Below are 144,179 nucleotides of genomic sequence, written 5' to 3'. Positions count from 1 at the left end.
TATATACACACATATATACATACATATATAGTACACACACATTCTATTGGTTCTGTTTCTCTGAAGAATCCTGACTATTACTATAGCAAGTTCCTCTCAAGCCTAGGATTCTACTATTACAAATAAGGAAATGCTGTCTCTTAGAAGGAAAAGCTCCTTGGGGAGAACGACATAGTGGACCCTGTGATTTACTTTAACAGATCACTATCCTCTCTATAAATAAAACAAGCCCACTCTTACATGGGGCTTCCTATGTGCCAAGCACTGTTATAAGTGCCTTCTACATACTAACTCATGTGATTCTTAAAATAGCCCTATAACATAGGTGTTATCATCATTATCATCTTCATCATCATCATCGCCATCATCAACATCTCCATTTTTCAGATGAGGAAATGGAAGCATGGAAAATTTTAGTTTAACTTGCCAAAGTCATATGCAAGAGTCAAAATTTGAACCCATATAATCTGTTTACAAATTAAGCATTGCACTACAGGGTCTCTGGAGGGTAACACACATAAAAGGTGTCTGTCTTTGGATAACAGAAAGAATGGAAAATATTCTGAAAATAAATTCAAAGGAACGCTGATGGAGAGAGGGTGTACAGTAGCAGAGCACTAAGCTTGCTGTTGCATATGATCTGCCCTCCATCCCTATTACCTCCGTCCTCATCTCCTACCTGTCCATCCCCCATCCCTTTCTCCCTCTATTCTGACCACTCTGGCCTCCCTGCAGTAACTTAAACACACCATGGATACTCCCACTTCAAAGTTTTTGCACTTAACTGTTCCCTCTTCTTGGAATGCTCAGAGAGCCACAGCCTCTCTTCTTTTAACTCTTTCAGTTGTCACTCATCAGAGAAGCCTTGTCTTATAATCCAATATAAAACAGCACCACACCATCCCTCCAGTCCATTATTCCAAGTTCTTTCCCAGCTTCATTTTTGTTCACAGTGCTTATTATCTGATATATTATACGTTTACTCATTTGTTTATTCATTGCCCTCACAATCACCTGCCACTGAAATGTAAGCTCCATGTGAGAAGAACTTTTGTCTGTCATTGTTGTATTCCTAGCACCTAGACCCATGCCTGCCACCTTAGAAGTGCAATACACATTTGTTAAAATCAATGGATGAATGACTATGAACTATATACTTTACAGTTTTTCCAATGATGACCCCCAAATGGAATATAAAATTTGAGACATCTTTTAGGTCTACATGTATATGCCTGAGGCTATAATTCAACAAGGTTCATCGACAAATTAAATCACTGGATCTTTTTAGCAGCGATAAGGTTAGATTAGATATATTTTTAGATGGAGACTAATAAATATGACTGCACAAGTAAAAGATTTTGGCAGAGGTGTTGACATACTCGTCCACAGATCTGGGAATCACTAGGCATGCAATCTGTAGGACATAAAAGTAAAAAGAGGGACTGGGTGTTGCAGAAAAGGTCAGTCTTATAGTTAGGTCTACATTCAAATCCTAGTTCTGTTACTAATTTTTACATGACTATGAGCAAATTAGTCTCATTGGGTTTCACTTTTCTCATCAGTAAAATGGGAATGGGTATCAATACGGCAACATTAACTTTGAAGGGCTATTGGGAAGAACGAGTCGGACAATATAGATAAAAGTGTTTAGCACATAATAGCTTTCCAACCTTTTCCCCTGAATCTTTATGCAAAAGTGGCATGATTTAGTGAGAGGTTGAGAACATAGAGCAATCAAGCAAGATTCTTTGTTTAAAAAGGAAAAATTTTAAAAATATTTACAAAATCTCCAAGTATGACTAATCTCTTTTTCTCCAACAGCCCCCATAGTTCTACTTCATTATTTAATAAATTATTAACAAAATTAATTTACTGTATACTCACTAAATGCCAGATATTATCACTTAGCAATTGTGTCTTACTAGCTTTCCTTTATGATTAATGCTTCATTGGTAAAGGGTACTTTTACTGCTCTTACCTCTCCAAGGATGCAAATGTAGAATGAAAGATATATTGTTAGAACTTTAGCTGCAATAGGATGAATAAGGAAAATGAAATGGGGATACTGTCTGTTCTGACTTAAACAACCAAGAATACCTTAAGAAAAAAACTTGTGTGTTATTAGAATAAATATTAATACATAGAATACATAATTATTATATTAGAATACATCTATGGATAGCTAAGAGTGGATGATGCACCTACATCATAGAGCAGAAATGAAATGATTGGTTTGGATGCAGAGTCATTTGTTCTTTTAGTTTATGTCTAGTTGTTGTCTACTTCTCTCATGGGACCGCTGACTTCCACATATGCGGCCTCAAGTCTAAGAAATCTTGCATGGAGTAAAGGCTTATTTTATTATTAATTAGGTCTCTCTAGGCTCATGGGATGTTCTGTGTCTTTCTGTTTCTACTGGGGGACCGTCTGGCTCAAGGCTGTAATTTGACAGCTCTTTATTGGCAGAACTACATGAACTGAGGACTCCTTTTTATTTCAAAGGGAGAGTTATTCCCACCAACTCAAGGAAGGATTGCCAAAAGCCACAGCAGAGGCAATGAGAGATGTGATGCTTGCATTCCACAGCCCTCATTCACCTTCTAGGCTCTGTGAATAGTGTCTCACTTAGATGAAGACAAATCAGAGCTGTATCACCCCTACCCACCTCTAAGTTTGAGAGATACTGGGGATGGTCTATGAAGTCAAATTCTTGTCCCAGGCCCTACCAATAATTGGTGTGAGAATTAGAACTAGATCTCAACCCTTAAATCTTGTCAATTGCTCTGTTTGCAATTTCCTTTCCTCTTTCACCCACACTCCTTGGTGTACATGCTGAGCCTTTTGTGATATCTTTTCTATCAAAGGTGTACTATTATTTTATAGGTCAGGTTTCCTTGAGTGACACCTCTTTGAAGATAGTATAATAGTGAAGACCGTGTAGAAAAATTATTCCCAAGAAAAGTCCTGAAGTACATAGGAATTATTCATTCTCACAACTATTATGGTTCCACAGGAAAAGCAAAACGCTTTTAAGGGATTAGTGAAATGTTTTTTATAAACTAAGTACAGCGTCCATGAATTATTGTGAAAGAGTTATCCATTAGTTCTAGCCAAAAAGCAGTATTATTTATTGAGTATGAACATATTTATTGAATAAACATTCTGAAGCTTTTATTATTAATAGGAAAGAGCAAGAATGAAAGAAGTCAGTTGTTTTGATAGAAATAAATGTCTGATACATTCACAAAATCTCATGAAAACCAATAAAAAATAAAAGAAAAAAAATACACCAAGATGTGTAAAGGACTTTAATTTTGTCGAATTAGCATTTTTTACTCTTTTCTGAAAATTTAAACAAAACATTTGCATTCACATTAAGTTTATAAGCTTTTTCACTATCTATTAGAAATATAAACTATCTCAGAGATGACTGTGGTAAACAATTCTAATTTTTTAAGAATTTCATTTAGGAGAATGAATCTGAATCATCAGTAAACCTAAATACAACTTAGTTTTAACTATTACATTATTTCAAATACAATATGGACAAATTAGAACTAACTACCAACCATGTCTTTCTGAATAGCTAGCTTAATGAGTAAATGAGTCATTTATAATAAACACCACTTCTCACCTTTAAAAACAATTTTGTTTAAAATTTTTTTAAGTTTTTTTTAAGCAAACAGACCCCCTGACCATTACCCCTACTGTCACCATGAAAAGAGAGAACATGATGACACCCTATATTTTCTTAGAGGTCCTTTGTTTCACAAATATATCAGTATAAATTTTATTCCAACCCTTTTAGAATTAACTCAGAATCATACTGTTGGAGCTTAAATCAGTAAGATCCAACAGTACATGAACTTAACTACATGAAAGTTTCAGTTTTCAGGAAGTGAAATTCCTAAGACAATACAAAGAGTCTTTAGCACATTTAGACCTAAGCATAGACCAATGACTTTCATTCACAAGAATCCAATCCAAGAACTTCGCTAATTCTAAATTTTCATGTGGCATCTAACTTCCTTTACTCTTTATGCAAAACTTTTGGATTATGTTAAAGCTTCATTACTTTCCGAGACCTTCTATTTCCTCTTCATCTCCATTATCAGCACTAAAAATTTGCCTCCTGTTTTTTGACCACATGGAGTGACCCTGGCACATTTTGGAAAGTACACAACTGGACCCCAAATCTGGAGATGCTGATTCAGTGAATGCTCGGTGTGACCCAGGAATATTTTTCTTGAGCTCTCAGATAATTCTAATAGCCACATTTTAAAGATAATAGTATTTATGCAATACACACAACTCACTAGAAGCACATGGAGATGTCATGAGTGCTGATGATCTAGATAGAGACTTATTCTTAAATAAGTCTCATTGTGCATGATTTAAACTCAAGGAAAAGTATAAATGACCATCTATTCTGAATCTTCATGAGCTTAGCATCTGTTTTGCTTATTTGTATTTTCATGCCACTGTTTTCCCCACTCCCTCCAACTGCATGTGAGGAAAATGTTTCATCTGCAAAGTAGGTTTCTCCAGTACCAGAGCCCTCTCCAGCATGGGTGGAGATGCCTTAAATCTGCATTCTAGCAGGAAACTCCCAATCATTATAGATTTCTTGGAGTACCAGCCTTCCCCTAACCTATCCTTTCATTGCCTGGCCCTTATGGCAGATGGTATTTTCCAAAGAGGGCTTCAGCAACATCTCCCATCCCACATGTTCTTCTGCCCCTCCTCCATTAAGAGATGAAGTCTATTTCCGGGCTGGATACGGCTCATGCCTGTAATCCCAGCACTTTGGGAGGCCAAGGCAGGCAGATCACAAGCTCAGGAGATCGAGACCATCCTGGCTAACACAGTGAAACCCCGTCTCCACTAAAAATACAAAAAACTTAGCTGGATGTGGTGGCGGGCGCCTGTAGTCCCAGCTACTCGGGAGGCTGAGGCAGGAGAATGGCGTGAACCCGGGAGGTGGAGCTTACAGCCAGCCAAGATCAGCCCCTGCAATCCAGTCTGGGCAACAGAGCAAGACTCCGTCTCAAAAAAGAAAAAAAAAAAAAGAGATGAAGTCTATTTCACAACTCCTCGAATCTGGGTGGACCTTGGAACTGCTTAAAGCAATAGAATGTGGTTACACCTCTGTGTAATAGTGGTTACACAGAGGGACTTCTGAGGCTCGATCATAAGAGGCCTAGGAGCATCTGTTCTGGCCTCTTGGGATGCTCCCTCTGGGAACCCAGCTGTCATACTGAGAGAAGCCCAAAGTACATGGAGTAGCCATGGGCAGCGTTTCAGTCAATAGCCTCACTAAGCACTGAGCTAAGTCCTCAGCCAACAGCCAACATCAACCACCAGCCATGTGAGTGAGCCATCACAGATGTCCAGCACAGACAAACCTTCAGGGCACTGCAGCCTCAGACAACACCTGATGGCATCCACATGAGAGGCCCTAAGTGAGAACCATCCAGCTGAACCTAGTCAAGCAACAGGAAGAACTGTAATAAATGATAAGAAATTGTTTAAACCACTAAGTTTTGGAGTGGTTTGTTGCACAGAAATGAGTCACTGAGAAAGTGCCTATGACTAGACTTTTACTCCAGGTATTGATTTACACCCTTTAGTTCCCCGCTGGATTTACAGTAGGTCTCTGAACCTGCTTATTTAAGGGCCAATTTGGTGATTCCTGACTAGTCTCATCTGCATCCCTGTCCCATAGTCCTCCTTCTTCCACATCTGAAGCACTGGGCACCCACCATAGTTCAACTTACCCCATATTCTGGAACCAAATTATCTTTCGGGACCTATAAACTCCTTGTCTTGATGGCTCCAAACTCCAAACTCCTTGTCTTGATGGCTCTCTAGCAACAAATCTATCAATGGTTCTCAACCTTGACTGCACATTGGAATCACTTGGGAAGTATTTTTTTCTTTTTAAATACTTGTTTACGGCCCAGTGTGGTGGCTCACGCCTGTAATCCCAACACTTTGGGAGGCCGAGGTGGATGGATTACGAGTTCAGGAGTTTGAGACCAGCCTGGCCAATACGGTGAAATCCAGTCTCCACTAAAAATACAGAAATTAGCTGGGCGTGGTGGCACGTACCTGTAGTCCCAGCTGCTTGTGAGGCTGAGGTAGAAGAATCACTTGAACGCAGCAGGTGGAAGTTGCAGGCTACAACACTCCAGCCTGGGCAAAAGAGTAAGACTACATCTCATATTTAAAAAAAAAAAAAAAAAAGAAAGAAACATGGCTACCGGTTCCCACCCCCAGAGATTCTCATCTAATTGATCTGGAAATGCTGCCACTACTGCCATTTTAGTCCAGATAATTTTTTGTTGTGAAGGGCTGTCCACTGTATTGTAAGATGCTTGGCCATATCCTGGTCTGTACCCACTATAAGTCAGTAGCACCCTTACAGTTGTGACAGTCAAAATTGTCCACAGAGGTTGCCTAATGTTCCCTAGGGAGCAAAATCATCCCCAGTTGAAAACCACTAGTCTGGATTTTAGCCTGGGCATCAGGATATCTCAAAATTCACCAAGTAGTTCTAAAGTTCAGACAAGGTTAAGAACTGCTGATCTAAAACAGCATTGCTTTTCAAATTCAAGCATGTATATGAATTACCTGGGGACCTTGTTAAGATGCAAATTTTGATTCAGTAGGTTTGGGGCGGGCCCAAGATTCTGCACCTTTAACAAGCCCCCATGTAGCTGCTGTCATTGTTCTCAGTCCACTTTGAGTAGCAAGGAAGTAAACACTGAAATTTGCCTACAGGGTGAACTTGCATTTAGCACCCTCACCTGGGTACCCCAAGGCCTTACCCTAATTGCCCCCAGAGAAAATTGGTTATTAGTGATTGTCAAAACAGACTATGTTCCCCACAGTTGGCAAAGATGTCTGAAAACATGGCAGCGGCAAAATTACTTCAAGTAAATTATTCACTTCTTAGGGATCAGTGTGCTGCAAACTACATATTGCATTTCACCAGTGTAGAAGCTGCCAACAGATTAGGGGAAAACTTCCCTACAGTTTGCTGCTTGCTGTTGCCAAGGTAGGAAGCCAAACAATGCCTTGAGCTGCCAGCCTTTTTCAATAATACACTTCACATTGCCAGTCACGAGAAAGGCTATGTGGGACCCAGAGATTTCCCCGCTGCTTCAGCCCCTCTCCAGCATTTTAAGTCCACAGCTTTAACATATGTCACAGGGGTTAAACAAATGAGTCAAGAGAGCAGATTTTTAGTTTGAAGAGGGATTTCAGGAAGTCAGTTCTTGCTCCTACAGGACAGAGGTCAAGCTACAATCGAGCCAAGACAGACTAGCCTTCTGAAATTTACACAAAACTGTGGAAAGGTCACATCTCCCTCCACTCGTGATTCAGGAACAGAGGGTTTGCACGACTGTTCAGCTTTGGCTTTTGTCCAAGAAAAATGCTCTCTTTTCACTCCAGAGGTATTTATTTGCAGTAGAATCACTTTAGAAGTATGTCCTCTCTCACCTGTAAATTTAGCCAGGAACTTGAAGATGCTAGTGGCTCAGAAGTCTTCCAGGCATATTATTTAAATCCTACTGATTCCAAAGAAGAAAAAAGGCACCTGGTTGTTTGGGGATCTACAATGGACTACAAAATGTATCCACAGATTATCTGGTTGGCTCAAAATGTGAAACACAGTATTTCTCTACTTAAGTCTCGTCACCTAAAAAAGAAAGCAAACAAAAAACACCAGGAGGGGTGAGTAAATCTTGGCTGTCCAGAGAAACAATTCTAATTTATTTCAGAGAGTGCTTTGAGTACAGAAACTGTAAGAGAGATTTCCCCTCTTCTTCCTCATTTCTGTAAGAAACGCTAAACAAACTTTAAATACAATGTTACTACTTAATTCTAAATAAATGTTCTGCCCTGAAACCTACATCTACTTCCTTACTGCTGAGAAAGGGATTGACACTGATAAAGAACACTCAAGTTCCTGTTTACCCCTTTTTCTGAAACCTTTATATGCAATCAGCCTTAAATGGCTCTTGATGGCTCCTCTGGACTATACCCTGGGTCCTCTCACTAGTTCTCAACTGGGGGTGATAAAGTCTCCAGGGACATTTCCAATGTCTGTAGACATTGGTTGTCACAATTCAGGGGTTGCTGCTGGCATCTTGTAGATAGAAGCCAGAGATGCTGCTAGATGTCCTACGAGAAACACAAAACAATTCCCCACAACAAAGAATTATCTGATCCAAAATTTCAATCATGTTTACTGTCAGAAACCTTGTCTTAGATTTTTAGAAGTTAAGAAAAGATCCTCAACCAAAGCCTACTGAAGACTGCAGACCTCATCTTGCCCCCTACAATTCTAAGCCGACACAGAAGACAGAAAGAGAGGAAGAGGAAGAAGGAGGACCCCTACACGTAATTTCTTTATCCCTCTCCAAGGACAGAGATCACATTCTTGTTCCTGTTATGCCAGAGGGTAACAGTGACTGAGTCATAGTGGATACTTAACTAATATTTGTTGAAGGAATGGATAAATCCCACCCCTCAGTTACATGATGTCCTCATATGAGAAAGAAAAGGAAACACATCTTAGCTGTAAGATTAGCTCTCCTCTGGCCAGCAGCCCGGGGCTTGCTCAGACAGTATGGTACAGCCTGGTGCTTCTCAACTTTAACGTACATACGAATCACCTGGCAGTCTTATTAAAAATGTAGATTCTGAATCACAAGGTCCAGGGTGAGGCCTGAGAGGCTGCATTTCCTACAGATGTCCAAATGAAGCCGATACAGTCCAGGTCACACTGCAGGGCAGCAAGAATAGACGATGTCTAGACTTGAAGCCAGGACATTTACCAGCTTTCTCAGCCTCCATGTCCTGTTCTAGAAAACAGGGAGGATGATAAAATCTCTGCTACGCCCACATCAAAAAATTGATAATTGTGTCCTGATAGGATCTAAAAACTTTACAAGGGATTTCAGAAATCATATAAGCTAAACTCTCCCATTTTTAAGTGAGGAAACAGAGGCCCAGAGACATCTTAGCAAGTCCAAGGTCACTATGGTGATTGGCTGTAGAGCCTGAACCAAATCCCTCACACTGATACAGCCATCATTCCTCCCTGTGTGTTCTGGCTGCACACACTGCCTGGTGTCTAGTATTGCAGGTCCGGCTGTTGTTTACTTGCCTGTGCTTTTTCCCTGATGGCGTTGCATAATGCCTTGGCTAAAAATGATCCCCTACCACTCCTCCAAGTGTACCTGCCACTTCATCCATATCCGATTGTCACATCCAGTTGAGACTGGCCAGCTGCTGCCATGTTCCTGAAATCAGTTCTTACACTCTGCTGCTCAATTTTGTGCATCACAATGTCCTTATACCGGATTTTGCTCCCCTGATGTATAAGAGATGCACAAATCAAATTAACCACAGGTGAAAAAGAGCAGTTAGCCTGGTGCCAAACAACAGAGCAGACACCGAGCTGGGATTAAAGCCCCACATTTTGATTCCTGGTGCATACTCCAAACCTCTTCAGAAAGAACACAGCCCTTCACTATTTACCAAACTCTCATTAGTCCAACAGCCTGTTGTCTCAATGCTAAAAACCTGCCAATCAATAGCAATTTAGGTGAAGGGAAATTATGCTTAAAGAGAAACAGTCTATCACTTATAGGTTCATTTTCAGAATCTTACCCCCTAGTTGTCTCAGAATAATCTTGGGCCTGCTTTTCTTCCTTTCCTGCAAGCAGAGAACACTGTTCTGAGAACTCAAGTTGCATTCCTGTCCTGTGTCTTTCCTTGCCCCTCATTTGAAGCATTCCTCCGCGTCTCGTGTATTTTAAGTGCCATCTAGTGGTAAATCTTCAGATGTTAATAATACAATGAAATTTAATTTAAGGATACTTGGGAAATAGATGGTCTCCAGATGATGGAATAATTTCTCTACCTGAGAATCACTATATCTGCTATATGTGAATTACCAATATTCAGACTATTTAAATACTTTTTTCAAATAATTCTGCATATTAATTTAAGCATTCTTTTGAAAAACTCTTGTAACTTCTCAGTCAAAAAGCATTTGCAAGATCTTTATAATTAGAGATTTTCAATTACATGTTAGAAATAAATTAAAGCATTCTGCATAATTTTTTAATTTGAAAGACATGCTTTAAAACGTAAAGCAGCTTAACTCCTCTGCGTATTTTCCGTAAGTGTTTTCTATTTGTTTTGATAACTACTCACTTCTTCCCTTACAGAGAAATAATACAACTACTCAGGATTTCCTTCTACAGAGAGACAGAGTCTTTCCTTGCATCCTTTTCCTTGGAGAGCAGGGATACTGGAAAGACTGATCCTCCCTTCTCTTTCTCCACCCACTTAAGTCCTTCAGTATCCACTCCTTTTTAGGTATTGAATCTGGCTGAATAGTCATATAATTTTGGTTCCTCTGTCCATTATCTGTGCAATGACAGACAAACCAGGATGAGCAAAAGATTAAGAAATGTTTCTACAGACTTCTCACCAAATCCTAACAGGTTTGGAGTTATTATTTGAATTTCTAGCTCCTGGCCTGATGCTGCTGCTTCAAGATCAAAGGGATTATGACAGAAACACACTTAGAAAAGTAGACTCCAAGTACTTAGAGAAAATATGTACAAATGAAATACAGCCAGGAAGATATTAAAACAGATGTTCTTCTACAGCACAAATGGCAAGTCCGAAAGAAATTTTCATTAAAAATGATTAAAGATACTCGAATAGCAGCTACTATTAAATGTTAGCTTACAATTCATTTTGTTTTTATAGCACTTATTTTTCTTAATATAAATTTATATAAATATAAATGAAAAATATAGACAAAAGTATAAAGTAGAATATAAGTTATCCTCATACATCCTGTAGACATAAGCTCTATTAAAATCCTTTGGATATTTTTCTGGTACATGTCTAGGTATGAAGATTGGGATCATACACATGAAAGGTTTTGTCGTGATTTTTTTTCATCTGGTAATATATTTTGAGCATCTTCCCAGGTCATTAAATTTACAATGAATATATTTGATGACATGGGAAGATGCGCCACGTTTAATTTAACCAACACTTATTGACAGACATCAGATTGTTTCTAAATTCTTACTCATATCTAAATAATTCTGAGATGAACTTCCTTGTATACAAATAAGGCAAGAGTAAAAATTTATTACAAATTAATTTCTAGAACTTGAACTACTGGGTCAAAGGACGTGAATGTGTTGAAGTTTTGTGATACACAACAACAAACTGGTGACTATAATTGTAGCCATTAATTAACACTCTTAAAAGTACCTCATAAAGGTACAACCATGACATTTTCTCTAAAGAGGGAGGCTGCTGCCTACCCACCCTCTCCTCTTTAGGGTGTCTCCTTGAACATACAATAGGCCTGATTTAAAGGCTCAGTCTTTTATTCATAATTTCACAGCACAAATACGTGGGCTTTCTAACATTTAAAACTGGCTCCATAATTGGCTCGGGGTCTCCCACAAGGGATACATAAGGCAATCACAAGTGCATCCTCTGGTCTCTCAAGAGAAGTGTTAGTTGTTCTGTCTTCCACCTTCCTACATGAGTTCGTATAAAATTCTGTGCAGACTTAGTAATCACTTTCATGCTACCCTACATGCATGTAATTTTGATAAATACCCAATATTAAAATTATGTTCTCTCCTTCATATTGGTACAAAAGGGCCTTTTGTTCCTGAGACTGTTTTACTTCTCTAACAACCTGGTGGAAATAACTATGTCCCACAAATTGGCATTTCCATGGACGTGGCTGCCTGGTAACAATAATGGGAAAACAATGTAATTCTAGAATATTCTATCTGAATTCACTCAACAGAGGGAAATATACTTTTCTTTCCTTTTCTTTACTGATGGTGTCTTGCTCTATCGCCCAGGCTGGAGAGTGCAGTGGCGCAATCTCAACTCACTGCAACCTCCGCCTCTCGGGTTCAAGTGACTCTCCTGCCTCAGCTTCCTGAGTAGCTGGGACTACTATTATTGACAAATTTTTTAAACTCCCATCAGGTTTCTCAGGTTCTTACATTGTTATTTTCTGGATAACAATTAGAGTTTTTATTGTTTTTAATAAGAAAATAAAATATTTTAAAATGTGTACCAAAAACATTCCCAAATTGACAAGTTCCACTTTAAATTTAAAAAAAAGAAAAACTCTCATTGCTCAAGTTTGCTTTTTCATTCCTGTTGAAGTTCCCTTCAATAACTAGGGGAGGCTCAAAAACTTTGCCCAATTATTAAACCAGAACAGTAATAAGGAGCCTTGGCTGAAACTCCCAATTCTTCTTCACCCCAAAACTGTCAGAGGGGATTTTCAACTTTGAACTCAAACAAAACAACAGGATTGGTGAAGAATGACTAAATCCACCTCGTATATGAAACTGCCCATATTTGACCATTTTTGGTTTAGAAAAAAGTGGTATTCATATGGTACAAGCTAATAGAACCATTTATCATCATCAAATCATGGGTAGACAGACAACTAGAAGCAAATATCCAGACCTACCACTACTCACTGGTACTGGACACATCCCAGGCAGACCAAGAGGCAGCCACATGACCATTTATCCTCTACCTGTCACCCTCATTTCCTGTGGCTATTACCAAACGACTAGGACAGGACCCAAAAAAATCATCAGCGGTGAGAGCAGTCAATCTAGAGAGGGGAGTGTCAGCTTTTTCTTATCCCATAGAATGGAATGAGGAGGATTCCCACCTGCCCCAATCTACCAAGGAAGGCACCGAGATACAGAGATGCAGAAGTCAATAGGAAGGGCAGACAGACATGTCATTATAAAATAGCTTTTGGACGGTAACAGCCCTTTCCCAAAGCAGACCTCCTTCTTGCCTGGAGACTAGATTGCCTTTGTAGGACTAACATTAGCCACCAAATTACAAATTGTGGTTGAGGAGTCCTGCAGCTGGAGGCTGCAAGCTTCTGACCCCCCTCCCTAGACTGCTCCTAAGATCAGTGTTTGAGATATTGTGCAGCCTCTGCACTTGATGGATCAGCTGGCACCACCCAGATCAATAAACTGGCTCATCTGATCTTGTGGCCCCCCACCCAGGAACTGACTCAGCGCAAGAAAACAGCCTCCATTCCCTATGATTTCATCTCTGACCAATCAGCACTCGTGGCTCCCACTGGCTTCCCTTCATCGACCAAATTATCCTTAAAAACTCTGCTTCCTGAATGCTCAAGAGACTGATTTGAATAATAATAAAACTCTGGTGTCCCATATAAAAGTAAAATAAAATAAAGTAGCTTTTGATTCAGACTTGCTCATAAGCCCTCCTGTGCCTATCTGAGCTAGAGGAGATGGAGTTGGTGAGACGTGGCAGGACAAAATGGGAATGACGAGAGGAAGGCTTATTACAGTCCCACCTTTTGTCACAGGAAAGCTGTGTCAGTTCCACTGGATCAGGTGGGTATATATGTAAGGTAGCTGGACCTGAACTGCCTTAGTATTAGACCAGTAGAATCAAGAAACAAGAGACTGCAGGGTGACAGCTGAGAGGCAGGGACAAGGAAATGAGGTAGAAGAGGAGAAGCCAGAGATCTACAGTGGCAACTATGCAGTTTGGAGGCCTTCCTGCAAGGGCCTTGAAAGAACCATGCTTAAGTCCCTAGAGAGAAAACACCTACATATTCACACAGAGAAGGGACTAACTGCCCATTGCTGGCTGAGAAAGTTGCAGTGTATAAGAAAGGATTACAATGGTGAGTTAGTAAGTATAAAGGTCTCTGTCCCTTTCTCTGTTACTTCTGCATTGCCCCAACCTACAGTAGCTGGGAGAAGTGAAGGAGCTTCCCCATTACAAATCCTCAGCCATAGATAAGGCTTGTGACAGGAATTAGGGAGAAGATGAGATTAGAGTTGATTAGAGATTGAGTTTTAATATCTATTGTTGCCCAAGAGCTAGTTAAGAAGAAAAGGAGATGCAACCGAGCATGATTAAAAACAATGGATGGAAAAAAAATTTTTCATTATTGTACATTGCCAAGTTCAGACTGTTCAATAGGCCAGTTACACCATTATCTACACTGATGAACTAACTGAAATTTCTGGGTCATCTCTGTGACTTCATTTGCTAAACGTTCTGCTCTTACAGTGTAATTGAATTCAAAGACAAGAAATCACCAGTGTCAATTGTAAAGAAGAAAGATGAACTTTCATTTGGAAAGAAACTGCATCTAATTAAATTAAATACAGTTTGTAGTTTTGTTTCAACTCACTTATGTCACGTATAATATCTAAGGAGTAAACACAACCCAGTCCAAATAGTATTATCAACAGCACCAAAAAAAATGTGTTTATTTCATTGATGGGGTGTGGAGAGAATATTAAAACCAGTGGTTCTTGTGTTCAAAAAATATACAGTTAGTTAAATGAATTTTTCACTTTTTAGTGGTCTCAAAAATTCTGTGATTCACAGATCACAATGATACATTTATTCTAACACGGCTACTGATATCATTTGACTGTGCCGCCACCCACATCTCATCTTGACTTCTAGTTCCCATAATCCCCACATGCTGTGGGAGGGATCCAGTGGGAGGTAATTGAATCATGGGGGCAGTTATCCCCACGCTGCTATTCTCATGATAGTGAATTCTCACAAGATCTGATGGTTTTATAAGGGGTTTTCCCCCTTTTGCTCAGCACTTCTCTCTCCTGCTGCCTTGTGAAGAAGGATGTGTTTGCTTCCCCTTCCACCATGATCATAAGTTTCCTGAGGCCTCCCCAGCCACACTGAACTTTGAGTCAATTAAACCTCTTTCCTTTATAAATTACCCAGTCTCAGGTATGTCTTTATTAGCAGCATGAGAACAGACTAATAGAGCTACCTTTTGAAATTGGTTTCATAAAGTTTCAGAAATTGAAGCCACGAAAAATGAGGCTACTTCACAAAGTGCTTTTCCAAGTTTATAAAAGGTGTTAACTACTTTGCAAATCTTCACTATAGCCCAGCCCCACCACAAGGTAAAAATCAAATGGACATTATTTACTCATTATGAGAGACATGTCTTCTGTTAGAATCATTAAACCCAAATATTATTCTCTCTAGGTCATTAATTTGGAAATTTTCTTATGAATGGTAATAATCTACTTAGCTTCCTGTGAGACCATGTAACTATATTAGTTATTTTACTTGCTTTGCCTTGGGCATTTAGGATCTTGGAGTTTAATATCTCTGGAAATTTACGAAGCTTGTCTAAAGAGACGGCCACAGTGGTTTAACTTATACATTAAATAGCAACTACATTATGATTAATTCCTCATCTGTCGAGAACTTTTTGAACTTCAAATTGTCATATTTCTATCCATTTTCTTAAGACAAATCTCTGTTCTCTGGACACCTGAGACAAGTATGTTTCTTCAAAGCAATTTTAAAGTTCAAATATCACACATTTATAACCATCTGCTCCTACAAAACTTCAATGAATATTTCAAACATTAGCAAGTATTTTGTCTCCTGTGGCTAGAAGCAATGTCTGCGTGTCCTTTCCATAAGACACAGATAGGACTTCTATTTATTCAGCAACATATAAGTAACAGATAGGTGAGATGGGCATGAAATTGACAAACTATACTGTTTATGGGATAAAATGTAAAATTATTTTCTTCATTCCCTCAAGGTTATTATTGTATTTCATAATTTACTAAAACTCAATTTCATCTTTAAGTAGTAGAAAACATTTATGTGACTACTCTTTTGGTACAAATAGCCTTTCAGTGCTGTTACTGAACAGTACAAACCCGAAATTTTGAGTTCTTGACAGTACTCTGCCTAGAAATGGCATAGACTGTGCACTGAATTTGCCATTCATTATGCAAGCCTCAAATTAATAAGATGGTGTTTTCTATGAATGATCTCTAATTATAGTCTTTCACTAATCTAATTCAAATTGGCTTCTCCTATAGTAAGTACAAAATAGCTGCATTTTCCTCTCCCTGAAAAACAAAGTGAGATCCAATCTCTCTTCCAAAGCTGAGGTTGTAAGACTGAGCTGACATGAGAACACCTCAATGACTTGAGGTCGCAGGTTATGAAACTTAGGACAATGTTAAGGTAAGTAGAGAGTGTCTCTGAAGGATCACTGAAAACAGGGCTCAGCAGAGAGTTGGGATCCAGCAACAAAGTAACAAGGACACCAAAGAAGGAAAATAAATTACCCAGAAGGTTCTTGGAGGTGGAGCCTAGAGAAATCTCCCAGGCACTGGGTAGCACATATGGGTCCTTTTTTATACAGTCCCCATGACCCTAATAAAAAAAAAAAAAGTTTGGAGGCCTTACCAAAATGTGCTGATTTTTTTTTTAAGATGATGCTCAAAAGTTCAAAGTAAATCTCAACCTAAATTTTCTGGAGATAGCTCTCACACTAAAACCTTTGGAGTTAACTTGTCTGATTTGGGAAGTGCCTCTGGTATTATAACCTAAATTACCTCCCTGAATGTTGAAGTTTTAAGCCCCAATGTGACTGTATTTTGGAGATAGGGCCTTTAAAGAGGTAATTAAGGTTAAACAAGATCATAAAGATGGAACCCTAATATGATAGGACTGGTATCTGTATAAGATCCTTATATGCTATAAGGTATCCTTATAAGGAATCCTATCTTTTTTCTCACAGGAAAAAGACCATATGAGGACACAGAGTTAAGGCAGTCACCTGCAAGCCAAGGAAAGAGGCCTCAGAAGAAACAAAACCTGCTGGCACTTTGATCTTGGACTTGCAGCCTCCAGAACTGTGAGAAAATTAATTTCTGTTGTTTAATCCACCCAGTCTGTGGTATTCTGGCAGCCCTAGCGAAGTAAGACTTCTGGGTTTACCATGTAGAAATTATATCAGTGTTTATGTATCTTAAAAGAGATATACTTAAAAATATGAGAGTATTTTTATCTACTGTTGCCACATCTCAGTTAACAAACACTAGTTCATTTTCAAGAAAGTAGTGCTCATGTTTTGTTGTATATAGTAAAGAACTATATAAGCAAAAGGTATAATGATTATTTTTAGTTCTTTCTGCATCCTGTATGACCAATTACATTCTTAGGAGATTCAGGCATCTGGCTGTTAACATAATTTGTAGTGGTATACAAACTAAGGAGTAGCACATCTTCACCTCTACCACTTCGACTTAAATCTACAAGCTTCCACTCCTGAGCCAGATGAGTGATATCCTCTTTGTGCCATTTTTAGTTTTACTACCAGTTTAAAACCTTTTCTTTTATTCTCATTTTTTTTTTTTTTTTTTTTTTGAGGCGGAGTCTCGCTCTGTCGCCCAGACTGGAGTGCAGTGGCGCAATCTCGGCTCACTGCAAGCTCCGCCTCCCGGGTTCACACCATTCTCCTGCCTCAGCCTCCCAAGTAGCTGGGACTACAGGCGCCCGCCACTTTGCCTGGCTAGTTTTTTGTATTTTTTTTAGTAGAGACGGGGTTTCACCATGTTAGCCAGGATGGTCTCGATCTCCTGACCTCGTGATCCGCCCGTCTCGGCCTCCCAAAGTGCTGGGATTACAGGCTTGAGCCACCGCGCCCGGCCTATTCTCATATTTTTTAATTCACTCTACTATTTACTGAATACCTACTAATGCGCCAGGTATGGTATTAGACACAGGATATACTTTTCCTGCTCACATAGAATATATAGCCTAGTGGGGGAGACAAAACAAAAAAATCATATAAACAAACATATAATGTGGTATGTACTCTAAAGAAAATGTATACAGTGTAATGATAGAAAATAAGGGAGCCTACCTCAGAAACTGATGGGCCATACCTACCTACTTAGGGTTTAAGCAAGTTGAGTGTTTAGGGAAGGCCTCTGGTCTGGTATAAGGTAATTCCTAGTATTTCCTACAAAAGATAAACACCTAAATGTCAGTGGCTTACCACAACAGATTTTGGGTTCTCCCTCACATATAGTCCAATAAGTTGTTCAGTAGGCAGCCTTCCACATAGTGATTCAAAGACCCAGGTTTCTTCCACCTGTTCCTCTGCCATACCCTAGAACATCAGAGTATTGTTTTCAGTCGATGGACAGAAGCAGAGAGAGTAGAAAAGCCAAGGCCACTTTTTTTGTCTTCAATTTTTATTTTAATTTCTGGGGTACATATGCAGGAGGATATGTGGATTGTTACAGAGGTAAACATGTGCTAGGGTGGTTTGCTGCACAGGTCAACGCATCACCTAGGTATTAAGCCCAGTATCTGTTAGCTATACTTTCTGATACTCTCTCTCTCTCCACCTCCCCTCAACAGGCCCCAGTGTGTGTTATTCCCCGCTATGTGTCCATGTGTTCTCATCATTCAGCTCCCACTTACAAGTTAGAATGTTGGTGTTTGGTTTTCTGTTCTTGCATTAGTTTGCTGAGGGTAACAGGTTACAACTCCATCCACGTCCCTGCAAAGGACATAATCTTACTCCTTTCCATGCTGCATAGTATTCCATGGTTTATGTGTGCCACATTTTCTTTATCCAGTCTATCACTGATAGGCATTGAGGCTGATTCCATGTCTTTGCTATTATAAATAGTACCGCAATGAACTTACATTCCTATGTATCTTTATAACAGAATGATTTATGTTCCTTTTGGTATATAACCAGTAATGGGATTGCAGGGTCAAATGGTACTTCTGCCTCTGGATCTTTGAGGAATCACACTGTCTTCCACAGTGGTTGAACTAATTTACCTCCCACCAACAGTGTAAAAGCATTTTTCTCCCAACCTCACCAACATGTGTTTTTTCACTTTTTAATAATCGCCAGTCTAATTGGCATGAGGCAGCATTTAACTGTGGTTTTTTATTTGCATTTCTCTAATGATCAGTGATGTTGAGCTTTTTTTCATATGTCTGTTGGGCACATGAATGTCTTCTTTTGAGAAGTATCTATTCATGTCCTCTGCCTGCTTTTCAATGAGGTTGTGTTTTTTTCTTGTAAATTTGTTTAAGTTCCTTGTAGACTCTGGAGAGTACATCTTTATCAGATGGATAGATTGCAAATATATTCTCCCATTCTGTAGGTTATCAGTTTACTCTAATAATAGTTCCTTTGTAATTATATTCCATTTGTCAATTTTTGCTTTTGTTGCAATTGCTTTTGGCGTTGTCATGAAATCTTTGCCCGTGCCTGTGTCCTGAAGGGTATTGCCTAGATTTTTTTCTAGGGTTTTTATAGTTTTGGGTTTTACATTTAATTCTTTAATCCATCTTGAGTTAATTTTTGTATAAGGTGAAAGGAAGGGGTCTAGTTTCAATTGTCTGCATATAGCTAGCCACTTCTCCCAGCACTATTTATTAAATAGGGAATCCTTCCTTGATTGCTTGTTTTTGTCAGGTTTGTTGAAGATCAGATAGTTACAGATGTATAGTGTTAATTCTGAGGTCTCTGTTCTGCTCCATTGGTCTATATGTCTGTTTTGGTATCAGTACCATGCTGTTTTGGTTACTGTAGCCTTGTAGTATAGTTTGAATTTTGGTAGCATGATGTCTCCAGTGTCAAGGCCACTTTTTAAGCCCTTTAGCACACAAATGATTGCATCACTTGTGCTCACATCCGTTGGCGAAAACTGGTCACATAACTTCACTATATGCCAGAGGAACTGGGAAACATAGACCTTGACTGGATAGCCACTTCTCCAAAACAACTATACCTTATAGAATAAGAATACAAATGTTGGTGGAGATGTGGCCATCTCTGTCACTGCCCTCCTCTGAGGAAAAGACACTGAAGAAGAGATCTGAAGGATAACAAAAAGTCAGACCATGTGTAGAGCTGTGAGAGGGTGAGCCCAGCCAGAAGGAACTGGACATGGGGCAGTCAGCCTCAAAATAGCAAGGGTCTGCCATGTTCAAAAGTCAGAAAGAAGAGACTGGAGTGTAGCAGACAAGGGAAAGGAGGCATTTAGTGATATTGGAGCTGTGGGAAGACAACTGATTTGTGGACTATTGTAGGCCACACTGAGGAGTCTGGATATTTTTATTAAAGTATCAAGATGTTTTTAACAGCATATAGTGTGGTCCAATTTATTTTTCAAAAATATTTATCTGGAAGTCATGAGAAGATTGGCAAGGAGTAAGAGATGAAGTGGAGAGATCAGAAATGAAACTCTTTTATTTCCGAAGACAAAGGCCACTGTGAATTGAATAAGTGTAATCACCGTGGAAATGGCAAAAACTGAATCTGGCAACCCTAAGACACAGTAGGTCATTTGCTTGGCCTAATGTGCACACCTTGCTCATCTGATGGGAGGAACATAGCACATGAATAGCTGCCAGACTTTGAATTTTGGCAATAATAAGACAGGTCTAGAAGTATGGGCTTCAGGTGGCTAGAAAGGGAGGCCCCAAAGTGATGTAAGAAGAGATATATTAAGATTGAAAGAGATATTGCCCTTGTGCTCACATTTAGGGAGAAATTCTACATGGTAGTGAGTTTAGAATGTTAATATTGACAAGCGGCAATGAAGACATAGATGTTCAACTCTTTTTATGACCATTAATATAAACACAGGCAAAAAATAATAACGTGAGTTTCAGAGTAAACATGTTAATTTTTTATTTATCAGGCTTAGGCAGAAGAATGCCTTCCCTTCATCTAAACTTTTAAAATGCTGCTACAGATGAGAATTTAAAATGTCTTTGGTGAAGGGATATGCACCCTTTATTTGATCTAAGATTTTGGTTTTGAAAAGTGAAAATGTTAGGGCTCCTTTCTCACACTGAAATACCACATGAGACAAATCTGAGTATCAAAGGATCTGAAAAAAGAAGGTGAATGTAATTCCAAAATTAAAGGGATCAGTGGAAGATGCTCACTTCACAGAATTCTGTGTGTAGTCCTCCCAAGTTACCTGGAGGATTATCTACAAGCTTAGCTGCCTCTGATGAATTTTTTGAGAGAAGAAACCAACCCTCCAGCCTACTTCAGAAACCCATAGATAAGGAGTTCTGTAGTGCTCCAATGTATTTCTGGTGTGTGTCAAATAAGCCAGGATTCTACATGCTGTGTGCATGGTGTTTTGCAAGAACACAAAAGACTCGTTCCTGCCTTAAAGGGCTAAGATATAGATACAGGTGGTTTACTAAAAGGCCTGCTTGCTTGAGAAGGGGTTAGTGGAAATGGTATGAATGTGAAAGAGATAGCAGGGTTTTACCCAAGGCAGGCAGCTCTTCATCTGGCATAGATGCTATTTCATTCACAGCATTAGATATAATAACAGCAAAAGAAGCCCAACACGAAATTACAGTACTAATGAAAGCAAAATAATTATAGTTTTGAAAAAAAAAAAAATCCCCAGCTCACTGAAAAGTAAAGCTTTATAAGCCCTTTGTGGAAATTCTGGATGATTCTACTAGATTTCTTCACTTAAAAAGTATTAATGATAGAAGTACTTAACGAAATTCTTTGACCATTTTTACTAGAGCTTTTGAAGAGGATCAAAGTCATCAGTGTATGGACATGACCAGACTCTGATTAAAAACAATGTTTAATTGGTCTTTTACTCAGCTTCTTGGCGACAAGGACCTCAGTCATTTTGCAAGAACCTTTAAGCTTTTTTGGGAACAAACTGACTTGCCAAGTACAATTAACAACTGTGAAGGTTGTAAAACACAGACATTCCTCTCTGCAGGTTCCAAACTCTAACCATAAAGAAAAGATATATTACAAATAAATGGAAAAACAAGCCCTTTGCCTTCATTTGCAAAGGCAGCTCTGTGTACCGGAGCTCTTACCCAGGAATCAGACAATCTAGACTGTCTTTTCAATAGTGCCACTACTCAGCAAGCAGGGTGTTTAACCCCTCCAAGCCACGCTGTCCATTTGACAAAATGAGGGAGTTGGAATAAATGACCTATAAATTAACTTATTTCTGTTCTAATACGGAGTCTTTCAGACACAATAATGAATGGGAAAGTTTCACGTTGTGTGGGCAAAGATAACAGAAAGCACCTTTTAGGGAGGCCACTGAAGACACTGGCAGATTTAGAGGCTTTCTGTGTGTTTCACCAATGGAAGACCCATGTGCCAAGCATCTGAGTTGCAATGCTGAACTTTCACCTGAAGATCTAAGCCAGTCACACACTCAGAGCTCTGACTAACATTAATGGTAACCTGTGTGTACATATCAATGCTGGAAGCAGTGACTGCACTTCAGAAACCCCCAGTATGAAGCCAAAAGGAAAACTATTGCTGTAATTTTAAGCTCACATTTTGAGCAAACCAAATACAATTTTAGAAGGAAAAAAATGCCCAGTTTAATTGTCTCCCTGAGAATACTTACACTATACCTCACAGAGGAAAATAAAATTAGAAACCTTGATTTTAGTAGACTCTCAGTCCTCTCAATGAACAAGGACTTTCCCATGGTATCCATTGTCTCTGTATTTACTGATGGCTTGTATCATTCATCACAAAATAATCATCTGGATGTGATGCAGCAGAATAAAATGCAGAACTGTTTAAAATAATCATTTGTGTTTGTTTTTACTAAGTAGAACTTACAGAATTAGTAGCACCCTGGCACAGAGCTTTAAAAATCTGTCAAGAAATTTCAATTGCCTTTGCAGTTTTTGATAAAAATTAATTTGATGATCAGCCAGATACCATCAACATACGAGATGCTCAGTACATAGAATATAATATGAAAAGCCAGGACAGAACATTACTAAGCATTTCAGAGACTTCTGGAGTGAAACATAATTTTTAAGTAGATAGTGGGAATTAGGGAATACATATCATGTACATAAAGTCATGCTAAAAGCTGTTCCTGGCTTATCTCAATCTCCAAAAGAGGCTATTTTCAATCTACTGCTTTTTAAGTATCCTAAATTTCTTCCTTTGAATGCAGAAATGTTAACATTAAGCACGTCCCTGTTTTGGGTAATGTTTTAAGTATTTCATTTGTTCAACAAATTTGTTATTGAGCACTGACTACTTGCCTGGCACTGCATCCAGTATTAGGCATAGAGTTGTAAAAACCCACACCACCTATACCCTCATGGACTATATACACTAGAAGGGGAGGCAGAAATTGAATAAACAAACTTATTCAATATTATTACAAACTGTGAACAGTGTGACGAAAAATATGCAAGATATCATACCTGGAAAAGAGAAGGGAAACCCTTCCTGAAAAAGTGAGTTGAGACCTAAGAGGTTTCCCCCAGGGAGCTGGTGGGAGCTGCCGACAGAAGATGGGCAAGGCTTTTGGGGATGGGTACTATTCCTACCCTCATTCAACAAAAGGACAAACTGATATTTAGAGACATTAACTAACTTAGGCTAAGGCAATGCAATTAGTGCCTGACCAGCGAGGAGTCAAATGTGGGTGTACTATCAGAGCTCCAATAATGAAGAAGCCTATGGGAAAACAGGAAATGCATCCTCAATTATTATACTTATGAGTTCATGACATCTTGTGCTTCAGATCAAATGACTGTCCTCTGAAGGTGTCAGAGGGAAAAAAAAAATACTCCCTATGTCATGAACAGCATCTTGCAATGCCTGGGCAAATCATTATTGCCATTGTTATTATTTGGCTCCCTCAGAAGCTGCAGGCATTGGAGCGCTGCCAATAATAGGAGATACGAGGTTCACTGAGCCAGAAGAATCGTATCATAAATCCTGATGCCATTCTGAGAACAGTAAAAAGCAAACAACCCATAACATTATAGAGCAAGAAGATGAACAAATATCACCTTCCCCCTGAATATGAGAATAAAGTGCATTAGATAAAAGGCTGACCATATCACATAAAGGACACCGGGAACTGATAAAAACAGATAAAAGAAATGTATTCCACTTTTCTGTCTGAGCAAACCAGGTTACACAGTAATGATGGGGCTCAGATCACACTACCCCAAAATATGAGACCTTAGTATATTGGCTTTTTTAAGTTGAAAGAATCTGAGAAACATGTTTCCAGAGGGATTCTCTGACCTTCCTCTGCCCTTCTTCCCTGAAGCAGGTCATAACGCTCTCATGTTCATGGTGCCTTCCTTATATCTGTGGAAAGGAAGATCCTTACCTCCAAGACAAACGATGTCAAGAAGAATCAAAGCAAATAGGCTTTGCTGTTTCCTCCAGTTGATTACCCTTAGCTCATAATCTTTTCTTCTTTTTTCTTTTTTTTACCCCATCATATTTGTCATGACTCTCATCAAACCTACCATTAAAACACTCAGGTTTAATTATTTCCTCAGGTCTGCATTTCCTTATGAAGACTCTTGTGCCTTGAAAAACATAGTAAATCCATTTGTATTCTTTTCTCCTGTTAATCTGTCTTTTGTTAGGGGGCCCCAGCCAGTGAACCTAAAAAGGGTAGAAGGACAAGACATTGTTCCTCCTCTATAGTAGTTACCTGTGGAGCTGCCAGAAGCATCAGATAAGGCTCCACTCCTGATCAGTGTCCACTTCTACTATGTTTTTCTAACTAGCACCTAAAACGTTAATCTGCTATTAATAGTAGGGTCTCTCCAAAGTTATACAGCCCAACTTAGAAGAAAGAATGGAATTTGGAAATGCTGATGAGACTGGAACTGTGTAAGGTGTCAAAGGGTAATTTTTTAAATAGATAAAATCCTGACTCTTACACAAATATCAAACACACACATGTAATACTTTGAAGTAATTTATTACTCAGAAAGAGAACCAGTAAAATGAAACCTGGTTCAAAGGAGAAGCCAAAGAAAAGACATAGCTATAGATTAGGAATATTGAAATGAATTGCAAATGGAAGCAAAACTGGCATCTTTCACAGTATACGAAGGGTGTCAACTGAAGTTCCACTGGATAGGAGAGACGTTGCATACCTATATACAAGAATTATCACTCAGTATTATCAATTATCTGCAACTTATAGAGTTGTAAAAATGTGCAAAGACAATGCAAGTTATAATTAGATAGCTCTTAAGTGCATGGCTTTCCACTGAAGCACACATTTTTTTTTCCCACACACAGAGATGAAATATATCCATTATGCCAGAACTTGTGACTTCAGGCAGATCATTGCATAATATAAGGACAAGTAGAAATTAAAAATAAGAGGCTTAATTTGTTCCTGATTAAAATAAAGAAATTCCCTTCTCCTACTTGTTCTTAAAGCATTTATTTTAGAAAACTTAAAATAATAAGTACTCTCTTTTCTCTTTGAAATGTATATAAATTCTTTTGAAAACTAGATAGGCCTTTTGTCAACTTTATGACCCTGGAATATTTTTTCTCAAGAAGCTGGGAGCCATCTTTTTGAAATATAAACATCAAAGGAGATAGCACTTCTTTTTCTGTGGGGGGTTGGAGCCTTACTTCACTGGCGCTGAAAGCCTTGCTCTGAGTTGCAAAACTACCTTTTTTATTTTTTTATTAGTATTATTTTTGATTGACAAATCATAATTGTATGACATGTATGGAGTATAATGGTATGTTTTTATCTACACACAGAATGTGCAATGATGAAATCAAGCTAAGTAATATATCCATCACCTTCCTTACATAACATTTTTTGTGGTGATAGGTTTGAGTTTTTCTCTTAGTTATTTTGAAATATATAGTATATTATTATTGATTATATTCACCCTGCTGTGCAATAGATCACAAGACGTATTCCTCCTGTCTAGCTGAAACTTGTGTACCCTTTGATCAGCAATTCTTCATTTCCTTGCTCCCTACTCCCACCCCCAGCCACCAGGAACATCATTCTATTCTCTACTTCTATGAGTTCAGTATTTTTAGATGCCACATATAAGAGAGATTGTGTAGTATTTGTTTTTCTGTGTCTGACTTACTTCACTTAGCATAATATCCTCTAGGTTCATTTATGTTGTCCCAAATGACAGAATTTCATTCTCTTTTAAAAGGATGAATAGTAATCCCTTGTGTATAAGTACCACATTTTCTTTATCCATTTATCCATTGATGGACACTTGGGTTAATTCTATATCTTGGCTATTGTTAATAATCCTGCAATGAACATGAGAATGCAGACATCCTTTCAACACGCTGATTTCAATTTCTTTGGATCTATTCCCAGGAGTAGTATGGTAGTTCTATTTTTAGGTGTTTTTTGTTTTTATTTTAACATGGAGTCTCACTCTGTTGCACAGGTTGGAATGCAGTGGCATAATCTCAGCTCACTGCAACCTCTACCTGCTGGGCTCAAGTGATTCTCGTACCTCAGCCTCCCACGTAGCTGGGACTATAGGCGCCTGCCACCACGCCTGGCTGATTTTTGTTTTTTGGTTTTTTAGTAGAGACAGGGTTTCACCATGTTGGCCAGTCTGGTCTGGAACTCCTGACCTCAGGTGATCCACCTGCTTTAGCCTCCCAAAGTGCTGGGATTACAGGCATGAGCCACTGTGCCTGGCCAATTTTTAGGTGTTTTTTTTTAAGTTCCTCAAAACTACTTCTTGCCATAAAAATATGAGATATTTGTTTTTCCTCTAGATAAAGCCAGTAAGCTAACATAGATGGTCAGCCCATTTACCAGAGAGATTTAGGATGAATGAACTATATGTGACAAATGGTGTTGTCAAGTTCTCTTACTTGAGGACTATTGCTTCTCTTGAAAACATGCACGTAATAGGTTGTATCTCTTGGCCTGTGTAAGAAGATGAGATCCCTTTCTGTTTGCAATCTCTTATTGAATTGCCTATGATGTGTATTGCATTCTGGTTTAAATCTTATTCAACAATAAAATTGGCTTCTTTCTCCACTACTTTTAATAGAGAGAATTTTGCTTTTACTTTCATTTGCCCCAAAATACTCAACCCATCCAAATGTACCAGAAATCCCAGAAGCATCCTGCCAGAATCAAGAACCCTGTGAATCAAGGTGTTGTTCCCTGGTCATTGTCTCCTTGCCTCCAGATACAGGATGATGCCTTTTGCAAAAACAAAAGAGCAATGAGCAAAAGGCAGGCATTCTACTGTATTCCTAGCATACAGTAGATACTAGGCACCTTGTGTAGATTGATGTATGCAATTAAGAGGCCTCAGCAAACAAGGCAGCCTAGGGAAAGTTAAAATGCCTACAGAAAACATGCTATTCCTTGATTGCTGTCACTGAGCATTGAAGGTTGACTCCCCAAATACCACCAACACAATATGCTGATAGACAAAGCTGACTTTATTGCCTACTGCAGTTAAGGGAGAAAACCACCTAGCAATGCTTTGGCAGTATCTGAGAAAGGGGGAAGATAAAGTCAGAATCTATAAGAATTGGATCTTGGATTGATCTAAGGCAAGCATTTTAAGAGGGATTGAGGGGAAATTTTGGATCTGGGATAGTATTTGGTAAAAATTACAAAAGTCCAGAAGTAGCAAAAATAATAAAGTGGTGATTTTGAGGAGAGGGATTTAAAAATTGTTAGGTTATAAACTGTCTGTCGATGTTTTCCACTAAAGAGTTGTTTGGTCTTTTGGGAAATTCCTGTAATGAATAGTGAAAGCATTTTTCTGAAGAGTAAAGTCATGCTAATGAATACAGAGGAATAGCACAAACTTATATTAATGTGCACGGTAAGGCATGGCTTTGATTCCCAGCATCCAGACTGTGTGGGGGTAGAGGATTTTGACTTTTAGAAGTTCAGGTCAAAACTCAGATGAGCAGGAAACGTTCTTTTTCCTTTTCTCTAAGTCAGCTTATTTGCTATTTTGGGCCCTGTAAGGTTTTTAATATCCATATTTATTAATATTATCTTGAATGCACACACAAGGTTTCTGGAGCAGATAAGATTATCCATGAACTCTGAGAAATAAAGACAGATTTATTTTCCCACAGGCCCTGGTTATGCAGGAAAATCATCTCAGCCCATTAGGGTTCATCATACTACTTTTTCCAGGGCTGCACCTAGGTTTCAGGGATTTTCAAAGTACAAGGCAAGAGGAGGGAGCCATTTCTGGTTCTCTGTCTCTTCTGTCCTCCCAGGAGCCTTCCCATCTGGCCTTCTGTCATCATCTCATTATTTAGCCCTGAGATGTTTCCCCTCCCTCTCACTTGGTCCTAATGCTCCTGCAGCAACTCTCTCTTAGTTCCATGCTTTCAGCATAAGAATAAATGCATGTTTGGATTCAGTGTGATCTTCTCTCTGGGGCTGTCCAACAGTCCCTCTTGAGTCAGACTCAACTTGTAACCCCAGACTCCAAGTCCTTCTGTTTCCCCAGAGGTCTACTCAGGGAACATAGTTCAGGGCTCCTCTATATAGGGAAACACCTCAGACACCTCTGCTCTCATCTCTTTCCCTCTTTGCTTTAGCTCCCCCAACTCACGGACTCTTAGCAGTTGGAGGAAGCCATTCCTGCCTCAAACTCCTAATTTTCACTCAGTCTGTGTACCTCTGCTCCTCCATACTAGGGTTTCTCAACCTCAACACTATCGATATTCTTGGCTAATTTTTGTGGTGGGAGCTTGTTCTGTGGATTGTAGATTTAGCAGCACCCTAAAAATACCCACTAGATACCCCCAAATTAGGACAACTAAAAATGCCAAGTGTTCTCTGTAGCAAAAAAAAATGGGCCCTGGTTGAGGACCATTGCCCTAAAAGCTTAGATTTTGTGAAATAAAAACCAGGAGGAAACTTCCTGCGTATTTCCTTCTTGCTTGCCTCACTTCTTCTCTGAGGTACTGAACTTAGGATGGCCTCCCCAGACAAATGAGGGCAAGGCAAAAGAAAAGGAAATTTGGTGGAGGAAGAACATAGATGAATAATTCCTTATAGTATCCCTTCAGTTGACCACTTTATCTCAGTGCTAATTGAAGGTCACTTGGGGACTATTAAAAATGCAGAATCTCAGGCTCCACCCTGCTGAATTGGAAGCTCTGCACTGGACCCAGCAATCTATATTTTAACAAGATCTCCAATGATTCTTATGCCATGTAAAAATAAATGACTGCACAAATAATAAGAAGCAGAGGCTCTTCATTCAGAGGTTGCTATAGTAAGGGAGTCAGTCACCATCATTTATATTTGGCAGAGACTCAAAGGGTGGGAATGATTTACTGATGTGGGAAGCTAGGTGAAGGCTATAAGTGGAGCAGCCTATAGGATTGATTTGGGAGCGTATTTCACTTTCTCTAGTTGATTCAGAGTTAGAAGTGGGGTCAAAAACTCATGAAGCTGGCATTTCTTGGCCAAGTCCCAACTGTTCTGGACCAATTGCTGCAGAGATTATGGTTTGGCTTCCTGGGCTGGTTGCTGCAAACATTAGAGGCTGGGTTGGGTTGGGTCAGGTTGGGTTGGGTTAGGTTTCATTGTCATCTATACTCTGGCCATTGTCTGGTTGTGTATTTCATCTCTCAGCTGCCAAAGCTTGCGAATCATTGCTCTTTTCAAAATAGCTGACGGAGCCAGGTGCTGCAGATTTGAAGAAGGTACCCTCAGGGAGCTGACAGTTTAGCAGAGAAGAAAGACGCTACAACTACCTGCTATGAAAATCACACTGATGCAGAGAGCCATAAGGGAAGCCAAAACAAGATTTCCTGAGAACAGAGAGGAGTGAGTAATTCCCTCTGACAGGGAGCTCAGGGAGGGTTTCCAGATGGTGCAGCATGTGTGTTGAACCTTGAAGGATTAGTGGAATTTGAAAACAGAAAAAGAGAAATAAGACAAACCTACTACTTCTGGGGGGCGGGGGGGAAGGTTTGTAATCAAGAAAAGAGTTTACAGGACTCAAAAATAAAAATTGGTCTCTCTAGGTTAGAGGGAAGGGAATGTTCATACAATTCATGCAGCAGCCCACTTTCTCCTCTTCACTGTATCTGACTCTTTGTACCAGAAAAGACAAAAGATCAGAACCAGGTACATATGGATGCATGTTTAGAAGCAAACAGCTCTTGCCTTCTGGCAAGGGGCATCTCTACCAGTGGCAGCCCCTAAAGACTAAAGACGCTCAAATAACAGCATGCACACATGCAAAAGGAAAGCTGGGGAAGCACCAAGTCCTGGAAATGGAAAGAAGATGAGTCTGTCCTGTGAAGAAGCTGTGTAGAGTGTGGAGAAGGAACAAAGAGAAAGGATCAGAGGGGCAGGGATGGAAAAGGAGATGTAAAACAAGAAAGACTGAATGAAGAAGGGAGAACCCAAGGAGGAGGAGTCTCCCTGGAGAGCTCATCATGTGCCCAGGATGGAGAAGGCAGCAAGGTCTTTAAGGGGAAAGAAAAGGGAAATCGATTATTTTATAGCCCTGGGATTACAGAAAAAGAAGAATGGCATGCAATCATGTCTCCAGTGCTATCTCCCCTCATATGTAAAAAAGTCCTGATTTTCATGCCTTATTTACCCCCATCCTCGTCCATAGCACAGAAGTGGGGAGTCCATGGGTAAGTCACAGAGTATAAGAGGAGGAAAAGAACAGCAGGAGCAGTCAGCACAGGGACCTGCCAACTGCTTTCTTCCCAGAGAACAAGGTGAATGTATCTGCCTTTCTCTGCCCTTCTCTTCTCCAGAGCCAATAGTTCCTCCACCTTTCCGCCCTTTCATTTCTGGATGTTCAACTTTTATCTTTATGATATGAGGAAAGCAAAGGGGGATAAAACAAATCTTCCAAGCTCTCCTGTCCCCTAAGTTACATCTTAAAAAAGAGCTGCCCTTTGACTACAAAGTTCAAATATGGATTTTTCCTCAAATCCACAACATTTTTCCCTTTCTTAACAGAAAACATTCTCATTCCAATTAATTTTCCCAGTGGATATCTTGAAACAATGAGCCAGTGCACATGGGTCAGCCAGGCACTATCACTGAGAAATCCAGCCCTTAGCTAAAGGATAAATTTGGTACAGTTAGTCTTTTTTTTTTTTTTTTTTTTTTTTATTATACTTTAAGTTCTAGGGTACATGTGCATAACGTGCAGGTTTGTTACATATGTATACTTATGCCGTGTTGGTGTGCTGCACCCATCAACTCGTCAGCACCCATCAATTCATCATTTATGTCATGTATAACTCCCCAATGTAATCCCTCCCTCCTCCCCCCTCCCCCCTCCCCCCTCCCCATGATAGGCCCCAGTGCGTGATGTTCCCCTTCCCGAGTCCAAGTGATCTCATTGTTCAGTTCCCACCTATGAGTGAGAACATGCGGTGTTTGGTTTTCTGTTCTTGTGATAGTTTGCTAAGAATGATGGCTTCCAGCTGCATCCATGTCCCTACAAAGGACGCAAACTCATCCTTTTTTATGGCTGCATAGTATTCCATGGTGTATATGTGCCACATTTTCTTAATCCAGTCTGTCACTGATGGACATTTGGGTTGATTCCAAGTCTTTGCTATTGTGAATAGTGCCGCAATAAACATACGTGTACATGTGTCTCTGTAGTAGAATAATTTATAATCCTTTGGGTATATGCCCAGTAGTGGGATGGCTGGGTCATATGGTACATCTAGTTCTAGATCCTTGAGGAATTGCCATACTGTTTTCCATAATGGTTGAACTAGTTTACAATCCCACCAACAGTGTAAAAGTGTTCCTATTTCTCCACATCCTCTCAACACCTGTTGTTTCCTGACTTCTTAATGATTGCCATTCTAACTGGTGTGAGATGGTATCTCATTGTGGTTTTGATTTGCATTTCTCTGATGGCGAGTGACAATGAGCATTTTTTCATGTGTCTGTTGGCTGTATGAATATCATCTTTTGAGAAATGTCTGTTCATATCCTTTCCCCACTTTTTGATGGGGTTGTTTGTTTTTTTCTCGTATATTTGTTTGAGTTCTTTGTAGATTCTGGATATTAGCCCTTTGTCAGATGAGTAGGTTGCAAAAATTTTCTCCCATTCTGTAGGTTGCCTGTTCACTCTGATGGTAGTTTCTTTTGCTGTGCAAAAGCTCTTTAGTTTAATTAGATCCCATTTGTCAATTTTTGCTTTTGCTGCCGTTGCTTTTGGTGTTTTAGACATGAAGTCCTTGCCCATGCCTATGTCCTGAATGGTACTACCTAGATTTTCTTCTAGGGTTTTTATGGTATTAGGTCTAACATTTAAGTCTCTAATCCATCTTGAATTAATCTTCGTATAAGGGGTAAGGAAAGGATCCAGTTTCAGCTTTCTACTTATGGCTAGCCAATTTTCCCAGCACCATTTATTAAATAGGGAATCCTTTCCCCATTTCTTGTTTCTCCCAAGGCTAAACCAGGAAGAACGTGAATCCCTGAATAGACCAATAGCAGGCTCTGAAATTGAGGCAACAATTAATAGCCTACCCACCAAAAAAAGTCCAGGACCAGATGGATTCACAGCTGAATTCTACCGGAAGTACAAGGAGGAGCTGGTACCATTCCTTCTGAAACTATTCCAATCAATAGAAAAAGAGGGAATCCTCCCTAACTCATTTTATGAGGCCAAAATCATCCTCATACCAAAGCCTGGCAGAGACACAACAAAAAAAGAGAATTTTAGACCAATATCCCTGATGAACATTGATGCAAAAATTCTCAATAAAATACTGGCAAACCGGATTCAGCAGCACATCAAAAAGCTTATCCACCATGATCAAGTGGGCTTCATCCCTGGGATGCAAGGCTGGTTCAACATTCGCAAATCAATAAACGTAATCCAGCATAGAAACAGAACCAAAGACAAGAACCACATGATTGTCTCAATAGATGCAGAAAAGGCTTTTGACAAAATTCAACAGCCCTTCATGCTAAAAACGCTCAATAAATTCGGTATTGATGGAACGTACCTCAAAATAATAAGAGCTATTTATGACAATCCCACAGCTAATATCATACTGAATGGGCAAAAACTGGAAAAATTCCCTTTGAAAACTGGCACAAGACAGGGATGCCCTCTCTCACCACTCCTATTCAACATAGTCTTGGAAGTTCTGGCTAGGGCAATCAGGCAAGAGAAAGAAATCAAGGGTATCCAGTTAGGAAAAGAAGAAGTCAAATTGTCCCTGTTTGCAGATGACATGATTGTATATTTAGAAAACCCCATCGTCTCAGCCCAAAATCTCCTTAAGCTGATAAGCAACTTCAGCAAAGTCTCAGGATACAAAATTAATGTGCAAAAATCACAAGCATTCTTATACACCAGTAACAGACAAGCAGAGAGCCAAATCAGGAACGAACTTCCATTCACAATTGCTTCAAAGAGAATAAAATACCTAGGAATCCAGCTTACAAGGGATGTAAAGGACCTCTTCAAGGAGAACTACAAACCACTGCTCAGTGAAATAAAAGAGGACACAAACAAATGGAAGAACATACCATGCTCATGGATAGGAAGAATCAATATCGTGAAAATGGCCATACTCCCCAAGGTTATTTATAGATTCAATGCCATCCCCATCAAGCTACCAATGAGTTTCTTCACAGAATTGGAAAAAACGGCTTTAAAGTTCATATGGAACCAAAAAAGAGCCCTCATTGCCAAGACAATCCTAAGTCAAAAGGACAAAGCTGGAGGCGTCACGCTACCTGACTTCAAACTATACTACAAGGCTACAGTAACCAAAACAGCATGGTACTGGTACCAAAACAGAGATATAGACCAATGGAACAGAACAGAGTCCTCAGAAATAATACCGCACATCTACAGCCATCTGATCTTTGACAAACCTGAGAGAAACAGTTAGTCTTTCTATGAGGGAAAGCCAAGGAAGAAAATCACTAATTGATGGCAACCATTATGTGCCAAGCACTGGGATAAATACCTTTATAAGAACACGTAATTAATTTGAAAAATTACCCTGGGAAGTCAGCACTGTGATCCATGATTGACAGCTAAAGCACTGAGGCTAACTAAGTCTTAGTTAGCAAACTAGTCACCTCATCGGAAAGCAGTGGGACTGAAGCCTGAACTCTGCCATGCTGAATCCTAATCTTTTGCTCCCTTTGCCTTCATGGCAACATCTCTCTGCCCATGTAGGTGTGTTCATCCCTGACAATGACTCCCTGACCCCTCATATGGAACCTTGCTCTTTAGGAAGGATTTGTCACCAGTCATTTTAACTTAGTATATTTTCCCACGTACGTATGTTCCAGAGAACACAGATAGCATGAACTATGGATTACATAGGCAATTAAATATGGAAAGCACCAGGTTAAACAAATGTAAACAGATTTCTTCACTTACTTCTTAGACCCTTGATTATGGATACATACATTGTGAAATAAGAAGCTGAAATCGCAGTAGTGATTTGTGCGATGAAGTGAGATAACGGGAAGGTACATCACAGCGCTCCAAAAGGGAATATTGGAAGACAATACAATGCGGTGTTTAAGCTCTCAGTTTCTGGGACCACACTTCTTAGGCTCAAATCCCAGATCTATCACTTATCACATCAGATCTAAGGTTTTGGACAAGTTACTTAACCTCTCTCTGTCTTGAAAAAATGGAGATAGTAAAAGACTTTACCACTTTCATAAGTATGTCATAAAGATTAAATGAAGTGATACATACAAAGTACCTTTAGAATAGAGTCTGTGTGACAGCCACGAAAACGTGCCTCTCAGATCTCCTGCTGCACAGAGCAAAGTCAACTGACAGCCCCAGTTGCTGCACCTCTCTGGGTCCAGCAGTGTGTTTGTGTTGAGGCCACATTTTCATGGGCAGTGCACAGTGTGGGCACTAATACAAGCCTATCCCTAAGGGACTCCTCTAATAGGTGTCTTCAGCTCTGGGACCCCTTATCCTGGATGAAATGTTCTTAGCATGCAATGTAATCTAAATTTCTTCCTACCCAATCCCCCTCCTTTTCTCTATCTCCACCTGATTCTTCCCCTGTATGCTTCAGATGTTTCCCCAGAAAATCTCTTAGGTATCTAATCTCATTTTAGCATTTGCTTCCTAGAAGACCCAAACTGACATGGCTAAGTACAGTCAGGCAGAGTCCACAGAGTTAGTTGCCCATGGAGTCCTTTACTCAAAAGTATCTCATGAGACACATTCCATGAAATGCACTTTAGGAAATGAATGAATATATCTGTTGTTAAGTTTACCTGTAGGGAGAGGCATTTTTTAGGCATTTGTTACAAGGAAGTGAAGATGAGAGCAGAAGGATCTTCAGGTTAATTTAAAGTCAAATTACACACCCACTACCCAACTTAACACACATGACTAGGAGTATTTATCATAATAAATAAAATTGACTAGTATTTGGAACATAAGATAATCTGAACTTCTCTTCCTGCCATAGGACTTTGTGAATTTGAAACAGCTCCATGAGAGCCCAAATTGCCTTACTTAGACTAGGAATAAAATGAGGGGCAGGGAGTATACAGATTGTATGATACCAGTTCCCAGTCATCCAGTCATTCACTTACTCATTTACTCATTTAATAAATATTGAGCTCTCACTATGCACTAGTTCCATTCCTAGGTGCTAAGGATGAAGTGACACAAGAGTCAGATGCAGACATAACTTCCACAAAATGTGATAAAGGCTGTAAGACAGAATCAAGTGCCATAGGGACACAAAGGAGAGAAAGCCTGACTCTGCCTAACACTAAGAGGGAGTCTTTCAGCAAGTTAAAAGGTAAACGGAATTCTAAGGAAAACATTGTGTACAATAAATTGGAAGTGTGAAGGAAACAGCACAGAGTTGGCAGAAAGCAGATGCTGAGTATAACATCCAAAATCAAAGTTCATGGTGGGAGGATATTGTAAAGACAGGCAGAGGTCAGATCCCAATGGGCTCCCTATGACACACTGAGGATAGTGTACTTCCCCATGCAGAAGATAGAAAGTCACATGCTTCTGCTTGGAACTGGGCCCCAACTACTAGATAGAGGAGTGCTGGAAACCTTCCTTAATTGGGTTGGGCCGAAATTGATAGCTGTTATGTCGTATGACATGGATATAATAAAGTACGAATGGAGCACATGAAAATTTGCACAGGAATACATGTGCGTTATGGTTTTAGCCCCAGAAGAAAATAAATCTATTCTATTGAGAATCATCAATATACAATTGCTTTGAAGCACTTACAAGTAATAGAAATGCCCGTTTTTTGTTATTACAACAAAATAAATACTAACAAAATACAACTTCAGAAAGAGTTGATATTTCAAAGAGGCCTCTGAATTTTCTTCCTAGCAAGTGCCAGGGTAAACTGTATTCAACCAAAAGAAAAGTTCTAATTCTGAAAAAAAAAAAAAGAAGTTTCAGGGTCTTGGTAACATGTGACTGTTCTTTGTGCCCTCATTTTACTCTGTGCTCAATTTTTTTGAATTCCTATTTTAAAAACCCATGCATATTTTATGAATTGAGCCTAAATGTCCCATCATCACAAATTCCTAAGACTCTTTTTGCTCAGGAGCTGATCATTAGTGAATTCATTTTGTATTCCAGTAGTTGTCAAAGGCCGTTCTGGAGGTGTTACATTGGATTTTGACATTAATTGATGAACACTTAAGCTCATCATAACTCTGCTGGGATTCAGAACAGCAGAAATTAGAAAGATGAATTTCAGGAGATGAAACCATTGAAAAGAAATGTAACTTCAGAGTCATTACTGTTGAATGCTTGAAGTTCCGTGACATCCACACAGAATGCAGTAAGGGCTCTTGCTGCAGTCAAGCATAGTGCTCTGGTGGGAAAATAGGGTTATTCTGCATGTGTCAATAGAACTGGACAAAATCAGCAATCCACCTTCACAGCCTTATGTCCTGGGCACACAGGAGAACTAGATTTACCTTATTCTGTTAACTAGTTAAAGATGAACATCTCCAAAAGGAGAAAAATCTATTTAGGTGAAAATCATAGAGCTCCTATTGCTATTGCTACCAAAGGATTTGTAGAAACGGAAAATGTCACTCTTAGGCCAGCAGACAGGAATCAGGGCCTTGGAATCCCATCAGCTTTGACAGTAAGTATTAAATAAAGATATTGAGCTAAGAAGAATATAGAGCAGTTTTCTTTGGCAGCAGTGGGTACTTGCTCAGCTATGCTATTTGAATAACTCATTGGGAGCTTGGTAAGGTTCAAGGTATTACAGAGCTTTCTGACAACAGGAAAAGATGGTAAAATGATTATTAGATAGGTTGAAAAGCAATACATATTTAAAATCCACAACTGCCATCTTAACTTCAGTCCAAATTTCTCTGGGGTCACATTCTTGAACTCAAAAAGCCAATCAACAAACACGTTGATTTTTCTTTCCTTCTATTTACTCTTCAAAACTCCACAAGGGAATTTGTTTTGCTTCATTTTTTCATTTGTACTGTAACCTACAGGATTTCAACTGGTCAGAAGAAGAGACTATATGTCAAAAGGTATGGAGGAACATAAAGGTATGTGAAGAACTTATCTCAGTGAAAGCAAGAAAGTAATTGACTTGTCAGGAACCTTGAATTCATTAATATGATTAATAACACCACCTCCACTGGGTCTGGCACAGTACTAGCCTCTATAAACTTTCATTTCTCACAATTTGTGTATGAGGAAAGGATACAATTGTCTCTAATTTACAAATAAATAACCTGCGGCCTGGAAATGTTCATTGAATTTTCAAAGTCATTTAGCTGGTAAGCTTTGTACCGAGGTTTCAATTTCAGGAACTTTAACCCAAATGCCCAATGAACCATTTTATCTCCCAACCTCTGACTCAGTTGACTTATTTATCAGGGATGTGGGGTGAGTTCTTCCAGCTGAAGGCAGAAAATCATTGTTCTCACTAAGGCCAATGTTCCATGCAGCCAAGTGACTGACTGAGGTCATGTATTTAAGGTGTAATAGCAAGTCTGAGGATGAACTGATATTCTTACAGATTACAATGGCATCACTGATGATCATTAGATTGATTCGGTCATAGAATTTTCAGAGCCTTTTTGTGAGTATTGCATTCAATCTTTCCCCCAGAAACCATTTATAAATTTGGAAGCCAAACAAGTAGATTATACTTTCCTGAATCTAGCATGCACCTTATGTTCTTATGAGTTTATTGCCTGTTTTGTATTTTTTAAACATTTTTTTCTGGTAACAAAAGCAATATGAGCTAACACAAAGTATCAGACTGTCAAATCAGACTCACAAGGAATCAGAGATCTTAACCAGTTTTAAGTCTTACCAATAACTTCAAGAATTCAGCGAATCACAAGGCACAGACAGTGTGGAAAAGTTGCCCATACTGCACCCCAGGTATTTCTTGCCACATTAGGACATGCTCTGGTTGAGACTAAATATACAAGGTCTTTATGTGGTGGATGCAGGTAGCAATTATACAAAAGGGAGCTAATTTAGTCAGGAAACTGACTAAATTACTAAAGCTATGTAATTTATAACTACATAGCTTATCTGACATTTTCTAGTGAGGCATGCCCCAGAAACCCATACATTCCAGGTTTACTTACTATATATGAGGAAGTCTAGACAAACCAGATACCTCTTGCTAAAAAGTATGTAGTAGATAAATAATCTATCACCATTAAATACCACTGATCTGTATGCCAGACAGTCTATCATTAGCATATTTACAAAGGTACTTGACCAAATCATCCCTCTTTCTTTCCCCAGGCTTTCCTCCCAAAAGTAAAAGAACAAATGCACGGCTGCTGCTGACCCTTTCCTTTCTAAATAGCATACTCATTAGGGACATATTTGAAAATACAGAAAAAAGTGGGTAAAGGATATAAAAGACACTTCTCAAAAGAAGACATTCATGCGGCCAACATGAAAAAAAGCTCATCATCACTGGTCATTAGAGAAATGCAAATCAAAACCACAGTGAGATACCATCTCACACCAGTCAGAATGACGATTAAAAGTCGGGAAACAATAAATGCTGGTGAGGCTGTGGAGAAACAGGAACACTTTCACACTTGGTGGGAGTGTAAATTAGTCCAACTATTGTGGAAGACAGTATGGCGATTCCTCAAGGATCTAGAACCAGAAATACCATTTGATCCAGCAATCCCATCACTGGGTATATACCCAAAGGATTATAAATCATTCTACTATAAAAACACATGCACACGTATGTTTATTGCAGCACTATTTACAATAGCAAAAACTTGGAACCAACCCAAATGCCCATCAATGATAGACTGGATAAAGAAAATGTGGCACATATACACCATGGAATACTCTGCAGCCATAAAAAAGAACGAGATTGGGTCCTTTGCAGGGACATGGATGAAGCCGGAGGCCATCATTCTCAGCAAATTAACACAGGAACAGAAAACCAAACACCCTTTGTTCTCACTTATAAGTGAGAATTGAACAATGAGAACACATGAATACAGGGAGGGAAACATCACACACCAGGGCCTGTTGGGGGATCGGAGGCAGGGGGATGGAGAGCATTAGGACAAATATTTAATGCATGCGGGGCTTAAAACCTAGATGACAGGTTGATACGTGCAGCACACCACCATGGCACATGCATAGCTGTACCACAAACCTGCACATCCTGCACATGTATCCCAAACTTAAAAGTAAAACAAAAAAATTTTTTAAAAAATGTAAGATGAAAATAGAAATCACCTGTAATTACTAAGCATCGCCAATCTAGAAATATTTACTATGAAAAATACTTTGTGGCCAGGCATGTTGGCCCATACCTATAACTCCCCACATTTTGGGAGGTTTAGGTGGGAGGATCACTTGAACCCTGGAGCTCAAGACTAGTCTGGGCAACACAGTAAGACTCTATCTCTATTTAAAAATGCTCCAGTCTGGGAGACAGAGTGAGGTCTTGCCTCAAATAGCTAAGTAAATTTGCTAATGCTTTTCTCTTGCTCACCTGTAAATAATAATATAAAATCTTTTAATCAAAAATAAAAATACTTTGTGTTTCACTCTAACCATTTTTCTATGCAGATTATGTCTATGCAAATTAATTACTAAGAATCATACTCTCATATATGTTGTATTATATAACTGCTTATAAGTCTGTACAATACGTTAAGACTATAGTCTCATATTTCTAAATAATTTTCTAAAATAGTTTTAGTGATTGGATACTATTACCACGTTTGAACACACCATTCTTATTTAATAAATGGTCATTATTGTATATTTAGATTATATGCTGGTGGCTTTTTTCCCCCAGAAAATTTGCAACTTACACTACACCCCCAATGAGCAATTCAAATAGCAAAACCAAGCTTTTTCTCTACACATCTTAATGCTAGATTTTAAAGCATTGTTTTCATTTTATTAACCAGATAGGAACATATGCCAACCTAGATCTCTGAGTGGCTGCAATTAGTAGAGCTCTCTCATTGCTCCACATTGGCTATATTACATGAGGAAGAAGAAACTATTGGGTTAGGCCCTTGCTATTTTGTGGTTGTTACTTTAACGCAAGTTAATCTCTACTGATTGATAGATACATTTGCAAATATTTTTCAGGTTTTCTTCTTTAATTTGAATATAGCTAATATGTTTTATTGCTGCATGTAACTTTTTATAATGGCAAGTATCTCAAGCTTTGAAAATTGTCTATTCCTTCTTTGCTTTTATGCATTGAAAGTTTTTTACTGATGAGAGATAATTCTATGTTTCCTTCTGTTTCTTTTATGGTTTTGGTTTTCGCATTTAATTATTTTCTAAACAGCATTTACCATATATGTTTTCTAATCATGGTACTACCATTTTACATATTCAAAGCAAAAAAAAACTTGAAAAATATAACCACAAAGTTCTTTGAGAAATCTCCAACTTGCTTTATACAGTGGCTGAAATAATGTGCATTCCCATCAACAGTGTATAGGCATTCCCTTTTCTCTGCAGCCTTGCCAGTATCTGTTTAACTTTTTGATAACCGTTATGACTGGTGTGAGATGATATCTCATTGTGCTTTTGATTTGCAATTCTCTGTTGACTAGTGATGTGGAACATTTTTTCATATGTTTCTTGGCCACTTCTATGTCTCATTTTGAGAACTGTCTGTTCATGTCTTTTGCCCATTTTTCGTGGAGTTGTTTTTTGCCTTGTTGAATTGTTTAAGTTCCTAATAGATCCTGAATATTAGTCCTTTGCTGGATACATACTTGGCAGATATTTTCTCTCATTCTGTGGGTTGTATGTTTATTCTCTTGATAGATTCTTTTGAGTGCAGAAGCTCTGTAGTTTAATCAGGTTCTACTTGTCAATTTGTTTCTGTGACAGTTACTTTTAAAGGCTTAGTCAAAAATTATTTGCCAAGGCTGATGTCCAGAGTGATGTTTCCCAGGTTTTCTTCTAGGATTCTTGTAGTTTGAGGTCTTACACTTAAATCTTTAATCCATCTTGAGTTCATTTTTGTATATGGTAAAAAAAAAAACAGGGATCCAGTTTCATTCTCCCACATACGGCTAGCCAGTTATTCCAGAATTGTTTATTGAATAGGGAGTCCTCTCCTCATTACTTGTTTTTGTTGACTTTGTCAAAGATCAAATGATTGTAGGTGGGAAGCTTTATTTCCGGGTTCTTTATTTTGTTCCATTGGTCTATCTGTTTTTGTTCCAATACCATGCTGTTTTGGTTACTGTAGCCTTGTAGTACAGTTTGAAGTCAAGTAATGTGATGCCTCTGGCTTTGTTCCTTTTGCTTAGAATTGCTGTGTCTATTCAAGCTCTTTTTTGGTTGCATATGAATTTTAGAATCATCTTTTGTAATTTTGTGAAAAATTACATTGGTAGCTTAATAGGAATAACGTTGAATCTATAAATTGCTTTAACCAGTATGGACATTTTAATGATTCTTCCAATCCATAAGGGTGAAATTTTTTTCCATTTGTTTGTATTATATATTATTTCAGTGGTGTTTTGTAGTTCTTGTCATAGAGATCTTTCACCTCCTGTGTATCTTCCACTCCCGTGGATTCCTAGGGTTTTTTTTCTGGGTGTGACTATTGTAAATAGAATTGCATTATTGATTTGACTCTGAGCCAGAATGTTATTGGTGTATAGAAATGCTACTGATTTTTCTACATTGATTTTGTATCCTGAAGCTTTACTGAGTCATTTATGAGTTCCAGGAGGCTTTTGTTGGAACGTTTAAGATGTTCTGGGTATAGAATCTTATCATTAGCAAAGGGAGAGTTTAATTTATTCTTTTCCTGTTGAATGTCTTTTCTCTTGATTACTCTGGCTAGGACTTCTAGCACTGCGTTGAGTAAGAGTGGTGCAAGTGGGCAAACTAGTCTTATTCCATTTCTCAAAGATAATGCTTCTAGTTTTTGCTCATTCAACATGATGTTAGCTATAAATTTGTCATAGATGGCTTTTATTACTTAAAGGTGTTTTTCTTCAATGACTACCAACAACTTCAAATCAGAATGTTTCTTCTTTATGAATGCATTAGACCTTTTTAAGTATACCAAGTCTTTGTCTATTGTATGTGTTGCAGGTAGCTTTCTCATTTTATCCTTTTCCTTTTGTTTTACTTACACTTTTACCATGCAGAAATATTTATATAGTCTAATTCATCCCTCCTTTTTATGGTTTATCTTGTTCTATTCCCAGAAAGATTTTCTTTCCAACATTACATAAATAACTATCATACTTGAGTTCTTCTGATTTCTCCCCTTGCCTAAGGGAGAAGGCATCATGACAATTTCAGTTTCCTCTAGCCTCTGCTAATGTCTGAAAAGCATCTTATACATTAGTCTTACCCTCCTCTTTCTAGCACCCCTACCCCTAATGATGTTTCTGTGCCATAAAGGAACCAAAACTAAAATAAAGTATCTAAGTAGGCAACTCATGTTATAAATGTAAAATTTAGAATCATGGTTGGAGTGGAGAAGATCCACCATTCTGTTGGTTCACTGAAAAATATGAAGGTAACTTTGTCTAATCCTACATCAGGAAGATATAGGGGATTTACCTTTTGTGCTATCCTGAGGATTTTGGTGTTCAAGGTCCCCCTATACATTTCTAGGGAGGTTTATAAATGCCTTAGGCTATTAAACGGTTTAATTCAGGGTAGGTTTGATGGGGGCTAAGCAAGTATTGGACCACAGATTAGCATCAATCCTATCAAATGATCAGCAGATCAACTGACGCCCTGGTTGTGGTTGATTAATGCTCCTCACTAGATAGCAACAAGAACACAACTGAACCCTGGTATTGGCCATGAATGGTTTATTGTTCCTCTGAAGGCTCATCAAAGTTTCCAGATCGTTTAATCTTCTGTCTTTGTATTCCTCGTCTTCCCTTTACCTACCTGAGACATTTTTTACCTATGCTGCATGTAGAAAACGTAGAGATTTAAATACTTTTTAATCTGGAGTAAATGACCCATAGCTCACTGGACTGAAAGGAATAGAAGGGATGCCTTCAAAAGTGCAGTTGAAGAATGCAATGGCCACAAACAGAATAAAAGTCAATCATGAAACATCAGAGTTCTTCATTTCAGAACACAAAAAACAGCTGGCTAATTTAAGTAGAAAATTAACTGATTAAAAGGATAGAACATGTTCATTCTCTTAATTATTCTTCATTGTATTATTGGATTATAACATCACTGTGTACCCCATAAATATATATAACTCTAATTTGTCAATTTATAATAAAAATACATTTTTTAAATTTTTTTATAAAAAAAGACATGAGATAGCTTACAAAATTATCAGGAGGGCCAACAAAACTAGGCTTAAGAAACTCTACCAGTTTTTGTATGTTTATACAAAATTATGTGACAAAAATGGTCATTTGCAGACATCACTGTTATTACTGCCTAGCTCCAGACATTGTGACAAATCAACATCACCAACTCTGGGCCCTGGACAGTCCTTCCACAACACAGTCACAGCTATCATGAAAACCAGACTTTCCTACAAGTGCCACCACCATAAGAGAATGTGCCTTCCAGTCTTCTTTTGCATCATGAGACCCCAGTTCGGAGTCTGAGAGATAGGTATCTTTTTAATGAAGCTAAGGTCATATGTCCCTACCCTGGGTGCAAGGATTTCTGGGAAAGCTAGAAGCCATGCTTTTCAGCAGGTTGACTCTACCTACCACTGAGATTCATAAGGTGGAGAATTCCCCAATACAGGAACAAGTCTGGACATGAGTCGCAAAAACATAATGACAAATGCCTTCTGAATTAATATTTTAAAATACTATCCTGACTCAATCATTTAAAACCATATATATGTCTTTTATCTCAATGATTTATATATTTTGAATTCAATTGTTTGCTGCTTTCATAGATTGTTTATAAAGTGGAGCTATTCATTAGTTAGATTAAGCTGCAAGTAACAGAGAAACCAAAAATAACTGTGGTTTAACAGGCTTTTTTTTTTTCAAGTTTAAGAAGTACAAATATAGTCCAAGACAGGAATGACATTTCATGATGACAGAGACCCATACTCCTTTAGTCTTGTTGCTCTGCTATGTATAACTTCCATTTCCAAGATACTCTGATGGCTTAACGTAGCTATTAAATCTACAAACATTGTGTTCACATTTTATTCAGCCATAAGAAGAAAAGAAAAAAAGAGAGGCATATCCTATCTCTTTAAGGACATTTCCAAGAAGTCGAGCATACCACTTACATCAGTTTACATCCCATTGGGCAGAACTTAGCTACTTAGACATGTGGCCAATCTAGCTGCAAAGGAAGTTTAGTAGTAGAATCTTTATTCCAACAGGTCATGTGCCCAGCTGATGGAAAATAGAGGAAATGGGTATTAGGGAAAAACTACCAGTCTTTGCCATGCTAAAATGCCTTTAAAACTGAGAATGTAGAATTATAGAAGTTAAGTTACCCGTCCAAGGTGTGGTGGCAGGCAAACTCTCTAATCTCTCAAGAACTAGATTTGACCTCCCTGATTATTACTGCAAACATCTTGGGCATGGCCTACCCAAACTTCAAGCCCAGAGTATATGTCACTCTCTCCATGGCACCTTCCCTAATTAAATGAGCCTACCTGAGCTCTATAAACTGTATAGTACTGTTTCTCTTACCACTGTGGTAGAAAAATTCTAAAATGGTCCCCAATATCCCTGCACCTTGTTGTACCTGCTCTGTAGATCTCTACAGGGGGTGAGAGGGACCTATTAATATATGATAACCACCCTCATGATTGTTGAACTATATAAAACTTTATCTTAGCAGAAGAGAGAGATTATCCTGGTGTCTTGAAGAAATGAGGTGTCATGTTGTGAGAGGACTGTGTGGCATGGAACTGGGAGTGACCTCTAGTAGCTGAGAGTAGTCCCACTGTTGAGAGCTAGCAAGAACAACTTCAATCCTACAAATGCAAGCACTGAATTCTGTCAACAGCCTTAAGAGTTTGGAAAAGAACCTCAAGCTCCATAAAGGAACGGATCCCAACTGACACATTGATTTGAAGCCTTGTGAGACCCTAAACAGAGAAACTAGCTAACCCATGCTCAGACTTCTGACCCATGGAAACTGTGAGGTAATAAATGGGTATTGATTTTAGCAACTAAGATGTAGTAATTTGTTATGCAGCAATAGAAAATTAATACCAGGCCGGGCGCGGTGGCTCACGCCTGTAATCCCAGCACTTTGGGAGGCCGAGGCGGGCGGATCACAAGGTCAGGAGATCGAGACCATGGTGAAACCCCGTCTCTACTAAAAATACAAAAAATTAGCCGGGCGCGGTGGCAGGCGCCTGTAGTCCCAGCTACTCGGGAGGCTGAAGCAGGAGAATGGCGTGAACCTGGGAGGCGGAGCTTGCAGTGAGCCGAGATCGCACCACTGCACTCCAGCCTGGGCGACAGAGCGAGACTCCGCCTCAAAAAAAAAAAAAAAAAAGAAAAGAAAATTAATACCACTACAGCATTACTTTGTATTACTAAGACAAAGAAAAGTGGGGAGATGGAAATAGCAGTGAAGTCTTATTTTGCTGCAGGTAAAATGCTAAGGGCTCTACATACACTATAGTATTTAATACCTAATCAACTAGCATACTGGAGGAAATTAGGGCTCAGATAAGTTAATGCAATTTGGCCAAAGTATAAAGCTACAAGACAGCAGAACTGACCAACTGGACAAGAACTGGACCATCCATTTCTAGTACTTTTCTAATAATTGCTTAAATAATTTTTTTTTAAAAAAGCAGTAAACTTAAAGCACTATACTCTAAGCTTTATTAGGAAGTTGCTTCTATTACTGAAATGTTTGAGTACTTACCAGTATTTATAACTACTAAATTATATGTTTGTTTATAAATTAGAAATGTTCTTACTTGAATGAGCATCTAATTTTGTTTGTAGGTTTCTTAATTTGTTTAGCCATTAGCTTGTTTAAAGGGAGAAAAAGAGGGTGAGGGGAGGAGGAGGAAGTGAGAGATGGAAGGATGGAAGGAAAGGCAGTTGTGATCCAAGAGTTGACGGTCATTGAGGAGAAGCATAAAGGAGGAGGCGATTATGGGACAGAGGACTACATTTGAAAGCTAAAACAGCACAACAAATTTAAGCATTTCTTAAGTGTTTTCTATACTATATTTTATGGACCAAATGCAACATAGTATCCTCAGGAGAATTTCTACAAACTTTCCTGGCAACTGTTGTGAGAACATTCAAAAGTCAAATGTGGGCTGTTACAGCCTATCATCAACTGATCCTTTCTCTATTTTTTAGATTAAATCTTAAATAGTGCTATTACAAGATCTCCTAGTCATTTTAATAAAAATTGTAGTGCCCCTTCCAGTTGGATTTTACAGTATGGTGATTAAACTTTTTGAAGTGCTGGTATTCTGGTTTCTATCCTCCTGATTTTATTTTTTGATTTATTTCAGAAACATTATTATGACTTGTGTTCATTATTTCGGAAGGCCTCGTTTGTGTAAATTTTCAGTCTCCCAACCTTGTTCCCATAACATATCTTATGTCTAATTAGTTTCAGATATTTCAATAGCAGATGACAGTCTGGCTCAGACTAATTACAGCTGTTAATGAAAGATAATGATATAGTGGTAATAAAAATACCACATCTCTTTTCATATTTTGGAATTTACTCTAAGCTCCTCTGGAGCTCAAAGAGGATCATGTTTTCATTGCTCATCCCTGAGACTAAAAGAAATGTCAGAAATCACATTTCAGTACACAATTAATATTTCTTTGCCCAGCTGGCTGTGTGGGCTTTCAGATTGCAAATCTAATCTGCTTTGCAAGATTTTCTACCTAATTTTTGGCTTTATCCCCAGATTAAATACTGAATGCTGTTTTAGCTGCTAACTTCTTTGGACAGGCCATGAGTACTGCAAAATAGAGGCAACATTTTTCTTAGCAGTCAATTCTCAAGTTACAGAAATAACGGGTATAGTTTGCACTAAATCAGCTAGGAAAATACATCAATTAATCTCCTGCCGTTTGCATACCTTTTAAATGTTCAGGGACAGGTAAAATGAATAAATAATAAAAGGACTGACAGCTGCTTATGAGACTAAAAAAGATTGGGAATACTTTTATATTTGTTTGTAATTTTAAAACGCAGAGGCAGATAACATAATTAAAACCTCTAAAATCAAAAACCCTGTGAATAAATGGCCAAGAGTTGTTCAAGAAATTTTAGAATATCATCACATTCTGATCTGAGATACCTGAAGATTTGTATTTTTGGTATTTTTGTATAGGAACCAAAATACGTGGTTCCTATACAACATGTGCAAGCCACTCAAAATTTTCATCCTCCTCCTCTTTAATGTCAGAGCCTTACAAAGTTTGTCTTCTTTCACTCGTAGTGTCCCCCGGTGCTAAGCTTGCCATGGGGGTAAATGATAACATCAGATTAATACTTTTCAAAGCACAGTACAAAATGGACTTAAAATTGACTTACCATTTTATAGATGATATGTAAATGTGTAAAAAGTGGAAGGTACCAAAAGTTTAAAATAGTCTCTTGTTATGGTTTCTTATGAGCAAGACTGAGAAATGAGAACTGAACTTAGAAAACTAAAATTAGATGTTTACCAAGAGTGTGAATAAGCAAGACCCAGTTCCCTTTGCCACAAACTGCTTTGAAAGATAAAAGCAGACACCCTAAGACAATAAGTGTAACAATTGCTAAAAACCCTGCTCTATGCTCCCATGTCAATTAAAGTGACTTCAACCGGCCTGCTTTACCTGATCCCAAATTCCCATCCCCAAACCACTCAAGCTCTAAACCTAATTATAATCAGAAGGCTTATGATTATAAGCCTGGTGATGAAAACCCAGAGTTTTTCAAGATACCATTAAGGCTTTACTCTTAGCTGCTCTCTCACTTGTTGAGCAATAACATGAACCAGTTTGTTTGAGACAGGCTTTCTTAGTGCTCTTTAAGCAGTTTACAGCACTTAGCAGCTTTCATTCTTTATTTTTCTTTTTTTGTATTCTTGTTGAGTTTCTTTCATTGAGGATTAAAATAAAATCAATACAACATCAGCTTGCCATTGCTCAAACTATCCCCCTCATCTACTAAACACTACAGCTACAGTCCTAGTGAGCAGCTGAATGTTCACCCTATGTGTCTTGTTCATCCTTTGTTCTGCACCTTTGCTTCAAGCATCTGCCCAGGGCTGTGAAGCCATGGCTCCTATACAACATATGCAAGCCACTCAAAATTTTCATCACCCTCCTCCTTAATGTCAGAGCCTTACAAAGTTTTTCTTCTTTCACTCGTGGTGTCCCCTGGTGCTAAAAAAAATTTTTTTTTAAATTGTATAAATACTGTGAAAAAGTATAAGACAAGTTCTAGTCTAAATGCAGACTTCATTTATCAACACCCCCATTTGGACAATTATACTTGTGGAGTGGAGAATGAACCGATGTGTGTATTTGTGTGCGTGTGTGTGTGTGTATATATATAGATATATATCTTATAAATCCAAGTCATATGTGCACAGGCTCAAAAAAGTACTACCAAACACATGCACAAACACAACAACAATTTCAAAATAACTCAAGTCTTAACTTGTGTCTTGAAAACCAGAAAGAAATCTCAATACCTAATCTATAGAAATGCTAACTTAAATCTTTACTTCCTTCATAAGTCACAGCTGCTCCTCGGGCTCTCTCTGAAGCTTCTTCTACCTTTGGCCCACCTAATGTATCAGCCTTCTTCCTCTTCTCTCAATACAGTCCTTTTTATATGTAAAGCGTTTAATGTGCCTCAGCATCACCTGGCGAGCCTGTGATGCTGGGGGCTTCACAGATTGGGGGCTTCATGCCACAGTTTCTGATTCTGGAGGTCTCTGATGGCACACAAAGATTTGCATTTCTAGCATGTGCCCAGGTGACACTGATGGTCCAAGGATCACTCTGAGTACCACTGATGTAGGCCATCTTAGTCTCTCTGGTTGAGTTCCTTTTTCCCTCCTGTATCTATAAATTTATCTTCCACTTTCCATTCTCCCAATTCTCTGCCACAAAAATACCAAAAATACAAATCTTACAAAATATTTATCAACTTGGGCTGCCATAACAAAATACCATGAACTGGATAGCTTAAACCCCAGAAATTTATTTCTCACAGATCTGGAGGCTGGGAAGCCCAAAATCAAGGTGCTGACCTAATCAGTTCCCCAGTAAGGGGCTTTCTTCTAGGCTTGAAGATGGCTACCTTCTCACTGTGTCCTCACATGGAAGAGAAAGAGCTTGGACCTCTCTTTCTCTTCTTACAAGAGCACTGATCCCATCATCAGGGTCCTACCCTTATAACCTCATCTAATCCTAATTGCCTTCCAAATACCATCATATTGAGGGCTAGAGCCTCAACAAGTTCATTTGTGGGAGCAGGAATATTCTGTCCATATGAAAATTAACTCTCCTGAGATGGCAAAGACTGAATTTCTCTTCACAGGCAGATAAATAAGGGGAAAATTCTGTAGTCTTGTTAATAACAATTGCACTTTAACTTGTATAAAATATACACTACCATGGGTGAATCTCCAAAATACAAAAGAGGAAAGTCAAACACAAAAGATTATATGATTCCATTTACACGAAGTGCTAGAAATAACAAAAATATAGTGTCAGAAAACAGATTAATGGTTGCCTGACACTGGGGGCCTAAGAAAACTGACTACAAAAGGGCGCAAGGAAACTTTCTGGAATGACAGAAATGTTGTAAGTCTTGGTTTTGCTGGTGATCACCTAGATGTATGCTATTGCCAAAATACATTAAGTTGTATACTTAAAATAAGTGAATATTATCATATGTAAATTATGCCTCAGTAAATAAGGGAAACATACATGTACTTTATATGTATACTATACATTACTATATATTACTTTATATATATTTTATGTTGAAATACATATATACATTTTATGTACATTTATATACATTTTATGTTGAAAAGTTTCCAAAAACAAAAATTTCATTTAAATTAAGCTGATGTGACAACCAAAACTGTCTGTGGAAAAATAAACTGATAGATTCTCTTCTGACTTTAAAGGAATTTTCTTATTTTGTTTTGTATTTTATCTTTCATCTCATGTCTAAAGTGTGCCTGCCCAAGTTACAGGCTACATCACACACAATCAGTACCCAATAAAAGTAAGTGTGACTCACTCTCCTCTTCCTGGGTGGGGTTCAAAGGATGTCCAAAGAATTGCATTTGTGAACTAAAGAATGCTACGTTGCTTTAGTTAAACACAACTTACCTGATGAAGAAAGTACAATATAAGCTCAACGAAGGAAATGGTTTTGTTTAGGGCAGAATCTTCACTAATCTCTCACTGTGGCAATGCTTGGTGTGGTCTCTTCTTCTCCATCTCTCAGAGGAATAATTATACAAGTTCTGCTTTCTGCTCACCTGCCTCCTCATGTCAGATTTGGCATCTCTATTGCAAGCTAATTGCCGCTTGGAATATTCAATTAGCTTTTAATTAAATATTGCTCATTAATATAACTGCAAGACAATAAAACATATGTCATTTGATTAGCCAAAAATTCAAATATAAATTACATTCATTTTTATGCCAACATGCACTTTACCTAATGAGACATTTTTCACCCTGTTATAAAAAGATTCTGTGCGATCTTATTTTCTTTGAGATTTTTTAATGCCTGCAAGCAAAGTTTTTAAATTACATATAGCAAATCATATTCTATTTCTTATCTCTACATTAACTAGAACAGAAAGTTATGTACAGTTAAGTACAATGAAACTTCTTTGTAATAGGTGTTTCAATATTAAGTCAGTTTTATGTCATTTTATGTATAAAAATCTGTAGTGATCATATATGTAAGAAAACAGATAGCATTTTATTTAACAACATATTTTGTCTGGTTATGAAAGTAATATATAGTTATATAAGAAGCCTTTTAAAATATAGAAAGATAACCTATCAATACATTGATATATTTTGTTCCAGTTCTATTCTGTTTTTTAAAACTAAAATTATAGCATATATAATATGTAATCTGGCTTAAGATTATATTGTGATCATGTATGTCACTTTTTAAAATTTAAAAATCTGGAAAGTTGTGATATTTCATCATATAAACTGATTATAATTTTTAGACATCAGGGTTTGTTTTTCCCAATTTTTCACTATTATAAGTAAAAGTAAGGCAAACATATTTATTCATAAGTCTTGGCCATATCTCTGGTGAGGACTGATTCCTGAAAATAGAATTACTGGATTAGAAGAATTAAGGGAATACTTGTATTCTCAGCTTCTCGTGTTTTTACAGGGTAGAGAGCAGCCTGGTGCTAACACTCCTAGGCCCTGTATAACTCCTGAAACTGATCCTCCCATAAGAAGCCAGGGTGATTAATATAGTTACAGAATTGGAGAGAGTTGAAACCTCTGGTCTCCTGTGATTTCTGTGAAGAACATTCCATGCTTTGACCTCTTGGCTTACTTAGCTCTTGACGTAAGACCACTAGGGCAGGGTGGTACCCACCAATAGCAACACCCCAGTGAAGAGTGACTGCTATTTAAAGTTTCTCAACCTGTTTAAATGGGTTGAGGTAGGGATGGGCATTAGGAGGTCAGAATTATCAGGCCCCAACGTCCAACATTGGGAGAAGGGGAAAAGGACCCATCAAGTTCTCCAGTCAGCTTTATTTGATAATCATGTACTTTATAGAAGACTTTGCACTCCTTCACTTAGTTTGGGCTGTTTCATCTGCAAGAAGCCAGGTAGGAAATAACTGCAACGAGTAGGATTCAGGTAGCAAACTTTTCACTTAATCTCCAACAAATGATATAATACAAGAGCTCAGAAGAGACAGACCAGTAAATTCACACTTTCAAATACTCCTTCTGCTCCAAATACATTGCAGTAACAGTAAGAAAAAAAAGTGGAAAAAAAAAACAAAATAATTTTTTAAACTGTGCTAAAAAAATAGTTTCATAGACCTCATATGGAAAAGAAATGAAAAATGTGAGCTGAGCTCTGGGTCAAGAGGCAAAGAGGAGTAATTAGGAGTTTGATTCCTGTGGAATTATGGAGGACAATCATCCTCCACTAGGCTGGAAAAGAAATCAGAGTAAGACCTACTAAGGGTTAGGTAAAGATACTGAATTCATGAAAACAGGGTTAAGAAAATGACTACCAACTCTACTTAAGACTGCAGATTATAGGAGCCATGAAAGGCCAAAACAGAGATAACAGAATATTTCAAATGACATGAAAATTATACAATGTTAAGAAAGATAATCAAGAAACAGTATGAGCTTCAATTTACTTCAATTGAATTTAACTGTTATAGCAGTCAGACCAAGGCTTTAAAATAAACACGTTAGTAGGACCTGAAATGACAAAAATAAAGGAAATATATACTTAGAAAGGACAATTATAAAATAAAAGCAGAAAATTTGTAAAGGACAGATGAAAATGAAAAGAAGTCTTGAAAAATACAAATATGATCAAAATTCAAAACAAGTCAATGAATAAGAAAAACCCTAGATAGGACATAGAAGAGAGAATTCATGAATCAGAAAGTAGTCAGGATTCGTCAAAGCACAGTAGTGAAAACAAAAATGAATTATATTTATATGTAATATATGTATACACACACGTACATACATGCATACACGTGTGTATGATACAGCAGTAAGAGACAAGGAGAAAAATTAATGAATGACAGCACATGTATAATAGAACTCTCCCTGACTACAGTGAAGAATAGAGCCATAAGTTAGTGACTGAAATTTTTTCAGAATTGAAGGAAGCGTATGTCCTTAGAATATACATGAACTCCACTGAGCTGGATAATAAGTACATATTAAGCTATATCAAAGTGAAATTGGACAGTGTCAAGGAAAGAAGAGAAAATCCTAAATGCTATCAGAAATAAAAAAAAAAAAAAAACATTATTTAGAAGAACCACTGACGCCAGATGCAGTGGCTCACGCCTGTAATACTAGCACTTTGAAAGACCAAGGTGGGTAGATCACTTAAGGTCAGGAGTGCGAGACCAGCCTGACCAACATGGTGAAACCCTGTCTCTACCAAAAAATAAATAAATAAATAAAAATAAAATAAAATAAAATAAAATACAGCCAGGCGTGGTGGCTGGCGCCTGTAGTCCTCGTTATTCAGGTGGCTGAGGCACCAGAATCACTAGAGCCCGAGAGAGAGAGGTTGCAGTGAGCCAAGATCGCGCCACCGTACTCCAACCTAGGTGGCAAAGCAAGACTCTGTCTCAAAATAACAAAGAAAAAAAAAAACAATTGAGATTAACAGATTTTTTTGTAAAAGAAATTTCAAAAGGTAACGGTGTAAAATCTTGAAAGCACCGAGGGGTAATAATTTTGTTTTGCCTTTTGTTATTGTTGTTCATTTTGTTCTTCACAATCTCTCCAATATGGTTTTAATCCTTAAATTTTTTTCTCTTTTCACTCCCTCATGAGCTCATCCAGCCTCATAGTTTTACATGACATCTATATGTTGACAAATTCTGTTACCTTTTGCTACACAACAAACCTCCCTAAAATACGGTGACTTAAAACAAGTATTGTTACCTCTCACTGTTCTGAGGGTTCACAGGCTTAGCTGGGCAGATGTGGTTTGCTGCCCCTCATATAGTTACACTCAGCAGTAGCTGAGGCTGTAGGCATAAGGAGGCTTATTCAGTTACAAGGTTGGGGACTGGGTTTGGATGACAGTATATTTGAAGCCAGTTAGGCATCCCTACCTCCATGGAGATTTTCACTCCATCACAGCATGATAGTCTCAGTGTAGTAGATATTCTTTCATGGTGGCTGATTCCCAGAGTAAACACTCCAGCGTGCCAGGCAAAAGTTGCAAGGCTCTTATTACGTAGTGTTAAAAGTCTTAGAACATACTTTTGCCACGTTCTATAGATTAGGCAAATTTTTAAAGCCTAGAATCTATTTTTTTTTTTTTTTTTTTTTTTTGAAAGTCTGGCTCCATCACCCAGGCTGGAGTGCAATGGCACGATCTCGGCTCACCATAAACTGCCTCCCGGGTCCAAGCGATTCTCCTGCCTCAGCCTCCCAAGTAACTGTGATTATACGCACCTTGCGCCTCACGCCAAGATAATTTTTTGTTTTTTCAGTACAGACAGGGTTTCACGGCGTTAGCCAGGCTGCTCTCAAACCCGTGACCTCTGCTGATCCGCCCCCCTCAACCTCTCTCAGTGCTTGGATTAAAGACATGAGCCAAGGCGCTCAGCCTAAATTCTATTTTCAACAGTTGCTAGTTATTTTTAAAACTGTATTGAACTACGTTACTTCGCTATTCTAAACTCTCCAGTGGCCCTCTTAACATTCAGAACTAAAGTTTTGTTAACACTGAATGACATGAGCTTATATAAACTGACTTCTGTTCTTCCGTATCTCAATTCTTCCCCATCCCTTTCCAACCTTCATCTCATTCATGGCACGATAGCCTCCTTCATAGTCCTTGCAAGTATCAGATATCCGAGACCCATCTCACCTCAAAGCTTCGTACTTATGTCCAGAATTGGCAGGTTCTTGGTCTCACTAACTTCAACTATGAAGCCACGACTCTAGCGGTGTTACAGCTCTTAAAGATGGTGTGTCCGATATCTGTTCTCTCTTTGCGGAGGGTTCGCACTCTGGGTGACTTCAAGAGTGAAGCTGTAACCCTTCAACCTGAGTGTCACAACTCTTAAAGACAGTGCATGTAGAATTGTTGGTTAGTTCTTCCTGGAAAATTCATGGTCTTACAGATCTACAAAAGTAAAGCTGCAAAACTTGATATTGAAGGTCCCCCCTCCGTAAAATCAGCATAAACCCAAGGATCAAAAGAACAACACTATCAACAACATGCAAGAATACCCAACCAGATTGCTTCTGGCTCATGCGGGCAGCCTGCTTTTATTCCCTTATCTAGCCCCACCCACATCCTGCTGATTGGTCCATTTTACAGAGAGCTGATTGGTCCATTTTACAGAGAGCTGATTGGTCCATTTTACAGAGAGCTGATTGGTCCATTTTACAGAGAATTGATTGGTCCATTTTGACAGAGTGCTGATTGGTGTATTTACAAACCCTGAGCTAGACACAGAGTGCTGATTGGTGCATTTACAATACTTTAGCTAGACACAGAGTGTTAGAAAAGTTCTCCAAGTCACCACTAGGTTAGCTAGATACAGAGTACCAATTGGTGTATTTACAAACTTTGAGCTAGACACAGAATACTGATTGGTGTATTTACAAACCCTGAGCTAGACACAGAGTGCTGATTGGTGTCTTTACAATCCCTTAGCTAGACATAAAGGTTCTCCAAGTCCCCACTAGACTGCGGGGCCCAGCTGGCTTCACCTAGTGGATCAGACACCAGGGCCGCAGGTGAAGGTGCCCGCCATTCCTGCACCGTGCACCCTTACTTCTCAGCCCCTAGGCGGTTGATGGGACCCAGCGCTGCAGAGCCGGGACCTGCGCTGGTCAGGGAGACTCCCGCTCTGCGGAGCTCAGTGGCAGGCAGCAGGTCCCCAGCCCCGCCCCGCAGGGAGGCAGCTAAGGACCCGCGAGTATTCAAGCACAGTGCATGCCGGTGGACAGTGCTGGGGGACCAGGCGCAACCGCTGTAGCTGCTGGCCCGGGTACTAAGCCCCTCACCGCCCTGGGCCGGAGGCGCCTGCCTGCGGCTCCGTGTGCGGGGCCCACCGAGCCCATGCCGGAACCCGCGCCCGCGCCCGCTGGAACTCGCACTGGCGAGCAAGAGCCAGGCGCAGCTGGTTCCCGCCCGCCTCTCAGTGCACAGCTCCAGGCAAGCAGAGGAAGGCGGCTCCGGCCTCAGCCAGACCAGAGAGGGACTCCCATGGTGCCCTGGCGGGCTGTAGGGCTCCTCAAGCACGGCGCCCAGAGGCCGAGCTGGCGCTGAGAGCCAGGGCTGGTAGCACGTTGCCACCTCTCAGTATCTTCTCAGACTTTTCTACCAGATGTTTGTAGAGCTTGATCCCTCAGAACTTTGCTCAAACATCATCCCCCCAGTGAATTTTTATTTGCAAATCTGCTCAACACCCCGCATTTTGTTATCTCTTCCTCCACTTTATAGTCTTGCCATAAACATTATGACTGTCAAATACTATATTTTTTATTCAATCATTCATTTATTCATCTATTGACTCAATTAGACTGTAAGTTCCACAGACAAGGATTTTTTTATTTTAATGTTTTTAATTGATAAATAATAATTGTACAGATTCATGGGGTACATAGTGGTGTTTACATATGTATAATACGTAGTGATCAGATCAGGGTAATTAGTATATACATCGTCTCAAACATTTATCATTTCTTTGTGTGAGGAACATTCAATATTCTCCTAGCTATTTGAATCTATATAATATATTGTTGTTAATTATACTTATCCTACAGTGGTGGAGAACACTAGAACTTACTTATCCTATGTAGCTATAATATTGTATCCTTTAACAAATCTCTGCTTATCCCTCCCTTCTCTCTACGCTTGCCAGCCTCTAGTATCCTCTGTTCTACTTTTTACTCGCATGAACAAACTTTTCTCAGCTTCTACATATAAGTGAGAATATGTGGTGTTTAATTTTTTGTTCCTGACTTATTTCACTTAACATAATGTCCTCCACTTCCATCCATGTTACTACAAATGACAAGATTTTTATCTTTTTGTGGCTAAATGGTATTCCATTATGTATATATTGCATTTTCTTTATTCAGTCATCTGTTGTTGGACACATAGGTTGATTCCATATCTTGGCTATTGTGAATAGTGTTGCAATAAACGTGGGGGTACAGATGTATCTTTGATATACTTATTTCCTTTCCTTTGGATAAATGCCCCGTTGTGGGATTGCTGGGTCGTGTGATAATTCTAGTTGCAGTTTTTTTAGGAACCTCTGTACTTTTATTCATAGTGGCTGTAGAGGTTTACATTCCCACCAACAGTGTGTAAGAGTTTCCTTTTCTTCACATTTTCACCAGCATTTACTACTTTTTGTCTTTTTGATAGTAGCCTTCCTAACTGAGGTGAGATGATAGCTCATGGTGCATCTGAGTTGCATTTTCCCAGTAATGAGTGTTGTTGTGCATTTTTTCATATGTTTGTTTTCCATTTGTGTGACTTCTTTTGACAAATGTTTGTATGTTTGTTCAGACTTGCCCATTTTTCAATCAGACTTTTTTTTTTTTCTGCAATCAAGATGTTTGAGTTCCTTCTATGTGCTGTATATTAATCCCCTGTAGGATGAGTAGTTTGCAAATAGTTTCTTTCATTCTGCAGGTTGTCTTTTCACTCTGTTGATTATTTCCTTTATTGTGCAGAAGTTTATAGTTTGATATAATCTCATTTGTTCATTTTTGCTTTGTTGCCTGTGCTTTTGAGGTGTTACTCATGAAATCTTCTCTCAGACCCATGTCCTGAACCATTTTCACTACGTTTGCTTCTAGCAGTTTTATAGTTTCATGTCTTCCATTTAGAGTTTTGATCCATTCTGAATTGATTTTTATGTAGGGTGTGATGTGGGAGTCTACTTTCATTCTTCTGCATATGGATATTCACTTTTCCCAGCACCAACTATTGAAGAGATTGTTTTTTCCCCGATTAGCATCCTTTGCACCTTTGTCAAAAGTCAGGTAGTTGTAGATATGTGAATTAATTTCTGGGTTGCTATTCTGTTCCATTGGTCCATGTGTCTCTTTTTGTGACCGTACCATGTTGTTTTGATTACTATAGTTTTGTAGTATATTTTGAGATCTGGTAGTGTGATGCTTCCAGCTTTGCTATTTTTGCACAGAATTGCTTTGGCTATTTGGGGTATTTTGGTGTTCAATGGAAATTTAAGGATTTTTTCCATTTCTATGAAGAATGGAATTGATGATTGGATAGGAATTGCATTGGATCTGTAGATTGCTTTGAGTAGTATTGTAAATTTAGCAATATTTATTTTTCTGATCCATGAACATGGGATGTCTTTTCATTTGTTTGTATTGTCTTCAATTTCTTTCATCAGCGTTTGTAGAGATCTTTCACATCGTTAAGTTTATTACTAGGTATTTTTTGTTGCTATTATAAATGGGATTGCCTTCTTGATTTCTTTTTCAGCTAGTTTGTGTTTGGTGTATAGAAATGCTTTTGATTTATGTTTATTACCTTTGTATCTGGCTATTTGACTCAATTAGTTTTTCAGTTCTAAGAGTTTTTGGTAGAATCCTTAGGTTTTTCTCTACATAATGTCATGTCATTTGCAAACAGGATCAACTTGACTTCCTCCTTTCCATTCTGGATGTCCTTTATTTCTTTCTTTTGCCTAATTGCTCTAGCCATGACTTCTGGTACTATGTTGAAAAGAGTGGTGAGAATAGTTTCGTTCTTGTTTGTAGAGAAAAAGCATTCAGCTTTTCCCCATTTAGTAACATGTTAGCTGTGGGTTTGTCATACATGACCTTTATCATATTGAGATACTTCTCTTCTGCACCTAATTTGTTGAGGGTTTTTATCATAGCACTATGTTAAATTTTATCAAATGTTTTGTCTGCATCTATTGAGATGATCACATATATTTGCTCTTTATTCTATTGATGTGATGTATGACATTTATTGATTTGTGTATGTTAAAGCATTCTTGCATTCCCAAGATAAGTCCTACTTCATCATGGTGTATTATCTGTTTGATGTTTTGTTGGATTCAGTTTGCTAGGATTTTGTTGAGAATTTTTACATCTGTGTTCTTAAGGGATATTGGCTTGTAGTTTTCTTTTTTCTTGTCTTCTTGTCTAGTTTTGATGTGAGAGTTATGCTGGCCTTGTAGAATTAGTTAGAAAGAATTTTCTCTGTTTTAATTTTTTGGAACAGTTTGAGAAGAATTGATATTAATTCTTCTTTAAAGGTTTGGTAGAACTCAGCTGTGAAGCCATCCAGTCCTGGACTTTTCTGTGTTGGGAGACATTTTTTACTGATTCAATCTCATTACTTATTATTGATCTGTTCAGGCTTTCTGTTTCTCCTTGGTTCAATCTTAGCAGGCTGTATGTATTCAGTAATTTATCTATTTCCTCTAGGTTTTCAAATTTATTGACTTATTGTTATTTATAGTAGTCTCTATTGATCATTTGTATGTCTGTGGTATCCATTGTGATGTCTACTTTTTCATTTCTGATTTTATTTATTTTGGTCTTCTCTCTTTTTCTCTTAGTCTACATGAAGGTTTATCAATTTTGTTTACCTTTTCAAAAAACCAACTTTTTGTTTTATTCACCTTTTGTATTTTTTAGTGTCAATTTCATTTATTTCTGCTCCCATCTTTATTATTTATTTCTTTTTACTAATTTGGGGTTTGGTTTGTTCTTACTTTCCTCATCTTTGGGGGTGCATGATTATAAGCATTTATCGTTATAAACTTGCCTCAATACTATTTTTGCTGTGTCTCATAGGCTTTGAAATGTTGTGTTTCTATTTGCATTAATTTCAAGAAATTTTACATTTTATTCTTAATATTTTTTTACCCATTAATCAGTCAGAAGCATGTTGTTTAATTTTCATGTATGTGTATAGTTTCAAATGTTCCTCTTTTTATTGCTTTCTAGTTTTATTCCATTTTGATTAGGTAAAATACTTGATATAATTTGATTTTTAAAAATGTGTTGAAACTTGTTTTGTGTCATAACATATGATCATCCTGGAAAATGTTCCATGTGCTGATGAAGAAAAAAAATCTGTATATTTTGCAGTTGTTGGGTGAAATGTTCTGTAAATGTCTGTTAGGTCCATTCGATCTATGGTATAGTTTAAATTGATGTTTCTTTGCTGATTTGTCCAATGCTGAGAGTAGGATGTTGATGTCCCTAACTGTTGTCATATTGGGGTCTATAGTACCCTTTAGATCTAATAATGTCTGCTGTATATATCTAGGTGCTATGGTGTCAGGTGTGTGTGTGTGTGTATACATAGTATTTATATTCTCATGCTGAATTTATGCATTTATTTATCTATTTATTGGGATGGAGTCTCACTGTCTCCAGGCTTTAGTACAGTGGTGCAATCGAGGCTTACTGTAACCCCAACCTCTCAGGTTCAAGTGATTCTCCCACCTCAGCCTCCTGAGCAGCTGGGACCACAGGCCACCACGCCCAGCTAATTTTTGTATTTTTGGTAGAGATGGGGTTTCACCATGCAGGCCAGAATGGTCTCTATCTCTTGACCTTGTGATCCATCCACCCCAGCCTCCCAAAGTGCTGGGACTACAGGCATGAACCACTACGCCCAACCCCCTTTATTACTATATAGTGTCCCTTTTATCGCTTTTTACAGCTTTTAACCGGAAGTTTACTTTGTCTGATATATATATAGCTACTCCTGCCCAAGACCATGAACCCACCTCTTGCATCAGTGTAAACTGAGTGTGAGACATAGAGTCGAAGGAGATCATTTTGGAGCTTAATAGTGAATAAGTCTCACAAGAACTGATAGTTTTATAAAAAGAAGTTTCCCTACACAAGCTCTCTTCTCTTATCTGCCACCATGTTGAAACATGCCTTTCACCTTCTGTCATGACCGTGAGATTTGACTGCCCTGCTGGATTTCAGACTTGCATGTGGCCTGTGACACCTTTGCTTTGGCCAATGTTTTTCCATTTGCAATGGTTTTATTTACCCAATGCCTGTACTCCCATTGTATCTAGGAAGTAACTAACTTGTTTTTTATTTTACAGGCTTATAGGCAGAAGGGACTTGCCTTGTCTCAGATGAGACTTTGGACTATGGACTTTTGAGTTAACGCTGAAATGAGTTAATACTTTGCAGGACTGATGGGAAGGCATGATTGGTTTTGAAATGTGAGGCCATGAGATTTAGGAGGGGTCAGAGTGGAATGATATAGTTTGGCTGTGTCCCCACCCAAATATCATTTTGAATTCCCATGGTTGTGGGAGGGACCTGGTGAGAGGTAATTGAATCATGGAGTCAGGTCTTTCCCATGCTGTTCTCTTGATAGTGAGTAAGTCTCACAAGAGCTGATGGTTTTATAAAAAGGAGTTTCCCTGCACAAGCTCTCTTCTCTTATCTGCCACCATGTTGAGACATGACTTTCACCTTCTGCCATGATTGTGAGGCCTCCCCAGCCACATGGAACTGTGAGTCCTTTAAATCTCTTTCTTTTGTAAATTGCCAAGTCTCAGGTATATCTTTATTAGCAATGTGAAAACAGGGCTAATACAGTCACCTCTTCCAATTTCATGGTGTAGGTTTCAACACTCTCCACTGAACTGACACCCCAAGACCAATTTAGTAATAAATTAGTATAAATAATGAGTATAAATGGGTCTTGGGGTGTCAGTTCAGTGGGATCTGTTGGCCTTAGTTCTAGGTGGATGTAGTGCAGTCTCCATGAAGTTTCTTCAGCTATAATTCACACTGGTAATGTGAGAGTTTCTCAGTGGGCTAGAATGAGAGAGTTTTTGATGATGATGATGTCACTTTGCCAGGGGGCAATGTATTAGTCAGGGTTCTCTAGAGGGACAGAACTAATAGAATATATGTATATATGAAAGGGAGTTTATCAAGAATTGACTCACATGATCACAAGGTAAAGTCACATAACAGGCCGTCTGCACGTTGAGGAGCAAGGAAGCCGGTAGTCGTTCAGTCCAAGTCCCAAAACCTCAAAACTTGGGAAGCCAACAATGCAGCCTTCAGTCTGTGACCAAAGGCCTGAGAGCCCCTGGCAAACCACTGGCATAAGTTCAAGAGTCCAAAAGCTGAAGAACTTGGAGTCTGATATTTGAGGGCAGGAAGCATCCAGCATGGGAGAAAGATGAAGTCCGGATATGAAGCCTCATCTCCCCTGCCCAAATCAGATCTCGCCAAATCAGATCAGACTGTGGGTCTGCCTCTCCCAGTCCACTGACTCAAATGTTAATCTCCTTTGGCAACACCCTCACAGACGCATCCAGGAACGATACTTTGCATCCCTCAATCCGATCAAGTTGATACTCAATATTAACCATCACAGTGGGCCCATGGAGCTATTTGTCAATCACAGCATGCAGGTACACAACTGCTTAGCTGGCCTGGAGATATGTCTTCTAGGGGTGGGCCCCTAGGCTATTTCTCAGGACCAGGATGTAGGCTCTGGTTATTCCACCAACTTGGGAGCATGTCTGCTGGAGGTGGTCCATGGGGCTGTTTTACAGGTCAGATGCAGGTACAAGCCTGCTAGGCTGGCTCAGGAGCATGCTCACTGAAGGTGACACACATAGGGCTTTTTATCAGGTCTCTTATGCAGGTGGATGGCTGCTTAACTGGCCTGGGGCATGTCCACCAGGGTTGGCCCACAGGGCCTTTTGTCAGGTTTTAGACGTGGGCTCCTGGCTGCTTTGCCTATCTTGGTGCATGCCTGCCAAGGGCAGCCTGTGGTACTATTTCTCAGGCCTTTATTGAAACAAGCTATTAAACAAGCCAAGAGCATGTCTGCAGGGAAGTAAGGGCACTGCAGGGCCGCTTCTCACATCTTGAGCATGGATGCATAGCCAGTCCTCTGGCCCAGGGCCTTATCAGCTCCTCAGAGGCTTGGGACATCTCCTGCTTGAGTGGGAGGACATGCAGTGGTTTGGCCAGCTCAAATTCAGGTTTGCTCTGGGTAGGATTGCCAGGCTGTTCCTCAGGCTGGAGCTGCAGTAGTGAGGATTGGTTTCCCTGCTTTGCAGGACCAGGTCACAGCTGATTGTGAGACCAGGCTTCACACAGCTGGGGCTATGGCATTCAGCCTCCTGTGTGGGTTTGGCATAATGATGATAAAGCCCTAATGCTGGAGAGGTGCAGTGGCTATTGGCCCTCACGCCTCACAGTAGGGTGCACTCCAGAGGTGGCTTTGTCCTCAAGATGGAACCACGCTACAGAAGCTTGGTTAGCAGTGGGTGGGTGGGAGGTGGGAAGTACAGACTTTGTGCTCCTAATCTAGGGCAATGCCCATCAGCTCTCCAAACTGGGCTCAGGGCTTGCAAGGACTCTGTGATTCTTCTGTAACAAGAACTGTAGGTGTTTGTGGTGGCAATGGGAAATGGTGGGTATCTTCTACTTACCTTTCCCCTGCATTGAAAAGTCCCTTCTGACTCGAAGCAGATCCGACTTGGGCAAGGGAGATGAGGCTGTAGAAACTGGGTGCCTCCACACTGTCCTTCTGGATTTCCAATTACTGCAAGCACATCTCCACTCTCCCACTGCACTCCAGAGCTCTCACTTCAACACTCCAGTCAAGTCTTAGCTGTTTATTTACTGCCTTGGTCCTGTCTTGTGGGCAGGACAAACACCAGACATCTCTAGTCAGCCACCTTGCTGACATCACTCCCAGGCAAGGATTTTTATCCGTTTTCTTCCCTGATGTATTGTCACACCTAAAACAGGGCCTGGCATATTATAGGTGCCTAATAAACAATGGTGTGCTGATAAATGTTTAATGATAAGCTCCCATAAACAAAAGCAAAACAAAACCATGATTTATAGAATTTGCTGGTCTCCTTGGTGTATGTACGCCTATCACAAGCAATTTCAACTGACCTGTCACTGACCATGGAATTGGTAAGTAATAAGCATAATTGGCTCTCATGACCCATTACAAGTATTACAGCTGTAATACTTGTTTAAAAAAATTTAGAAAAGGAAGGAAGGAAAATACATCTACACTGAATTCAAAATGTAAGAAAATAAAGACTTTCTCTAAACAAAGACTTTTTAGGAGTTCACAATCCACAAACTGTCATTGAAGGAACCTTTAAGAATTTAAGAATTCTTAAATCAGTTAAGAATGCTTTAGTAGAATGAAGAGTAGAGCTACAGAGATTGCACAGAATACAAAAACAATGGTGGTGCCAAAATTATAAACTGCATTAATAAATGTAATTAATAAATGTACATTAATAAATGTAATTATCAAACATATAAACGTCTAAAAATATAATATTTATGTTTTAAAACATGACACAAAGTCTAGACAACAAAAAGAAGAAGGGGTTCAATGATAGAGAGACTATTGATAGAGCCATTGTCTTGCTTAGGAGTCGGATAGAGATATTGAACAACTGTATGTTAAATGTTTAAGAATACCACTAATAGCCTAAAAAATACAATCTGTAGCTTCCAAATTTCCAGAGTAAAAAAACGGGGAGTGAATATGGACATCTTCACATCCCAATATACCAGGGTAAACAGAACAATGAAAAAGGATGATAAAAAGAAAACATAAAATAAAATGGTAGAAATAATTCACAATACATATAAACAGATTAAATCCTCCTTTTAATTGGCCGAAGTATATTAATTTTTAATTCAACTTTAAATCCAAGACATATACCTAAATAAAGACAACACATGCAGGTTGAAAATAAATGAATGGAAAGCTATACCAGACTTGCAGGTTAAGAATGACAAATAGAACACATAAATTTACTTATGATTCTTTTTGAAATCTCATTAAAATGGCCACTAATGTTTTTAAGGCTTAAATCTATTTAAAAAAAAAAAAACAAACAAAGACAATGGTAAAAGAAACGTTAGCTATAAAATATTGAAAGCTGTAAAGCAAGTGGATTCTTGGTAATTGACTTAGCAGGTAGTGAGGAAAGCAAGAAAGAACTATGATTTACACTGTAGACTCAAAAGGCTTAGGATTCGGTGGCACCAGGGATCTCTGGAATGGGGTAAAATAATAAAAATTATACTGCAAATAGACAGATTGGCTGAAAGTGTTTAAGAAGCAGTTCCCCAGATCCCCTCAAAGGGTTGCTTTGAGGATTTTCTAAGTAATATATGTAAAGCACACAGAGAAGTGCCTGGCACTAAGAGTTCTGCATGTGTTTGCTGCTATTACTCCATAGTGGGAAGTTAATAGATAATTCTATTAAAAGATGGAAAGGCAGCAATTGAAGCATACTATAGAGATGGAGATTAACAATAAAAGAATTGTCTAAAAGAAGTTAAAGTTGTTTCATCTAGGGAAAGAGGAATAGGGGTTACTAGTTTTTTATAACAAGCCTCATAGAGTACTTGACTATTACCATGATAAAAAATTAAAACTTAAAAGGAAATAGGGAATAAAAGGCAGGGAAGCTGGTAAGCGTAGTAGCTAATACTAACCAGAAGGCTAGTATAACAATTCTGTGCTGTTTTTACTTACAACATTTCTAACACCAAATGTGTCAGTTTTTTTTTTTTTTCACACCAACCAGCCACTTCTACAGCTCTCCAGACACCAACTTCATGTCCTAGAATTCAGTGTAATTCAGATTCTAACTACCCAGAGTCAGTGCAGACATCTCAGATTAAGGGCCCAGTCTCTCAATACCACCCTAATTTCAGATATCCATCACAAGTCCGTCACCTATACTTCTGGCCAACCAGTTCCCACGACTCCCTCCTCAGGTTTGAAAATTTGCTATAAAAGCTCACAGAATTCAAGAAAGCACTTTACTTACTATTACTGGTTTATTATAAAGACTACAACTGAGAAGCAGCCAAAGGGAGATCTGTTTGTGCCTGCCATATTTTACAATGCAGAACTACTTCCTATTTTAGACAAAATGTTTCATATAATAGAAGAAGAGGAAACACTGTTCACATTATTGAATGAGGCTTTAAAATCCCTGATAACAAAACCAGACAAGAATAGTGTAGGAAAAAAATGTGTAGACTAATTTCACTCAAAACAAAAATGGAAACATTCTAAACAAATATTACATGAAATTCATATGAAGAAACTAAAGGTTAAGAATATCCAAGACAATTTGAAAACAAGGTAAGAACTTGCACCACCAGATATTAAGATTTATTTTAAAGCTCTGGTAATGGGACTGTGTGACATTAGGCCAAAGATAGACAAATAGGCCAAAGAAACAATATGGAGAACATGACAGACATGATATTGCAAAGCAGAAGGCAAGAGTGTCCTGTTCAAGAAATAATACACAGGTAAAATAAATTACTGTTAGTGATCTAGTTATTGCGTTGGGTAATATTCATCATGTTATAAATAAATGAAATTTAAAAAATAAAGAATGCCCTGTTCAGTTTATGGTGCTAGGACAACTGGTTTTCCATAATCAAAGATAGCTGAATCAGATTCTTACTTTAAATCCTACACAAAATATACTTCAAATGTTTTCAAGATCTGAATATGAGAAATAAAACTTTGAAAAGAAAATATGACTTTTGGTAGGGTTTCTTAAGCAAGATTTTTAAATAAGATTCCAAAAAGCACAAAACTCTTCACGTCAGGTAAACATTGATACATTTTATCAATTAAAATATAAAACTTCTGATATGGTTTGGCTGTGTCCCCATTCAAATCTCAACTTGAATTGCATGTCCTAGAATTCCCATGTATTGTGGGAGGAACCCAGGGGGAGGTAACTGAATCACGGAGGCCAGTCTTTCCCGTGCTAGTCTTGTGATAGTGAATAAGTCTCATGAGATTTGATGAGTTTATCAGGAGTTTCTGTTTTTGTTTCCTTCTCATTTTTCTCTTGCTACCGTCATGTAAGAAGTGCCTTTTACCTCCCACCATGATTCTGAGGCCTCCCCAGCCATGTGGAACTGTAAGTCCAATTAAACCTCTTTTTTCTTCCCAGTCTCAAGTATGTATTTATCAGTAGCATGAAAACTGAATAATACAGTAAATCGGTACCAGTAGAGTGGGGCTTTGCTGAAAAGATACCAAAAGTGTGAAAGTGACTTTGGAGCTGTGTAGCAAGCAGAGGTTGGAACAGTTTGGGGGGCTCAGAAGAAGACAGAAAAATCTGGGAAAGTTTGGAACTTCCTAAATACTTGTTGAATGGCTTTGCCCAAAATGCTCATAGCGATATGGACAATAAGGTCCAGGCTCTAGTGGTCTCAGATAGAGATAAGGAACTTGTTGGGAATTGGAGCAAAGGTGACACTTGTTATGTTTTAGCAAAGAGACTGGCAGCATTTTGCCCTTGCCCTAGAGATTTGTGGAATTTCAAACTTGAGAAAGATGATTTAGAGTATCTGGCAGAAGAAATTTCTAAGCAGCAAAGCATTCAAGAAGTGACTTGGGTGCTGTTAACAGCATTCAGTTTTATAAGGGAAGCAGAGCATAAAAGTTTGGAAAATTTTTATGCGACAGAAAAGAAAAACCCATTTTCTGGGGAGAAATTCAAGCCAGCTGCAGAAACTTGCATAAGTAATGAGGAGCCTAATGTTAAACCCCAGGACCATGAAGAAAATATCTCCAGGCCATGTCAGAGACTTTCACGTAGCCCCTCCCTCACAGGCCCAGAGGCCCAGGAGTGAATAGTGATTTCATGGGCTGAGCCCAGGGTCCCTGTGCCATGTGCAGCCTAGGGACTGGATGCCCTGTGTCCCAGCCACTCCAGCTGTGTCTGAAAGGATCCAATGTACAGCTTGGGCCATGGCTTCAGAGGGTAGAAGCCCCAAGCCTTGGCATCTTCCACATGCCTGGATGCCCAGGCAAAAGTTTGCTGCAGGGGCAGGGCCCTCATGGAGAACCTCTGCTAGGGAAGTGCAGAAAGGAAATATGGGGTGGGAGCCCCCACACAGAGTCCCTACTGGGATACTGCCTAGTGGAGCTGTGAGAAGAAGGCCACCATCCCCCAAACCCCAGAATGGTAACTCCACCAACAGCTTGCACTGTGTGCCTGGAAAAGTCACAGACACTCAATACCAGCCTATGAAAGCAACTGGGAGGGAGGCTATACCCTGCAAAGCCACAGGGGCAGAGCTACCGAAGACCATGAGAACCCACCTCTTGCATCAGTATGACCTGGATGTGAGACATGGAGTCAAAGGAGATACTTTCAGAGCTTTAAAATTTGATTGCCCCACTGAATTTTGAACTTGCATCAGCCCTGTAACCTCTTTGTTTTGGCCACTTTCTCCCATTTGTAATGGCTATATTTACCCAATACCTGTACCCTCTTTATGTCTAGGAAGCACCTAACTTGCTGTTGATTTTATAGGCTCATAGGTAGAAGGGACTTGCCTTGTCTCAGATGAAACTTTGAACTGAAGACTTTTGGGTTAATGCTAAAATGAGTTAAGACTTTGGGGGACAGTTGGAAAGGCATGATTGGTTTTGGAATGTGAGGACATGAGATTTGGAGGGGCCAGTGGTGGAATTATATGGTTTGGCTGTGCCCCCATTCAAATATCAACTTGCATTGTGTCTCTCAGAATCCCCATGTTTTGTGGGAGGGACCCAGGGGGAGGTAATTGAATCATGGGGGCCAGTCTTTCCTGTGCTATTCTCATGATAGTGAATAAGTCTCACGAGATCTGATGGGTTTATCAGGGGTTTCCACTTTTGTTTCCTCCTCATTTTTCTCTTGCCACCGCCATGCAGGAACTGCCTTTTGCCTCCCTCCATGATTCTGAGACCTCCCTAGCCATGTGGAACTTAAGTTCAATTAAACCTCTTTTTCTTCCCAGTCTTGGGTATGTTTTTATCAGCAGCATGAAAATGGACTAATACAACTTCCATCAAACAGAAAACAGCAAATAAAATATAATTCTCAGGCTTGAGAAAAGGTATTTGTCATAATAAAGCTAACAAATGAATAGATCTGAATACATAGGAATACCCAAAACTCAATTTTTATAAAGATAGGAACATCCAACAGAAAAATGGACAAAGAATACGAGAGAAAAATATTACACACCAAAACAAAAAAGAAATGTGAATACTACTAAACATATGAGTAAATGTTCAGCCTTACCAGTGGTCAGACAAATACAAATGAAAACAATAACAACGTAAGATTGGTAAGATTGGTAACATTTTAGAATTTGGTGATTCCAGGAATCAGTGAGAACATGGAGCAAAAAGAACTCTTGAATGCTGCAGATAGGCGTGTGAATTTGAACAACTACTTTGAAAGGCAATATATTGGTATCTATAAAGTTGGAAAATGTGCAAGCCCCCTCAGGCATCAATTACACTTCTAGATAATTAGTCCTAATAAACTCTTCTGGTTTATGATGCAGACCAATTTCATTCTCTCATTTTGTCCTATCTTTACCCTTCTAGAACAGGTCCAGAGGAGGCTTCAATTCCTGAACTCCAAAACACATCATGGTATATCATGGTGGTTTTCTTATATCAGTTCTCTTATACCAACTATAAAAACAGCTTACCCAAGATTATACTACTGCCCAACAGTAGTTGTTGAAGTTCATTGTGTTTAAAATAGCATTCTTCATTTCCAACACAGATACAAATTCCATTGTAGTAAGAAAGTATTGTGAATAGACATGATAAAAATGGATATTACCTTTGAGTCCTACTGCATTTAGAATAAAATCCACCCTTAACAGGACCTATAAGATCACTGATGTTCTCCCTGGCCTGCCTCTCCAGCATCACATTATTTCAATCTCCCCCAGCTCTCTTCACTCCAGCTGCAATGAGCGTCACCTAACTTCTTGAACACAGCATGCCTCTCCCACCAAAGGGCTCTTGCTGTCACCTCTCCCTGAAAGCTGTCTTCTCTACCTCTTTGTCTTGCTAATTCATGATCTATTTGCAGGTAGCATTTCTTGACAAATAATAAATACTTGATGAATATGTTTTGCCTGACGTAGGCTGCTAAACATGCAAATGATTTGTCTTATTTGCCTGTTTGTCTTTAGGAGTTGAGTCCGATACAATGCCCTTCAAAATCAGGCCACAAATGAGAAGCTGCATTCAACCCCAAGGGGATTGGCAATGTGAGAGGGCAGATAGGATGTTATCAGGATGCCAATGGGAATGGGTGCAGGATCAATAAAGTGTGGCACTTTTGAGAAAATATTCATCACTCCCAAAGCATGACATGAGTGGGAATGTGAAAAGGGATGTTTTGTAAGGCAAAAACCATCTCAAGAATTTTGTCGAAGGTCACAGCAGTTCTTTTTGGTTTAGGGGTCTTTTCTTTTTTCTGCTGCAAATATCAGAAATGGTGTTTTTCAAACCTGATCTATAGCGCATAAAGCTAAGAGAACCCCTTTGGATCATTTTTCTGTGTGTGTGTGATATAGCTGTTCAGGTGATGTCATGGTGCAAATTGCCTAAGCAAGGGAACTTATAAAGGACAGATAGTCTGCCACCTCTGAGACTAGCCCACCTAAGCATTTGGCCCTGTCCAGTCTGGCAGCCCTTGGGCTCTGGTTCTCAGAACGGCACTGTTGTGTGTGTCTCCAAGCTTCAAAATTCTCAGACTGGAGGGTTTTTTAGGGTGTTGCTCTCTACTTGGCCCTGTAGTACTTTAGATTGCAGGATAGAACATGCCTGACCAGCAGTTTAGGTGGACAGGTAAAGGAGAATAAGACATTCAAATAATATATTTCTAGAGCATTGTGAGTGTCCCATCTTGCCAGCTGGCTGCTCCAAGCTTAGATAGCCTGCATGTTTTGTTGTGGCATGCCAGGCCCTCTCAAGGCATGCTTCAGCCAGCCTAGTTGTCAACAGCAGCTGACTCCTCCTGAGATAACTGATCTCAAATTCAGCCAGTTTCTTGGAGACTTGGCACATGTATCTTGAGTCAAAAAGCTATATGGTGCCTGGGTCCATCATCACTTAAACGTGAAAGCAAGAATCTACCACCCAGAATTCCATGAAGCATCCCTTCCTGTGACCAGGACCCAGGATGAAATACAACATTTGGGAGTGTTGAGTCTTGCAGCAGGATAAATATCTATCCATAGATCCAGCACCCTAGGAGGAAACGGTCTGCCCACTAGAGTATATGCTCTGCTACCTGGTTTTGCAGCAATTAGGCGAATGGATGGATCAAGTGGCCCAGAACAGTAGCCACAGGAAGTTGTGAACATGATATCAGATATGCCTCATTATTTGCAGTGAATATATCTATTCAGGAATCTGCAAGGCCACAGAAGCTCTGACTATCACTTCACCTGGTGAGCCTTGAAGCTGCCCATAGAGACTGCCAGTCACCCAAGTCCTGCCAGGGTCTGTGGATGACACTTTGACCATCCATGCCAAGCCAGGCCACCAAACATTGCTTGGCTAAGAATGAAGGTTCAGGTTACTTTTAAGCAGCAGAAAAACCTGGAAAAGAGGCACTACTGACTTCGCCTTTTCTGCCAAACAAGGAACTACACTATGCTCAGCTCCCATGTAAAATTGTATCCTGACATTTATAGGTGCAGTGGGGTTAAACGGATTTAGAAATGGAGCCACAACATCAATGGGCAAAATGGGAAATATGTTCTTACAAAACTGGCAAAGCCAAATCCAAAGTAGACAGTGCCCTCATGTGGAAGAAAAAATTTTTTGAAAAAACAAATTCCCACTTTATTTTCTGAGTGACTGTAGCTGAGTATTTTTTAGAAATATGCCAGAGGTAAGTTAACATTCTACCAATAAGAGCTAGCTGACAAGTAACAAATGATTAACTTTATCATATGAAATTTAAACTCAAGAAATTGTCTGGGGTTCAGCAAAACTAGACAATTTATTTTTAATACAAAGAAGTGTATTAGCCCGTTTTTTTTTGCATTGCTATTAGGAAATACCGGAGACTGGGAAATTTATAAAGAAAAGAGGTTTAACTGGCTCATGGTTCTGCAGGCTGTACAAGCATGGCTCCAACTTCTGCTCGGCTTCTAGTGTGGGCCTCAGAGAACTTACAATCATAGTGGAAGGTGAAGGGGAGCAGGAGTGTCACATGGCGAGAGAACAGGAGCAAGAAAGAAAAGGCAGAGGTCCCAGATCTTGTGAGAACTAACTGAGCAAGAACTCACTTATCATCAAGGGGATGACTGATGCTAAGCCATTCATGAGGGATTCCCCCCTACCCCCCACCCCAGCCATTGTGATACAATCGCCTTCCACCACGCCCCGCCTGCAACATGGGGAATCACATTTCAACATGAGATTTGGAGGGGACAAACATCCAAACCATATCAGGAAGTAAATATAACATCTAGTTAATAGGAAACGTTTTTTGTCTATCTGCCCCCACTCTCAACCACCCACTAAATAAAGATGATTTTTTTAAGGTTGTTTGAAGGAGTAGCTAATTAATAATCTTCCTCTGGGTACCCACTTATGTCCACTGGGCCGTAAGTCATAGCCATTCCCCAGGGGACAGCAACATGGTTTCACAGGCTCACTAGTGACTTTTTTTTTCTGGGAGTTGGAGTGGTAAGAGCAATAGTATTTGAGTGCACTGGGCCCTGAGTCAGATCTTTGCTCAGTCCCCTGAACACAAAGCACCTGCAAAGGGGATGAGAGAGCATTTCTGAAAAGGGAGGCAAAATTGGAAGGAAGAGAGAGGAGGAACTGAACTTTCATAGAGCTGGAGTCTTGCTCTGGTCTCTAGCAGCCATGCAGCCCAGGACTTGTGGCAGAGTCTTGCTAGTTAGGTTTGAGTGATAGTATCTGTACCACTACCACAGAAAGTAGCAAGCCCTACATATCAGGGCTTTTCTCTCGGAGAGCCAGCTGTTAAATGCTTACCAGCACACTACTGCTTCTGTGATTTACTTTCCCCGCTTTAAGCACTGTCACTCTCCTGTTCCTGCTACCTGCACTCTTCAGCAGCCACACTTTCATTCCTTGCACCTGTCCTAACTGCCCTGTCTGGGAGCCCTCTCCGGGCTTCACTTCCTTTCATATCAAGTCTAGGTTCCCTGTTACTTCACACTGCTCTGTTACTTGCACTCTTAACAAACTAGGGTCCCTATTTAAAAATTCCCTAACTATGAATCCATCAAATCTATGCCTTTTTCTCCTATCTCATGGCATCAAAGCATGACAGCAGAATATCTCATAGCCCTGAGTGTTGGGACCATTTAAATCTGTAGTGTGCAGCCTCATAGTTTTTTCAGTGCTTCTTAGAAATCTATTTACTGTACCTGGCCAGCTGAGCTCTTTTGAAACTTGCCCACTTTCCCAAAGTTAGTTATTTTTCTACCACACTTTCCCACACATATTCTCTACATGTAACTTCACCTACTTTAAGAGAAAAAATTGGCCGGGCACGGTGGCTCATGCCTATAATCCCAGCACTTTGGGAGGCTGAGGCAGGCGGATCACAAGGTCAGGAGATCGAGACCACGGTGAAACCCCATCTCTACTAAAAATACAAAAAATTAGCCAGGCATGGTGGCGGTCGCCTGTAGTCCCAGCTACTCAAGAGGCTGAGGCAGAAGAATGTCGTGAACCTGGGAGGTGGAGCTTGCAGTGAGCCGAGATTGCACAACTGCACTCCATCCTGGGGGACAGAGCAAGACTCCGTCTCAAAAAAAAAAAAGAGAAACAATTAAAATGGAAGTCATAGTGCAGGAATTCTCTCAATACATTGGTGGCCAGCCACCTAAAGTATTTTTATCCACATCATGGTACCTAACTTTCTCTTATTTCAACTACAGTCTTATTCTTGCTCCTTTCCTTCTTTCTTCAGAGTCCTTCAATTTCTTAATCTATAAAATATGAATAACAACATTGACCTCGTGGGGTGTTTGTGAATACTAAATGAGTTATTACTTAATAAATTGAATACATATTTGTAACACTTTTTAAAAATTTCTTTATTGATATATAATTCACATACAACTTGCATATTTAAAGTATATAGTTAAATGATTTTTAGTATATTCACAGAGTTGTTCAACCATCATCACAATCTAAATTTAGAACATTTTTATTACCCCAAAAAGAAACCCTGTACCCATTAGCAGTCACTCCCCATTCTTCCCTCCGCAAAGCTCCTGGCAACCACAAACAACGTTCTGCCTCTATAGACTTATCTATTCTGAATATTTCTTATAAATGAAATCATGCACTCTGTTCTTTTGTCATTGGCTTCCTTCCCTTAGCATGATGTTTTCAAGATTCAGCTTGCAAGGATTTTGAAAGTCTTCACACATGGGAGGTCTACTTTGAGTTGCAGTTATTATTTCCTGGGCTATTCTTCCTCGAGGACTAAATTCCAACCTTTTCCATGCTTCTGGGGTTCCAGTATTTTCTCTCTGCAGTATTTTTAACTCCTCTTTTCTACTTTCATCTCTGTCTTTGCATATAAACCCTCTGAAGCCTCTCCAATATCTAATTCTTTCCGTCTTTCTCTCCAGATAACATTAATTTAAAAGCTATCTACTGTTTCTACCACATTTTCCTATTAACTCTGGATAACTAATCTATCATCTAGTATTAGAAATATAAGTTGAATGTTCCTTATCCAAAATGCATGAGACCAGAAGATTTTCAAATTTAGATTTTTTTCAGATTTTGGAATATTTGCACATACATAATGAGATATTTGGGGGATAGGATCCAAGTCTAAACATGAAATTTATTTATGTTTTATACACAGGTTATGCACATAGGCTGACGGTAACTTTACACAATATTTTAAATAATTTTGTACATGAAACAAAGTCTTGACTACATTTTTACTGTGCCCCATCACATGAAGTCATGTGTGAAATTTCCCTTTTGTGGAATCATGTTGCCACTTTAAAGGTTTTAGATTTGGGATCATTTTGGATTTCAGGTATTTGGACTAGGGATGCTCAACATGTAGTAGTAGGGCTTTTTCTCTTAGAATTACCACTGACTCTCAGAGATAGACCCTCAAAATGGCCACCTTTGTTGCATTAAGTTGAACCATATGAAATGAGCAATATGCAACAATGTTTTGCTTACAACAATGGCAATTTGTCTGTCAATTCCCTCCAGTCAAAGACTACTACAAGTGCACCTGCAATTGTGGAACTGGGGTTTACTACTCCTTGCAATGAGGGCCAACATACACCATTGGGAATAGTGAGCTGTCTCAGTAGGGAGATTTTAGGATTTGAGTTTGTCTTAGATGATTGACAGGGGTTGTTAGGGATGCAGGAATTTGCTCCAAAACGGATGCTATCAGAAAACAGAAGCAATTCTTTTTCTCAGTCTCCTACCAAAGGAAGATGATATCGTTGATATCCAGATTTTCACTATTGCTGAGATTTTGCTAATCAAGATCAGAAAGTTGTTAATATGGTTTTGATCTGTGTCTCCACCCAAATCTCATGTTGAATTGTAAACCCCAGTGTTGGAGGGGGGGCCTGGTGGAAGGTGATTGGATCTCGGGAGTGGATTTCCCACTTAGTACTGTCATGGCAATAATGATTGAGTTCTCATGAGATCTGGTCATTTAAAAGTGTGTGGCATCTCCCCCATCTCTCTCTTGCTCCTACTATGGCCATGTGAGCTGATCTGTATGCTTCCCCTTCACCTGAGGGGTTTCAAGTTTCCTGAGGCCTCCCCAGAAGCCAACCAGATGCCACCATCATGCTTCCTATACAACCTGCTGAACCATGAGCCAATTAAACCTCTTTTCTTTGTAAATACTCAATCTCAGGTATGTCTTTAAACAGTGCTGGAATGGACTAGTACAGTCATTCAGAGAACAGAGTCCATATTGGATTAGGGTTAACTCCTCCTTCTGTCATAGGATGAGTTGAATCATCTTACATGATAATGGCTATGCAGTCATATTTAGATCTCTGAATAGGATATATTGGCCAACTGCAAAAAAAGTAATAACCTGAAAAACAGGATTACTTATTCACCTTTACAATAAGTCTCAAAGACGGAAGCCTAGAATATAAAATAAGGGTGATGAAAATATATCCCAGAATTCACCTGGATCTGTTTTAGAGAGGTAGATGTTTATTTTAACTTAGACGTGGACTATTCCACTTGTCCTCTAATATATATAACCACATCAAGAAGTAATCTTGTGTAGTACATTTTTCCTTGGATTGTTAAGAATAATTCAAAGGCTATGTAAAACTATTCATGATAACTTCAGTGAATAAATTTAAATTTAAATGGATTTATCGGGCTTCTAAAGAAGAAGTTGTGTAATTTTTAAGTTTTTCTAGATTCAAAGACAAGTTTTTGGCATCCTTCTCCAAAAGTGTTTTTGTTTGTTTGTTTTTTTACTGTGGGAGTCATAGCCCATATAGTATACATAAAGAGGAAGTTAATTTTTCCTATATGGAATTTTTCCAAATAGCCTGTATTTGCTGTTTGTTTATTTATTTATTTATTTATTTATTTATTTTAATAGTTCTGGGGTATATGTCCTGGATGTGCAGGTTTGTTACATAGGTAGGCGTGTGTCATAGTGGTTTGCTGCACCTATCAACCCATCACCTAGGTATTAAGCCCAGCATGTGTTAGCTATTTTTCCTAATACTCTCCCCTTCCCCTACCTGACCCCTGGACAGGCCCCAGTGTGTGTCCTTCCCCTCCCTGTCTCCGTGTGATCTCATTTTTCAGCTTCCACTTATGAGTGAGAACATGTGGTGCTTGGCTTTCTGTTCTTGCCTTAGTTTACTAAGGATAATGGCTTCCAGTTTCATCCACCTTCCTACAAATGACATGATCTCATTCCTTTTATGGCTGCCTAGTATTCTATGATGTATATGTACCACTTTTTGTTTATCCAGTTTATCACTGATGGGCATTTATGTTGATTCCATGTCGTTGCTATTGTGAATAGTGCTGTAACAAACACCGACATACATGTATCTTTTTAATAAAATAATTTATATTCCATTGGGGCCGGGTGCTGTGGCTCATGTCTGTAATCCCAGCACTTTGGGAGGCCGAGGCAGGCAGATCACCAGGTCAGGAGTTCGAGACCAGCTGGCCAACATGGTGAAACTCCGTCTCTACTAAAAATACAAAAATTAGCTGGACATGGTGGCACATGCCTGTAATTCCAGTTACTCAGGAGGCTGAGGCAGGAGAATCACTTGAACCCGGGAGATGGAGGTTGCAGTGAGCTGAGAATGCACCATTGCACTTCCACCTGAGCGACAGGGAATGTGTCAAAAAAAAAAAAAAAGAATGATTTATATTCCTTTGGGTGTATTCCGATATGGGGGCTGGGGGCGTGGAGCCAAAGGGGATGGAGCCAAGGTAGCCGAATAGAAGCATCTCTGCTCTGCAGCTCCCACGAAGAAGGACGGAAACTGCCAGTGAACTCTGCATCTTCAGAGGTACCAAAGTTCTCTTATTGGGACTGACTAGGTGGCGGGTGTGACTTACGGAGAGCGAGCAAAAACAGGGTGGAACAAGACCCCACCTTGGAGCTGCAGGCAGCAAAGGGAGCTCCCTGCCCCAGCCAAGGGAGACGGTGAGGGACTGTGCTTGCCCTCCCTGAAAACCAAGCTTTCCCCACGGATCCTTGCCTCCTTTTGGAGGTTCGTGGGCATTCTTTTCAAGGAAACATGAACTGCTGGTACTTTTAAAATATCAAAAAATCTCCAGCAATTATCCTGCATAAACAGGTTAAGTTAGTGTGTGGCAGGCAAGTATAAGCCTTGTGTTCACATAGGTAGCACTCTAGTAAGTACAGATTCTATTGAGAGTGTAAGTATAATTTAGAACAATAGAAGAAGGTTGATGTTTTGTCCCTCAAACTGGGCAGATTCCTTAGATGAAGTTAAATATTTCCTGCAAAGCTGATTGGTGCGTCTCTGAAGAGAACAAACTGATCGTTGTGAGAAGAATGGTATTAGTTCTGTTTTCTAAAAGGCTAGGTTTTGCTGATACAGCTGTAACAACTTTAGCAAAACCATGTTGTTAATGGGAGGCCAAAGTTTAATTTGTATAGGACTCAGTGAAAGTTGGGATTAATGATGTGAGGGAAATTTAAGCTACAGAAGGTCCTATAAATAATCTACCTTTTGAAGTGCTTGAAGGAATAGTTATTAAATTTTGTCAGCAAACAATTAAATTCATAGCTATAGCTATAATATGAGAAAAACACTTCAGAAAGTTTTGTTTTATTTTAAATGGCCAAAGATCATATAGAGTCAAAAGTAATAGAATTAAGATAAGGAAGATCATATTGAAAATTCTTCTAATTAGTTAATAAAGGGCACAAAAATATAATAATGGGTAATATTAATAGTAAGGGAAAAGCAAATGGGTGAGGAAGAATCAGAAAATTAACCTCCTCTGTTGATTTTGGTGGAAGCTGCTTTTTTCTGTGGTCATCAACATGTTCTGTCTTTTTGTGTGTAAACCATTTATTTCTCTAGTCAGAGGCTTCTGTACATAACAATCCTAAAGTTAGGGTCTCTGAATGGAATCGCCATACAATAATCAGAAAAAAATGTGTTGGGTGTTTTTTAAGTTGGGATCAACACCTTGGAGTTTTACTGGTATATCAGTTGTTAACATTACCAGGTAAGACCCCGTCTATCAAAGTTCAAAGTCAATTTTTCCCTAATTCCTCCTTTAGAAGACTAAATATCCAGGTTTCTGATCATGGATAGTCCACTTAGGAGGATGTTTTAGAAATACAGCTTGTTAGTAATAAAGCAGTAGGCATCATCTGAATCCCTGGTAATGGTCAGTCATACCTGCTTGTAATAGCTTAGAATCTAGGCTTGGAAATAATGCCCCAATGCATAAGGCAATCTGTTTTTAACTCAAAGGGAGAAAACCTGTGGTTTCTAGAGACAACGGATCTTATTTTCATATAGGCTAATTGTAATGATTTGGGACCTGGGTATTTGATGTTCCTTCAAGCTTTGATAGTTACAGTTTAGAACTGCATTCTCTGCATTCTTTTCATGTTTCCTGAAGTTTGTAGACCATAAGGTAATAGAGATTCTGAGTAAAAAGTAAAGCTAGAATGGAATAGAGTGAGACTCAGCAGCACTTCCGCCCACTATGAAAACTAAGAAGTTGAGAGAGTCAGTTGGCAGAGAGATGGATGAAGCAGAGATGCAAGGATAAGAAATGGAAAAAGTCCAATTTCCAGTTTCAGTCCTACCTAAGACCTGCATTCTTAGTCACCAGAGACTCTGTATTCTTATAATAATTCATCCTTTTAAAAAAGTTTTATTATGTTTAAGTAATTTGCATTGATTTGTGTTATTTGTGCTCCAATTGATCAAAGTTGGGATAACATGATTATCAAATAGAATAATAACTGCCATGATCCAAAATGCATCGAATATGTTTAAACCACAAGTGCATATAAAACTTTTGAGAAATACTAACTGGTCATTATTACAGGATGCTATGAAACACCTTATTATTTTGAAAATTGTTAGATAAAATGAAAGGAATAAACATTTATCCTCTCTTTCCTGCATAAATGATACCACTGAGTGACTCAATATTAGATGAGATGATTCTCTTTTAAAAACTTTCCAGGGGCCAGCGCTGTAACTCACACCTGTAATCCTAGTGCTTTGGAGGCCTAAGGTGGGAGGATTGTGTGGGGCTATAAAACAATTTCTACATAAAGAAAAAAGAAAAAGAAATACAGCTAGTCATGGTGGCATGCACCTGTAGTCCCAGCTACTTGGGAGGCTGAGGTAGAAGAATTGCTTGAGGCCAGGAGTTCAAGGCTGCAGTGAGCTATGATGACACCACTGCACTGCACTCCATCTGGGTGACAGAGTGAGACTCTGTCTCTAAAAAAAAAAAAAAAAGAATGATAGAATGAGAATATCACCATTTTTCAAGCCCTAATGAATTATTAGATCTCAATATTAAGTGTTAGTGGCAGCTAACATCATATGTAGATGTACACACAAAGAGACAACTAGACATTATATGCATCTAGATGGAAGAAAATAGCCTTTCCTATGAGGTATTCTTGCTGTAAAAGTTGAACCTGAATCTGTGCAAGCCTCTAATTAAAGAAAATATAGGAGACAGAGAAGCATGTTAGAAATGACATCATATGAATTACATCAGCCAAAATAAGACTGTGGAATAAGTCTTTAGTTGTTTTTTTTGTTTTGTTTTGTGTGTGTGTGTGTGTGTGTGTGTGTGTGTGTGTTTTGACAGATGAATTGCAAGCATGCAAGTGGGGAAAGCAAGAGCGAGACTGAGAAAGATTATTATGGATTAAGAAAAGCTTTGAAAGATATATCAACTAATCCCAATTTGGGGGCCTTGTTTAGATCCTGGTTCAAGCAAAAGGTAAAAATTATATGGTTATAAGAAATTTGAACACTAAGTATTTTATGATATTAAAGGTTGTTGCTAGTTTATTGTGATTACATTTTTTTAAATATTCTTTTTTGTTTAAAAGATGCCTGAAATATTCATGGATGAAACATTATGTCTGTTATGTATTTCAAAATAATGCGTGAGTAGAGAAGTGGATGGGAGTACAGATAAAACAAATTGTTCATAAGTTGAAAATTGTCAAAGCTGAATAATGAAAGCTCATTAAACTGTTCTTTTTACTTAGTATATATGTTTGGAAGTTTTCCATAATATAATTTTAACTAAACCAGATCAATTGACTATCCATATAAAAAAAGTAAAATTTGACTGACATCTCACTTCTTACAAAAAAACTGTAGGTATATTATATATTTATAACAGAGATTATCTTCTTATTCTGCAGTAGAGAAAAATTACTCAAATGGGACACATAAAGCACAAATGGTAAAGGAAAGGTTAAATAGATGTTATTATATTACCATTAAAAATTTAAGAATTTCTCTTTACGAAAAACAATCATTAACAGAGTGAAAAGGCAAACCACAAACTGAGAGGATATATTTGCAAAACAGCTATCAGTTAAATACAAAATACATACAGGAGAGCTATGCACCATTAAGAAAAAACAGACAACTCAATAGAAAAATGAGCAAGAGAATTGAACAGGCAATTCAGAAAAGAAGAACTCCAGATAGCCTACTACGTACAGTATATATACATATATATTTATGTACATGTATGTGTTTTCATATACACATATACAGTATGTATACTGTGTATATTTATGTATATGTGTATTCATATATATGTAATGAAAAAGGGTTTATCCTCATTAGTAATCAAGGAAATTCATATTCAATGAATAAGGACATACACCCAGATGGCTAAAACAAAGACAACTGAAAATACCAAGTGTTAGCAAGTATTAGGAGCCATGGAAACTTTAATACACTGCTGATGAGAATGTAAATTTAGGCAATTACTACTTTGGAAACTGATATTTTCCAGTGAAGTTGAAGATATGCATACCCTATGACCCAATAATTCCATTCTTAGGTTTATACACAACCGAATTGAGTACACATGACCCAAAGAGACACTTGTTTCCCAAGTGTTTTAATAACATTTTTTGTAATGTAACAAAAAAATCAAAATAACCAAATGTCAGCTGGGCACGGTGGCTCACACCTGTAATCCCAGCACTTTGGAAGGCTGAGGCTGGTGGATCTCCTGAGGTCAGGAGTTCGAGACCAGCCTGACCAATATGGTGAAACCCCCATCTCTACTAAAAATATGAAAATTAGCCAGGCGTGGTGGCGTACACCTAATCCCAGCTATTCAGGATGCTGAGACAGGAGAATCGCTTGAACGCTGGGAGGCAGAGGTTGCAGTGAGCTGAGATCGTGCCACTGCACTCCAACCTGGGCAACAGAGCAAGACTCCATCTGAAAAAAAAAAATAACCAAATGTCAACAGTATTAGGATAGATAAGCTGTGGCATACCCATACAATGGACTATTACACAGCAATAATAATAGACTACAATTACACAGAAGAACAATGTGGAATTATAATACAAACATATATTAAGCCAAAAAAAGCCAAGCACAAAACAATACAGATGGTATGATTTCAAAAGTTCAAAAACAGACAAAACTACATCATAGTGTTTGAGTATGTGTGCTTGCAGTAAAACCATATTTTTTTAAAAGCAAGGTAGTGATTACTGTAAAAGTCAGAACAATGATTACTTCTGGGGACAGGGAGGGTGAAATGATTGAAAAGGGGAACAAAAGAGACTGCTGGGATGCTAGCAGTCTTCTATTTCTTAACTTCATTGGTGGCTGTGGAGGGATTTGCTTTAGGAGGGATTTGCTTTATGCTAAGTTCTTGAACTGTACATTTTTGTTTTGTGCATTTTTCTGTATGTGTGTTACGTTTCATATTGAGTGAAAGGTTTTTCATTCAATGCCTCGAATGAGAAACCCGAGTGGAGGCACTGAAAAGAAGCTTGAATTTGTTAGAAAGCTGACTGGTTGGAATAGAAGGAAAACTCTAGAATTCTTCCTAGATCTCAAAGGCGAGGGATTTAAAATGAAGAAAGGCACTCATAACCACCTTCTAAATTGACCTTCTTTGACATTGTTACCTCTTAATGCCTATAAATTGCCATGTATATTGACCTTAACTCGATCTCCATTGCATAAATAGCTTGTGGTGGGTTAGCACAGTATGATTTATTTCACATGAATCCTTTCACCTTGACCTCCTTACAAGACCTAACTGAAAATCATCCATGCCATCTTAGTTATTGTGAGTAGTGCAGCAGTGAACACTGGAGTGTGATTATCTTTTAGAAGTCCTGATTTCAATTCTGTTGAATAAATGCCCAGAAATGATACTGCTGGATCACATGGTAGCTCTACTTTTAACTTTTTGAGGAATCTTCATATTGTTTTCCATAGCAGCAGTACTGTTTTGTCAATTGAAGGATGAATGGATAAAGGAAATGTGTTGTATGGAGAGGAGGGAATATTATTCATCCTTAAAAAATAAAGAAATCCTGCAATATGCAATAACATGAATTAACCTTGAGGACATTATGCTAAGTGAAATAAGCCACCAAGAAGGAAAAACACTGTGTGAGTCCACTTATATGAGGTATCTAAAATATTCAGACTCATAAAATCAGAGAGTGGAATTGTGGTTTCTAGGGGCTGGGGAAAGAGGAAAATGACAAATCACTAATCAACTGGTATAAAAGTATCAATTGTACAAGATAAATAAGTTCTACAGACCTGCTGTACAACATTGTCCTTATGGTTGGCAATATTGTATCTTACACTTGAAAATGTGTTAAGAGGATAGACCTCACATTAAGTGTGCTTACAACAACAACAAAAATTTTTTTTTAAATCGCCCAGCCCAGGCCCTAAAACTCTGTAAATACCCTTCCTTATTCTTTCATTTTCAGATACTTATACGATTCTGTCAAGGTGGTGTTCTTTCTTACTGTAGTTAATCTTATAAACTTGACTTTGCTTATCAATAGGTTTTTCTGGTGGTCCTTGGGGTATCTGACAGTTAATCAATAGATTAGTTCAGGCACATAAGAGTGACAGCTCAAAGACATCTATTCATTCTGAAAAGTAGGATCTAAAATTGAGAAAATTCTCAATACTTGGAATTACAGGATATCATTAAGTATTTCCAATAAACCAGATCCTTGGGGCTAATATGGTTCCTCACACCTGACCTTTGGAACAGGATCCCATGTGTTTCGTGACCTTCTGGTCCCAGTGCAGGGCTCCTATCATAGTAAGTGCTTAAAAAAATAGACGCTGAAGAAGTGAAAGCACAATTAGTTTCATATTTGTATGAATGTGTTTCCATAGTAATTTTTTAATTTAAAAAATGGCTTATAAACATGACTTCCCAAAATTTTGTCCTCTAAGAAAGTTTTAAAGAGCCTGGCTTAAAATGAAAATATATTCATTGCTCAGCTCTATAATAAGCAAGGAGGCAATTTCCATGAGATTATTTGATACAATCCTTTTATAAGGAGCACATTTCTCACTAGAGGGAGCTCAGAATCCACCATTAAATGGCAAGACAAGCTAAATAAAATGTCACTTCACTTTAGGGAGAAAAGAGTCTGTTTGGATAAATATGACATTGATTTCCAGAAGTTGGAAATGTTTTATATGCCAATTTTTCCCATTGTTAACCTCTGCAATTCTAAATGACATAAAAGGGGAATAATATAAACTCTCATAATGATCAACCAATTAATTAATAAGCTAATATTATAAATAAGTACAGTGTAGGACAAATAAAAAGATATGGCATTATCTCTACCTGCTTGATGAAGGGTGGTGGTGAAAATCCTAGTATTCATGAAAACAAGAAATTATATAAGGCAGTGGTAAATATGGGTATCTGGAAAAGCTGTTTGGAGAAATACAGTTTTGCTCTTTGCCCTTTTCCTGTGCCCACAGGTAACTCCCGGAGCATCTTCTCCTTTAAAGTTGCACCTCCTTGGGTACATTTGGGAAAAGGGGCTATCTCAAACCCACTCCTAAGCCAGCATGCCCAGTAACCTGCTTCTCTCCTATCATCCACTCCATCTCCTCTGACACCCTCAGCTCAGAATCGTGGAGCCACCAGTTCTTCCTCATCTACCACCTGACCTCAGCTGCCAACTCCTTCAATCTCAACAGCAATGTAAAGACTGTATTTGGAGGCTGGGTGCAGTGGCTCATGCCTATAATCCCAGCACTTTGGGAGGCCAAGGCAGGCAGATCACCTGAGGTCAGGAGTTTGAGACCATCCTGGCCAACATGGTGAAACCCCGTCTCTACTGAAGATACAAAAATTAGCTGAGTGTGATGGCAGACACCTGTAATCCCAAGCTAATCAGGAGGCTGAGGCAGGAGAATCATTTGAGGTGGCAGTGAGCTGAGATCGTGCCACTGCACCCCAGCCTGGGCGACAGACTGAGACTCTGTCTCAAAAAAAAAAAAAAAAAAGATTGTATTTGGAGCAAAGTTTTGCTAAATCCTTGGAAGAAAACTTCACTGTATCTTAAAAGCACTTCATCCCATTCTCCCGTGTAACTGGGAACTTCTCACTGACCCTCATTTCTCTCAGATTCCAGAACTACAACTGTCCTCCACCCTCCACCTCAGATTCTGAAGTTTTTCTCCACCCTTTGAAATTCTTCACACTTCTCTTTACCCTAGGCTAGAGTTCCAAAATCTACCATGCATGCATATCCCAAATATTATATAGTATATATTTATACTAAAAAGCTATTCCTGTTTTATCTGAAATTCAAATTTTACCAGGTACTCTATATTTTTTCTAAATCTGGCAACTATCCCTCAGAGTCATCTCACTGCTTTCCCTGGGGACACAGGAGAGAACTCAGGATTCCTCCCCCTTTATTAAACAAGTTATCTTTATTTCATCCTCTCCCACCCAGGCAACACCCAGAGAAAATCACTTTTCTCACTTCTTTCCCTTAGAACAAATATTTGATTTGTTTTAAATAGCAGAGTATTTTCTATCTCCGTCATATATTACCTATCTCTTAACATGTTTGCACTTAACAAGTTAGAGTGACTTGTTTTCCAGTTTTATTTTTGTGAGTGAACACAAATGTTTCAGAATTGCCTCATCCAACCATTTAGTTCATTGTGTTCATGTCAGCTGTGCACTAAACACTACACTAGGTACAGGATATCAAAATGAGTAAAAGAAGGGCTCTGTCTGGGGAGGCAGTGTCTTTTCAAATGGTGAAGTAAACAATGAGTCCACATTAGCAGATGGCTCTGAACTCGGTTGAGAACAGTAAACTCTGCCTGGCGTTTACACATTTTGGTTTAACATAGTTTGTGAGTCAGTGACTTTTGAAGAGAAAGGGCCTTCTAGAACAACAACACCACACTTAGACTGTCCTTAAGTAAACTGCTCCCTTTTAAACAACACTGGGAGTGAATTCTGTCCTGCTGACCACCTTTCCAATTGCAACAAACACCTAAAATGATTTTGGAAGCTGGCAGATGACCCTTTTTGAGGAGGTGCAGACAGAGATCCCCTTATGGTGAATAACTTCTACACTTAACCTTACTCACTGTGAATAGACTCTTAGTTTTCCTTTCGGGGGGCTGTTTAGGTTTCTAAATTTTGAGGTATCTAACGTTTACATGCTGTTACAATCTGATAGGAAGTTCATCAATGATTAAGTTATTTGGACAATTTTTTAAGACTTCTTGAGGGTGATTAATACTTCTTAGTATCTGCTCTAGGACCTTGCTATTTAGAGTGATCCTCAGACAAGCATCCTTGCTTTCACCTGGGAGCATGCTAGAGATGAAGACTCTTGATTCCTACACAGAGCAGCTCAATCGGTATACATATGTCCAAACTATTTCCACGTGCTTTGAAGAACATAAAATTTTATGAGCACTAGTCTAGGGCTTAACATGGTGCCCGTGCTAGTAGGTGTATAATAAATGCTGATTGAATTGTACAGTATATTAATGTGTTTCCTTAAAAGTGCATAATGGAACACTCAATTTCTCTCCAATTACAGTCATGATCATCTTCCTCATTCTCCTGTTTCAAAATGCTAGTCTTAGCTGGACATGGGGGTACATGAGTGTAGTCCCCGATCCTCAGGAGGCTAAGGTGGGAGGATCACTGAGCCCAGTAGGTCAAGGTCACAGTGAGCTGTATTCACATCATCGCACTGGGTGGCAGAGCGCGACTCTGTCCATAAAATAAAATAAACTAAAAATTATAGTCTCCTGTTTGGTTTAGCACTAACTGCAGATGTATAGTGTAATTTGGAAAGATGTCCTCCTCTGCTAAGGGAGAATAGAACAGTATCCATGGCAGAACTTGGGAATTCTGCATGGAAAGATGGCATCTGAAAAGCACTGAATCGAATGGAACCCACTTCTCCATCCCCAATCTTTAAAGTTTGTTCTAACTACAAGGAGCACTTGGTCCATGATAGGAAACTGTTCTTTCAGATACCACGAGTATCTCTATTCTCCAGAAATATCCTTTTCACACCATTTGCCAATTTTCTAAAACAGAAAAATCAAGTAGCTCTCTAACTTTACCTGGATTTAAAAAGAGAAGCCTCTCTTTATAATAAGACATTAATAAATTGTGACTAACTGATAATACTATATCATATAATTTCCCAAATTTACATCAATGGGTTTCAGTTTATTGAGAAAAGTCAAGAAAAAAGAAAAAGCCAAGAAAAAAGAAAAGCCAAGGAAAAAGAATCCTGGGGCAAGATCAATCAGAGAAACTTTGCTTCTTCTCTATTCCTTTGGTGAAATATAGTCAGTGATATGATGGTAAATGTTTAATGACTGGATATCTGGGAGAAACACCCAGACTTGTAAGGTCTCCCAATTTATATGGTATAAGTACTCCCATTATGACTGATTTCAAGCTGCAAATATGACACCACTAAACATGGAGTTGGTAACAGGTGTGCAGTAGCTCAACATTATATAGTATTTCTATCATGCAGATACAGTAGACATAAACCTCAATGGCACAGATAACAGTAAGAGTTAGTAGTAAAAGGAAGTGTTGAGTTTTGAGGATTTATTACTTTTATTCATAATATCTTTTAAGTAGTAAATTTATACAATTTAATGTTTAATAATGACTGCGTTAAACAACTGGTTCCTACAATTTCTGAACGTTTTGCAACCAGCCGTCCAGAGTCCACAGGAGCTGACTCCAGCTCACCACTAAAGAGTATTTCACAGCTCAGACATTCCTAAGGAAAGGCTCTAATTGGTCTACCATGGTTCTGATATCTCTTTTGGCCCTGTTAGCCATGTCCCAGGAGGTGAACGTAGCTACAGAAACCTAATAGATGAGAAATTTCTGGAAGAAAATTGGCTTATTGGTGGAGTATACCCCCAAAAACATACTACAATGCCCATTTTACCTATGACTCTATCTAAATTAAGTTTAGCCTAAAGCTGCTTCCTTATATATTCTAAGTCCTCCAACCAATTATTAAAATACTATTCCTATGAGACTGCCCAAGCAAGAAATGTTTTTGAGCAACTGGAGCGTCCATAGTCAGTATAAAGAAGATTGATATGGCAATGGTCATCTGTGATAGTGGTTTCATACCTGTATGAATGCATGCTCTTTTAGGGATTTTTTTAAAATTTATTATCTCAGCACTATTTTAGGTGGATATCTCTAAGTTTTGACGTTTGCAAAGAATGCAATTTCTGGTGTACTGTACATGTTGGGACTTACATTTATAAAAATTATATTACTCATTTAAATGTATATAACGTAACCTAAACATTGAACCTATTTAATACTCAGTATCTCACTTAATAAATGTACAAACCATTTGCATCATTGCTTTTTCTCCTTGAATTCATAGTTCTATTACCTACAACATTTTACCTACTGAAATATAGTTTATACTTGAAAGTCTTTCATTGATCAAATGATAGAAATCAGCTTACACTTGAAAGTTCTTCATTAATCAATCTACATTTTTCCATAAAAATGTATATGTAATGTATAATTATGTATGTTCTGGATTAAGTTATCTTTACAATTATTAATGAGAAATTAGCTCTGCTGGAAGTCAAGACCATACTGCAGCTCTGAGAAGTATTTTGAAGTGATTGCTACTTTATACTAATGACATCCAAACTCCACTTCCTCCCTCTGTTCCTCCTACTTCTTTAACAGGATTACTGAGGTACCTAATTGTTAAACTATCTAGCTTCTTGACATTATATAATACAAATCTGGCCCTGCTTCCCTTTGCTCTCCTTAAAATCTAGCACAAGCCCAAATCTTGGAAGAAACTCCATTCAACTCCCTCTTACCAATACACCACGGTTTCCTTGGTCTGTGCTTTCCTCTGCTGGGGCAAGCTAAATAAACCTAACTTTGTTTGACTTGGTATTCTCCTGGTAGCCTTTAACTGGTGGTTTCAACAATAGTATACACTTAACACAATATAAATACATCACAGTTTTTTAAGCAAAGATAATATTTGTTGAAAATGCATGTCTTGGCTGGGTGCAGTGGCTCATGTCTATAATCCCAGCAGTATGGGAAGCTGAGGTGGGCAGATAATTTGAGGGCAGGAGTTCAAGACCAGCCTGGCCAACGTGGTGAAACCCCATATCTACTAAAAAATCTACAAAAAATTAGCTGGGCGTGGTGGTGCACACCTGTAATCTCTGCTACTTGTGAGGCTGACAGAAGAATCGCTTGAACTGGGAGGCAGAGGTTGCAGTGAGCAGACATCATGCCACTACACTCCAGCCTGGGCAACAGAGCAAGAATCTGTCAAAAAAGAAAGAAACATAAAGAAAGAGAGAGAGAGAGAAAGAAAGAAGAAAGAAAGAGAAAGAAAATACATCTCTTAATGACAAATATAGCTCCTCCCATATTAGTTCATGCATCCATAGATAGATATTACTTATTGCTAGAATAGTTATTATTGTCAATTATGCTGTTATATTTTAATTTTATATTATGTAAGCACTGAGAAAACTCTCTACCTACGAAAAAGTATGTCTTTTCAATATCAGTCATTTTTCAGAATTCCTGAATTGTATGCAAAAATCACATTAATTCATCATCAAAAATTAGTTTGAATGGTCGACTGACCATAGGATTTGGTCTTCCAATTTTGTTGAAAGCAAAACATTGGAAACTGCCTGGTTTGCAAGAGGATTGTAATGAAAACATTAGTTAGTCATTTGTCATCTAGACAACAAAATGTCGGATGCTGCAGAGATTTTTACACATGGCATGTACTTTAGTATATTCAGGAGGGACACAGAATTATGCCTCTCCTTTGGAAGAAGAAAAGAACACTAATATTTGTCAAGGCAGCATGAATACAGTGGTTCTCAGCCAAACCAGTTTTAGCAAGAATGCATATGGAAGCTGTTAAGTTTAGCCTGAAGCTACCTCCTTATACATTCTAAGTTCAGCCTAAAGGTTTCTCCCTACCTAGTGAACTAGAACCTAACTAGATGCAGTAAACAGACTGCAACCTACTCTTGTGCCAAACACCGAGTTTCAGCAAATCAAAGCTGGCTAGCTGTTCAAATCATGTTCAAATAAGGCAAACGCTAAGCTGTAACCAATCTGGCTGTTTCTGTACTTTACTTCTGCTAAAAGAAAAACTTCAGCTGAATTAAATTTAAAGGAGTTTAATTGAGCAATGAAAGATTCGTGAATTGGGTAGCCTCCAGAATCACAGCAGATTCAGAGATACTCCAGGGATGCCTAGTGGTCAGAACAACTTTGTAGACCAAAAAAAAAAAAAAAAAAAAAAACTGGGGGGAGGTGTGGAATTGATGTACAGAAATCGAAAGTGAGGTACAGAAACGGTTGGATTGGTTACCAGTTGGTGTTTGCCTCATTTGAACACAGTTTGAACACTCAGCAGTGTATCAGTGGTTTAAGTATGGCTGCTGGGATTGGGCAAGACTGACCTAGTTAACCTAATTTAGGTTTTCAATCTTGTCTACCTATTGTGAAAGTAAAATTTTGGGGCCACCAAATTACAAAGCTAAAGGGAAAAATAAAGCTGGGAACTGCTCAGGGCAAAACCTGCCACTCAATCTATTCAAAGTCATCCCTCTGCTCACTGAGATAGATGCATATTCTGATTGTCTTCTTTGGAAAGGCTTATCAGAAACTCAAAGTAATACAACTATTTGTCTCTCACCTTCCTGTGACCTGGAAGCCCCCTCCCTGCTTTAAGTTGTCCCCACCTTTCTGGACGGAACCAGTGTACATCTTACATATATTGATTGATGTCTCATGTCTCCCTAAAATGTATAAACCCAAGCGGTGCCTCGACTACCTTGGTCACATGTCATCAGGACTTCCTGAGGCTGTGTCACGGGCGTGTGTCATTAACCTTGGCAAACTAAACTTTCTTTTTTTTTTATTTTTATTTTTTATTTTTTGAGACGCAGTCTCGCTCTGGCGCCCAGGCTGGAGTGCAGTGGCCAGATCTCAGCTCACTGCAAGCTCCGCCTCCTGGGTTTACGCCAGTTCTCCTGCCTCAGCCTCCCGAGTAGCTGGGACTACAGGCGCCCGCCACCTTGCCCGGCTAGTTTTTTGTATTTTTTTTTTTTAGTAGAGATGGGGTTTCACCGTGTTAGCCAGGATGGTCTCGATCTCCTGACCTCGTGATCCGCCCGCCTCGGCCTCCCAAAGTGCTGGGATTACAGGCTTGAGCCACCGCGCCCGGCCGGCAAACTAAACTTTCTAAATTAGTTGAGAACTGTCCCAAAATTTTGGGATTCACACTGTTATGTTAATGTTCCTCCACGAGGATTCAGATATAGAAGTACAGAGGCCTTCTAAGACATATTTAGTTTCTGTTTTCTGTACCTCACTTTCGTTTTTCCATCCATAAATCTTCCACTAGGTGACTGGCTACGCTTAAAGCCTCTCTGAACCTATTCTGGTTTAGGGGGCGTGTGATTTGCTCAATTAAACTGTTTAATTTGTTTAAGGTTTTCTTTTTACAAAGCTGAGAGTCTGGAAATTTAATCCCTTAAAATATCCACTTCTGTGAAGCCCTTGGAAAGTCTTGTTCTCCAAAGCAGAGGCAGAAACGTCGTTGAGCACGGAACTAACTGCAGCAAGATGAATTAAATGAACTGGATGAATTACTCTAGATGTAGACAGTCAGAGGCACCCAAATAACAATAGGTTTTACCAAAAGGATCAACCACTCAAAATTCATGGTGCAGGCTTCCTTTCTGTAGACAGAGCTTAATGAATATAGTAAAAATTTGCCTCAGACAATAGCCTTTTTTTTTGTTTTTAGATACTTTCCTTAAGGGTGAAAGCATTTAACCAGGACTTCTCTTGAAGTCCTGCTGCCTGAGAGTAGTCGTTTGATTTTTGCTAGTCTGTATGCATTCTTTATGTACAGGCTTTACTGTTTTTCTCTCAGAGGCATCTCCTCCTACCCCGAGCGTCACACTACCGGGGTTTCGTTTGTTTTACATCGTGGTTGGAGGGGGCTCTTTCTCCGGAAAATAAAAGACAACGGATCTGGCTCCAGTCCAGGACGGAGAGCATAAAGCCTAATTCACAAGGAGAGCACGTGAGTTCTGCTCTCCCTGGGACTCAGCCCGGAGAGGCCGTGGAAATCTCTAGATGTCAGGCCACGCAACCTAAACTGGCAAAAAGGAACGCTTTGCCTCTCCAGACCCAGACCCCAGAACAGAATTCGGCCAACCACAGCCAAGAAGGCAAAGCACGCAGGCGCAGACATTGAAGCGGGTAGTAGAAGGCTGGCGGACGGGCGCGCGCACTCGGCGACCGGGAGAGGCGGTAGCGCGCGCTGGGGGCGGGTACTGAAGCTCTGGCCTGGGGTTCACCGGGTCATAGGGCTCCGGGAGCTTCGGCCTCGGCCATGGCTCACAGGCCGAAAAGGACTTTTCGGCAGCGCGCTGCTGATTCCAGCGACAGCGATGGCGCTGAGGAGTCGCCTGCTGAGCCTGGGGCGCCGAGAGAAGTTGCGGCCCCGGGTTCTGCGGAAGAAGGGCCGCCCTCTGGAGGAGGCCGCGCGCCGGTGGCAGGACGGCCTCACCGGGTTCGGGGCCCTGGTGGCCGGGGCCGGGTCTGGGCGAGCTCCCGGCGCGCCAAGGAAGCGGCTCCCCGCGAGAACGAAGGCTCGGGTGTCCAGAGTGACGCGGGGAAGAAAGGAGGTGACGGCACAGGGCGGGAAGGGGCCGCGGGGTCTCTGGATCCTTCTCTAGGGGTTCTGTAACTTGCTGCCGACCATCAGCCGTGCTAAGTCCAAGTCCTGAAGGTAGTGAGCGAGAAAACAGCTCGAGCACTCGCCCGCTGCCTGCATCTACCTTTTGGACTCCTTAGGCGAGATAAAACAATCCTGTATAGTTGGGAGGCTCTTCGTTTTCACCATCAGATGACTCCACCAGTTATAACTAACACAGTTATCAAAGTTTATGAAGAACCTAAATTGTCACAACAGAATTCAATAATTTCAGATACTATTAAGTAGGCAGAAGTTATATGTACCTTTTAGACACTTGCCCAACTTATCTTTCTTGAAAACATTTAGCCAGAATAATACAAGAATCTAGGTTTTGGAACATTCCCCCTTGCTTGTTTTCTTTTTTCACCAGTTATTTGCAAAAACTATTAAAAATAATATATACAACACAAAGAAGCATGATAGAGATTCATGACACTGTAGATTGTGCCAGTAATGGTGTTAAATATAGTGTCATTTTGAAGTACCTTTGAGTTCTTAAATACAGATGTAAGGCAGCATAAAGTTGTTTACATAAAATGTGCTGCTCTGAGTTTGAATTGTAGCTTAATGAGGAATACGGTTTTTGGTTAGTCTTGAGATCCAGAATCTTCCTATTTTTTATTCTCATTAAAGTGATTTTTATTAATTTATTGAGAAGTAAAAATTGTATATACTTATGGCATACAACATGATGTTTGAAATGTGTCTACAGTGACTAAATGGAGCTAATTAACATTTGCATTACCTTAGGTACTTACTTTTTTTGTGGTGAGAACACTTAATATCTACTCTTAGTAATTTTCAAGTATGCAATGCGTTATTAACTTTAGTCACCGTGTTGTAAAATAGAATTCATCTTGTCTAATTAAAATGTTGTGCCCTTTGACCAGTATCTCCCCAACCACTCTCAATCCCAGTTCCTGCTAACCACTACTCGACTTTCTGCTTCTGTGACTTCTGATTTCCACTTTTTTAGATTACACATGTGAGGTCATGTGGTGTTTGTCTCTCTCTGCCTGTCTTATTTCAGGTAATATAGTGTCCTTCAGGTTTGTGATCTTCGTGATTTCTTGGTCTTTCTTGTGACCTTCTATTTGTCTAAAGTTTTCATGACGTTTTATATTTGTTTTCTGGTGAAACTTTGTAGATGAACGTTGAAGTAAGGAGTTGCCTTTTCTCTTGCCTTCTAGAATAGTGTTTCTCAAACTTTTTGGGATTTGGACCTCCTTTAGACTGTTAGAAATGATTAAGGATTCCAAAGAGCTTTTGCTTCAGTAGGTTATACCTATCAGTATTTACCATACTAAAATTAAAATTTATTAATTCACTTAAAAAATCTATTACATGTAAGGATAAGTAAGATTTTTGTGAAAATTATTGCACAAAAAAAGGAAGAGTAGCATTGTTTTCAATTTGCAGATCTCTTTAATGTCTGGCAAAATATTAATAGAAGACAGCTGAATTCTCATAGCTGTTTCTGCTTTTCATCTGTTGTGCTATTTTGGTTTGGTTGAAGTATTTGAAGAAAATACAGCCTCTGACAGATACATGATTAAGACAAGTACTTAATAACCTTTTTAGATCATTGAGAGTGTTGTGCTTTAGTATAACAAAGCTCAACAAGTAATAGACTAACCCTTCTTAAAAGTTAGTTGTGGGCAGGGCGCAGTGGCTCACATCTGTAAGCCCAGCACTTTGGGAGTCCCAGGCAGGCGTATCAAGAGATCAGGAGTTCGAGCCCAGCCTGGCCAACATGACGAAACCCCATCTCTACTAAAAATACAAAAATTAGCTGGGCATGGTGGCGGGTGCCCATAATCCCAGCTACTTGGGAGGCTGAGGTTGCAGTGAGCTGAGATTATGCCACTGCACTCTAGCCTGGGTGACAAAGGGAGACTCTATCTCAAAAAAAAAAAAAAAGTTGCCAAATGGAATCTTAAACCATATGATTAAATTAAATTTGAGGTGCTCTTACATTAAAACTCTGTTCTGTTTTATACTTTGGATCTTTTACTCATGAACGATTGGTAACATCTTGCATTATTTGAAAAGTATTCTTTAGATGAGTTTGCAGATCTTACAAATGTTGGAGCATTTTAGTGTACAATACCAAAAAAACTCAGTTACTATTACCACTGATTAATCAGTCTAAGCATTGGAAAGCCATTAGGTTCACAGTAGAGAATATACGTTTTCCAAAATCCCAATTTTCACTTGAAATCTCTCATTTTGGAAGTGATAGGCACAACTGGGCTCATGTTTGAGAAAATGTTTGTCAGATAGCCGTGTCTGAATAACCAGTTTGTTAGTCATTCGGGTAAAATGGTGACGCTTCTTAAAAACAATGTCTAGTTCAGCTTGCAACTCAGTCACACAAATGCTTTTCCTTAAGGCAGCCATTGCATTTCAAGATGCAGCAAAAGTGTCTTATGAATACTTTGATTTTGTCACAAAGAATATTAAACGTGTGTACTCAAGGGTCAAAATTTAATAAAATAACAATTTTGTAATTACTTCATTAAGAGCAACTGGCTTTTTTCTGCCAATGTGAGGTAGTGAAAAATACCATAACTGCTACTACAAATTGATTCATTTATGCTAAGGATCTAGCAGTTTTACCCACCACTGCCTTTACTTCATTATATAGATGTCAACATGGTAAAAAGAACAAATAATATGTTATTATTGTGATGAAAGTAGTTTTGATTTCACAGACTCTGAAAGAGTCTCAAGGACCTCCAGGGATTGATAAACCATGCTTTGAGACCCACTGCTTTGGTGTTAATCCACTTTGGAAACAGGTATGGGTTATCATAAATGGCAATATCTAAGAAAGATGTGAGCTGCAGCTATTTTTTTTAAGTGTTTTAAATTTTGATTTTACTCCAGCCTTTTTTGAACTGTATGTAGGTCTTTTAACTAAGGTAGAAAATTAAAAGTAATGAGTACTATGTAATCTTATGTTTTAAGGTTACTCATAAAGATTGCAAATTTATTGTGGATTAACCAAACCCTTTCTTGTCAGTAATGTCAAGAATTCCTTTATTTTGTTCATTTAATTTTCACAACACCCCTGTGGGTTTTATCTTGGTGTTATCTTTGTTTAACAGATTAATTGAATTTAACAGACTATTTGACCTTCCAAATCATGCATTGAAAAGATAGACCCATGGTTTAGTTTTGACCAAAGTGCTCATTTCAGTATTTCTTGCCACCAGCCACTGAAATATGGCATACTATAAAGAGAGCCTAAATTCTGAAGTTGGATGGGATTAGATTGAAAGCCCTGCTTCTCCATTTCCTGAGTTGGTGTTCTTTATCCTCCTAATCCTTAGTGAACTCATCAGAAATAGTATTTACTTTATAGAATTACAAGTATTAAATAAGTCATGTAAAACAGGTTTTAACGTGCCTAGTACATAGTATACATTAAATATTTTTCTTTTCTACTTACTCACAATCATTACTTTTCTAAATATTACTTCAATTTTGTCTCTTTTTTTTCTCTAATGCCTCCTTCCCTCTTCTCATTGCATCTTTTTGGAAATATATTATTAGATGCCTAGTTAATACAAATACAAATAGGGTTTTTGTACACTTAGTAGATCATTCAGTTGCTTAAGAAAGAAAGTTGGAGGAAGATCAATATGTCTACTTTAATATGTGGAGTAGGATTAAAACACCATATTATACATATGCCATGTGTTGTTCAGAATTTCAATTATTAATTACATTATTTTGATTCTTTTTTGTTATTTTTTTTTTAATGTCCTGTTAGAATCCAGAGTCTTTGATATGTCCACAGATGAAGAGGATGAAATACATCACTCCTCAGAAAGTAAGGATGATCAGGGTTTGTCTTCTGACAGCTCTAGCTCTCTTGGAGAAAAAGAACTTTCATCAACAGGTTAGTAATTTGTATGATTTTGGTTAAGAATTTTATTTTTAATATAGTGTTTTTGATATAGTTATTAATAACATATTAAAAACTCTGGTGACATATGGGGCAAGTAGGTCATTAAGGATAATTGTCAGAGTGCCAGAATTGACTGCTCATTTTTATTACATTTTAACATGCACAGGTCAGACAGCTTGTAAGTAGCAGGGCTAGGATTCAAACCCAGTCTGTTCTAGAGCCTGTATTCTTCTTAACCACTGTGCTATGCTGGGTGATTGATACTGATACCTAAAGGATGGTATGAATTTGTCAGGGAGGATGTTTCAGGTATAGGATGTAGCATATCTGAAACTTTAGGGAAGGTATGTAATATGTGCAGGAAGCTAAAGATAGCTCTGTTTGGCTGAAAGTATTTGGTTGGGAGTTTAAGGAAAAGAAGAAAACAGGAAGGACAAGTTGGAGTCAGATGATATAGGGCTTAGGGAACCACTGAAAATTTGATACAGGTGACATGAATGTTTTTGTGTCTTAGAAAGATCAGTCTAGTTTAGGGGTGGCAAATCTGGCCCACTACATATTTTTGTAAACAAGATTTTAGTAAAACACAGTCTTTCAGCTACTTATTATTTGTGTGTGCTTTTGCACTGCAGTAGCAGAGTTGAGAAGTTTCATCAAAGACCCTATAGCCCACAGAGTCAAAAATATTTATCTGGCGTCTTCAGAGGTTTATAACGTGTTTTGTGCTGTGGAGTCCTTTTTCAGTCTAGAGAAGCCTAAGATCCCTTCTGAGAAAATAAAGTAAAATACATAGCTTTGTAAAGGAAACACATTTTAGTGAAATAAAATTATTAAAATATATTTTATAATGCTTGTAATATAGTAATAAGTGCTTCTTTATTAGCCTATTAAATAACAACAACCAGTAGCTCTGTAACCTTGTAATTTTGTTTCTTCTCCATGTACGCAAGGTACAGAAATACTAAGTGATTAAGCCAGTATGAAGAACTGAAATCTAGTAAACGGGTAAAGCCTTGTCTAGATTCTAGATACAGTGCTATTCAGTAGAATTTTCTGTGGTTTGGAAAAATTTTCTGTCTTCACTGTCCATATGGTAGCCACTGGTCACAAGTGGCTATTGAGCTCTTGAAATGTGGCTATAGTGAGACTGAGAAATTGAATTTTTAGTTGTATTTGAATAGTCACATGGGGCTAGTGGCTACTGTACCAAACAATGCTACTATAAAAGATGGTGGATTAGACCAGGTGCGATGGCTCGCATCTGTAATCCCAGCACTTTGGGAGGCCTAGGCGGCTGGATCAGCTGAGGTTGGGAGTTCCAGACCAGCCTGGCCAAAATGGCGAAACCCCATCTCTACTAAAAATATAAAAATTAGCCAGGCATTGTGGCACGCACCTGTAATTCAAGGGGCTGAGGCAAAAGAATTGCTCGAACCTGGGAGGCAGAGGTTGCAGTGAGCAGAGATCACGCCAGTGCACTCCAGCCCAGGCGACAGAGCAAGACTCCATCTCAAAAACAAAAAAAGATGGTGGATTAAATAACATAAGGCAGTGGTTGTGAAGTGTAGGCAGCACTGGCCCCACCTAAGGAGAGAGGGCAGCATTTGAAAATGTATGGGATTATTTAAATGATTATAGTGGTTGAGTTGTTGCTGGCACGTAGTGCCCTACAGGCAAGGATTGATAAATGTCTTACAGGAGTGCAGAACAGTTCAGCAGGGTGAATTGCCCCTCCCCCACTGATTAAAAATTGAAAACTTGTCCTGTGAGGAACACCTGAAAGTTCAAAGGACTTACTGGCTAGAGAAGAAAAGATGGAGGAATGTGTTCATTTTAAGGGCACGCATGTGGAAGAAAAGCATTTATTTGTGTTCGGAAGGAATATCTGCCTCGAAATAGTCCCTCTAGCAGAGACTGCTTGTTATTAATAGAAGATGATAATTTACCTCTCAGCCCTAGATGATGGTATATCAGATAGGAGGATGTATGTGAAGAATTATTCATAAGTTATAAATTTGTAAAAACATGATGTGTTTATTATTGAACAATATGCTGACATTATTGATTCATCCCTTGTCTGCTCAGCATCTGCTGTGTGAGAACCCTTGAACTAGGTATTGAATATGCAGAAACAGGACAGATGCAATATTCTTCCTTGAACTTTTACGTCTTTATTTTCACTTGAGCGGTTACCTTTATGTAGCACTAATATCTTACTACTGTGTCCCATTGCTTGTGACTTACTAATTAAACCCTACCAAGTCATCTCAGGAAAATCACTTCCAAAATAAGAATTTCTGTGTCCATATTCATATACTTGAGTATTTGAACCTAACTGTCTTATCTTAACCCTGCCTGCACATTAAAATCCTCTAGGGAGCTATAAAAACATACTTTGCCCAGCTCTGCCTCAGATCAACATCTGAATTGCTGGTGTAGAGGCCTGGGTATGTCAAGCTTCTCAGGTGACTGTGATGTGTAGCCAGGGTTGAGAATTGCTACTATAACCTGCTGTGATGATTTTGAATCTTAAATGCTTTGGGAGGAGGACATGACCTTCATCATGTCCCTGACAGTAGTCTATAAATACTAATCTATACAAAAGCAAATAACCTGATTTTATATTACTTGTTCTTGATGAATATTTATTGACTTCTAGTGATTACTTTATTGCTTCATGATTTACTCAAGGACTTTTAATTTTCCCTAGGGCTGATGTCAAGCATATTGGTCTGTGATATATCTCTTTTTGTTTGTTTGTATCTAACATTGGAGCTTTTGTGCATCTCCAAGTACATGACATTTTTCTGTTTATTTCTCAAGGAATTTGGGTCAACTTGTGGGAAAGTTTAGAAAATTTCACTAGAGCCTCAGTAGCTTGACATCTTTTTAGTAGTTTGAAATGCTTAAAATGGCGAAAATTTCTCTCGCCATTTCTTTACTGTAGTATTTTTCTTAAGAAACCATTTTTTCCAGAATGAAGATAAATTTCACCTTAGATCATGCATGAAGAAACTTGTTTTAAATTGGAAGACTTTATGCTAATGATGTTTATGCTGTACAATATGAAGAAAAAAATAAGGCTCTCTTAAGAGTTGTTGTCATTTAAAATTTTTCACCTGGTAAATGAACCTGATTATTTTCTTTACACTTCTTAATGTCTCATGTTTATTCACGTGCGGCTCACTATAGAACGGCAGAGGCTAATTTGGCTTTGCTCTGTTACTGTTTGTAGTATGTTTCTGATTTCTTGTAAGTGTGGGTAGGAGGGAAGGAGGACATCGTAGTGTAGTATCTCTCTTACTTGGTAAGTCAGACTGGTCTGTCATTGATCCTTCTGACTTCTGTAGCTCTCACTGATTGGGGAACACCACACCCAGCCCCCTCCACATCCCTGTGCTGACAATCTCAGAGCTTCCAGAAATGAGAAATAGCCACCCCTCAACAAAGTGAGCAGTACCTGATGAGTAAGAGAGTTAAAAGATAAAATGAAGTGGTTTCAGTATATTTTCTGATACTTCTAGATTTGGTTGATTTTTCTAAATTGTATTTGATCTCTATTAAGTTTTCTTCCTTTACTGATACAGATTTTGAGCCATTTATTAAAGTCACATTCATATATCAAAATAGCAAATAATTTAGGGAAATGGTGCTTTTTTCTTTTTCTTAAATGTGAGGAATATTTACTTACATTGGTCTTTGGTTTTTAGTGTCCTTCTCTTTGTTTCCTTCAGTTAAGATCCCAGATGCAGCTTTTATTCAGGCAGCCCGCAGAAAACGTGAATTGGCCAGAGCCCAAGATGACTATATTTCTTTGGATGTAGAACATACCTCTACCGTCTCTGGTATGAAGAAAGAGAGTGAAGATGACCCTGAGAGTGAGCCTGATGACCATGAAAAGAGAATACCATTTACCCTAAAACCTCAAACATTTAGACAAAGGATGGCTGAGGAATCAAGTATGTGTATACCAATATATGAAGATTAGGATATTTTTCATTAGAATATAATATTATGAGAGAATCTCCATAAAAATGTAATGTGCTGTCTCACATTGTAGAGTGTTGATAACGGTTTTTAACATTGATTTGGTCCATGATATTATGACCTCTAAAAGATGTATCTGTATCAAAATGTTATTATCAAGGAGTGTATGTAATAATGTTTATTAATATCTGACCCCCTCTTGATCTTTTTTAACAGGTTTAAAAAAATGTGCAGTATCTTATTTTTAAAACATTGAAAACAATCATCACCTTTATAAATATATTTTTTCAACATGGAAGCATCTACAGAGATTTTCGATGTCGTGTATTAAAATCTTCCCTGCTGTAATAAAAAATTTCATCTACCCACAATGCTAAGCCTTAAAGGACTGTTTTCACATTTCTCATTTATAATATATGCATTTTACCAAGCTTTTTGTAACTTTTTTTTTTTTTCCAGGAAAAGACTTCCTTACAACTTACTTTTAAATATTTAGATTCTTAGGTAGTAATTGAGAGATTTTTGATGAGAAAAACCAAACATTTCATTCTTTCTCAGTTTTTTTACTGAGAAATATATAGGGCTGTAGTGTTTTGAGTACGGGTTCTGGAGTCAGATCCCAGGATCCAACTTCCAACTTCGTCATAGTCTTCAGACAGCTATTTAACCTCCCAATATCTGTGTTTCCTCACTTGTGAAATGAGGGCAATAATGGTGCCTTCTTCCCAGAATTATTGTGAAGAATAAATAACATGTAAAGTCGTGCTAAGCCTGTGTAGAATAAGCTCAAAAAATGTTGGCTGCTGCAATTAAAATGGAAAAATATTAAATGTTTACATGTGAACTTTTTTTCCCCCTAGTAAGTAGAAATGAAGAAACAAGTGAAGAAAGTCAGGAAGATGAAAAACAGGATATTTGGGAACGACAACAAATGAGGAAAGCAGTTAAAATCATAGAGGTAATCATTCTTTATACCATGTATATTAGATTCCTGTGGCTGCTATAACAAATTACCACAAACTTGGTGACTCAAAAGAACAGACGTTTGTCACAAGGCGGAGGCCAGAATCTGAAGTCAAGGGGTTGGTAGCACCTTGCTTCCTCCAAAGGCCCTGGGGGGTTGTGGGGAGCAGGTAATTCTTCCTTGCCTCTTCCAACTTCTGGTCATTCCAGATATTTCTTGGCTTGTGACTACATAACTCCTGTCTCTGCCTCTGTCTTCATGTGGCTTTTTCCATGTCTCTGCTGTGTGTTTTTCTCATAGCGATACTTGTCATTGGATTTAGGGCCCACTCAGATAATCCAAGATCCTTCACTTAATTACAACCACAAAGACTCTTTTTCCAAATAAGGTCATATTTGCACTTTCCAGGGATTAAGTCATAGATGTATCTTTTGGGAGGCCTCCATTCAACCTACTACACTGTGCATATTATCTTATTTTTCCACTAGATTATAAATACCTTGAGGGTATTATTTTTTTAATCTTTAATTTTATAATAATTGACAGTTTATATTGGACAGGTGCTTAAAAGTAAAGTTTAAGCCTCAAACTTTATTTTTAGACACCTGTTCTATATAATATAAATATATCCAATTTTCTCTTTGGAAACTGTTTTTTTCACTTCGCAATATAACAGACATCTCACTGCAATGGTGTATCTACTTCTACTGCATCTTAATGATTTCATAGCAATCTAGTGAATAGATGTATTATCATTTATATATTAAATCTCATGTGATTTCTCAGATAATTTTTTATTATAGTGAACCTTGTGGTAAATATTATACACAAATACGTTATACCTATATTATGATACATAACTGTGTTACATTTCTGCATACACAAATATAGCTTTGTGTTTTATTTAATTTTTAAAAAGATGTAAACAAACTAAATATCCAATAATAGGGGTCTTGGTGCAATACAGTAGGGTGGGACACTATGAATCGCTAAAAATTATATTAGAAACCAAAGCCCAAGAGGCTGAGTCAGGTGGATCACTTGAGTCCAGGAGTTCAAGCCTAGCCTGGGCAACATGACAAAACCCTACTGCTACAAAAAATACAAAAATTAGCCAGGCATGGTGGCACACACCTGTAGTCCTAACTACTTGGGGGCTGAGGTGGGAGGATTGCTTGAGCCCAGGAGCTCAAAGCTGCAGTGAGCCAAGATCGCGCCACTGCGCTTCAGCCTGGGTGACAGAGTGAGACGCTGTCTCATTTAAGACTAAAAACGACAACAACACTAAAGTCCAGATTTGTCCAGGCATAGTGGCTCACACCTCTTATTCCAGCATTTTGGAAGGCCAAGGAGGGAGGATCACTTCAGCCCAGTAGTTTGAGACCAGCCTGAACAATACAGTGAGACCTGAGCTCTACTAAAAACAAATAAAACTAGCCAAGCCTGGTGGGGCGTGCCTATAGTCCCAGCAACTTGGGAGCCTGAGCTGGGAGGATCACTTGAGCCCAGGAGTTGTGGGTGCAGTGAGCTATGATCACACCACTGCACTCCAGCCTGGGCAACAGAGTGAGACCCTGTCACTAAAAATGAATGAATGAATGTAAAGTTTAAACAAGTAGTGAGCTTTGAAACCTAACAAATGTACTGTACTTGGGGTTAAAAGTCCTAGGTTTGGGCTCTGGGTCTGCTGCCAGAATATAAGCTCTATGAGGTCAAGAATTGCAATCATAGTATACATCAGAGGTTCCCAAACACTCTCATTCATGGAGCCGTTAGTGTCTTGGTAATTTTATCATGATACTCGTAAGCCAAAAGAAGTACCAAACAATTCTATTTATTAAGTAGTTCAAAGAATTTTATACAATTTATGTCCTAAGAACTAACCATTTGGAAAAAAAAATACAGATAATTTGAAGGCAGAACATTTTTATTTTATTTTTAAATAACCAAAATTCCTTACTAATGAGATGTGTGTTCCTGTTAGGCATGCATGACTTTTCAAACCTTGGAATCAGATTGGATTCACTCTCATTTCCATGTTGATCTTCACACAATACTTGTTTTTATCATAGCGTCGTCCCAAAACCCAGCTCCACAAATATGACTTCATCAAAAGGAATGGAACCCATTCTGTTTTATTTTATTTTATTTTTTTTTATGAGACAGTTTCGCCTTGTCACCCAGGCTGGAGTACAGTGGCATGATCTCGGCTCACTGCAACCTCCACTTCCCAGGTTCAAGCAATTCTCATGCCTCAGCCTCCTGAGTAGCTGGGCCTACAGGTACACACCACCACGCCTGACTGATTTTTTTGTATTTTAGTAGAGATGGGATTTCATCATGTTGCCTAGGCTGGTCTCAAACTCCTGAGCTCAGGCAGTCTGCTCACCTCAACCTCCCAAAGTGCTAGGATTACAGGCGTGAGCCACCATGTCTGGCCATATGGAACACATTCTAATGTAACTGTGAACTAAAAGCTAGTAGTCCAACAGATGTTGAGTATTACGGTTTTTCCCTAAAAAATTTAAAATGTCTCACTACACCCTTTTAAATTTGCTAGGATGCCTTTGCACACAGTTTAGGAACCACAATATGCATACAATTTTGAATTCTGATTTCCTTGCTTGACATATTATAAATTACCTTCTCTTGTTTGTACATTGTTATAATAACTGATTTTATTAGCTACATAATATTCACTGGAGTCACTGAATCATAATCTTCTTAACCATTCTTCATTTTGGACATTTTAGGTTCTTTGCAATCTGATTTTTTTTTTATTAACAAATAAGAATCAGTGAATATTTAATTATTTTTCCTCCTCTCCTTTCTTTTGTTCAGATGTATGTTTTTGAACTATTCCTTTGTAATAATTTCCAAGAACTGTATTACTAATCAAGAGATGAATGTTTTTATGGCACTTAGTGTATTTTTCTCTATTGCCTTCTAAAGAAAACTTAGCTCAATCTGTAATGACACCAATATCAGGGAATATTTTACTATAATCTTGCCCTCTTCAGGTGCAAGTATAGTTGGTGAAAATGGAATCTCACACTTACTTGATTTGCATTTTTATTGCTAACGTGAGTACATTTACTGATTCCTTTGTTGAAAATCTACCATTTGCCACCGTATTAGTTTCCTGTGGCTCCCGTAACAAATTACCGCAGTCTTGGTGGCTTAAAACAGTAGAAGTTTATTCTCTCTCAGATCTGGAGGCCAGAAGTCCAAAATCAAAATGTCAGTAGAGCATCCCCCATTTCCAAAAACTCTTAGAAGAGAATCCATTCCTTGAATCTTCTAGTTTCTGGTGGCTGTTGGCATGCCTTAGCTTGTGGCCTCATCTCTCTTTGTTCCATCTTCACATCTGCTGCTTCTCTTGTGTCCCAAAATTCCCTGTCTCTTAGGATGGAACATGTAATTCAGGCTCCATTGGGATAATCCAGGACATGCACCTCATCTCAAAGTCTTAATTACATCTTTTGCCATATAATGAACATGAACATGAATGTGAACATGTTTTCATGGGGTCACCATTGGCCTGCTACGGCCACTTACAACGTTGTACAACCTTTGCAGGAAGGAAGACAACTAAACAAAACAATTATAGTGAAATCCTACAGGTTCTGTGACAGAACTCTGTGCAGGGTCCTGAGGTGGCACAAAGGAGCAAGTGGATGGTCAAGTTTTATAGGAGGGAAAGTAAATGAGGAAGTTTGAGAAAGCCTTTTCGGAACTGGTGATATTTGAATGGGTCATTGACTGCAAAATATCAAGAGTGTTTGGAGATTTTGTAGGTATGCGCAGAGCTGGATGGGAGGCTTGGTGAGAATTGAAAGGACAAAAGATGATGCTTCATGGAAAATATAAAAAGAATAGCTAAGCCAGTGAAATTGGCTAAATGTCTGGTCACTTTTATTCATGTGTCTTTGTGTAAAATAGAGGTTCTTCAGCATCTTTTGAACATTCCAAGCGTGGAGAAGCTGTGATTAGACAGAGGACGCTAATATGAAATATACCATTTTATAAGATATATGTTAGCAGTGCATTTCTTTACAAGGAACAGAAAACCCAAATAAGAATTTCTTGGCCAGGCTCGTTGGCTCACGCCTGTAATCCCAGCACTTTGTGGGAGGCCAAGGCAGGCAGATCACGAGGTCAGGAGATCGAGACCATCCTGGCTAACATGGTGAAACTCCGTCTCTACTAAAAGTACAAAAAATTAGCCAAGCGTAGTGGTGGACGCCTGTAGTCCCAGTCCCAGCTACTTGAGAGGCTGAGGCAGGAGAATGGCATGAACCCGGGAGGCGGAGCTTGCAGTGAGCTGAGATCACGCCACTGCACTCCAGCCTGGGTGACAGAGCGAGACTCCGTCTCAAAAAAAAAAAGAATGTCTTAAAGAAAAGTAAAAACTTTATCTACATATCCTCCAGCAGACTTCCATTTACTGTTCATTGACTAGAATGGAGTTGGAGTTAAATAGGTACTTCAATCACGGAAATAGGTGTCAGGTCAGCCAGACAGGTCTGTCTGCTCTGCCAGTTAATATTCATGAAGGATTGTTGTTTCTTAAAGAACTGGATGACTTTCTGAGAGTACATTAGACCATAACCAAAATTAAGCTTCAAAACTAAACTTTTTAAAAAATGTAATTTTTAGAATTTGCTTCTTAAATATGAATTTAAACTTCTAAATTTTAAAACTGAATTTAAAACATTTTATTGGGACCATGAAAAATTACAAAGACATGGAATTTTTTAGCTTGAAGAGACCTTGGATCATCCAGTCCCTTTTCATGCTGTTAATGTTTCGAAGGTAAATGAAATGGTTTTGTAAAAATCTATTTTTATTTTTTTAGGAAAGAGACATAGATCTTTCCCATCGCAGTGGATCTTCAAAAGTGAAGAAATTTGATACCTCCATTTCATTTACACCAGTAAATTTAGAAATTATAAAGAAGCAATTAAATACTAGGTGAGCAATACTTATTTTGAAATTTACATTTTTCCTAGATATTTAATACTAGAGATATAGCACTATATTCTTTTAGATTATTAAGTACTGATATTGAACAAACTTATAAGGGGAAAAAAGGATCTCCTGTGTTATCATACTAACACAATTGATTTCATTTTTGTATACAGTAGTCCCCCCATATCTGCATTTTTGCCTTCTGTGGTTTCAGTTATCGGTGGTGAAACCATAGTCCGAAAATATTGAATGGAAAATTCCAGAAATAAACAATTCATATGTTTTAAATTGCATACTGTTCTAAGTAGTGTGATGACATCTCGAGCTGCCCTGCTTCATCCTGCCCAGGATGAGAATCATCCTTTTGTCCAACATCTCTTTGCTCTGTAAGCCAGCAGCCTGTTAGTCACGTAGTAACCATCTCAGTTATCAGATCAACTATTGCAGTATCACAGTGCTTGTGTTCAGGTAACCCTTATTTTACTTAACAATGGCCCCAGAGTGCAGGTGTACTGTATGTAATATATAAATTAAACTTTATCATAGTTATGTATGTATAGGGAAAAAACAGCATATATAGGCTTTGATATTATTTGCATTCACTGGGGGTCTTGGAACTTATCCCCATGATTAAGGGGTGACTACCATAATGTCTTTTTAGTCTTTGTAACATATTTTACATGGTTAAAATCAGTAAATACAAAATTCTACTTTTTTATTTAATATGGTTATAAGCATTTTTCTATATTACCAAATAGCCTTTAATTTTTTAAAAAAACTATCATGCTTGTCCATATAGTTGTTATATCATAATTTACTTAAATATTTCTCTGTTGGACATTATGATCTAGAACAGGAGTCAGCAAGTGCCTTTTTGTGTAAAAGACTGGATAGTAAATATTTTAGGCTTTAAGGGCTGGATGGTTGCTGTTGTAACTGCTCAACTCTATGTTACAGCATGAAAACAGCCATAGACAATATGTAAACATATAAGCTTGGCTGCGTTCCAATAGAACTTTTTTTATAAAAACAAAGGGTGGGCTGGTAGTTTGCAGCCCCCTAGAGTACAAAGATAACCTTGCATGAGGGATAAAAAAGAGGCAGCAGATCATTGATTTATTGTAGCATTTTATTTTATCTGGATAACTTTATTATATTTTATTTTTTGTTAACTAGGTTTTTTATTTTAAAAGGACCATACACTCTCATTGTTAAAACATAAAATAACCAGTGGAAAGGATATACAGAACAAAGTAAATTACCACCCTCCCTAGAGGAAACCATTGCTACCATTTTCTTATGTTTTCTTCCAGAGGTGGTCTATATATATTTCTTTACAAGCACATATATGCTTACATATTCTCCTGTTTTTATACAAAAAAGGAAGCACATTATGTACCCTGCTCTGTACCTAGCTTTTTCTACATAATATTTACTTACAAGTTCACTGCTATAGTCAGAAATATTCTACTTAACTAAAACATTTCATTAATAATGCCTACTATACATTATTATCTTGATTAATTTCTTAATTCTCACTGTCCTTTATATAAAGCAAAGAAAGATTCTGAAAGACAAATGCAAGAAAACTTGAAGAGAGAGTATTTGGCCTAAGCAGGTGCTAAAGGGTTTACTTTTATTGTGGTGTTCTTTGCTTATCTAGTCTGTACACCCAGATTTATATGATTGTCAGTTTCCTTGGTGGTCTTTGGAAATATTTGCATTAGATTCCTACTTTTGAAAAAGTTTGAAAAATAAACTAATTTTTATTTTATTTATTTAGATTAACATTACTACAGGAAACTCACCGCTCACACCTGAGGGAGTATGAAAAATATGTACAAGATGTCAAAAGCTCAAAGAGTACCATCCAGAACCTAGAGAGTTCATCAAATCAGGCTCTAAATTGTAAATTCTATAAGAGCATGAAAATTTATGTGGAAAATTTAATTGACTGCCTTAATGAAAAGGTACATATCAATATATCATTTCCTGCAGAAAACCCCTTATGCAATTAAGAAAAGTCTAAATCTCACAATTAGATACTTTAGTATTTTTCCTACACATTTTTAAAATAAGATGATAATAAGCATTCTCTTAATGTTGGATATTCAAGTTTTTTGCAGTTATTTTATTATAAGTAACATTGTATAAAATTTTGTGTATAAATTTTTGTTACAATTTTATCTGTTTAAGGAAAATTCCTTGAAAATGAAGTCAGAGAAAATGAATTATTAAGTCTAAATATTTTTAAGGCTTATGAAACATTACAAAATTGACCTCCAGAAAGATTGTGCCAGTTTTATTAGTTTACTAGATTAGGAATAAACGGATTTTGTTTTTACATATTCTATTTTGATCTCAAGCAAACTCTGGTTTTCTTCTTGTGAATTATTTGTTTCTTGTCTTTGCCCTGTTATCTTTGTGGTTATCAGTAGAGATTTTTTTTTCTTTTCTAGTTTTGTTAGAGTATGAACAATTCTTTATAGCTTAAAATTTTTTAATGCTTTATCCTGCTTGTTGTGAACTTACCAGTTTTGTCTTTTGAATTTGTTTGTAATGGTTTTTCTTTAAACATTCAGATGTTTTTGAGATTTTTATTTTTAGTTTTTGATTTATGCATACTAAGTTCTTAAATTGGGGCCTTTAGTTATCCGTTTTTAAAAATAGATTAACCATTTCAATAAAGTATACTCTACTTTCCACATTATTTTTGTTATTTTTATTTCATTTATTTTTTTGAAGAGGGGGACAGAGTCTCGCTCTGTCACCTGGGCTGGAGTATAGTAGCACGATCTCAGCTCACTGCAACCTCTGCCTCCTAGGTTCAAGCGATTCTTGTGCCTCAGCCTCCTAAGTAGCTGGGACTACAGGCATGCACCACCACACCCAGCTAATTTTTTGTATTTTTAATAGAAACGGGGTTTCACCATGTTGCCCAAGCTGGTCTGGAACTCCTGAGCTCAGGCAATCTACCTGTCTCAGCCTCCCAAAGTGCTAGGATTATAAGCGTGAGCCACCGTGCTCAGCCCATATTATTTTTTGTTTATAATGAAAATGTTGCTAAACAATGGGATGCTTTGTCCCAATTGTTGTTTTAAGTTGGCTATCTTCTACTACCACTTGGTAGTTACTTTCTGAAGTATTACAATGTAATTTTCTTTTTTCATTCCTCCTTGAAAAATTACACTGTTAAAATTTTGTCAGCCTGTGCATTAATGTATTCATAGCAGCAGCTGTAGAGTATCAAAGGAGTAGGAGGAATTGTTGCTCCCCAAAATAGGAGCGTTTCAATTTCAACTAGTCTCATTTCTATATCACATCACAACTTTGTTACCTGTCTCTGGTTAGTTTTTCTCCATTCCCCAATTTTTCAAATTTCACCAGCTTTGAGTGCGCCCCTACCTACTTTCCACACCCTCAGCCTGTGAAAACATCTGTACCCTTCATTTGTTCCTATTCTTCTATCTCAAAAAAAATCTTCTATCTCAAACTTGAATGCATGTTCCTGACTCCATCCCATTTGGTTTTTTTTTTTTTTTTTTTTTTTTTTGAGACAGAGCCTTGCTCTGTTGCCGAGGCTGGAGTACAGAGTGGCGCAATCTCAGCTCATTAAAACCTCCACCTCAGGGTTCAAATAATTCTCCTGCCTCAGTCTCCTGAGTAGCTGGGATTGAAGGTGGGCACCACTGTGCCTGGCTAATTTTTGTATTGTTAGTGGTAGACAAGGGGTTTCACTATGTTGGCCAGGCTGGCCTTGAACTCCTGACCTCAGGTGATCCGCCCATCTCCCAAAGTGCTGGGATAACAGGCATGAACTACCACACCTGGCCCCCATTTAGTTTATCTATCTCTGATAATTATAACAGTTCCAGTAGACTAAGTCAATTTTCTGATTTTTAATATTAAAAGTATTGACAGCTAGGTCTGTTGCACACAATGTTTTACACTTGAAATGTGATAGTATTGGGAATGTTTCTTTGAGAATTAAGCATACAAATATGCTTATGTATCTTCTAAATAGTACTTTTGTGTATATATATATTTCGTTATCGATGACCTACAAAATATTACTTATATATGTATTTCAGATTATCAGCATCCAAGAAATAGAATCATCCATGCATGCACTCCTTTTAAAACAAGCTATGACTTTTATGAAACGCAGGCAAGATGAATTAAAACATGAATCAACGTATTTACAACAGTTATCACGTTAGTGTTTTTCCTGTTCAATACAATTTATTATTCATTAAGCTAAATTATGTGAAGAATAAAAATATTTTTATTTTTATAAACATGTTTTTCATGTATTTTCCCACAAACCCTTTACCCACCAACTTCCAAAAACTCAAAGCATTTAGAAATAGGAGTTAAGAAAGTTTTAAATTAAGTCCAAGACTAAAAAATAAACATAACTTCCAATTATTTACTATTTCAGACAGAATATGTACATAGCCATGTAGAGAATGTTTTGAGACAAGTTCACATAATTCTTTAGACTCTGTCAGAAATCTAACTTCATAGTTTCAAAGTCCTTTTACAGATTGGTTCTGGTGAGTTTCAATACAGATTTGTCTTTAAGATTTCATTATACAAAATATGGATACCTCCTTTTTTTTTTTCCTCATTGATTTTGTACTTTCAGCCATATCTTCCATTGATTAAGGTGCTATCAGGAGATAGTGAAAGACAGTAACCAAGTAACTAGTAAATGCAAAGGCAAAGTGACTTTCAGGTGAAACACACAACCCTTAGTGGATTGTAAATAATGGTATTACATATTAAAATAAGAAATAATGTGAATAGAATACAGTAGTGCCTCTAATCTGCAGTTTTACTTTCCATAGTTTCAGTCAACAATGATCCAAAAATGAATGAGTACGGTACAATAAGATATTTTGAGATAGAGATACCCAACATTCCTATAACATACATTACGGTATATTGTTTTCATTGTTCTACTTTATTGCTATTGTTAGTCTCTTACTGTGCCTAATTTATAAATTAAACTTTATCATAGGTGTGTATATAGAGGAAAAAACAAATAGGGTTTGGTACTATATGTGGTTTCAGGCATCCACTGGGGTTCTTAGAATGTATCACCTGCAAATACATTCTAAGGGGGATACATTCTAAGGGGGGGACTCCTGTATTGATAAAGCCAATATTTCTTGCATTTGGCTATGGAAAAAAACTAGTAACTACTGGAAAAGAATACAAGGAAACGAAACTTTTTGGTAGAACTTTGCTGCTGTTCTCAACAATAGCAACAGTACACCAGCCAAAGTATGTTTTTAGGTTAACATTTTCACCAGCCAAAATACATTTTTAGGCCAGTGAACCTCATGCCTATTAATATTGCAATAAAGAGTTAACACTGAAATTTTGTTGCATAATTAATTGCAAAATTTAAGCATATTTGTGTATTTACTTATGCATATATGTTTATACATCCATGATGTTACCTTTATTTTCAAAGCATTTTATTTTTTTCTTTTGAGAATTTGTAGTATGAAGTCAATTTTATTTATTAACAGGCAAAGATGAGACGTCCACAAGTGGAAACTTAGCACTAGATGAAAAAACTCAGTGGATTTTAGAAGAGATTGAATCTCGAAGGTACCTATATAAAGTGAAGATTTAAAGAAAGCATCATTGAGGAAGTACTTTTCACTACTTAAATGTAATTAACCACATGATGTCATGAAGTATACCTGATATACATTATTAATTTGTGAAAATAAAAATAGAAGCAAAATTTAGTAAAACCATCCTTGACTGCTTGAAAGACACATGAGTATATTTGGATCAGTTAAAAGGAATGGGTAAAATGACATTTATCAGGCTGGGAATTGCTTGTAACTCTGGGGAAAAGAAAAAGAGATCAGCCTGTTACTGTGTCTATATAGAAAGAAGTAGACATAAGAGACTCCATTTTGTTCTGTATTTGAGATGCTATTAATCTGTGACCCTACTCCCAACCTTGTCCTTGCAAGAGACATGTGCTGTGGTGACTCAAAGTTTAAAGGATTTTGGGCTGTGCAGGATGTGCTTTGTTAAACAAGTGCCTGAAGGCAGCTTGCTGGTTAAAAGTCATCACCGTTCTCTTAATCTCAAGTACTCAGGGACATGTAAACTGCCAAAGGTCGCAGGGACCTCTGCCTAGGAAAGCTAGATATTGTCCAAGGTTTCTCCCCATGTGATAGTCTGAAATATGGCCTCGTGGGATGGGAAAGACCTGATCATCCCCCATCCTGACACCCGTGAAGAGTCTGTGCTGAGGAGGACCAGTACAAGAGGAAAGAAGACCTCTTGGCGGTTGTTGGCAGTTGAGATAGAGAAAAGCATCTGTCTCCTGCCCGTCCCTGGACGATGGAACATCTCCGTGTAAAACCCGATTCTATGTTCTGTTTACTGAGAAAGGAGAAAACCGCCTTAGGGCGAAAGGTGGGACTTGCTAACGCAATGCTGCTCTTTATGCACTAAAAAGGTTTATAAAGATGTTTGCATATGCATATCAAGGCACAGCACTTTTCCTTAAACTTATTCATGTCACAGAGATCTTTATTCATATGTCTTACTGCTGACCTTCTCCCTACGATGATCCTATTATCCTTCCACTTCGCTTTTTTCTAAGATGATAAAGATAATTATCAGTAAATACTAAGGGAACTCAGAGACCAGTGCCGGCGTGGGTCCTCTGTATGCTGAGCGCCGGTCCCCTGGGCCCACTTTTTCTTTCTCTATACTTTGTCTCTGTGTCTCATTTCTTTTCTCAAGTCTCTCGTTCCACCTAATGAGAAACACCCACAGGTGTGGAGGGGTAAGCCACCCCTTCATGTAACTAGAAACTGTTCCTAATTATAATTACCCCCTCTTCAGAATCTGGTTAGCCCATGGGAATGTCCTAACTGGGAATGTCTTAGAAGAAAAAACAAAAAAACAAATGGAGAACTACCAACTCAAACTAATGAAACTAAAAATGTCGAAAATATTAATAACATTGTGCACTGATATATTTTTGACCATTTAAAATAAATGATAAAATTACTTATTTTCAGCAAGAGGTAAAAAAAAAAAAAATTAAGCATTTCAGCAAGATCTATTTACTTTTTGTTTATTTTTGGTTTGTTGCAAAATATAGGACAAAAAGAAGACAAGCAAGGATGCTTTCTGGGAATTGTAACCATCAGGAAGGGACATCTAGTGATGATGAACTGCCTTCAGCAGAGATGATTGACTTCCAAAAAAGCCAAGGTCAGATACCAAGTTTCTAATATATCATGGTTTGAGTTTTGAAATGGTGAGAAACGCTTTGCTGTGATTGCCCTTAATAAGTATGTAAGCTATATAAAACAGTTGGTTAAATTCAGAAAAAATGAAACACATTTTTCCTCTGTAAGACTCTCTTCCTACCTCTGAATAATGGAGTAAAATGAAGGAAGGAGCATTGTGAGTATTCTTGTATCTTCATAGTTTTTTCTCTTAGACTTTCTCCTATTACTATTGAACATCTTCATTTCACTTCTTTATCACACATAGTTTCTATATTGTCATTTTTAACTTAAAACATTTGAATTTGGTGAAACTTTAAATTTGGGTTCTAAGGGAGATTTTGTTCTGTGTAATCTTAGACAAATGTCTTGTCCTCCCTAAATTTGATGTTGTTTTGCCTGTAAATAAGTAGACTATACCTATATGGTAGGGAAGATAGCTACGATGGTAAAATGAGATTAATGTATTTCTGTTGGCATATAGCAGGGGTATATATGGTAGCTTTTATTAGTGTTGATATTGTTACTTTGTTGCTAAAGTGATTTTTTTAATAAAAATTTATGTTAATATAAAAGGACGGAATTTTAGCTCAGTTGATTACAGTCGGGCATGACCATGTTTTTAAGGAAGCATACTTAAAGTTCACAACTTAAAATGCATAAAGAGACTTATTTTGTTTACAGGTGACATTTTACAGAAACAGAAGAAAGTTTTTGAAGATGTGCATGATGACTTTTGTAACATCCAGAATATTTTGTTGAAGTTTCAGCAATGGCGAGAAAAGTTTCCTGACTCCTATTATGAAGCTTTCATTAGTTTGTGCATACCAAAGCTTTTAAATCCCCTAATACGAGTTCAGTTGATTGATTGGAATCCTCTTAAGGTATTTATGCTTCATATGTGAAAATTTATCCTGATTACATTAGTATACTTAAATTCCCTTACTATTATATTAGCTATTAAATACCTTACCCTTACAGTTGGAACTGAAATTTAGAGCTTTGGAACAATAGTCAGAAAATGTGTGCTTTCAGCTACATTCTTTTCTTGGCTCTCACTTGACTTTTAGGCTGAGCATCATTAACATCAGTAAAGCAAACACATTTTTTTTAGCTTCTTATACATTAAATTTAAAATCCTCCCAGAAAGTATAAGGTACTGTTGGGTTTGGAGAAAGTAGATATAAAATCCTTGTTTCAAGAATTCTTGAGTTGGAGATGACATACTGGGAGGAGTTGCTTACGGTGGCATTGAGGAGGTAGAATGCAAGCCTTTGAAGGGTTTATGGGATAAACAGGATGAATCAGAAAGGGAAAGGTGTTTCCTAAAGGTATAAAGGGAGAAATATTAGTTCAGGAGCTAGAAATTGCAGATATTTAGATCCTAAGTTAAGAAATATAAACTCTATTGAGTGAATTTGACTGACTAAAAGAAAAAAAAAAAGAAATATGAACTCAGCAACTGTCTACTGTGTAATAGAACCTTTAACTAAATCACATACAAATTACATATTTATGCTTATGAGAATTGAAGGGGCCAGAAATAAACTTTGCTTGAAATGGATGAATTTTTTTATAAACAAATTCATTCATGGCTGTTTCAAGTGCCTAACAAATGTATATTTTGCTCCTAGCAGAGTACTTGCCATGTGGTAGGCTCTAAAGGCTCCGGCACACACTAGGTGGTTGTTGAGTGTTCGTTGTGTAATTGAATGCATGAAATGTGGCTTCTTGTTATGCTACTTAGACACCACATCTCAGTCATACTGTCCTACCATCCTGCCTAGCCTTGGTGGTCTAGTGTTAAAACAGGGAATTAGTCTCCTCTGATCCTTAGAAAAGCTCTGGTGATTATTGAAAAAAACAATAACTATTTTAAAATACACTAATGTTGAAGGATTTCTTCATAACTTTTATCGTTTTCTTTGTAAGTTGGATTCCACAGGTTTAAAAGAGATGCCATGGTTCAAATCTGTAGAAGAATTTATGGATAGCAGTGTAGAAGATTCAAAGAAGGAAAGTAGTTCAGATAAAAAAATCTTGTCTACAATCATCAACAAAACAATTATTCCCCGACTTACAGGTACTGCTTCATAACCTTGATAAAATTAAATTATTTTCTGACAGAGTATATAAGGTTGTTAATTTCAGTTATATTCACAAAGTTTTTTCATAAGTTTTTAAACACAAGGAAATGTTATATGTAGTAAAAATCAAGAGCTGTCAAATGTAAGCTGGTTAAAAAATATGTGTTTGTACAGGTGGTTGGCTACCAAACTGCTAATACTCAGATTGCTTCTAATCTTCATCTGATGTATCATTGGCAGTTCCAACAGTTGACCCTTCTTTCTTCCTAGACACACTGTCTTTACTTGGCTTCCAAAATACCACACTTTTAGTTTCCTGCCCACCTCTCTGGTATTTGCTGTCTGCTTGTCACCTCTGATTTCCAAGTGCTACAGTATCTCAGGATTCAGGTCGCTTACCTTCTCTTTTCTGTTTACCTTCAGTCACTCAGTATTTACAGTCAGTTTAGTGTTTGTGGCGTTCCTGCTGCTTTTGTGATGCTTCAGTCATTTTCTAGCACGCTTCCATCCATACTTCATACGTCCTTTTTTCCCTTCTCTAATTATGTTTCTTATCGTTTTCTTTAAAAAATATTGCTTCATCTGGGAGTGGTGGCTCACCCCTGTAATCCTGGCAGTCTGGGAGGCCAAGGTGGGTGGATCACCTGAGGTCAAGAGTTCAAGACCAGCCTGGCCAACATGGTGAAACCTCGTCTCTACTACAAATACAAAAAAATTAGCTGGGCGTGGTGGCAGGCACCTGTAATCCCAGATACTTAGGAGGTTGAGGCAGGAGGATTGCTTAAACCTGGGAGGTAGAGGTTGCAGTGAGGTGAGATCGTGCCATTGCACTCCAGCTTGGGTGACAAGAGTGAAACTCCATCTCAAAAAAAAAAAAAATTGCTTCGTTTCATTCACATTTGCCATTAGCAACTATGAGCACTTAACATTAATGCTTGTGCTTCAGACCTTAGCGTGAAGTCTTTTGTTTTACCTATGTACTTGATAAGGATCCGTTTCACTGTGTCACTGAGAAAGAAATTTGACAGCAAAGATGGCAAAATTATTTAATTTTTTGTGTGTTTTTGTTTTTGAGACAAGGTCTTCCTCTGTCACCCAGACTGGAGTACAGTGGCGCAAACATTGCTCACTGCCGTCTTGAATTCCCGGGGTCAAGTGATCCTCCTGCCTCAGCCTCCCAATTAGCTGGGACTCCAGGCGCACGCCACCACACCCAGCTAATTTTTAAAATATTTTTTTAGAGACAAGGTCTTGCTGTGTTGCACAGGCTAGTCTCAAACTCCTGGCCTCAAGAGACCCTTCCCCTCAGCTTCCCAAGGCACTGGGATTCTAGGCATGAGTCACCATGCCCAGCCTAGAAGTTGGAAGCAATCAGCCTTATAATTGCTTCTTAGGCAACTTGATTATAAGATTTTGGCTGGGGTGCAGTGGCTCATGCCTGTAATCCCAGCACTTTGCAAGGCCGAGGCGGGAGGATCACTTGAACACAGGAGTTCCAGACCAGCCTGGGCAACATGGTGAAACCCCATCTCTATTTATAAATTTAAAATTTTTAAAAAGTAAAAAATAAAAACTTTCAAGATTTTATTTCAATGAAACTTATGGTGCATTTGTGGGGTATATTAGAAAGTTACTATTTTTAACTAGCTCTACTAATGATAGAATGCATGTGCCTAATTTAAGCACTCTGCTTCAAAAATCTAAATACTAATGATGAAACAGTCCCACAAAATAAGTAGCTTTGTGAGAAATTAACACTGACTGAGTCCCAATAGTGATTGAATTCTACATATGTTTCGAAGATAGCACTAACAGAGTGTGCTAATGTATTGGTTGTCCAGCAAGAGAGAAAGAGAGGAATCAACAATGTGTCCATGGGTTTCGGCCTGAGCAACTGGAAGGACAGAGGTGCCATTTCCTGAAATGAAAAAGTCTGACAGGAGTAAGCTTAATGTGGGGAGCTGTATTAACAGCTCAGTTTGAGACTTGTTGAGTTTGAAGTATCTGTAATCTAAGTGGAAATGTCACGTCCGTTGTTGAATACATGAGTCTTAAAGGAGGAGGTCCAGTTGGAAGGTATAAGTCTGGAGTTTATCCACATGACATTTATTGATGGCATTTAATGTATAAAATTGACTTTGAATACCAAAACAGAAAAGAGAAGGTAAGTGACCTGAATCCTGAGATACTATAGCACTTGGAAGTCAAAGAGATGACAAGCAGACAGCAAAGACCAGAGAGATGGGCAGGAAACTAAGAGTGTGGTGTTTGGGAAGCCAAGAAAAGACAGTGTTTCTAGGAAGAAGGAAGGGTCAACTGTTGGAATTGTTGATGATAAGTCAGATGAGGATTAGAATCAATCATGGGAGTTTGCTATGTGAATGTCATCTGTGATTTGCTAAGAGCGCATTAGGTAGACTGATAAGAGATAAGGCCTAATTTAAGGGAAATCAAGAACAAGTGAGAAGAGAGAAACTGAAGATAGAAGTTTAGATAGTACTTTGAGGAATTTTGTCATAAAAGATAGGAAGGAAATGGAACAATACTAGAGGAGGAAATAGGGCTAAGGGGGATTTTTTGTTGGTTTGTTTGTTTGTTATTATACTTTAAGTTCTGGGGTACATGTGCAGAACGTGCAGGTTTGTTACATGGCTGTACACGTGCCATAGTGTTTGCTGCACTCATCAACCTGTCATCTACATTAGGTATTTCTCCTAATACTATCCCACCCCTAGCCCCCCGACCCCTGACAGACCCTGGTGTGTGATGTTACCCTCCCTGTGTCCATGTGTTCTCATTGTTCAACTCCCACTTATGAGTGAGAACATGCGGTGTTTGGTTTTCTGTTCTTGTGTTAGTTTGCTGAGAATGATGGTTTCCAGCTTCATCCATGTCCCTGCAAAGAACATAAACTCATCCTGTTTTATGGTTGCATAGTATTCCATGGTGTATATATGCCACATTTTCTTTATCCAGTCTATCATTGATGGGCATTTGTGTTGGTCCCAAGTCTTTGCTATTGTGAATAGTGCTGCAGTAAACATACGTGTGCATGTGTCTTTGTAGTAGCATGATTTACAACCCTTTGGGTATAGACCCAATAATGGGATCGCTGGGTCAAATCATATTTCTAGTTCTAGATCCTTGAGGAATTGCCACACTGTCTTCCAGTGTGGTTGAACTAATTTACACTCCCACTAACAGTGTAAAAGTGTTCCTGTTTCTCCACATCCTCTCCAGCATCTGTTGTTTCCTGACTTTTTAACAATCATTATTCTAACTGGCATGAGATGATATCTGAATGTGGTTTTGATTTGCATTTCTCTAATGACCAGCGATGATGAGCTTTTTTTTCATATGTTTTTTGGCTGCATAAATGTCTTCTTTTGAGAAGTGTCTGTTCATATCCTTTGCCCACCTTTGATTTTTTTTTTTTTTTCTTATGAATTTGTTTGAGTTCTTTGTAGATTCTGGATATTAGCCCTTTGTCCCATGGATAAATTACAGCAATTTTCTCCCATTCTGTAGGTTGCCTGTTCACTCTGATGATAGTTTCTTTTGCTGTGCAGAAGCTCTTTAGTTTAATTAGATCCCATTTGTCTATTTTGGCTTTTGTTGCCTTTGCTTTTGGTATTTTAGTCATGAAGCCTTTGTCCATGCCTATGTCCTGAATGGTATTGCCTAGATTTTCTTCTAGGGTTTTTATGGTTTTAGGTCTTACATTTAAGTCTTTAATCCATCTTGAGTTAATTTTTGTATAAGATGTAAGGAATTTTCCAGTTTCATCTTTCTGCAAATGGCTAGCCAGTTTTCCCAACACCATTTATTAGATAGGGAATCCTTTTCCCATTGCTTGTTTTTGTCAGGTTTGTGAAAGATCAGATGGTTATAGATGTGTGGTGTTATTTCTGAAGCCTCTGTTCTGTTCCATTGGTCTGTATATCTGTTTTGGTACCAGTACCATACTGTTTTTGTTACTGTAGGCTTGTAGTATAGTTTGGAGTCAGGTAGCATGATGCTTCCAGCATTGTTCTTTTTGCTTAGGATTATCTTGGCTACGCCAGCTCTTTTTTGATTCCATATGAAATTTAAAGTAGTTTTTAACAATTCTGTGAAGAAAGTCAATGGTAGCTTGATGGGGATCGCATTGAAGCTATAAATTAGTTTGGGCAGTATGGCCTTTTTCACGATATTCTTCCTATCCATGAGGAAGGAATGTTTTTCCATTTGTGTCGTCTCTTACTTCCTTGAGCAGTGGCTTGTAGTTCTCCTTGAAGAGGTTCTTCACATCCCTTGTAAGTTGTATTCCTGGGTATTTTATTCTCTGTATAGCAATTGTGAATGGGAGTTCACTGATGAGTTAGCTCTCTGTTTGTCTGTTGTTGGTGGATAGCAATGCTTGTGATATTCGCACATTGATTTTGTATCCTGAGACTTTGCTGAAGTTGCTTATCAGCTTAAGGAAATTTTGGGCTGAGACAGTGGGGTTTTCTAAATATACAATCATATCATCTGCAAACAGAGACAATTTGACTTCCTCTTTTTCTAATCAAATGCCCTTTATTTCTTTCTCTTGCCTGATTGTCCAGGCCAGAACTTCCAATACTGTGTTGAATAGGAGTGGTGAGAGAGGGCGTCCTTGTCTTGTGCCAGTTTTCAAAGGCAGTGATTCCAGTTTTTGCCCATTCAGTATGACATTGGCTGTGGGTTTGTCATAAATAGCCCTTATTATTTTGAAATGCATTACCTCAGTATCTAGTTTATTGAGAGTTTTTAGCATGAAGGGCTGTTAAATTTTGTCAAAGGCCTTTTCTGCATCTGTTGAGATAATCATGTGGTTTTTGTCTTTGGTTCTGTTTATATGATGGATTACGTTTATTGATTTGCATATGGTGAACCAGCCAAGCCCACTTGATCATGGTGGATAAGCTTTTTGATGTGCTGCTGGATTCGATTTGCCTGTATTTTATTGAGGATTTTTGCATTGATGTTCATCAGGGATATTGATCTAAAATTCTCTTTTTTTGTTGTGTCTCTGCCGGGCTTTGGTATCAGGATGATGCTGGCATCGTAAAATGAGTTAGGGAGGATTCCCTCTTTTTCTATTGTTTGGAATAGTTTCAGAAGGGATGGTACCAGATCTTCTTTGTACCTCTGGTAGAAGTCAGCTGTGAATCGTCTGGTCCTGGACTTTTTTTGGTTGGTAGGCTATTAATTATTGCCTCAATTTCAGAAGTTGTTATTGGTCTATTCAAGGATTCGACTTTTTACTGGTTTAGTCTTGGGAGAGTGTAAGTGTCCAGGAATCTATCCATTTCTTCTAGATTTTCTAGTTTATTTGCATAGAGATATTTATAGTGTTCTCTGACGGTAGTTTGTATTTCTGTGGGATCAGTGTTGATAGCCCTTTATCATTTTTTATTGCGTCTATTTGATTCTTCTCTCTTTTTTTCTTTATTAGTCTGGCTAGCGGTGTATCTATTTTGTTGATCTTTTCAAAAAACCAGCTCCTGGATTCATTGATTTTTTGAAGGGTTTTTCATGTCTCTATCTCCTTCAGTTCTGCTCTGATCTTAGTTATTTCTTGTCTTCTGCTCACTTTTGAATTTGTTTCCTCTTGCTTCTCTAGTTCTTTTAATTGTGTTAGGATGCTGATTTTAGGTCTTTCCTGCTTTCTCTTGTGGGCATTTAGTACTGTAAATTTCCCTCTACACACTGCTTTGAATGTGTCCCAGACATTCTGGTACATTGTGTCTTGGTTCTCATTGGTTTCAAAGAACACCTTTATTTCTGCCTTCATTTCGTTATGTACCCAGTAGTCATTCAGGAGCAGGTTGTTCAGTTTCCATGTAGTTGCGCGGTTTTGAGTGAGTTTCTTCATCTTGAGTTCTAATTTGATTGCACTGTGGTCTGGGAGACTGTTACGATTTTCGTTCTTTTGCATTTGCTGAGGAGTGTTTAATTATGTGGTCAATTTTAGAATAAGTGCAATGTAGTGCTAAGAAAAATGTATATTCTGTTGACTTGGGGTGGAGAGTTCTGTAGATGTCTATTAGGTCTGCTTGGTCCAGAGCTGAGTTCAAGTCCTGGATATCTTTGATAATTTTCTGTCTCGTTGCTCTGTCTAATATTGACAGTGGGATGTTAAAGTCTCCCACTATTAATGTGTGGGAGTCTAAGTCTCTTTGTAGGTCTCTAAGAACTTGCTTTATGAATCTGATCGGAGTGCTCCTGTATTGGATGCTATTGGATGCTAACTATATTCGGATAGTTAGCTCTTGTTGCATTGATCCCTTCACCATTGTGTAATACCCTTCTTTGTCTCTTTTGATCTTCGTTGGTTTAAAGTCTGTTTTATCAGAGACTAGGACTGCAACCCCTGCTTTTTTATTTATTTATTTATTTATTTATTTTTCTTTCCATTTACTTGGTAAATATTCCTCCATCCCTTTATTTTGAACCTATGTGTGTCTCTGTACATGAAATGGGTCTCCTGAATACAGCACACTGAGGGATCTTGACTGTATCCAATTTTCCAGTCTGTGTCTTTTAATTGGGGCTTTTAGACCATTTACATTTAAAGTTAATATTGTTATATGTGAATTTGATCCTGTCATTATGATGCTAGCTGGTCATTTTGCCCATTAGTTGATACAGTTTCTTCGTAGCATTGGTGGTCTTTACAATTCGGTATGTTTTTGCAGTGTCTGGTACCAGTTGTTCCTTTCCATGTTTAGTGCTTTCTTCAGGAGCTCTTGTAAGGCAGGCCTGTTGGTGACAAAATCTCTCAGCATTTGCTTGTCTGTAAAGGATTTTATTTTTCCTTTGCTTGTGAAGCGTAGTTTGGCTGGATATGAAATTCTGGATTGAAAATTCATTTCTTTAAGAATGTTGAATATTGGCCCCCAGTCTCTTGTAGCTTGTAGGGTTTCTGCGGATAGATCCGCTGTTAGTCTGATGGGCTTCCATTTGTAGGTAACCCGACCTTTCTTTCTGGCTGCCCTTAACATTTTTTCCTCCCTTTCAACCTTGCTGAATCTGACAATTACGTGTCTTGGGGTTGCTCTTCTCAAGGAGTAGCTTTGTGGTGTTCTCTGTATTTCCTGAATTTGAATGGTGGCCTGCCTTGCTAGGTTGGGGAAGCTCTTCTAGATAATATCCTGAAGAGTGTTTTCCAACTTGGTTCAATTCTCCCCATCACTTTCAGGTACACCAATCAAACGTAGATTTTGTCTTTTTACATAGTCCCATATTTCTTGGAGGCTTTGTTTCTTTTCACTCTTTTTTCTCTAAACTTCTCTTCTCGCTTTATTTCACTGAGGTAATCTTCAATCTGTGATATCCTGTCTTCCACTTGATCGATTCAGCTATTGATGCCTGTGTATATACTTCATGACGTTCTCCTGCAGTGTTTTTCAGATTCATCAGGTCATTTATATTCTTCTCTAAACTGGCTGTTTTAGTTAGCAATACCTCTAACCTTTTTTGAAGGTTCTTAACTTCCTTCCATTGGGTTAGAACATGCTCCTTTAGCTCGGAGGAGTTTATTACCCACCTTCTGAAGCCTGCTTCTGTCAATTCGTCCAACTCATTCTCCATCCAGTTTTGTTCCCTTGCTGGTGACGAGTTGTGATTGTTTGAAGAAGAACAGGCAGTCTAGTTTTTGGAATGTTCAGCCTTTTTGCGCTGGTTTCTCCCCATCTTTGTGGATTTATCTACCTTTGGTCTTTTATATTGGTGATCTTCGGATGGGGTGTCTTAGTGTATGTCCTTTTTGTTGATACTGATACTATTCCTTTCTGTTTGTTAGTTTTGCTTCTAACAGGCCGCTCTGCTGCAGGTCTGCTGGAGTTTGCTGGAGGTCCACTCCAGACCCTATTTGCCTGGGTATCACCAGCGGAGGCTGCAGAATAGCAAAGATTGCTGCCTGTTCCTTCCTCTGGAAGCTTCGTCCCAGAGGGGCACCCACCAGATGCCAGCCAGAGCTCTCCTCTATGAGGTGTCTGTTGGCCGCTACTGGGAGGTATCTCCCAGTCAGGATAAATGGAGGTCAGGGACCCACTTGAGGAGGCAGTCTGTCCCTTATCAGAACTCGAGCGCTGTGTTGGGAGAACCACTGCTCTCTTCGGAACTATTAGGCAAGGACATTTAAGTCAGCTGAAACTACACCCACAGCCACCCCTTCCCCCAGGTGCTCTGTCCGTGGAAGATGGGGGGTTTTTATCTCTTAAGTCCCTGACTGGGCCTGCTGCCTTTTTTCAGAGATGCCCTGCCCAGAGAGGAGTAGTCTAGAGAGGCAGTCTGGCCGCAGCAGCCTTGCTGAGCTGTGGTGGGCTCTGCCCAGGTCGAACTTCCTGGGGGCTTTGTTTACACTGTGAGGCATAAACCAGCTACTGAAGCCTCAGCAATGGCGGACACCCCTCCCCCCACCAAGCTGGAGCATCCTAAGTTGGGCTCAGACTGCTGTCAGCAAGAGTTTCAAGTCAGTGGATCTTAGCTTGCTGGGCTTTGTGGGGGGTGGGACCCACCAAGCCAGACTACTTGGCTCCCTGTCTTCAGCCCCTTTTCCAGGGTAGTGAATGGTTCTGTTTCTCTGGCGTTCCAGGTGTCAGTGGGGTATGAAAGAAAAACCAAAACAAAACAAAACGCCTGCAACTAGTTTGGTGTCTACCCAAACAGCCACCCAATTTTGTGCACAAAACCCAGGGCCCTGGTGCGGTAGGCACTGGAGGAAATCTCCTGGTCTGCCAGTTGCAAAGACTGTGGGGAAAATGCAGTATCTGGGCTGGAGTGCACTGTTCTTCCTGGCACAGTGTCTCATGGCATCCCTTAGGTAGGGGAGAGAATTCCCCAACCCCTTGTGCTTCCAGGTGAGGCAACACCCCACCTTGCTTTGGCTCACCCTTTGTGGGCTGTACCCACTGTCCAACCAGTCCCAATGAGATGAACTGGGTACCTCAGTTGGAAATCACCTGCCTTCTGCGTTGATCTCGCTGGGAGCTGCAGACTGGAGCTGTTCCTATTCGGCCATCTTGGCAGCCTCTTTACACTGAGGGGGATTATTTTTAATACAAGATAAATGTTTGTAGGGTGATGGAAAAAATCTAGTACAAGTGATGTCAATACCAAAGTGGAAGGACAGAGTTCTGGGAACAGGATCTTAGACTAAGCCAAAGTCTTGGGATCTCATCCACAAAATAAACAGTTCACCTGACGTGGTGGGAGTGTAGGTGCCTCATCCATAGGAATAGGAGACAAGTTAGAGCATATGGGCACAGATGCAGGTAGGTATGTAGATGCTGTGGTAGGAGCTTTGTAGTGCTGCTTTTCTGATTCCTTCTATTTTCTTAAGCAAATTAGGAAATAATTAGCTGAAAGAAAAAGCAAGGGGGTAGAAAAAATAGTAGGAGATAATCAGCTAGAAGGAAAAAGTCCGTCAACTGAGAGTGAGATAACTGAGAAGGGAGAAGGTATGAATTAATCATCTAGGTGAGAGGGAGAGCGAATGGACTTGAGAGACAGAGAGAGAGAGAGAGAGAGGCTTACTCGAGTTGTATAGAGATCAAGTTAATGTGGTTTTTTTTTTTTCCAGCCACTTTTTATCTGCATGGTTGCAGGCAGAGACTCAGTGACAAGGTGAACTATAAAGAGTTGTAGTTTAGCCGGAGGAGTTTAACAAAACCCAAGAAAAACAAGGAAATTGAGGATGTATGCAAATATGTAATGGTAATAATTGCCATAGATCTTAAACTGAATAAGGAGGGAAGCAGTGTTTGTTAAAGGTCTTGATTATTTATATATAAGAAGCGAAACAATCTAGTAAATAAATTGTTCACCACTGAAATACTTTTTTCAGACTTTGTAGAATTCCTTTGGGATCCTTTGTCAACCTCACAGACAACAAGTTTAATAACACATTGCAGAGTGATTCTTGAAGAACATTCCATTTGTGAAAATGAAGTTAGTAAAAGCAAACAGGTAATAATTTCTAGAGTTGTGAACTCCATGATGTATCTGTAAATCATTATAATCTTCTTACAGCTCCTGGTTTATAAAAGATGCAGTGTGTTTATCAGAAAACTGTTTGGGGGAAAACATATTTACTTTTGATTTATAGAATCTAGACTTTTTCTCAGACTGCACTGAGATGAAAAAAAATTTTTTTTAACTGGACTTGGCTTTTTTTTATCTTCATATTAATAAGATGAAAGAATATACCTTGATACTTCTGAACACTGTGATAGAAGTGGTAATCATTTTAAATTACAGACATACATGTAAAGACCCAGATTATTACTTTCATTCCTATTAGCTTACTTTTCTGTGTTCAGTGATCTGATTTGTGTTCTCATGGCCCAGGCAGCCATCTTTGAGGATTGTGAATATGCACTGACCCTGCAGAGATGAACCGGTGTAAGTCCTTTAGTGCAAATTCATTTCTTCTAAAGGAAGACAACAACACTCTACCTTTGTTCTTTTGGCAAAAATCCTTTGGCAAAAATCCAGTGGCATTGTGGCTTTGCTTGAACAATGGTTTCAAAGTTAGACTGACACTTATTATAGTAACTAGTTATTTGTAGTCTGCCAAATAATAGTAGTCTCTTTAAGGATTCAAAGTTCAGTAGGACAGATCTTGATCTTACAGCGATCTAGAATTGAATTCACTGAACATAAGACGTATTGAGAAACTTTTTAGAGTGATCATGCTGAGAATCTTCTGTTTCATTGTAGTATTTGTTTTTTTATTGTTTGTTGATGAGATTGTAGATTCATGTTTTATGAGTAAACAATTTTAGGTTGAGCTTTAGGAAATTAAGGATAAATTGACAGACTGGAGAACACCCAGAGTAGAGTGACAGAGGTGGTTGAAAAGCAAGGAGGCATATCATATTCATATTATGAGCACCATTAAGTTTTAGCCCTTGGAATTGTGATTACAAAGGAGGAAAGCTGTAAGAAATGAAAGGGAGGAAAGGGATACCAGCCTAATTCTGCCTTCAAGAAGCATGTAATCTCAGAGAAAATAAGATGCACGTAAAATGTAATTTAAAACAGGAAATGAGAAGGAGAAGTAGGGAAGATGATGAACACTTACTTAATTCCAGTTGTGTACTAGGCACTCTGTAAGGTCTTGTACCTGTCATCTTAATCCCAGCAGCCCTATTTAAAAAAAATGGGTGATCGCCAGGCATGGCGGTTCACGCCTGTATATCTGAGTCCTTTGGGAGGCTGAAGCAGGAGGATCTCTTCAGGCCAAGAGTTCAAGACCAGCCTGGGCATCATAGCAAGATCCATCTCTACCAAAAAGATAAAAATTAGCTGGGCTGCCCCTTGAGCCCAAGAGTTGAAGCTGCATTGAGCCATGATTGTGCCACCACACTGCAGCCTGGGCAACAGCAAAACCCTGTCTCTTAAAAGGATGATAGCCTTGTTTTATCAGTGAAGAAAATGAATCTTTAAAACTAGTTTTCACAGTGCTACCATGAATGAGAACTAGAATTTGAACTTGGATAGTCTGCCCCTAAAGCCCAGTTTGTCTCTCTGACCACATTGCCTCCCCATGGGCAGCATAGATAAAGTACTATGTCTTCAGCAGGAGACAGGAGAGAGAGGTTACCTTCAGCAGTGGGGATAAGGAAATAGTTTATCTTAGGGGTGGCATTTGAGCTGTGGCTTGAGAGAAAGAATAGAATTTCAACATGTGGCAACAGATAGAAAGGCATTTTTTACTTACCTCCAATAGGATAAAAACTCAGGTAAAATAGATGGAAACTGTTGCAGGAATTAGAGATATTTAATTTGAAAGAAGATGTACAGAGAGATGGTGTTTGTATTCAAAGAAGGTGTAGATTTATTCTATGTTGATATGCCGCATAGAACCAAGATTAGTAGTTAAAAGCTACAAAAAAGCAGATATATAATCCTGTATTTGCTTTCTGTGTAGGATTGTTTAGTTACAGCCTAAATGTAAATCATTATGCTTAGCATTTATTAAATACTTGCACATTGTCTCATTTGATCCTCATAACCCTGTGAAATGTATTTATTTTCGTTGAGTTTTTACAGATGAAGCTGGGGCCCAGAAGGGTTAAGTCATTTGTAAAATACTTGAGTACTAAGTGGTAGACCTGGCTCTTTGTGATCACTGAAGCCTTTCAGCAGTATTATGGATTCACTCATGAAGTCTTTTTATTTTTTTCTTCTTTTTTTGTTTGAGACGGAGTCTTGCTCTGTCACCCAGGCTGGAGTGCAGTGGTGGGATCTTGGCTCACTGCAACCTCCGCCTTCTGGGTTCAAGCGATTCTCCTGCCTCAGCCTCCCGAGTAGCTGGGACTATAGGCGCCCACCACCACGCCCGGCTATTTTTTTGTATTTTTAGTAGAGACGGGGTTTTCACTGTGTTAGCCAGGATGGTCTCTATTCCTGACCTTGTGATTCACCTACCTTGGCCTCCCAAAGTGCTGGGATTATAGGCGCACTCATTAAGTTTTTATAATGGATGTTTTTATTCTGAAACTCCTCTGCTATGAATGTAGAAAATGGGTTGTTTGCATAAGCAGGAGAATAGATTACATCAGGGTTTTCAGTCTCAGCACTACATTGGCATTTGGAACAGATAATTTTTTGTTGTAAGGGTCTGTCCTGTGCACTATAGTATGCTTAGCAGCATCCCTGACTTGTGCCACTAGGTGCCTGTAGTACTCCCGGGCTTCACAACCAAAAATGTCTTTGCACATTGTCAGGTATTCCCTAGGGATGGCAAAATGGCACTTGGTAGAGGATCACTTAAACTACATAATGCCCCAGGTTGCTAAGACAGTTCACCAGTGGGATCACTCTATTTCTTCAGTGATGGAAGAGAATGAGACAGGTTCAAGAACGGAAATTGAGTCAGACAACATAGTTTCTGTTTTCAAAGTTAGAAGCAAACACTGTAAGCTAATGCCTGGTAATAATAATTTTGATTCTGACTAAAAGTCTAAAGTAAATTATTACAGAAGTAGATTATGAATACTTAAATTTAAAAAGTAGTAATTACTATCATCTATCATTGATAGCATTCCCAAATACAAATGATACTTAACATTATTTATTGAAGCAAATTTAATGTATTATGATTGTTGTTAGGGATTAAATGGGGAAATATAAGCTTACGTATACCTAAAACAATAATGACCAGTAGGGCATTGACTACCTATGGAGAGTCTGCTCGTTTTAGGTATCTTCTCAGCTTTGCCCTATTCAATATTTTTATTGAACTAGATAAAGTGGTAAAATACATACTAATGAAATGTGTCAGTGATAAAAATCTAGGAATTCTGTAAGACTTGTGGATGGTAGAATTAGAATCCAAGGAGATTTCAAAAGATTGTAGAAAATGGACTCAAGAAATTGTGATAAAATAAATGCATGTGCCATCCTTGTGTTTAAAAATTCAGCTGTCTAAGTAAAAGATGGGACAGACACAGTTTTGAAGCAGCATAGGTAAGACAGATTATAATCAACAATAAACCCAGTGTGAGTCAGCAGTGTCACTTGAGTAACAGAAAAACAGGTAAATGGGAATTTATCCTAGTATGTGTGTGCTGTTTTGAGTAAGAATGGCATATTTGGTGATGATACCCACAGATTAGACCTTCCTGGGAATATTGCATTTAATTCTCGGTGTAAGCATATTCAGTGGAGAGTGTCTTAAGATGGTATGGGAAAGAAAAGATGTTAAAAAAAAAAAAAGTATGATATTAATCTTAAAATTTAGAGAATTGTCGTGTGGAAGTGGGGCTAGATCTATTCTGCATGATCCCAAGAAGTAAACCAAGACCAAGGAGTAGAAGCTGTAGGAGGGAAAAGTTTGTTAACTATCCTTGTTAACTGAAATCTAATAGTCCAAAGTTATGGGCAGCCTCAGGAGATAATGATTCCCGATCAGCAAATGGTTTTAGACATGGTTGATGAACCATTTAGTAGAAATGTGAAAATAAGTCTAAGCATCACTTGGGTGTTCAGATAGATTGGTGGTTTTCAGACTCATTTTTTGCTTTTTATAAACAGAACCTATTTCAAATAAATCTTACACAATCCAATATGCAAACACACACACAGAAGTAAAACTGCTCCTGCTGTTGTGAGCACCTGCCCTTATTCTTCCCCGACCACCCCAACATCTGTCCAGATCATCCTGGGATTACCTCCATGGATATACAGAGCAGCATAAAAACCACGGGCATCACACAAGTGCCTCTTTAAAGCTGTTTTAAAGTATATTTATGCAAAGGGTTGTATGTGAGTCTGAACGTGTGATTCAGAATGCTTGTTAAAACTGTTTGGAGAACCTTATTTTCCACCAAATAAATGAAGTTATTTAATAGTTAGAAAAGTTAATAGCTTATGGTTTTATGTGGGGTTTTATTGTTTGTTTGTTTTTCAGTTTTTTGGGGTTTTTTAGATGGAACCTCACTCTCGTCACCCAGGCTAGAGTGCAGTGGTGCAATCTCCGCTCACTGCACCCTCTGCCTCCTGGGGTCAAGCGATTTTCGTGCCTCAGCCTCCCAAGCAGCTGGGATTACAAGCATGTGCCACCATGCCTGGCTAATTTTTTCTATTTTTAGTAGAGACAGGGTTTTGCCATGTTGGCCAGGCTGGTCTCAAATTCCTGGCGTCAAGTGACCCACCCACCTCAGCCTCCCAAAGTACTGGGATTACAGGTGTGAGGCACCGCACCCAGCCAGCAAATTTATGTTTTGTTTTAAATAATTTATTTGGAAATATTAATACTTTGAAAGAAAACTTTCATGAATAAGAGTAGTACTTCCATATTCCCTTTACCCAGATTTACTTGTCATTAATATTTTGCCCCACTGGCTTTATCATTAGCCCTTCCACTTTAAATATATACATACAATATTTTTTGTCCTCAATACTGAGAACAAGGTGCATATTTGTTAAGACAAGGATATTATGTTATATAACCAGAGTAGTTAGTTTCAGCAAATTTATCAACAATCTGCCATCCATATTCAACTTTTGCCAGTTGATTCAATAATGTCCTTTATTTATAGTTCATTTTCAATAGAACTATTTTAAGAAACAAAATTTAAACAATATGGAAATATTTGTCAAGGCTGGCATTCAGAATCATTAAAATTAAATGAAAAAATCAAAGCAGCTTTTTTTCTAGCATGAACACCTAACTCAGTAAGCTACATAAACTCAAATGCTATTTTTTGGAGATATTGTCTAGAAAACGCTCTTTTTTCTTTTAACAGAATTCAGAATGTTTAAGGAATGGAGTAAAATACAACTGAGTTTTAATTTTTAACATTGAATAAATGTTGATATATGGCCACTTGAGGAATATGTTACAGATAATTAAGTGGAAAGAGAAACAACTTCAGCTCATTATGCTATTTATGAAAAATATATTTGATTGAATTCTACATTTATGGATAATTCAGTTAGTATACAGTATGTGATAGCTGAATTTGTGCTGTATACATTGTCATTGACTTAAAAAACTTTTACTCTAGTGTGTAGTATGTATGCCATTTTCATTTTTCAAATATGAATACTTTTTTAAGAATAAGAATATCGTTACAGTAATATTGCTAATACATGAAAAAAATAAACACTCATTATCTTTTACCCTAGTACAAGGACTAATACCATTGTAGGATATTTTCATCGAGGCTCTTTTTTCAAAGTTATAATCCTAATAGGCATGTAAGTTAGTATACAACTACTGCTTAATGTTATCTCATTGCATATTTATAGTTGTCTGTTACTGTAGTCATCATAAACTTCAGCTAAAGTTTATGGTAAATTCACTGGATGGATGTAACATCTCCTTAAAATTCCTTATGATTGAATATTTTGGTTATTTCCAATTTTTTATATACAAACAAAATGGATTTCCCTAAGTGGATTTTCTGCATCACAGGACACAAGACAAACCAACAAAGGACCCACAGCTGGAGTATGTAGAAGACTTGCACAGATCAATAATAAAAAGACAGAACCTAATACAAAAAAAAAGCAATGTTGGCAAGCAGCTTAATTAGGTACTTTGTAAAAGGGCTTGCCAAGTGGCAAACAGGAATATGAAAAGATACCCAACAGCACATTACTCAGTGATAATTAAATGAGAATTAAAACAACACAATGAAATATGACTGCATACCCACTACAATTGCAAACATTAAGAAACAAGAAAATGCCAATTATTGTAAGTATGTAGAGAAACAGGATTTCTTTTATACTGCAGGCAGTAATGGGATGCCACTATTCTAGTTTGGTTTTTTTGTACATAGTTGAATGTATGGACATGAACTATACTCCAGCAATTCCATCTCTATGTATATATATCCATTAGAGATGTATGACGTGTACTAAATGACATGTACAAGAATTTTTGTGGCAGCATTATTTATAATAGCCACCAAACCAGAAATCACCTAAGTGTTCCATCAGTAGTATTCATGCAACAAAATACTATATAGCAATGAAAATGATCCAACTATACCCATATGTAGCAACATGGATAAATAAGGTTTTGTTTATACCCAATTGATAGTTATTTTAACAGCTGCTTCTGTGAGTGTGGACAAATTTGTACTGCTGTTAAAATTACTTTTTTTTTGGTAAATACATTTCTGTCTTCTACTATCACTGATGCTTTTCAAATTTGTAATAATAGGATTTACTTAAATCCATTGTTTCAAGAATGAAGAAGGCAGTAGAAGATGATGTTTTTATTCCTCTGTATCCAAAGAGGTAAGAGCTGTTACTTTCCAGATTATTTGAAATAGCCGATCATAGAGTGCAGATTTGTTTAAGAATGCAATGCAAAAGAAACTATAGTGTTTTCAAAACGTGTACACATACTCTATGAGGATGCAAATTGAGAGTTCAACAAATATTTCTCAGTGACCTACTTTATGCTGTGCTTTATGCTTGGTGCTTAGATGTATTTTTGTTTGGTTGGTTTGGGTTTTGGTTTTAGTTTTACACATATCCTAGGAACATAGCAGGTGATATAGAGTGGTAAAGAGCACAAGTCCACTGTTAGTAGATATTTTTACTCACCTGTTTTCTCATCTATAAAATTAGGATAAAATTAGTGCCTACCTCACAGGATATTAGGGAGATGGAGAGGGTGCTCAGAACACAACAGTGCCTAGCACAGAGGAAGCACAACACTGAGGAACCAGAAACTGCACCTGTAAATTCTGCAGTCACTTTAAATTATAAAACAAGTAGTATTTGATGTGTGATCATAACTTTGCTAAGAAGGCATCAGTTATAATGATACATGAACTGTAGCAATCCAGTGAGTACTGACAGGATGGAGGAGCTTTTTGGAGGGGGAAGAAAGGAACCTCAAAGCTTTCTGATTCATTTTGAGTCATGAGATGTCTACATGTAAAAATTCTGCCCTGGTAAACTTTGCTTTGTAATGTTTTAGATAGGTAATGCATTCACATGGTTCAGATGTATGAATGTAGTATATTGTTTATTTATAAATAAGTATATATTATTTTACTAAAAAAATTTTATTAAAATGAAAAGTTTTACTCCCACCCCTGACTCAGTTTTTGCCCTTCTCCTTCTACTCACATATGTGCATGCATTAATAATCACACTGAGTAATTTTTATCTTTCAAGACTTCATGCAAACAGAAGTACTTACATAAGCTATAATCTTATGTTATCCTCCTTTCTACAGCAAAGGAAGTATACTCAAAAAGTTGTAATCTGTTTTGTACCTTTTTTTCACTTAGTACCTCTTGAGATCTTTCTATACATGTCATCCATCATATAAACAGCTTCCTCATTCTTTTTTAAGCTATAAAGTTTACCATCATTTAGATGTCCTATGATGGTCATGTGACTGGTGAACTACTATCATCACTGGTGTTGTAAACAATCTTATAGACAGATTCCATACTTGTGCACATATATCTACAAGAGGCATTCTCAAAAATGAGATCATTGGGTCAGAGTGTGCATAAATTTGTAATTCCAATGGATCTCATCAGACAATCTCTGTTTATATTCCATTAAGGCTTAGTTTGGTTGGTTTAAAAGAAAGTCTGATCTCAAACTCTGGTTCTGAAAGGCTAATAGTTCTTTGCATTTTCTCCTTTCTCCTCCTTTTGTTTCTAATTAGTGCTGTAGAAAACAAAACATCACCTCATTCAGAGTTCCAAGAAAGACAGTTCTGGTCAGGCCTAAAGGTGAGCAAAAACTGCAAAAATGAAAAGGCAAATTTTGTAAAAATCCTGTTTACTATAGAACAAAGAACAACAAACTTCTTCGGTAAGAATTAGATAGTATTTTAGGCTTTGTGGTTCACATGGTCTCTGTCTAATTACTCAATTCTGCCACCATAGCACAAAAACAGTCATAGTACATAAACAAATGAACATGGCTATGTTTGAATAAAAGTTATGGATGCTGAAATTTGAATGTCATATAATTTTCTCACGGTACAAAATATTTTGTTTAAAAACAGTTTTAAAATGTCCTTGAAAAATGTTAAAACCATTCTTAGCTCATGGACCCTATAAAAACAGGCGACAGGATAGATTTAACCCACAAGCTATAGTTGGCCAACCCCTGGCCTTAAAATTATTGCTAAGTCAGTGGCAATAGAGATGGGAAGGAGAAGAAGGTTCAAACAATGTTTAGGAGGAAGCATTGAAAGGACTCGATAACTGATCGAGGGAAGATAAGATCTATTTTGGACATAATGAAGGTATATGTGGAACAAATAGAGATACAGAGGTCTAGAAGGTGGTTGGATACTTGAGTCTGAATTTCAGGAGACAGATCTGAGCTGGAGATTTAGGAGTCCACTACCTGTAGGCAATATTTGGAGCCATGGTCATGAATGACAAGCTCTAAGGAGACTGGGTGAAGCATGAGAAGTAGGCTAAGGACAGAACCTTGGGAAATACTAACAGAAGAGGAGAACATGGAGGCTTCAAGGAAACTGTAGAATCAGTTATGAGCCTTAGGATGATCACAAGAGAATGGCCTCAAGGAAGCTAAATGGAAGATTTTCAAGAATGAAGAAAAGAATGTTAAATGCCACCGAAGAGAATTAAGAGAAAGACTGAAACTGCTTATTGGATTTGACAATTAGAAGGATATAGGTGACCTCAGCAAGAGTAGTTTTAATAGTGTGAATTAATATTTGTCATGTGGTTGAATCAGGGAAAAGGCTTTCTGGGAAGAGAGAACAACATCAACAATGAGATAAAATGTGAAAAAGCATTACATTTTAGTAAAACAATAGAGTAGTGAATATAGTACTAGAAAGAAAGAAACACCTTAAAATTCGCAGAAAGATCTGAATTTAGTAGAGGGAAAGGGCAACCAATATTTTATTACAATTTATTATGGTTACTTAATCCAAGTTATCTTCAAATTCACAGGTGATTATTAATCTTTATGTATCAGAGGAATGAAGCTCTGAGCATTGATTGCCTTCTCAAGGTCACATGTTGGTAATAGCGGCCCTAGTTTTGAAAGTAGTTCTTTATGAATCACGTGGTCCTGTGGTCTTATATTCAATGGTCCTCGGCTTTGAGAGAAAATGGATTGGGAAGGAAGATTATTGATCTGGAAAGACTCTAGTGAAGTTATTTGAGACTGATTTGGGGATGGTTATCCTAGAAAATGAAAATAAGATGAGCAAATACATGGAGTTTGGAAAGAATCAAGTATTTATTCAGAGATATTGTATTCTAAAATTGACAGTTCCAACAGGGCTAATTGTAGTGAGAATTTTAGTTTGATCAACTCTTTATTTTTGTTAGAGACTATTACAGTTTCTCTTTGGAGAAAAGGTACATATTTACTTGATACTTTATTTTAGCTCTTCCACAATATTCTTCTTTGGAATGGACTCCTTACAGATGACACCTTGCAAGAACTAGGACTAGGGAAGCTGCTAAATCGTTACCTTATTATAGCTCTTCTCAATGCCACACCTGGGCCAGATGTGATTAAAAAATGCAACCAGGTAAGTTGTGAAGAAACTGATTCTAATTTTATCATTTCTAAAAAATTTAGCTATTAAAATCTATTATTTAACAAAATAATTAAATGTGTGATACTCATATAAAAATAGACAAATGGACTGGGCACAGTGGCTCATGCCTGTAACCCCAGCACTTTGGGAGGCCAAGGCAGGTGGATCACCTGAGGTCAGGAGTTTGAGACCAGCCTGACCAACATGGCGAAACTCCGTCTCTACTAAAAATACAAAAATTAGCCAGGTGTGGTGGCTAACACCTGTAATCCCAGCTACATGGGAGCCTGAGGCAGGAGAATCGCTTGAACCCAGGGGGTGGAAGGTTGCAGTGAGTCGCCATTGCACTCCAGCCTGAGTGACAAGAGCAAAACTCCGTCTCAAAAACAAACAAACAAAAAAATTGACAAATGAATTTAACAAACTAGAAATCCAGAATAGCTCTTCTGTATTTAAGAGATAGTATACTGGTTTGAAATATCACCAGTAGGGAAAGGAAAAATTACTTAATAAATGATGCTGGATGGCTGGCTGTTTACAAAAAGAATATTAAATCCTCACCTCTCACTATATACCAAAAAAATTTCAGGTAAAATTTTTTAAAATGTAAAAATGAAACTATAAAGTATACTAAAATGGTAAATAACTGTACTTGAGAGTGAGAGATTTCCTTCTAAACTTAAAGGCAAAAGAAATGAGAAAAAGTCATAGATCTGAAAAAATTTTATAAAACTTCAGTGGATCAAAAAGGTGTTGAGATTAATTGATCATTATTAAAACTGGGGAATGTGTTCATTGGGCTCACTATACTTTCTACTGCTGTTTATGTTTGAAATTTTCTATAATAGAAAGTTAAAAAGAAAAGTTAAGAATCTAGGAAATAAAAAGTTGTTAACATGTAACAAGGATTAATATTCACATTAAATTAAAAAACTCGTTACAAATTAGGAAATAATTCAAATGTTCTGACTGAAAATAGCCAAAACATGTGCAACAGTCAAGTCACCTAAAAGGAAACGTAAAATTAACCTTAAAATACGTGAAAAATAATCAATAGTACTAATAATCAGAGAAATGGAAATTATTTATAGGAAGGATATTTTCTTGACCAGTTGTGTTGGCAAACATTTTTTTGCTGTTGTTGTTTTACTTATATTTTCCAGTGTTACCATAAACACAGGAAAACAACAATTCCATCATTGCAGGGGCACCATTCACCTAGAGTATGCAGTGCAGTGGTTCCGGAAAACAGTCCCCTGCACTGATGGAAGGAGGGATACAGCTCTTTTGGAGAATATTTTGGCATGATGAGTACAAAACTTTTAAAGCTTATATTCTTTGACTTAGCCAAAGTAAGTTAAGTCAAAAATTAGAGATGCACATATAGATTTTAAGTACAAAGAATATTGTTATAGCATTACTTATAATAGAAAATAGCTGGAAACACCTAAATATCTCTGAAAACATGATGGTGTTCTCATAAGATAAAAATGTGAAAGGAAAATAAATCTCAGAACCTGTTTCAGATACTTTTGGGTTCGCAAAAGTTATGTTTTTGAAGAATTTTTAAGAATATGAGAAAACAATTATAATGTGATTTAAAAACACACACACTTTCCCAGATAGAATCGGGTCCGGCTGCTTGTTCTCACAGTCCAATAGCAAGATGCAGACAGACTGGGAAAGAAAGGAGCTTATTTTTGCAACCAGTTACGGGGAAAAGGTTGTAGTAACTCACCAGACCAACTAAAAGTTAGAATTTTCCGCCCCCAGCACTTAGATGCATTCTAAGCTCCATGCTACGTGGGAGAGTGCACCTACAAGGGAGAGTGTTTCATTCAGTCTCTATCTAATCTAACTAGGGTCTGGAAAGCTTTCTCTAGACTCTTGGGAAGCTTTTTAATCTTAAGTGGGCCCTGGTACGAGGAATATGTGTAAGAACACTCTTATTATTTGATCACACTTTAGGGTCTGGGAAAACCCAGGCGGGGTCTTAATGGGTTTGTTTTCGCATTCCAGTTCTTGTACTCAGGCACCAGTTTCTCTAGTTCTTTAATGTTTAACTTACACATTCGTCAAAATTATAGAAAAGGGTTAGTGGAAACTGATTCATCTGGTTGCTGATGGAAACCTAGCCTGCCATAAAACTATATACCAATTATTAGCCAACCATGATTGTTTTGGCTATAATTTTTGTATCATACAGTTTTAAGCATTATATATTAAAAATTTAAATCATCATCCATTTTATGTTCAGGTTTAGTTTAGGTCCCTTTGACCATAGGGTCTGTTATGAAGTGGAGAAGAGGAAATATATTTACACAGCATTCTCTCCACAGCATATGGCTAGAAAACCAGGCCAAGAAAATAGACTTTTAGTGCTGGGATCATTAATGGAAAAGCTCCATGGTTAAATGAGAATTTTATTGAAACTTGTGATACAAAACAAGGGGAAAACAAGTGCAAATGACATTCAATAGTAAAGGCTGTTTTTAAAACTTTTAAAAAAAGATAGTTTATCTAACAAAACTTGTAGGATCTTCTGCCTTAGGCAGTCAATGATTCTCTATTTTTCCTGAATAGTTAAAACAGGTGATTAAGGAGTAGAATAAGTCTTTTGCCTCAACCATGTTTTAAATGCTGACCAATCTTAGAGTGCATTCTAGAACCTTTATTTAATATACTGTATAATATATAGGGTGCATTTTAATTTTTTCCCCAACTCTCTGCTTTCTATAAATATTGATCTTGATGTTACCAACTGTACCATAATCTGTATAATTAGGAATTTCTTTGAATAGTGTGATGCTGTGGCAGGCCAGATTTCCATTAGCAAACAGAACAGTCAGTTTCCATGAACCTGTTACTATAACTTTAATGAAAGTCTAAGCTAAACATTAAAACTGGAGAAACTGGTACCTGAGTACAAGAACTGGAATGCAGAAACCAACCCATTAAGAACCCGCCTGGGTTTTTCTCAGACCCTAAACTCTGATAGAATAACAAAAGCATTCTTACACATACACCTCATTCTGTCATAAGATTAAGAAACTTTCCAAGACTCTAGAGAAAGCTTTCCAGACCCTAGTCCCTAGCTAAAGATGAGATAAAGATCGAATGCAAACCCCCAATTCCAATCCCACACGTAGCACGGAGCTTTAAATATATACAAGCACTAGAAAAAACCTTACAACTTTGAGTTGGTCTGGTGAGTTACTCTGACTTCCCTGTAACAGGTGGCAGAAATAAACTCCCTTCTTTCCCAATTGCCTGAATCTCGATTTTGGACCTCAAGAACAGGCAGCCAGACTTTGTTCTCTCCAGGAACAATATCGAGTTTTTTCCTTTCTCCTCTTTTCCTCTCTTTTTTTCCCTTGTTTCCTCTATGAGGAAGTTTTTTTTCTCTCTTTTTAAATTTTTTCTAACATTTTTCTGTTTTTACCAAAATTTTTCTCAAAATCTTGTATTACTCTTAGAATGACAGTGATAAAATGTAATTTCCATTTCCAAAAGAAAAATTGAATGCACGTACATTGACTTATTCTGCTGCTTTACCATTAAAGCAATGTATTACATTGATAGAGGATAAAAACATAATTTATCTTTCATTCTATATATCTTAGAATCACCCATTTGATTTCTTAACTCAAATTTATATAGATTATATGCTAGGACACCCAATTTCCTTATAAAATAATAGTGAATGTGTGTATTATGAGTTGTATTGACCAAATATTTTGTGTCTAGACATTTCTGGTTTTTAAGTGTAAATTATGTTTTGTACAGATTTAATGACTCACAAATACAAGAATATAGAAAGAATTACTAGTACTACTAGGGAGTGTATTCATAGAGAGTAGCGTATTTTAAGTTCTTAGGATTAAAGAATGAATTTCCAAAATATATGTAGCCTTTGACATAAAGGGAAATTTTTACAAATTTTTATTTAAACCATAAACTATAAAATGGGGAGAATGATACTCAGCTTACAGTATCACTATGAGATTATGTTAGCAAGAGTTCTTAGATACTGTCATTGTAAACCAGCCATGTGTTTTGATTAACAGATAGCAGCATGTCTACCAGAAAAATGGTTTGAAAATTCTACCATGAGAACATCTATTCCACAGCTGGAAAACTTCATTCAGTTTTTATTGCAGTCTGCACATAGATTATCTAGAAGTGAATTCAGGTGATGCATATTTTATTTTCACTTCTATAAACATAGTTCAAGGATTCTGTATGCTCTCAGCCATTTTTAGAAAGATCTGTATTTTTACTGTACTTTTAAAAATTTGTTAAAACTTTGTGATACTGTAGAGTTAGTAGATATTTTTATGGTTACCTTTGGGATGGCTTACGCATATTCATATTTTAAAATGTAAATCTCTTCCAAATTAAGCACATTCAAAAAGCTATAGCACAGGGGAATATAGAATTAAAACTATAAATCAAAACCCTTTTATTACACACTTTTAAAATATGTTTTTAATTTTCCTGGCCATTTTTAGAGACTCAACAGTTGTTAAGTACAGGTCTGCAGCTTGGTGTTTATCCAGCAGTAGCTAGCTCTCTGTTCTGAATGTTTCATTCACAGCACCAGATGTTTGGCGGCTTAAATACAGTGGTATTCCTGTTAACTCCCTCTCCAAAAAAATTTTTTAAGCCCAGATTTGACCAGCACGGTGGCTCACGCTTGTAATGTCAGCACTTTGGGAGGCTGAGGCAGGAGGATCACTTGAGCCCTGAAGTTTGAGAACAGCCTGGGAAACATAGCAAGACCCTGTCTCTAGAACAGAAAATTTAAAAATCAGCTAGGCATGGTGGCATGTGCCTGAGTCCCAGCTACTGAGGATGCAGAGGTGGGAAGATTGCTTGAGCCTGAGAGATTGAGGCTGCAGTGAGCTATGATTGTGCCACTGTACTCCAATCTGGCCAACAGAGCAAGACCAAGTCCCTTTAAAAAAAAAAAAAAAAGACTCAGATTTGTATTATTTGCTAATGTCATGATGTGTGAATATACTCCCACCATTGCTTCCACCACAATGTCTCATACAAGCTGGTAGCAACGCAGCACTACTAAAATTTCTGATAGACTTACTGTATGTTTTTCTACTTTTTACAGTAATTCACATTGAAATTTGCCAGAATACATCCACTAATGGTCTGTATTTGAACTTTATAATTAAGTGGAGATGGCAGCATCTCTCTGTGTTTTATGCTACTTTTAGATACTAGCTTAAGGTAAAGCTTTTGTTTTAGATTAACAACTGATGATCAGGTTCTGAATTGACTGCTGTCCCCTCATACGTTGCATTTCTAAAGGGAGAAATTTGTTTTGTTTTGTTTTTCAGGAATAAAGTCGAAGAAATAATTCTGATTTTGGTGAAAATAAAAGCTTTGAATCAAGCAGAATCCTTCATAGGAGAGCATCACCTAGACCATCTTAAATCACTAATTTAAAAAGATTGAATAAACTTTATAGGAAAATCCTAAAATTTTAATATAGTTACACTCAGTTCCTTTGCTTGAGAAGAAGCTGGTGCCTCTGTCTTCTTTATTCCCTGTAAGAGAAGGTAGGATTTGCAAAAAAGCAAGACTCCACCTCTATTCCCCCCATGCTCTACCTTCTGGCATCATGAAAAGCTGCCATGATTCTGTGGTGTCCTAAGGAATTAAATGCACTGAAGCTTTTAAGAGCTCAATGTGTTTCCCTTTGATTCTTTTGGCTGGTCTTTCAGTTTTCTTAAGAGGGGAACTGGAGAAACCTTGCCAAAGGTTTTGGCTTAAGTGAGCATGCTAGTGAGTCTTCTGTCCTGAACCACAGTAATATCTTTTAGTTCTCTTTAACTACCTTTATTTAAAAATAAGTCAATATGAAAATCTCAGTTGGAATGAATTATTTGCTGAGTATTAAATGATTAAGGCATTTGCTGATTGTCAAATTGTCCTTTAGAAAAATCTGTACTAATTTAATGTACCAACACAAGTGTGTGTGAGTGCTAGTGAATCCCTACCAGCATAGTTATTATCCTTTTTTAAAATGCATTGAAAATTTGAAAGGTAAAAATAATCTTATTTTAATAGCTTATTTTGTTTTGGCTATTAGAGAGTAAACATACTTGTTTTGGCCATTTGTAATTATTTCTGAAATATCCATCTATTTGTTATGGACTTTACAACCTTTATATTTTTAAAGATACTGATTTTTTGCCCATGCTTGTGGCAGAAGTTTTCCTTATTTGCTATTTTTCTTTTCATTTTTTTAAATTATATTTTTTGAGACAGGGTCTGGCTCTGTCACCAAGGCTGGAGTGTAGTGACACAATCTCAGCTCACTGCAACCTCTGCCTCCTGGGCTCAAGCAGTCCTCCTACTTCAACCTCCCAAAGAGCTGGGACTGTAAGCATGTACCATCATGCCCAGCTGATTTTTGTATTTTTTTTGTAGGGATGGGGTTTTGCGACATTGCCCAGGCTGGTCTCGAACTCCTGAGCTCAAGCAATCTATCCACCTTGACCTCCCAAAGTGCTGGGATTACAGGCTTAAGCCACCATATTTGGCCTTTCTTTTAAATTTCTTGATGTTTTTTGATGCATTAAGACATTACTTGTTAGCAAGTTACTACTTTGTTTTTTGGTCATTGGTGGTAGGACTAAGAAGGGAACAGATATTTTAAATACTCAGAACATGTGATTCATTTTCTGATAAAATATTTGTCTAATAAGACTGAGGCAAGATAATTTAATCAAAAGAAATTAAGAACATTTTCCAAAATGTCAGTTTACTAGTAATTTTTCTAAGTCTACTTATTAAATAACTTAAGGGAAACTGTAAATATATTTTGCAAATTGTTGCCCAAAAGATAATTGGAAAAACTTGAATATATTGTAGGATTTGAATAATACAGCCTACTTTTATGTCACCCCTACCTTCAAAATTACATATAATTTATTTTAGGAGTTGGGTGTGTTATGTCCGTTGCAGTGAGGACTTATGATTCACTGGTATGAAGAATTTTTTAATGTTTATCTTAGTAACAAAATTATACAAGAATAGAATCTCATCTAGAAAATTCAAACCATTGTTGAAAAGCAGTTAGCATTTCCACACAACTGTTGTCCCCAGAGGTAACTGCTGTTTTCATTTTAATGTTATCCTTTTAGATCTTTTCTCTATTTACAAAAATGTTGTGTTTTTATGTGTACATAAAGTTTTGGGTTTTTTTTTTTTTTAACATAAGTGGCAGATACTCTATTGCACATGAAATTTGTAATTTTTTTCTATTAAAGTACACATTTGGAAATTATCCTCTGACTTTTGGATTTTTAACTAAAGATATGGTGCATGTGTTCCTTTATATTTTTAAGTTCCGCTGAGAAACCTTCCTACCTTTTTGTGGAAGATAAAATATTAAAACCACTTTCAAAACTACAAATTTACTTAAACTGCTATAGTAATTTTCAATTAAATTTCATTATACCTGGAGTTGGAACCTCAAGGTTTTTATCATATACTGTAATTCAAAAATTTACCTAAATCTCAATGTAAAATTCTTTATTTCTTATTACTGTGAAATGGATGGAATAAGAAGGGGGAACACAACTAGCAAGAACAAAACATTGAGTTGGCAATTCATATACATCTTAATTCTTTCCCTGAATTTCTTTCAGCTTTTTGTTCACATAAAGATTGTGAAATTTTTACAGAATCAGATGACTTTAAAGAAATTTTTTTTCATGGTGGGAAAACCACCTCAAAACAGAATTGATTTTTGCATTTCTTAGGTCCTTGAATAAATGATACTTAGGTGTACCTAAGAAATGCCATATATGACACAAATCCTAAAAAAGACATCATGAGAAAATAACAGCAATATCTATCATGAATGTAGAAATAAGTCCGTAAAATAATTAGCAAATCAAATCCAGCAATGTGTAAAAAAGATAATAGGGTTTATTCCTGGAAAGTAAGATTGGTTTAACATTAGTCAACCAGTGTAATCACGAACAGAATAAAGGAGAAAATCCACATCTCGATGACTGCAGAACCAATCATCTCAATTATTACAGAAAAAGCGTTTGACAAAATGCAGCACCCCCTCAGACTACAAAAACCTTTCAGCAAAGTAAGAATATAAATTCCTCCATCTGATAAAGAGCATCTGTGAGAAGAATCTATACCTAACATCATATATAATGGTGAAATATTAAAGCAAGGATGTCTGTTGTCACCATTTCTGTTCAACATTGTTCTAGAAGACATAGTGATACAACCAGTCAAGAAAAAAGAGGGTATAAA

The 144,179-nt window shown here is 38.1% G+C and overlaps 1 protein-coding gene across 4 annotated transcripts; it reads left to right on the top strand.

Moving 5' to 3' along the window:
• Positions 1 to 92,064: 92,064 nt before the first annotated feature.
• On the top strand, positions 92,065 to 141,596 carry GCFC2 (GC-rich sequence DNA-binding factor 2). 4 transcript variants are annotated; one of them, XM_010362802.2, is made up of 17 exons: positions 92,065 to 92,540; positions 96,420 to 96,548; positions 100,292 to 100,516; positions 101,405 to 101,502; positions 106,367 to 106,482; positions 108,263 to 108,449; positions 110,571 to 110,694; positions 112,020 to 112,101; positions 113,627 to 113,739; positions 114,441 to 114,640; positions 115,689 to 115,839; positions 125,700 to 125,821; positions 132,537 to 132,613; positions 134,010 to 134,076; positions 135,723 to 135,869; positions 139,946 to 140,070; positions 141,233 to 141,596. In XM_010362802.2, exons 1-17 carry the CDS (start codon positions 92,276 to 92,278, stop codon positions 141,339 to 141,341), a joined length of 2,337 nt encoding a protein of 778 aa, XP_010361104.2. In that variant the 5' UTR covers positions 92,065 to 92,275; the 3' UTR covers positions 141,342 to 141,596. The 4 variants fall into 4 exon arrangements, with proteins under 4 accessions (XP_010361104.2, XP_010361103.2, XP_030776999.1 ...); XM_010362801.2 differs by having other exon boundaries at positions 92,065 to 92,570; XM_030921139.1 differs by lacking the exons at positions 139,946 to 140,070; positions 141,233 to 141,596 and adding an exon at positions 137,042 to 139,352 and having other exon boundaries at positions 92,065 to 92,570.
• The last annotated feature ends 2,583 nt before the right edge of the window (positions 141,597 to 144,179 follow it).

Source organism: Rhinopithecus roxellana, chromosome 17 (genome assembly GCF_007565055.1).
Source record: "Rhinopithecus roxellana isolate Shanxi Qingling chromosome 17, ASM756505v1, whole genome shotgun sequence".
NCBI lineage: Eukaryota > Metazoa > Chordata > Mammalia > Primates > Cercopithecidae > Rhinopithecus > Rhinopithecus roxellana.
Note: the sequence above shows the minus strand (reverse complement) of the source record. Positions and strands in the feature narration are given on the sequence as shown.

Excerpts from the sequence above, each read along its gene's own strand:
- GCFC2 (XM_010362801.2), top strand. The coding sequence starts at position 92,276 with ATGGCTCACAGGCCGAAAAGGACTTTTCGGCAGCGCGCTGCTGATTCC. Across the intron at positions 108,450-110,570 it reads TTGACTGCCTTAATGAAAAG|ATTATCAGCATCCAAGAAAT; the intron begins GTACATATCAAT and ends TATGTATTTCAG. Across the intron at positions 134,077-135,722 it reads AGTTCTGGTCAGGCCTAAAG|CTCTTCCACAATATTCTTCT; the intron begins GTGAGCAAAAAC and ends ACTTTATTTTAG.